The sequence below is a fragment of the Platalea leucorodia genome, assembly GCF_965183815.1.
Source record: "Platalea leucorodia genome assembly, chromosome: Z".
Classification (NCBI taxonomy): Eukaryota; Metazoa; Chordata; class Aves; order Pelecaniformes; family Threskiornithidae; genus Platalea; species Platalea leucorodia.
In genome coordinates this window covers 26,079,381-26,189,509 of record NC_138858.1, presented here as the reverse complement: position 1 = coordinate 26,189,509, position 110,129 = coordinate 26,079,381, and the positions used below count along the sequence as shown (strand labels likewise).

Below are 110,129 nucleotides of genomic sequence, written 5' to 3'. Positions count from 1 at the left end.
CTGTGTTCTGATTCAAGCACTATAGTGCAGGTAAGTCAGTGTAGGCAGGTTCTGTGCCCAGCTGGTCCCTTAACACGAGAAAAAAAAAAAAATTCGTGTATTTATGGAACGGGAACTTTTTAGTGCAACTTTAGTCATGAGAAAACAAGAAAAAGGTACGGCATTTATAGTAACAAAGTGAAACAAAGGTTGCATTTGCAGTAGAAATCTACACTGCAAAGTGTCTAAGCCACAATCTGAGGCCTGCCTGGCTCAGGTTTCCAGTGGTGTTTTTCACTTCTGATGACAATGGCATATGCTATTAATTTGGAGTTGTGTCAGAACACATAGATCAAGTAGGAAGTGTGCTTTCAAATAAGCAAGTTCTTTGATCATCACTGACTTCTCTTAGGAAAGAGGAGGGTCGTATTTGTAGCTGAGGTCTGTTCCTAATCCTCTCACTGTGCCCTCGGCAGCATGTGTGACCCTGGTGGGGGTAGCTTCATACCTTCTGCAGGACAAACTTCTCTTTAAGAGTATTTGCTACCATCAGCTGGTGTCTACTTTGGCATTGGCTTCAGAAGATAAGTAGTTGCTTTTTTATGATTCTTATGGATATTTGTACAAGTTGGAAGTATAATGCATGTATCAGAACTGCAAATTAGTGAATATATCTGCCTTGGAAGGCAGTGGTATGCTACTTGGAATAAAACCTAGATGTTTGTACAACACATAGAAGATGGGTAGAACCATCATTTATTTTTTCTTCATGTTCGTTACATGTCAGATGTAAAGGAAAGGTACATAGTAAATAAATATTCACTGGGCCACAGTCCTTCTCAAACTTGCAGATATAAAACATCAACTTTATCTCACAGAAACCATTGGTATATGGAAACCATTGGTATATGTAGGGTTTATTTCTGTTAACACCACTTAATACTCAGCAGAGGGGATGGGGAGAAGGGAGAGAAGTAAAAATGGAAAGTGAGTTTGTCAGATCTCTTTTTCCAAAACCTACAAACTCTTCCTTTTCTCAGTAGTTGTTGCTGCTCCTTCCCATTGTAGGGAGAAGCTCATTTTAGAGGCTTTATTCCTCCTGCTGTAGGACGAGCTTAGGTGAATCCTGGGTTTCTGCAGTATCTCTGAACCACCTAACCACCAACATGTCACTGCCATCACCAGAACCTGTGCTTTATGCTCATGCCACAGCACACTTACCTAGGTCTAGTACTATAGAGTTTTGCCACTGAGTTTTCACTTTCTAGGAGGGAGGGATGTAATTAACCTAAGGATAAAATGGCCTCTGTTAACTTTAGATGTAACGTGTCAACTGTTTAACTGTCACGAGCATCCCTTTGCTGACACAAACTGCACTACAACAGAAAACAGTTCCAGAGGTTTTACCAGGAAGGTACAGCAGCATCGTCACGTAACCTGCCCTGCTCACCAAGTGCTGCACGTTTCTGTCCGACTCCATCCTGCAAAATTGCAGACCTGACTTATTCCCACAGATATGCCTTCCTGCCCTTTCCCCCTTTGCAGCGAGACTCTGTCGTCTTACTTTCTCTAAACTTTATGCAAATCCTCACCACTGTCATGCTGACTGTCCAGACCTTCCCAAGCTCAAAGATGGCACATCTCCCTTGAAACCTTGCCTCAACAGGAAGGGCTGGTGGATAAAAACAGGCAGAGATTCTTATCTGTGCTGTTACAGCTGCTGCCTGTCTGCGTTAGTGCTGGGGTTCACTCTCTGCTCATTAATCAACCAAAACTCTGGGGAAAAAAAAACACCAAACAAATTACATTCAAGACCACTCCCTATATCTGCTGCCTTATCTCTTTGTTCTTACTGTATTTGTGTGCTGTCCACGGGATGTGTGTAGGCGATGCCTGTGCTACAGACAAATCACCTGTATTACCTTCTTTTCACTCTTTCTCCTCACCATGGAAGACAGCAGACTTGACTTCTCTGAGACATCTCACTATGCCCCATATTGCTCATATAAGGCCAAGCACATTCATGCCTTTCAAACAAAGTTCACTGCTTACTTCACTCTTTTATCTTAAACAACTTCCCTAATTTGCATCACACTCCCTCTGTATATTACTGTTTAAATGTCACAGGAATAAGGAAAATTGAAGAATCATGCAATTCATACACACCATTTATATTAACTATACTTTTTCTTCCCCAGTACTTTATTTTAACCCCATTAAATTTCAGTATGAATGTAAATGAGCTCTTAGCATACAAAATCTTCAATGCATGCTCAAACTGCCATGCATGTTAACTGCACAATTTAAACAACACAACAGATGTTTTATGAATCGACTTCATATGAAGCACCATAAAGTGATGGCCTTTTTTTTTCCCCCCACACTCACTTGCTGTGACTAAAATGACTGTTGGAGTGGACAGAGTCCTGCAAAAACAGTTTGACAAAGAAGCCATTGCACACTGCTCTTGGTTTCTAATGACATGTTAAAAAAAAAAAAAAAAAAAAAAAGAGTATTGAATTTGCATTAAAAAATAAAATTAATAATTAAAAAAAAAAAAAAATCACACATCCTATCCTTTTGTTGCTGGAACATGTATACCTGTGTCATTCCCGTAATAGTTTCCTGAAGGTTTCTGCTGATGGAAGGTCACAGCCTCTCCAAGTGATCCATTGCAGTGCCTGCTGGTTGAAGGCTTCTCTTAATAGCAAACTAAGCTGAAACATAAGGTCATTACTTCTTCCGCCTACTACCACTGTATGAACAAATTACTTCCACCCTCTCTGCAACAGCGTTTTATGTGTCCCATCACACCCCCACCTTGCCTTGCTCTGTTACTCAGCTTTAAATTAACCCGCACTCGGTGGGTCAGCCTGGCACAGGACACGCTGGGCTGGGCTGCGCTACTGGAGCGACTTTTGCGAGGTCTGGCCATTCATGGGCCATTCCTCCACTGCCCGTGGCCTGCAGATGGGAACAAGAATAGCTGCACGCTAGCCAGTGGCACTCGCAGCATGTCTACTCTCATTTAAGCCATTCTGGGAAAAGATGGAAGGACTGCAGAACTCATCCTCAGTTAAAAGTAGCATTAGTGAACCATGCTTGATGGATAAAGCAAATCTTTGTTCAGGAGATTAAGTATGTCACTTTTCTTTAAAAAAAAAAAAAAAAAAGGTGTCTACTCAGTCTTTGTTTTCAGGGAGAACGTGAGCTGCAGGTTGCCTACCAGGACACGCTTCACTTAGATTTGTATACAAACTAAGATATATTACACCTAAAACACATTTAAATATGCAAAAGCACTTACAGTTCCAAGTCAATGCTATGTCCCAGAAAAAAAACACCTTCAAGTCTTCAGCTTTTAATCTCAATTTGCAATAAGAAACTTTAAACAGCAACTCTGTGTCCCAGCCGGCATTTGTCAAGACTGCACTATCAGCCATCTGGGATAAACCTGGGTTCTGCTCCTAGCCATCAGCTGCCTGACAGATCTGAAGCCCTCCTGACTTTTGAGGCCCAGATATGCTAACTCGCTGAAGTCCTTAATGGATACTCACGTTTTCAGGGATGCTTCTGAATAAGAAAGCATTTTGGTACTGTCAGCACCCTCTTGCTTAAGTGATTGAATGCAAAATTTGGCTCTTGCTCCCTTTGGAGCTCACCCAGTGGAAGAAGCCTAGCTGTTTCCCAGCACGCTAAGATGGTTTCTGTTAGCCCATCAACATGTCATTGCAATAGCAGGTCATGGGGTTTCCTTAAAAAAAAAATCTAATATACTGAAATACTGTAAATTAGAATTTCTTCACTTATATCTGTCAAGACCTTCCAGCCGATGAAGGCCTGATGCCTTGACACACCATTCCCACGAGTTAACTATTTTCCAAGTAGCTATGCCCCAGCTTTTATCCAGTATAAGACACAGAGCTACGCTTACGGGGATCATGGAGGTCAGCTTACAGCCTCCTCAAGTAGCGGCTCCCTCTTCTGGTGCAGCATGTCGAAAGAGAGACTTACAATGTCGCACTGAATTCAACAGCCACCTAGTAGTTACTCCCGAGCTGTAAAACCAGCCTCAATGGCTGATTAATCTATTTGTTTTTACCCCGTTAGGAAACCCTCCTCTCTGCCAGGGTTACAGAGGTGACTGCATCTTTGGACATACTGAGAGTCCCTGGTGTGGTCGCTTGCTCAGCCACGGGGCTGACTTCCACTGCGCTCTGAGAGGCCTTAATTCCTTCTGGATTTTATTCTTAGATACACATGTCCTTGTTACAGCTTCACTACTGCAATTTGGCCCAAGTGTCCCAATTCCCTTAAAAACCTTTGAACCTACAGCACAGTTTGCTACCTCTCCATCCTGCCAGTCCAGACTGTAAGACTTGTAGCTAGATTTCGCAGTCTGACTTGGGCACATTGCAGCTGCTGCACAGAGATCTGCTCTCATCTTTGTACCGGATCTTTCAGGGAAGTTTCCAAATGTTGCTTTAATTCCTTTGCAAAACATCTGTCTCCTATCCTAGCTGATGACAGAAATTTTCTGGCTTGACGGGAATTTTTGCTGCCTGGTATATGATCCCTTTGTTTTAGCAGGAAAATCAGCTTAGCTTCTTCTGAAAACAACCTGCCAATCCTGACACATTACTGTATTTTGACTTGAGGAGTTAAACATGCCTCATAGGAATTTTCTATTTCTGCAATGCAGGCATCATCAATAAAGAGCATACAAACTCCTGTCTTCTGAAAATACTTGCACTGCTCACTGTTTTAGCCAGCTTTGATTCAAAATACTTCCTCATGGCATGCTTCAGTAATGCTTGTTTAGAACATCCCCGATGCTTCTTCAATGCCTCACCTCCTGGCTGCTTTGGCGGGCCAACCCCTTCACTGAGGCTGAGAGATGTTCATGCAGAACAGACAGCACCCCATACCTACAGATACCTTTTATGTGTTTTTTTGTTTGGGTTGCTGATGTGTCTGCCTGGTGAGCAGGACTCTGGATGCTTATGTATCTATCTATCTATCTATCTATCTCATTCCATAAGCAGTTTAGGGCTTGCTTTCTTACATTTATTGTAAACATGTGCTTGGCTGCTCCACATTACACAGGAGAAGAGAACACGGACAGAAAAAAGGAAAAAGACAAGAAATATAGGATAAAAGAAGTTTTGACTTGTAGGTTCAAATGATAACAATAACCACCCCAAATAATTTCTTTTTCTTTCAAAGAGGTGGGGAGAAAATGCTTATATCAAAAAGAAGCACATTACTCTGCTTCTTTCAGATCTGCAGAACGAAATTTCCCCTCAGTTTTCCCCCCCTGCAAGCAAATCTCCAAATGTGCAGAATGCTCTGGAGCAAAAGGGCTCATCTGGTAATGATGAGGCTACAGTTTGAACCAGCAGCTTCTGAACCAAGGACAACAAACCCTCTGGGGTTGCTTCTGGGACAGGCAGCGAGCGCAGCCACGTTTGGGCTAGCTCTCACACCGCTAGCAGGGTATAGCAGCGAGGCTGAGCAGTAGGGCCTTGGTGCAGGATGCTCAGACTAGATACTACGTGAGTCGCTCAACTACACATTACTACCCTGGCTCCTCTCGCTAAGTGAAAGTCAGGGAGAGCTGTGCCTTTCACTGATAGATTTCCGGTTCCCATTGCTGCAGACTCCTGAGAAACAACACTGCTGGAATTATAAAAATAACAGCATATTCAGATGCACAGAAAGTACATAGAATTTTTACATTTCCATCCACAGGTGAGGGCTGCGATGTCTCTCTTGCAGGGAAGTACAAGATCACTTTGCTTCCCATTTCTTTTGTTCTGTTCAGAGAAAATTCCCGTCATCATTTAACAAAATACAATCCAGACTCAAGAGAATTTCAAAGGTCTTGTTCCCTCTCTGAAAATCTTAAGCTTGTAAATATCTGCATGACTGTATTTAACTCAAAAGGGGGAAATCCATACAGGCAGATTATACTTAAACATACCTTGTCAGTGTAGCTCTGATTCTTCCTCTTCAAGAATTACCATAGTCACAGAAATGCAAGTTCTCGTCCAAGAAAACTTCTAGGCTGCTATTCTCAATCTAGTGGAAGCAAAAGCAGCTGACACACTGCTGGATCCACACAGTGAGATGAGACTCAGATGACAGCAGATGAGAATCCCCAGAGCAGGGATGGACAAGGCCTGAAACTACTTCAAAGTTAAAAGAAAAGAAAGAAAACCCCCAAAACCCAGCTCAGAAATTTGTTACACCAACACCACAGGTGACAGGAACTGATGTCGGGGGGAAAAAATAGGGTGTGTCATCAACCACTACCGATGACTAATACTGATACCAAACCCCTGGAGTTGTGAAGATAAAAGAAGGGTTTGCAGACTTCAGCTGCGTTCATGAAACACACACCCCTAATGCTGACCTTGAGAAGCCTACAGCAATCAGAGCAGAGTTTTGGGGCAAGCCAGGCATGCTCAATATTAGCATGACATGAATACCTCAGGAAAGCAAGATCCTTTCTAACCAACTTTTTGTAGCTGATGTGCAGTTCAGGTGGTCTGCCCTTTGCTATGTAAACCATTCTTGCCTATCTTAGAGCTACCAGTTCCATGTAAGGGAATATTTTTGACAACTCTGCATTCCACACCCCTCCCCGCCCCAAATCAAAAACATCTTTGATGGTTACTCCTCCTTCCCATGCCTGTATCTGAAAATGACACAAACTGCCAGATGTATTGTTGCAGCTGAGCTCTGCTTGTGCAAGACCCGGCAATGAGGGAGAAAGTGAGTATAAATTACGCTTGTGTTTCTTTGGTCCTAGGATGAGCTGCCAGCAGTGCAGAGGCAGTGCTGGCAGCTACAGATCCCTGAGAGGTTGTGGTGGGCAAGCTACGAGACCCCATATGGTGTGAAAACCTACTTCTAGCTATAGTATCCAGAGGTGTTGCAGGTATTGTGATATAAACAGCTGCACCTGCCTTCCGGCTGCGTTGCATGGCCAGAAGAGTGGATATGAGCTGAACCGACTCCAGGATCTAACACAAAACCCTATTCATTGTTCCCAAACATGTAACAAAATGGGGAAAATGAATCCTAATTGTCTGAAGTAAGTGGAGTAAAACAAGGAACTAATGCTACTAAGCAAAAATAGAGACTTTAAAAAATATCTGTTATTCCGTGATATGTTCTCTGCTTAGCACCATTTGGAGGTAGTGCATATATGCAGCATTGCTAAGAAAATGTAAACAAGACAATTTGAACATTGCTTTGCAGAGTCAGGTCCATTTCCTGAAAAAACCCAGTCTATAGCTGTGCACTCAGCTGGCATGTCCAGTTACTGAGACTGAACTATGTGCATTTGGATGCAGTTTCTTGATGGTCCTTTTTTTTTTTAACTGTCTTTTGACATCCAGACCTAATCTCTAATCAGATTTATCTTTGGCCTCGAGATCCAAGATTTCTGCAATCAACCAAATTAAGTGCTTTTACTGACATCCCCAGTTCTTCAGAGAATTAAGGTCTGCAACAGTTTTCCATTCCTCTCTCCATGTGGTATTTCTGAAAATGGTTTTGATTTTGACTTTTGAATGCAGTGTTCAGTAGCCACTTCAGTACAGAATATTAAAGATGACAGAACAAATTGAGGTTTAGCCTCTTATTGAAGGTAAACCTGAAGTTAATCCCTAACGTGTAGAAAAATGAGCAGAAATGAGAAACCTTTCACAACTGACAACTAAAAAGACACATCCCAAAATATTAATCTTTAATTGACGCATTGTTCATTCTTGCAGGGTTTTCTTTAAAGGAATTATCCTGGGAATGCCACCGATAGCATTAAACAATACTTATTTGTGTTACATCTGGTTTAGCCCTTTATTTATTTATATTTTACCTGAAAACGTATTTTCTTAAAGACCTTATAACAGCATTTCTGCATTATCAGTTCATTTAGTTTTCTTCTTTCCTGGATATATTAGCCAGGAAAAGGAATCCCCAGTCTGTAACAGACAGATTAATTCACATATTTTACTTTGTCCACATAGAAAAATGCAATTTCTGGATCATTGAGGCATATGGATTATGAACAAGACACTCCAAAAACTAACTAACTATCTAGACGGGAATATACTTACAAAAATCTTTTATGTCAAAGTCAGGATTTCACAACATAACACGCTAATGCAAAATCCAGTAGCACCTGAAAGATTAAGGTAGCTGCTGCTATCACTTGCACATACTTGAAAAAGATTTAAGAAAAGAATAAAGAGTAAAAGTACATTCTCCAGAGAACAGCAAGTGTATTTCAAAATAAAAAACTGTATTTTTTATTTTTCTTTTTTTTGGGGGGAGAGGGGTATTTCTGCTAGGTTTTTTGGTAATTCTTTTTGCCTTTTTTTTTTTACAAGACTGTAGTTGCCATGTAAGAAATTATACGCCATGTGACCGATCTCCCCTCCAGTGCAAGTTCATGGCCATGTTTTCAGGCTATAGTACTCAATTCTGTTTTCTCCTATACATATTCCCACAGTTCCATCAAAGATAGATACAATGTATAATACCTGTCTCTGGGAAAGTAATGTTTCAAACAGGCAACTTTTATCTTAAAAACAGAAGTGGAGAGGCTACAGTAGTATTAGCCACCTAAGTATGAACTTTAGGTCACAATTTCTAAACACTCACCTACTGTACATAAACATTAAAAATAGTCTTAGCAATAGGATTTTATTTATATGTGCACGTATGTCCACCTTATCCCATATTTATGTTTGGCAACTATTTGGGAATTCAAAGGTGCAGCCCTCAGTAATTGTATTATTTAAAAAAAAAGAAATGAAGTGGATCTACTGTATGAGAAAAGAAATTCTCAAATATCAATTTCCAATTTTAAATTTAATTTCAATAGGAAAATATTAAAAATGTGCACATCTAAATTTTTCCATGTTCTGTATATACATATGTGTGTGTACGTATACATAGAAATACCATGTACCACACATATTCACAAAATTTAAGTGGAAATATTTCTGTCCACTATTTTCCCACATGTAAATGACATCATATCTTTAAAAATGTCAATAATAATATCAATAAAAATAATATTACATTTATTCCATCATCAGCTTTCTGTGTTTTTATTCTTTCTTCATCCTTATTATGTCCACTGAGCATTAAGAGGCCCGATTCTCCTTGCACTGCCACAGATGCTATGCCAAGTGAATGTTGCTGACATCACATCAAGGACGCATCTGGTTTTCAGCAGCTCAAGTGACAGGAGAATCAGGCCCAAACATCCCCAGGTAAATTAAAAACTGCTTGTATCTGCTCATCTGGACTTGATGAAGATAAACACACCACTGTCTAAAATCCACCAAATGAAAAACATGTAGTTCACCACAAAGTTTTCAGCCAGTAGCACGCTAAACCAAGCTCCCCCCACCCCTTTAATAAATAAAATCAGTGAGAAAATACCCTAAAAATATGGAGAAAGCTTAAACATTGTGTACATTACATACCGTATAATACATGACGGTTTAGCATTTGACGTAAACCATTTCCCTGACTAGTCAGGGGAGACCTGATAAATCACTGGTAAAGAAAAAAAACGGTATTTTAGAAATAAAGTATGTATTTCTAATATAAATGAGAACCTGTGTGTATTATATGGTACATACACACAGTACACACATGAAAACAAACTTATTTTTTCTAGTTTTGAATAGCAGTCTCTAACTGGAGAAAATAGTGTTGTACAAATTTAATAAGCAGCTAGATTTCATGTTTAACATTCAAATTAATTTGGGCAGCAAACAAAGGTCCGTGCATCTTTCGACTCTGAAGTCTGACATTCATACATATTAAAAAAGCCCTCTTCAACATTACAAGCAATTTATGGCAAGAATGTACTTTGATGCAAGACACATGACACTTGGCTTACCTTTCAAAGAGTTTTTTTTTTCTAAATAAATCTATTATATAAAGAAATGTGTGTTTGCCAAAAGTCTGTTAAAATTACATCAAAACAACTTTAAAACCTGCTCACTGAGGATAACTGAATTCAATTTCCTGTTTTTAAACATTTAGTTAACAGTTCAGAATATTGCCTGGTGTAGTTTCAATAAAGATGTGATATGAAGACCCATAAAAGAGTAAACATGTCTCCATTTCAATTCGCTATGACAACAAAACTTCTAGAAACAGCTTTCTTGGCTGGACAAGTTCAGTGTACGAGTAATCCCTTGCAATAGCTCTATGCCCTTAATGCAATCGGTAATAAAACAGTGCTCCCCATAAGCCATTATTCACAAAACCTGAAATTCATGTGACATTCTGAAAAAGTCTCCTGAAGAACAGGTTAACAGTTAATTGAACATACATATTCGATATATGTATCAAGGCCAGAAAACAAACGACTGGCTATTCCTTGTTATCTGTGCATGTCAAATTTTACATTTAAAATTCTCAGGGGTTTTTTGCCTTTTTTTTTCCTGGGGGACTCACCTTCTATCATTGGTTGGCTTCAAAATATAGTTAAGTGGAAGATAGTATCTCACTGTAATTACATGGAATTCATATGAAAAAGTAAAACTTACATTGGACAATATTGTAGAACACCAGAGTAAGCTCCATAAAGAAATACGGTATCTTCCAGTATATATATATATATCTATATATATATAAAAAAAAAAACAAAAAACAACCAACCAACCAACCAACCAAAAAAACCCCAAAAGGAAGAACTTTATACAAGCAGTTATAGCAACTTTGTTTCAATTAAAGATGCAACTCTCTCTCACTCCTGGCAAGAATAAATTGGTAATGGCACTGCTTCTCCACAGTGCAAAGTATCCTGAGAAATTATTAAGAACAACAAAATACAGGGCTGTCATCACTAAGTTCTTGCACAAAACACAGCAATTAAATATCTTAAATAAATAAAACAGCAGATAACCTATATTGTATCTATCACAAAAAGGGGATGTGACCTGGGACACTGCTAATTCTTCTGTCACTGATAATTAGAAAAGGATTGCATTCAATTACTGTTAATATCTTTCAAGTTATCTATGGCCAATAATGTACAAGGAGGTAATTTGTAATTCAAGTTTTTTTGTTTGTTGTTTTTTTCTTCAACTAGCTACAAGCTGAGTTCTAAATTTTACATTGAAATACGACTTAAATTTAAAACAAGCCCTCTCAGAGGAGCGTTTCCTAATTTTGTGCAACTTTGATGCAGAGCCCAACACAGTCCTATGAAGAGAGACAGTGCATCTTTAAGCTGATTGGCACTGAAATCCCATTTTCTTTAGCTGCATTCTATTAGCTTGGCCAAGTTATCTCGTAACTCTGTTAGTTCAAATATTTTTCCATCAAGAATTTCTAAAAGTGTCTTCAAGTTATTGCGAAAAGCTTCTTGCTCATTCTGACTTTTCTCCAGACGTTGCTCTAGATCAGACAGCTGGCCTTCCAGGTCTTTGTTTCGAATTTCTACTTCCTTCAGAGAAAATACATAACATGTTAATGCGTTGTCTGTAAACAGAAAGCAGTCTAACCTCCTGCTGGTATTTGTGTGCTATTTTTGTCAACTGGTTTTTAAAACAGTTTGTGACCCTTTACAGTTTCCACTAAGCTAAAACCAGAACCCAAATTGTTACTATGATTGCGTATGTACTACCACTTCCTCCATTTTTAAAATAATTCATCTGAAGGACAGAAACTTTTGGAGAGGGGTAAAACTTGAACAGCGGATATGGTATACTTATCCAGCTAAGTTACTGCTGCTATCATTCAGAAATGTGCCGTCTACTGAAAACAGCTTCTCAAAGGTTTACTTAAGTTCAAGTTTTCCCTGATTTAGACTACATGAATTGCTCCAGGACATAGTCCCCATTAAACGGTCTCATAGAGAAACTCATCCAGAATACTGCTTTATGGATGGAGGAGTACTACCTTACTCCTGTCCCACATTATAGGCCTTTTCACCCTGAAAATTAAGACAAAAACATAAACTAGCAAGACTGATGTCAAGATGACATTGATTGCAACAAATCTAAACCAGCAAGTGCAAGCTGAATGTCTTGTATTGCTGCACGGTGCCCTGGAGCACCCACCTGCAAGCCCCACAGCTGTGGGAGCAGGGAAGGCACGCGAGCCACCAGTGCGGTATGGACAAGCTGTTCCCATACACTGGAAGCGGCGGCATCTTACACGCAGCTGAGGGGATCTGAGCCTGAGCAAGCTCAGCTCTCATTCACGAGGAAGAGAAGCCCCCCTGGTGCCAGCCCGCAGGGACCCCTCACAGCTCTGGCTTGCACCGGACAGGGGAGGGGGGTCGCAGCTGCTCGGCTCTGTGCAAACCGGGTGCCCTCTCTTCTATCAAATTACTAATGTAGCAGTCACGTGGGTCTGGAGTAGCATATTGTGATTTGCCCCATTCATTGCACGTCTCGTAAATTCATGCTAAATTTCCTAATTTCAGTTATGAAAAACACTTTCAAAGGCAGCAGAGGGACAGTGTATTTAGTATACCATACACCCTGTGCAGCCATTCTCTGGAAAAGTGCATTGTGAATTCGTATTTACATACATTAACATTTTTTCAACACTGCTTCCCTTTACAGTGGCTTTGTGTCACAAAGCTTTAACGGGCCTGCTCTGAGTTTTTACAACGACTAGTTTCACACAGCCATAGGGAGGGAGATTTGGCTCGCAGCATGAGCAACTCCTCTTTCTGCCCTCCCACCCTCCCACTGTTTTTGTTATGATTGTTCTGTCTCCCTCAAAGCTAACTATATTCATGTTTACATTGGAGAGATCTCATAAGAAACAACCTGACCCATACAGAATACGTTATTTGGGCAGTCAAGAGTAACAGGGATAAAACGGCGGCTTGTGTCAAAGTCCGTGGCCCAAGACACGTTTCCATCCGTGAGGGGTCTGCTGGCAGCGTCCACCGGCCGCTGCGTCCCTGGCCAGAGGAGGGATGGGGTGATGTGGCCAGTGATCAGTTTTGGCTCCCAGCCTCTGCAGCGGGGGAGAGCTCTGGGACCGCCAGCAGTAGTGCAGGTGGAGAAGGCAGAGCCTCAGAAACCTGATCTCCTCATAATTGTGACTGCTTGTGCAGCCAAGGATTATGTCCAAGCCGAACTGGATACCTCCCTTACTTCTTGTTTGTAAATGAGCAAGTTAAAAATTACAGAGTTTTGGGCACTGGTCTTGAACAGCACAGCTGAGGGCAAGAATTACCCCTTGCTGCCAGGACCAAGAGAAGAATTAGTTTAATCTGTTTAACACCGAACAATATAGTTGCCAAAGCACTAAAGGAAGCTAACTGAAAAAAATATTTGTAGAAACAATATAAATTAAAATACATACATGCTTATGTAGTGATTAGCTACCCCACCGCTGCTATAAATGAACAAGCTAACTGATTATAACCTAGCCATACCCTCTGAAGTCTCTTCTTCATTGACCTTACTCCTGCCCTCCAAACCGAGTACTGACAAGTACTACTTGGTGTAGTGATGGCATGGGTTCAAGACCCTCTGAGGCCAAGTGACTGCAGTACAGGACAAAAAGGGAAATTCAAGGTCCTCTCAGCTCTGCAGGAATGACATGGTCCTTTCTTTAGCTCACACAAGACCTACTGCTGTTTTTCCATGTTTGCTCATGCATCCTGCTTCTCCTGTCACTGCTCCTCTTCTACGCACCAAATGTGTGTGCTCTAGGAAGTCTCCTTGCCACTGGTCCTACCCCAGAAATAATTAATTTCTATAAGTAGGCAAGCCAGTGATGAAAGGGACCACTTTGGAACAAATCCACGGATACATATACGGTCTTATTTTGTGATATCTGGGCCTGAAGAGCATACCATTGGCCTGTATGGAGATGAAGATCATCTTTCAGGCCCTCCTCAGACACTCTTGAACTGAGGAACTGTTCTGCTGTGAGCTGCCAGGGTGGCACCACCGAGGTAAAACTGAAAGCTTTATGTTAGACGCTGAAACTTCCATCCATATTCAACAAAAGGCTAACTCTCAGTTGCTAGTCCTTGCCCTGTATCTCTTCAAACCAGAAGAGCTCCCTTCTTCTGTTTAAACTTCCAGTTTGCATATTTTATTTATATTCCATTCTTGACATCTCTTTCCCAATCTATGCACATTCAGCTTCTCAAACATTTCCTCAGATATACTTTCTCCCACACTTCCTCCTGTTTATTTTCCCTAACTTACGCTCAACATATTTAATGGCATATGGGAAGTAGAACTAACTGAAATATGCAAGGAGCTGTTGCTTTTAATTTCTGCAAAATGTTTCTTCCCAAGTTTTACATTTGATCCTTACACATAGTTACTCTAGATTAGTATTAATGATTTTTGCAATAGCATTGCATTACAAGTTCATGTCCAGCTCATGTGCAGTTTCCTATTACAAATCAGTCTACCTCAAATCTGTTGCTTCTTGATTGGAAGAAGTGGAGAGGTGTCCATTAAATGTAATCTATTCCCCTAGTTCTGTCATTTCACTTTATTTGCACTTAATCTCAGCTAACAATAAACTGACTCTTCCGATGCATTGAGGCCTCTTGCAAGGAGTATTTTACACCATTTTTTCAAACTCTTCTTACAGCAGACATAATCATTCCTCATACATTGTTTTCTTTTAGAAAAGAAATAAATTATTAGTATGTTATGTTTGTTGTTTGCACTGTAATAATCTTTCGTGGAATTCAGTGCAAGGATCCGAATAAAATATTCAAATCATACACAACAGCTATATTTAGGAATCAGCCATAGTAATAAAGATACTCTGACTTACTGTGAGAGTCACACTGATCATGACTCATTGATACGTCTTCTCTGCATTGCTAATGAAATTATTAAGTAACAAGGGCCCCAATACTTACCCTTCACAGTGATAACATACTGCTCTTCACTGGAATTTGCCAATGATGGATTTCTAATTCATTCCCTGATATGAGTGTGTCAGAAATGCAACACACCTTGAAATAGTAATTTCTTTGTATAGCGTTTTTCATACAGGCTATATTCCGAAATATTTTAAGAGTTACATAATCCATTTGCAAGCACAAGAGGGAAAAAATAAAGCAGAAGAAAAAGGAGTGAGACGAACAGATATGGACCCTGGAGACAATCACCCTGAAAACAGATGATGAGTCAACTAAGTGAACAGATGTGAGACGGTTAGTCTGGAGCTACAGAAGAAGACACCAGTTCACTGACGTCACAGATGTAGGGTGAAGGGGCTCAAAGAAGGCCAGTACAATCAAAGCAGGATGATTATAGCAAAGTAAAGACTCAAGATCTTTTAGATGGGCTGCATCAGGTCAAGAATAAGCTTTACGCTCAAGAAAAGCAACTTTTAACTCAGATCCTAAGTAAGCTTTATATTTATTTGAATAGAACCACATAGAACTATTTTCAGAAACTGATCGCCTACAATGTGACGTATGGACATACATACATAATTTATCCGTTTGGTTACTAAAGATATAAATATACCAAAAAGAAGGTACTGACTTTATAAAGTACAAATTTTAATAAAAATTTAGCATTTTCTAATCTTTCATCTCTTACTAGCCTCTGATAATTCTGCTTGCTAAGGATAACCAATTCCTGGCTCACTATTACTTTTCATCTGATCTTACACTGAAATTACCGCATATGCTACTGCTAGAACAATTTCCAACTTTCATTATAATCTCCCTTTTGAGTCTCTCAGATAAGCACCTTTTCAGATGAAAACTCCCATTTTTACCCTAAAGCCAGCAACAATTTTTGCAATAGTGGAACAGGCAAGCTCAGCTGCACTCAAAACAATCTTTAAAAATTGTTTAACGTAATAACATACTTTTTCCAAATAATTTGACTTAAGAATGGGAAAAAATGAATAAAATAATTTTGTTCTTATGTGGTTTATTCTGTAGGTTAAAATGAGATTCAAGGAAGTTCCAATTCATTAATGCATTTCAAAGAATACCTGCTTAATGATTTTTAAGCCGTGGCTAGTCTGAAGGGCTTGCTTTCAGCACGATTTAGGTCGAGCCACAGAACAGCAAGGGTCACGTTTCAGCACTTTGGATTTGGAGCTATTTAATGCCTGAATTTCCAGTCCTGTCAAAACTCTGAAGCCTGAATTCAGAGTTTAACCCACCTAAGCTTTGGGTCAGCCTCATTCTGAAGGCAGGTTTCACAAGGGAGGTGCGTATGTGCTGGCCGGTCAGCCCAGTGACAGACAGACAGCAGCTCAGACATAGCAAGGGAGGGTATACTGAGGGCACAGTGATTCCAGTAGGCTCAGGTATCTGGCTTTACACACAGTAAAGAAACAACCCAGAAAAAACAATAAAAACATAATGATTCTGAATAATTCCAAGAAAATGTCAAAGTGTGTTTTTAAAGTCTGTACTACACAAAAATGCTTTAACTGTAACTTTCTCAGGGCATGTTTAAAAGCTGAATACAAACTCATCCCAACCTGATGATACACAGCCTGACAGTTTCAGTGGCACACAAGACCTATGGGAAGACACTGCAGTGAAAATGAGACCAGAACTGCCTAGGACATGTATCGATGAGGGACATCTGCTAGCCTGAGAGTACTCTGTGGGCTTGTAAATGAAATTTGGGTCTGTTCCCTTGGGCAAAAATAGCAACTTACATCAGCTGGAAATTTTGATAGGAATTCCTAAGAATCATCCCAACCCACCACTTTGCAATGCAGTCTAACTTACATATTTATCTGGCACCTTCAGTGAATAGAGCACAAGTTGCTGATGTGAACTGCTCACTTGATAATTTTTCCCTTCTCTCTAAATTAAGATGATGCACTATAGCTCACCTGTAACTTCTGGGTCAGAGAATCCCTCTGTGCCTGGAGCTCTCTGGCATTGTCGATTTCTTGTTTCAATCCTTCTATTTCCTAAGGGAGAAGAAACAGCCTTGCTAGCAACACGTTACCTGGCTTGGCCTCAGTGCAGGTAAGCTGGCTACCACTCCTTCTCCTGAGCAAGCCATTGCAATGATACCAAAACTGGCAGTTGGCTACTGCCCATCACAGCACATGAAGTTTAAGCCCTGCTCTTAATACTCCTGAATCACAGTCCTAAAACAGCAATTCCAGTGTGAATAAACAACAATACAGATAAGCATTTTCTTTTATAAAAGTCCAAGTTTTCCTCTCCCATGCAAAAGATTTGAAATTAAGGGTTCTTGTAATTAGAGAAACGATTTTATACTTGAAATTCTATTCGAATCTATCGTTCTCCATTTTTTTCAAGAGAAAAATCCAATTTTCATCCTTGAGCTGCTTATTATGTTACTAGCAGCAGGACTGAGCATCAAAAAATTCCCTGCTTTGACCATTGATTTCTGTAAAAAGAGAGTCTAAAAGAAATAGTATCTTTAATTTAGCAAGAAGAAAGTAATAAGGTATAAAAATAACAAATATAGATAAAATAATGAATGGAAGCGAAACATTTTCTTAGCTTACTTTCAGGAGACAAGAATAGAAACAGTTAATGAAACTCAAAGGTATTGAACTTAAAACTATTAAGTGCTTTTCCCCAGAAGGGCATATTCACCTCCCAGAACTCCTTTCGGAAAGATCTCTTGGCAGCCAACAGCTCAGCATAATTCAAAAGTGAATGGGCACCAAAATGGGAAACATTACCAACCTGAGGCTAATCTCTTAAGTATGAGGGAGTTTGGAAAAGGCTTTGTTGCATTTTGGGAGGATATTCTGTAACTATTGTGCCTCTCCTGCATCCTCCTTTGAAACACCTAACAACTGCCCTGCTGGAGGCAAGACTCTGCAAGACACACGTGCTCTACGAACACGCACACCCGTGCCCGCTGCGTCTGCCGTGGAGGGCTCAGGGTCTGGTCTTACATGGGGCAAATAATCCTTCATATACGGCTCCTTCCACCTCCTTTTTCCCATCCATAACGGGGCGATTCTCGATCATTCTGTGACACAAATCTGCTTTCTTCTAGGACCTGTGCCAGTGCAGGTGTTACTCCAATTCCATTTATTTTCTTGCTGCTGGTCCAGCCCAAGGCAGACGGCACAATAAATATCATCAAGTTTCAGGCCGGGGGGTTGGCAAGTGTTTAAGGAAAAGGCTGATCTTAGGGATCATAAATGTCAGCTATATTAACATAGCCTGAAAAACAGATTGGCCCAAAAAAGGCATTGATCTGTTACTTGTCCCAAACCCTACTCTCCAGAAAAAGGAAATAACGCGTACGACAGCTTCCCTTCTTAGTGAATTTGGACTGCATCAGTGTGATGACTGCTCTGTGGAAACCACTTATGACTTACTTTTGCAAACAGAGAGGCTTGGTAAAAGCAAACAGGAAAACATGATACTTTTTTTGGTTGTTCAGATACCCAGCTCTATATTGGACTGATGTAACTGTAGACAAGGAAAAATATTAACCATTTCAAAGAAGCTGAAAAAAAATTTACTTCGTAATATCTATAGGAAATAATACAGTATTTACCAGCCATCACAAACTTAATAGTGAAAGCCTTTAGAAATGACATAACAGAAAAGCCAAAAATAAATGTTAGCAAATACCTCTTCTTTTTTCTTCAGCGTAGACTCTAACTCCTGTATTGTCTGGTTTAATTCTGTTTTATGTGTGTGGACTGCATTGGCTTGACTGCTCACACACTCTAGCTCAGTCACCTGTTGAAATAAGTAGAAACAACACATACAGAATTAATTTCAACAAATTCAAGGTACTATTACTTCTTCGCATAGATAGGTGCATTTGAAATACACCCTTAGTTCTGGGTGACTTCTGTTGATAAATGGTGAAGGTGTTCTTATGAAGTTAGCATAAAATTCCTTAACAAATTGCTTTGCATAAAATGGTTGCTATGACTTCTTGGAAACAATAAATTTAGTATGTTGCAGGCTGAAAAGAACATTAATTAAAACTTATACTTACTAATTATTGAAAATTTTATGAAAGAAGCTGAATTATCATTTCAGAAACAGTAATGGCTAGACAATTAAACACAGAGCTGTCTGCTTAACTAACCTCTCCATCTGACAGTTTTTAATGTTGTATCATCTTAATCAACTAAGCTACAATGCTCACCCACTTCCTAGCAAGCCAATTAACATTTCGCAGCCTCAATTTCTGACTCGGCATCAACAGTGTAATAGCAGACACTCAGCCACCAAGGTACGGCTGCCAACTTCTTACTTCCTCTAGTTTCAGATCTCATCTCTCAGTCACAAAGCCAACAGCTAATGGCACAATTTGGATTTGCACAGTTCCTCTTTATTAGCAGACAGCGAACGCTCTCCATCTGCCCTCGGATAAGTTAAGATACCTGGCAGTGGTATGTCCTTTTTATTTTATTTTTTAATCGAAGAGATGTTAATATCCTGCCATTCACAGATAAACAGTTGTCAAAAAACAGCTCCTGCACGGAAAGGTCTTTGTTCATGTACCTCTCAAATTACAGATCAAAATATTAAGAGAACTCTCACACTGCATGTCCGTGTGGATGTGTGCTCTAAAACCTTTTTGTTTAATAACAAACTTAAAATATTTAAAATTCTATTTAAAACCTAATAATTAATCTTTTTCCAGAAGATATAAGCCTGTCAATCTTCGTATACAGTCTTCAACAGAGCTGCATCATCTACCTACAGTAACTAGCAAATCTGGCCCAAAAACTCCTTTGAACAAAGTGCTACCCAATTCTGCAATGAAAACCTTTTGGTCTCCATTTAACTTTCTTGGAGAAGTAGCCCTGAGACAGCGGGCATGCATTCTCCAGGACAATTTTATTTCTTAGGTGAAAGAACATCTCGAGGAATCCAGGTTGGTGCCCTTCAGCACCAATGTAGTCTCACTAGTGAAGTCACTGTGATGCCAGTAATTTCAGACTCTCAGATATTTGTAGTCTCACAAGGTAGATTACTGAGTGCAGAGAGAAGTCAAAGGAAAGCCAAGACGAAATGCAAGAAAATTAAAACAAAATCCTTATCAACTTCTCCTTTCTGAGTCACAGGGCATGAACTTCCCCTCTGTAACAGCCATGACAAGTCTAGTTCCTTCTACTGGAAAACTGTGATTAGACATTTTTGCACATAAGGTTTATAAATGGAGAGAACTGAGATTACAGCAAATTCCTGGAAGGGTAAGGGGAATGAGGGTTGAGGATATGACTTGGTAAAACAACACCCCACCCCTCACCCCAAAGAACTATCTTATTTGCTGGAATTGGCCCAAAAGAAATATCAGTGCTCATGGTAAAAAGTAATAGCAGTTTGCTCAGTTTTATATGCCACTGAGCATCACAACTGAAGTCTTAGATAATTTTCTCAATTTGCTTCAATTACACAAAACCATATCTATTTAGACTCCTTATGACTGCTACCAATTGTGACTGTTACAGTATTCACCTCTACAATTACACAAACACAAACAAGTGGAATTGGAACACACTGACTGGGATACACCTATGTCTACACAGTGTCTGAACTAACATCTAGATACAGCAAGAATCACAGAGGCACAGAGTAATTTAGACTGGAAGGGGACCCTGGTGGTCATCTGGCCAAGGCCTCCTGCTCAAAATAGGGCCAATTTTGAGGTCACATTTGGTTGCTCAGGGTCTTTCCCAGTCAAGAAGCCTTCACTATCTAGTAGAGCTGCCACAGTTTTACACGGGTTCCTATATTTCTGATACTGCAGGTTTATGCAGAGCTCTAGTTCATCCCTAAGTTTTGCTGGAACTGTCAGACTCACCCACCTCACCTATGTTCACCCCTTCTGATGTTTAACTTCTTAAACATTTCCAAGCCTTTCTGCTGAACTGAGTCTTGAATTGGAGGTGGAAGCCTCTGTGAACCCAGGGCTAGGGTTGTTAGGGGAACCCAGGGACAGGCCCTCTCCCACCCGTTGTGAAACACTGGAACATTGTATGGTAACCTCCAAAGTGGTCAATCTCTCTTTTAAAGCTGTTGCACTCAGCAACACCCACTGGCTCTTACCAAGCACTGGCACAGTGAATACTCATTTATACAAAGTGTAAGAGCCTCAACTGAAGAGACAGAAGAAAACCCAGTCCCCAGACCACCTCTGTCCTATCGCCTTGGAAGCAAGTATGCAGAGGTGTCTCAACCTGCGACTACGGAAGCACTTGGACCCCACTGTTCTCCCCATGGTTTCCTCTGAACTGGTACACACAGAGAGGATGCATGTGTTGGTGCAAGCTTGGAATCCAAGGGGGCCGGTGGATTGAACTGCAGTGGATGAAATGCTACTGCTCTCAGCTACATGTATTGTGGCTGGCTGAAAATACTTTCTTCAACAGCCCTGCCAGCTGCATGGCTCACGTGAGCCCTCCCCAGTACACTCTGGTCCATACTAACTCCAGACACCTATTGAAATTGCTTAAGCAAACACAGCTAATTTTGCCTGAGCAGAGCAGGGAGTCCTCTCACAAACCTTCTTGCCAACAGAGGCAACTGCTGTTAGAAGGGCAATTAATTACCAGCGCTAAAAGGGCTGTGATGTCTTACTCTGGTCCAAGTTTTCTCTGGGCAAATGTCCATCTCTTACTGCTTATGCAAGAAAATAATGCATTGTTCAACTGTTTTGTTTACTGTTCATTGAAAAATCAGTAAGTTGGAAAAAAAGAACAAATTCAATTAAAAAAACAGGGATACTTTAATTGCAGTCTTATTTAAATGCCCATCCCTACAGAGATCTGAAAAGATGTCAAATATCTTCATGATGTTATCTTCTTGAATGTACCTATAAAAAAGAAAATCATATTGTGACCTTTCAAAAAAATCTGTACAGTAAGATGGGCTGGAAAATGATGTGATATAAAGAATATGCAATTGAAAACAGAAGTAACAAAAGATACAGCTCTAGGCAAAAGACTGGATAGCATTTACTTGCTCTATTTCCTTGTTTCAAATTGAATTTATTTTTCTCATGACCAGTGGTCCAAAAATCATTAAAAATAACTGTTTATGCATTATGCACAGAAGGGGGCATAAAAGGAAGCTTTAGTCTGACCCTCCCACGTGCTATTTTCAGGGACATCTCCTCAGTCAGTGTTTCATGTTTAAGAGTAAGGCTCAATCAATCATTCAAGCCTTTGCACAGCAACATTGAGCAATGTACCTGTGATTAAGCGTTTTTTCCAGTACAGAATTCAGACTGAAAGAACAGTCTTTGAACAATAACTGATTAAACAAAGTTCTTCTATTGTGCAATCATAAGACTGCACTGACTTGCATATCTGAAAGAAGTCAATACTGTAGCTTCATATTTGAGACTGAAAAAGTATTGTTCTTAGCCTCTGCTTCTTTATTTTGCATTTATCATCCAGGTAAGGATTGCATGTTGGGAAAAAAATTCTGAATGGGCTTTTTAGTGACGATTTAATGAGCTAACTCTTCTAGTATATGGCTGGCATTATACTTAACTGTATACTTGAGTGTGAAATACATCAGCTGAAATAAGACAGCAAGGCAACTTGTTCTGGCAGAGCCTAGACCTTCTCAGCAGAGGCCATTCTAGAGTTTTCTGGAAATTTTAAACTAGGGTCAACAGTCTACAAATAGAGGAGAATGCCAGGCAGAAGTTTTCATTGCAGCAGACAGCTAGCACACACTGGGCTGTTGGGAAGACTAGAGGAGTGAGGCTTTGGGCCATGTAACACAACAAACAGTAACAGCCTTGATGTGAGCTTAAGACAGTGACTGCCCAAAGCTTCAGAAGACTGAAGAATCTCTCAAAGAAAACAAACCAAATCAAATCACAAAGAAACCAAGAGAGGAGATTGTATCAAATTCCAACACAGACAACAACTTTACAAGTAAAGACGTCAGTTAGACAGAGGCAAAGAAGTGGGAATGACAGAAATATTTCGAGTGGTCACCTTCCACAAGCAATTCTTGACTGCATGAATCTGCTCTACGTTTGCTGCAGGTTGATTCATTTTTTCAAACCACTTTCTTGAGATAAATTGGTACACTGTTGATGTCAAACAACAATAGCTTTTATTCAGCATCTTAAATTCAGTACCAACAGATCATGAAATTCCTTCTAAACTTCATACAGAAATTACTTCAACTGCTACAGGAATGCAAAGAAAGACAGCTTAGAACAAATTTTCAGGGTAGCTGTAGCCTATGTTATATACCTGACACTATTAACCTGTTGTTTCCTAAAGGTATTTTTATCCCTTCTATTTACTGTGCAATGCAACATCCAAGGTCTACTAGCCCAGGCTACAGTGTGGAACAGGCACAGTGCTCCCATGCAACACTGAATTTAAGTATTAATTATGTAATTTTAGCTGGTTGAGTTACACCCCTAAATGGATCATAACTGTGACTGTGACAATATTATTCCATCAATAATTCAAGATGAACCTCCTACAAAGAGAAAAGAGTCCTTTGCTTTCCACAAGGAGAAGAGAAATGATGTTGCGTGGCTCAGCAAAGCTAGGAAGAACTGCACAAAGTTTCACATAATTTATGCAGAAGAAACTTCTAAAAGTTCTTCATGGGGGACAGTAAGATGCAAGACAGCATGCAACAAGCCGATCATAAAAATAATTCTAGTATAGCTTTCAAGAACAAAAAACTCTGGAAAGATTTTTGGTGCTAAGAAATGTGAAAATGCAGAAAACAAGGAAAATGCTTTCAAGGTTGCTGCTGAAAGAACAAAAAGCACACCATAGTACTATTCATATACATCACTTCTGACAGCAAATTAATTATTGTTGTTTTCCAAGATTTACTCATAGAAAAAATTATAACCTGGGGCAGGGGGAAGTTTTGTGCATTACCAACAATATATTAGTTTTTTCAACAGAGAAAACAACTAAAGATTTTGCTGAAAGGGACACATTTTTCTCTGTGGGTACTGATGCCTCAAGCCATGGAAATATCAAAATGTTTTCCACAGTCACTCATTTCTACAAGGATAAAAGAGGAATAATCCATCATCTGCTTGATTTTTGTGAAGGAAGTAATGAAACTGCAGTAGAAATATTTGAAAATATAAGAAGTTTACTAAAATTGATGCTTTGAGCTTCAGCCATGCATTATTATTTGCAACTGATAATGCTAATACTAACTTCAGGGGACATCCCTTTCTATGCAACCTAATTAGCAAATACTTTTTCCAGCTATCTTGCCAGCTCGTGAAATACATGCAATTGCAAACACAGTACAGATATGTCATCCTTTAATCCTGAGGATTTTAATCCCATAATTTACTCATTCTCCAGTGGAGTTTTGGAATTACAGGGTATGTTTCATTCTACAAAGCATTGACTACATAAAATTTTTGTGGCATGCCTCCACAAAGTATGCTTTTTATAACTTGCAGATAAATGGATCTTAACGCTTTTAGGTTTTTTAGAAAGATGAAGATGGCGATGAGAGACCCTTCTGTGAAAATTGTTTTTTTTCCTTTCCCAGAATGACAGTAGTTTGGTTGGTGGTTTGTTTTTTTTTTCAAATTATAATCTCGCATATGACACATTCAGTGAAAGTGAATTCGCAGAAAAAACCCTAATGAAATAGTCTTGGCTCCTAAATGCCAATCTGCTCTAAAACCAAATCAAGGCAAATGGAAAACGACAGAAAAGACTCGCCTTCAGTTCACTGCTCATTAAAAAAAGCCGAATTCACATTCTGATTTCAGGAACATAACCTGATTCACCTTCTCTGTCTGAAAAGAGACTGTCTTTAGTAAACTGTAATTATTCACCAAGGGTTGAATCTTGATAAAGGCTAGATGTGGATTATTTGTATTAGGAATCACACACAGAAAGGGAGCTGAGAGTATGTGCTGGTTTCAGAAATCCTGTCCTAGGAAATGCTCTGATAGTCTAACGTCAAGACTGACAACACATACCATTTCAAAAATCATATGGAACTTATGATAGCTGAAATGGATATTGGAAGAGCAAAAATGTACATCTGATAAAAAAATACATATCCCCTGAAATAAAATGCTTGTATTTTTCCTTTGGTATCCCCTAATGCCACGCAAAGAAGGTGACTAGCCTCTGCAATGGTTTCTCAAGGATTTTTAAAATATTACTCTGGATTTCTTTTTACTAGAAACTAGTTCCACTGCGAGAAGGATAACTGACCTTACACAGATAATTACAGCCTGCTCTGAAACATAAACTCTTTTTTAAGGCAAGATTGTAATTTCATATTTTTGAAAAAAACAGTCACTATATTCCCATATGTCTTCTAAAAAACTGTCTATCCCAGAACAATTAGCCTTTCCAGATCTTACTGTGTCACTCAAAACTTTAATATTCCCCAGAACATCTCTCTTGAACATTTGGTCAATATTTAACACTATGACCTCACTGGGGCATGAGCTGCCCTGTTTTTTGCCTTTCCAGGAGTTTTGAGTGCAACAAGAGTTTGCTTGCAATTCCAGATGAAAGGACTGCCTATGTAAATATATGCACTTAGTTGTCCATTTTTTGTGCACTCAGAATTGGTCCATCTGAACACATATTCAAATAAATGCTTAGACAAATACTAACAAAATTATAATCCCACTGTTCTGATTAAATTGCCAAGCTACCCGTATCTACCCTGCAAAATGCTCATCTATTTTCATTAGAAACAAATGGTACCAAGCTGCTATCTAGCCACATACTAATTACAATATCTTAAGAAGGAAATTATACTTGGATAACTTTTTTCTTTAACCAATCAAACCAAATTTAAAGATAATGTAAGTTTGGATTGTTCAGTGGGGGTAGGAGGGACACCGTCTTAAAGGGAGGACGACAAGAGATAGGCATCACATAGAAAAGGTGCATTGTCAATAAATTTTTGGATCAAAACTCCATTCATAAATTTCTTGTTACCACACTTTCTGTCACCTTCTTTCATATTTCCACTTTTAGATAATGTCCTTCCTCGGCCACATAACATGAAACAGTTATTCACAGTAGTCCCACAGTGGTGCTAGTAAGACTTCTCAGCAAGTATGAAGCCCGCAATATGGGCTCTGATTCAGCAAGCAACTTCATCACATCTGCATGTTCAAAATTTAGTTTTGGTTATTCAGTTATTAATGCAGCTGGTGGAAACATGGAGGTGACTGCTAAAGGGTCTGCAAAGATTCCATATTTCTTGCAGACTTTAATAAATGCTTTTATAGATTGTTGTTTTCTTTAAGTAGCACAGAAATAGCCCAATAAAATGATCACGGTTTTATTTCTGTATGCTTATGCATTTTTTTTAATATCCGCTTTAAAATTCCTTTTAACAGTAGCAAAATCAGGGTCCATTATTCATTAGGTGGCTTTGATGACTACAGAAGATGTCCTCATACTTATTTCATTCATTGAATAAAAGAACCAGAACATAATAGGCTAATTTTATCTTATTTCCTAGGAAATCCTGGTAAAATAACAAGCTAGAATTCAAGAGTTTACCCCTCTGTTCTTTCAGGAATACCCAAGAGCTTGATCACTTCCCTTCATCTCTTTTTATCTTAGGTTTCTTTTCCTGCAGATGAATGATCTTCAAGGCCTGCAGCTCTTACTATTATGCACTGGTGTTATTACTCTGTGCTATGGCCCAGTGTCATAGGATGATTTACTTTCGCAGTTAGCATGCAAGAAAAAAATTCATCATCTTAATTTTTCACACGACAAAGACAGAACTTTGGGTTACTTTCCATAATTCATATCACCATTCAATCCTTTCCTTTTTGTGGTATCAGGATTAATGTTAGTACCAATGGTATTCTATTTGTCTGAAGTAGCTCACCTCAGGGTTTTTTCTTTCTGTTACTGAGCTGTTCTAAACTCATGAATCCCTTTTGACTTTAAAAAGCTATGCAACGTACGTAGGAGTGCTCCCCAACCCTGTTTAAGGGAAAACCTTGTTGTTAAGCTGCTTCTGAGCAGATTAGAGGAGAGAAGGCTGAGAGCTCTAAGCTAAGCTCTTGACTGGGCATCACATCTTCCCAGAATTATTATCTCTTTGTATTTGAGACGGAAAAATCCATAGGCTCATTTAGCAAACTTCTGAAAAATACAATGTCTGACAAAATATCAAAGTACAGTATTTCTGGCTTAAGCTCACAATATATCAGAAGAGAGTACAAAACTTTAATTTATTGAGAACTTTGCACTCAGCCACACTGAATCTGTATTCTGTTTTGTCTCAGCTCTAGGCATTATTAATGCAGAGAACAAATGGAAGAAAGAAGATAAAGGCCTCAGAGAAAGCAAATAAATGTAGGTTAATATGAAAAACTGAACTGATAGATGACTAAATCTTATACTTAATCAGAAATGGCAAATAATAAATGAAATTAATTTTACAAAATGCAATCAAAATCAAAGAAAGGGGCATTTTAGTTTTGTTTCTGTATTTTAAATGTGTAAACAATGTGATACACAGAAAAACTATTTCAGTCAGATTTGAAAACAATTAAAGAACAAAAAATGTTGGGCTTAAAATAATTTAAAACAACTTAAAAAGCAAAGTTTAGAACAAATACTGCACGAGACGAAAGACCCAGTTTACCACAGTGAATGAAAAAAATAGAAGATGAAAGATTGAAATATAATGTAAAATCAAAGAATGTTTATATATAAAACATGACAAAGTTCAAACTGTGGAAAAAGGTACCATAAGAAGTCAACTAATAAGACAGTATTAGCAATAATTTTTTTTAATATAAAGAGGAAGCTATTTATGTAAATAAGGCTATTTATAAGGCTATTTATATAAAGAAGAAACTAAAGATGGAAATAATAATGCAAAGTTTACTAATCAATATGCATTACTTCCGCCCCCCCCCCCCCGAGTTGACAGAGGATATGAGTCTGCTGTAGCTTGTAGATAGATGACTCAGGCACCAAAACTTGTATATAAACATAAAGCATGTAGGGAGAGAATACCACAATTATATTATATATAAACCACATAATATAGTATTAAACTGAACTAAATATAGCAGCTAATGTCAGCAGTACCATTCTTCATTTTGGAGGATGGTCTATTTTATACAAGACTATGATCTTGTGAGTGAGCATATCCCTCCAATGCATACATATCTACACGCATTCTTCTTCTCCAGTGGGCAAGATGCTGTGACAGCCAACTTTTCTGTTTAAAAAAAACAACTACATTACAACTGAACATGCAAACTAATTTCCAGATTTTGCTTTCTCCTTTAAATCAATTTTCCTATGAGTATTTCTAAAAGTCTGGTCTATTCAACTTTTCTCACCAAAGTTTGTTTTGGATCAAACCCTATTTTTCTTCTGAATTGGCAACAGATGCAGGTTGCAGCACGGCAAATTTCAATTAGATAAAATATTAGGAAAAATAATTTGACAAGGGTGGTCAAACATTGGAACAGGCTGCCCAGAGAGGCTGTGGGATCTGAGTTTTTTGAGACTTGATTCACAGCCCTGAGTAACCTGATCCAGCCCTGGAACTGGATCTAACTTCAAAGCTGGCCCTGTTTTCAGTGGAGAATTGGACCAGATACCCTCCAAAGTTCCCCTGCAAGATAATTTATTCTGTGATTCTATGAACTAAGGATGGAGTTAATTTCATCTGACTAAAAGTATATCTAGATGATTATCCTATGGAGAAAGGCAAGCACTTACAGAAGCAAATTTAACTCAACACCTTAGTTTTCTTAAGACTGGGACACTTACCCTTCATGCTTTTGTCTCTCCAAGAATTACAAGAAAAAAAGATGACCATCTTAGACTTGATATATAACTTCTACATAATCTCAGGTGAGATGGATTCCAGTTTGAGGAACATTTTTTGGATCAGCTGTAGCTATGTGTTTATACTGAGCTTAACAGATAAACTGAACAGGCAGATAACACAATACAGTGACTTAACACTGCTACCACATGTACCACAACCAACAGTCTCCAGATCTGCCATTTCAACAGCGCATTTTTGATCTGTGTCAGAGAGAAGCATCTGACTTGCAATCTCTTTCTGAAATGGGGCACTATTTCAATTTGAAAGATCAGTCTCCAGCATGCAGGTTAGAAGAGCTCTTGTATTGCACCGCATGGGTAACAGATTGAGATTGCTTTTTTTTTTTACATGTTCCGCATACTTTTGCCTAGAAAGTTCAATTTATTGGGTTAGTCAAGTCTGTATTTTTCTGAAGGCAATTCCCACAGAGGGCAGCGCTCTTGACGAACTATCCTGTCGTAATTTACAGGCATGCCCAGAGAGACATAGGCACAGAGCGTTCCTATATTCTACATGAGATATCAACAATGACTATTATCATCTATTCACAAACCTGGAGCACAGGTTAGAACTCCAACCCTTCCAAAGGAGAAGCTTAAATGAGATGACAGACAAAGCGAAAGTCTCCCTCTGTACAAACACACATGAAAAGCTTGTGCCTGACTGGAAAATTTCTGAAGCAAAGCAGTTTTGTCAGCAACTGCTAGTTTCTTGAACTGAAAGCACTTGGCAAAAACCACCAGTTTCAATTACGCTTCGTGCATTTCATCCAGCCAGCTATGGCACACACAGTTACAGTCTATCGGAAACTGTCATTCTTCCCTATCAAATCATTTGGCTGGGACTTCAGGATCCTTGTCTGCAAGTCAGTCTAGGTATAGGACAGCCCCAACAACCTGCCATTTCCCCACGTTTCTCAGGCTCAAGGGAATTCTTGCTACTCTTCCACATCCCCAGGTTAGAAGTAGCCTGCTGAATTTCTCCCCCATCAGATGAATATGAGCCTTGTTCTTGGGTCTACTAAGCCTCCAGTTGGACAGGTCCAGTTCAGGTCTGAAAGAACCTTTTGCATTTTGCAGGATTTGGCTACCTGTAATTGCCATACATTATTTCATACAGGTGAGTACAGCATACAAAACCAAATTAAAAGGTCTGCCATGTCTGCTACTTGACCTTTCCCTTCTTGTCATCATATTCACGAAACTAGTTTTCATGCAAAAAAGCAATGCTCTTGTTTGTTTTTATTTTCTTAACTATGTACATCTCCCTGATATTTTTCTAAGTTAACCAATATTAACAAAAGCAATACAGCTTCATCAAAGACATCTTCCCTCCATACATGTGCTAATCTTGCCTTCACTTGGCGCAAAAATGTGTCCTAAGCTATGATGACAAATTCATACGGATAAAGGTGAATAGAACATGCAATATATAAAGAGTTACATGTGAAAAGAGAAGAAAAATGAAAATATTGTATACTTGTTTTAATAATGCAGGCTTCGCTTCAGACTTGCATGCTTTATTCCTCCCTCAAACACTGTCACTCCTTCCCCCACTGTGCACTGATTTCTGGTTTGCCAAATGACCTCTGCAAAATTTACAATGAAGGGAACAGGACCCAGCCCCTGCTGCATGAAAGCGGGAGCAGATCTCTAATTGCATATAATGATCTTCAATCTATGTTCGGTGTTCTCTAGGTGCAAGGATGAGAGGAAGCTGTTCATCTTTGTTTTATGTGGAAACTACAATAGGGTTTCTTTCACTTACAGATTTGATGTTGAGTTTCTGTGGGCTTAAATGCAAGAGGGACTAATGTGTAATGCTATGGAGAAGGTCCTGAAACAGATGTGACGGCATCAAATGAAGAGTGAAAGCTGGCAAACATGTCATAAGGTTAGGTAACCCTTCCTGCAACAATACCCTTTGCAGAAAAAGAACTGCTACCAAGGAAAGATTTTCCCAATGGAGGAACCCTGTGTGCTTTAAAGTAATCATTCATTTCTGTCTCAAAGATCAACCTAAAGCCCCAACAATAAACTTACTTGTTTTACTTGAAAATGAGCTAATACAGTCACCAGTATTTCCACCTCAAGGATCCTGGCTGTTTGCCTCGACTTACCCGCTTATGAAGACGTTCTGCTTCCTCCTGATAGGCAGCAAGTTGTTGTTTCCATTGTTTGACGTTGGCAGTGGACTCCAGCAGGGCTGCTGTGAGCTTAGCGTTATTACCCTTGAGCGTCGCCAGTTCTGCCTCCCAATGCTTGCTGATTGTCGAACTGCACAGACAGAATGAGAATGGTCAGAGCCCCCAGATCTCTTTCTTTTTTTTTTTCCCTTAAAATGTCTTATAATTTTTTTCCAAATATCCAGGAGAAACAGAATTATGCTAAAATCCTATGACTGAATGTCCAAATGAGAATCCAAATGCTCAAATCATCAAAACTATAAATTCAGAAAATAGAGAAATATCACTATTGGAAAAACCCGTCTACCCTCCCAGTTCAACAGGGTATTTTTTTTTTTAATAGAATGTTAAGGATGATGAAATCCATATCAGCTTCCCAAAAGCAACAGTGTAATTCTAGAATATGTATAGGATTAGTCACTATTTTAATATCTAAGTATTGAGTGAAAGTGCTTTTTTCATCCTCTACTTTACAAAATATATTGCAGAAAAAGATTCGTCACCAACTTGAGTAAAAAAAGCTAATGTAGAGCTTTGGAACTACAGCTTAGTTGTCTTAATGCAAGCCTTCTATCCCTGAAATATACTTTCTTTATTAAATACCATATTTAATTTCTTCTTGCAAACTCAAGGATGTTGAATTTCAACACCATAATACTATGAATATGCCTTTCCTCAATAATATCAGCAAAGGGACTAGAGATCAAGGATCATAGAGATATTATTGCTTTCTTGCAAAGAGGCAGCCAATGTTGGGGACTGAAGTAGCCTATGGAGGAACAATCCTTGCCTACAGTTTAGTTATTCTCTGAGCAAACACAGGGCTTTAATTTTCACAGGTAATTAGTCTGCCATCATCCACAGACCCTATCTTTGCACTCAGTATGCAAGGGAAAAACATCTCAGACACATCAGGTGAATGTACTAGTATGCACATAGCACATTAATGGTTACTTGTATAATGATAACAGCGTATGAGGTGCACACCTACATGGAAAACACATACAGAAAATAATTCATTTTGTCTAATTGGCTTATTATTAAAGGCATCATTGAAAACCAAAGATCTGTAACTCTGACCAAAATGATTTTGTATATCGGTTTGTGATGAATTATGAGGAATTATTATAATCTAATTACTTATTATAATAAATACCTTTTAATATGCTTAATTTAATTGTCAATTACTACTATTTTGCATGTAAGTTTATAGGCTTATTTGAACTTTGTACATATGAACAATGAAACATTCCGCCACCATTTTGTCCACCGAGTTTCCTTCTTCCATTTCATGCATATGCACAGCCCATACCACCAAAGCATATTTTAAAAACATTATGACTCCTACAAATGCTCCTTAGGTGTTCAGAATCAACGAGCCACCAAGGAACATTCATTACCAATTCAGATCACATCTACCATTTCACTAAAACATGATGTCTGATTCTTCCACGCTCCAGCATTTCCTTCCACATACACTGCTTCATCCCCTTGAGCAGGAATACAACAAGTTCCTTCAAAAGAGGAGTACAGGTTCTTTCAAATTGCTCTAGCATTTCATGATCTATTCAACTAATTAGAAGTTCACCACTGGAAATTTTAAATCTTAAATGACTAAACTAAAATAATGATAATCCTACTTCATCAGGGAACACTGACTCATATGAAAGACGATGAGAACAAATTTCTGTAACAATGTCTACTCTTCTGTTTCTCTAATCAGATTTACTTTTCACTTACAGTAGCACAACAGATCAACAAATTCTGTAAAACATATGCTAAAAAAAAATCTAGTTCATTATCATATTCGTAACTCCTCCTTGATGTTCTGATCTGGCAAACAAATATTCATTCCAGCCATTTCATGCAAGTGAGTAGTTCTATTTAGTAGTCCTGCAATGGCAGAACTAGCAGCAAATTGTGTGTGTATGACACCTACACATGTTTACAAAATGTGCCTTACTACTCATCTTTCCCCACATAAGAAATATACACACAAGATTTTATATTGATGTTACACAGCAGATTAAAAGCTTTGTATCCGGGACAGCTACATGATGAGAACTGTTTGATCAATAGTATCCTAATTTAATACGCAAACAGGGAGTGAATGGATTTTTTTTTTTTAAGTGTAATAATTTGTATACCCACAATGCTACAAGGTAAACTTCTAAGCCATGAAGATCCCAGAAGACAGACTCCCTAGTAGTGCCGAGTAATAATGCAAGGGGGATTCGTGGCGTGTTTCACCTTCATCTTTGCCCAGTGCCCTCAACACCCTGCCAAGAAAACGGCCAGGAGCTCTTAAGTTATTGCTTGTGTGCTGGAAGTCAGCATTAAATATGAAGCATGTATTTTCTATTACTGCTATCACTACCCTGGTTCAAAAGCTAGGTGGTTTCTTTGGAGCTGGTTATTTTTAAATTGGTTGTTTTCAATAGGAATGCACCAGTATTATTTCTCAGCCATACCTTTTATCCCAAAGAGATCTACATGGCAGGCTTGAACATGTCTATTGTATTGCAGATGTTATTTGTTCGTAGCATATACTGTTTTTTTCTACAAATAATTTCTACTGTATCTTCTACAGATTGTACTATGGCTCCATAAAACAGAAACCTATTACTTAAATTAGTCTAGTTTTGTATCTGATAATACACAATGACCTCCCAACTATTTAGACTCATCCCGTTTCTTTTTACAAAACTCCACATTCTCTGACATAAACAAAACCACATGATGGATATCATACCAGGATACACAGAACCAAAGATGTCAATTTTTTGTTTCATAAAATTGCCATTTGATTAAAACAGCCCATAACCAATCCTGGCAGTGCTGTCTTACTTTTTTCAAATATTTTCCTGACAAACTAACAAAGAAAAAAAAAGTAATTGAAATTATGCTTTGTGGATTATTTTGGTTAAAATTGGATTTATTTAAATTTAGATTAATTATTTCAGGACCAAATAAAAGCACACCTACAGCAGGCTATTCTTAAACTAGACTAAGAATATCTGCATTGATGCCTATATCTGTAGAGCTACATTGGTTCAAATTTATCAACACTTCCAGAGGAAACCCGGAGAAACATGCAGTTCAGGCACAATGAAATGTATCCCTTGGAAGAGAAGATGCTGGGGTTAACCCCTGGGAGAGGGAACACACACATCCAGCAGCTGAAGGACACGTGTGGAAAATTCAAAGGGCTCCCAACAACTGCTAGAACCCATAGCCAGAATTTCGATGGTGGAACAGCTGCACTACAGTCCCTCAGGACAGGTACAGAAAGGCTGCACATACTCTTTCTAAAACCTTTTACTTATTTCCTGTTTGAAAGGCTTTTTGGTAAAAGGAATGGATTTTGCCCTCGATGCATTAGATTCTGTCATAGGAAATACACACACAGCTCTGTCAGGTTGTCTTAACAGATTTAAATATCTAAACCAAGCCCAAATCATTCCTCACGTGTTCCGAGATTATTTGCTCTAGGAAGCACATGAAATAAGAACGCTTACTCAGTGATCAAAGTGATCCAAACTACAATGCAACTTCTATCAGAACACCTTCTGATTTTGCACTGCAGTGCAATGAGCAAAGCTGTATGTATACATTGGGGGAACACAGGCATACACGTTTGCAGTCCTGTGGTGCAAGAATTCAACCTGCATACATGTTTTGTTTTGTTCTGAAAGCCATCCATCCCTTTGCTGGCAGTGTCACAATTTAGCAGTTATTTCTTCAGACCTGTCAGAATTAACTTCACTGACTGCCTGGCACATTCAAAGTTTCAAGACGGTCCTTCAAAAAACAAGACATCCTTAACACTCCTGCTTGTTGCCTCTTTCTCAGTGTGAAAAGCTCCACCAAACTTTTAAACATATCCTAACAGAGGATAAATCCTGGTCATTTCCCTTGTGAAACTTCTGAACATCTGAAAATAAGAGAACAAGCTGTTTTGCATACATCACTACATTAGTGCCAAATACAAGGAGAATGGGCCTCTAACGGATAACAGCAAAATATGGGTTTTATTGGCTTAACTCATCAGGCTATACAAAAAAATTATTTCATAACAGAGGTTTAGGTCTGATTGCACAAAAAATTGTCTTTACAATGACAACTGTTCACGGGATCGTAAGCACTTGTTAGCAAGCAAAAGGTCAGAACTCTCCTGAATCTCTGATCCTTGGTGCTGGCCACGTATCTGGTATGTGTGTAACATCAGACATGTCCACAGTTAGAACACAACATGGTGCTCCACTGTCAAGGCAAAGGATTCAAACTCAGGTATTTAACATCTACGGCATCCAGTAATTTGTTCACTACCACAAAACCCTCCTAGAACAACTGCTGGCTGGTATCAGCCAGCCTAACTGTAACACCCTCTGAAAATTAAAGCAGGAGTCAATGATCTTCCATACTTTTAGGCATCCTGACCAATTAACATCAGGCCAATCTCCTTTCTCATTGGGGATTAGTTACAACCCCAGTAAGTCACTGAGGGATAGCTTTGCTATCTGTCCATCTGTGACCTGAATAGAGTGCCAGAGGCTATAAATGCATGATTATCTTTCTCTGCAAAGTAGGTCACTTAAGGAAAATTAATCCAAAAAGCTCCAGTCACCACGTTTAGCCAGTTGGAGAAGGCTTGCAAAGGCAGGGGGCAGGGAGCACACATTAATGAGTCGCATTCAGAATGGAGTTCTTTTGAGAGATGCCTTCATGAAACAAAGAAACAAAAGCAGGGCTCCATCGTGCATAACAGTTACTTGGGAAGACAAACACCATCACTCCCAGTGTCCCACCCTCCTTCTTCCCCCAGCTTTACATGCTGAGCATGACGTCATATGGTATGGAATATCCCTTTGGTCAGCTGGGCTCAGCTGTCCTGGCTGTGCCCCCTCCCAGCTTCTTGTGCCCCCCCAGCCTTCTCGCTGGTGGGATGGGGTGAGAAGCAGAAAAGGCCTTGACTCTGTGTAAGCACTGCTCAGCAATAGCAAAAACATCCCTGTATTATCAACACTGTTTTCAGCACAAATCCAAAACATAGCCCCATACTAGCCACTGTGAAGAAAATTAACTCTACCCCAGCCAAAACCAGCACAGCAGTTCAAATCAAGAGATGTCTTCTGCTTTTTGAATCAGTATTGCTTATTCATTGTTTGCTGAGTTGTATGCAGTACCAACACTATAAAACATGGTTTAAGCTTTATTTCAGATTTATAGAAGTGTGTGAAGAATTGTGCTTTATTAATATTTTATGGGTTTTAATATTGGATTCATTGCATAAAATTAATTAATTTAGAAACTGGATTTCTTACTATAGCGTAGTCATGGTTTCAAAGAACTACAGTTACTCAAGAGCACTTAAATTCTTTTCAGGTGTCACTGTGATCTGCACTGCAGGTGTATGGTGAGCAGTGCTGTCTTGGGACAGCAGAAATGAGGAGGAATTCAGCTGAACAGAGAATGGAGTACTTTCACTACAAAATTTGGCAACTGGCATAGTAACTAAATCCGTAAGACTTGACAAATACGAACAAAGCAGAGTCTCTGCAGCTGCTGCCCAGATTATAAATAGTGGCATGTGTTGGAAGCAGCCCAAGAGTCTGGTGGAGTGAGCATTACCTACCAGTGGGAGAGGTATGTCAACCAGCTGGTAACAATGCATTAGCTGTGCTGGCAGCAAGGGGTGATCCTTTCTGACAGCCTCGCTGGTGAGCCTTACGGAGCAGCTCTTCAAGCTTAAGGAAGCAAAGGGGGATTGTGAATGATTTGGTTCTCTTAGAGTAGTATCCAAGAGCTCTAATGAACTCAAGTAGTGTAACTTCTTCTCTTTGGAAGTGTAAGGCAAGTGTTTGGGTTTATGTAAAACTCCCTAGTGCATTTGGGAAGGAATTCTGCACAAGGTCCTTATGAAATCCTCCACATGAAATAAGCTTCAAGTAACGCTGAGGTCCCGGGCTGGAAGGGTGAGATCTCTGCAACAGGCTATGCTTGCTATTGCCTACATTGGAATGATGTGACTGTCCTATTAGATGGAGATGTTGACTCCACTGGCACAGAAGATGAGTGCAGTATCCCTCAAGGTATTCCTAAAAGCTCACAAGAGTCCTTGTCTTATTCATGCTGGGAATGAGAGTTAAGCTCCTCACTTCATGTCCTGATTTAGAAAAAATTTTAAACAGGTATTTTGGGAATTTCACCCCTTTTCAGAGATTTCAAAAGGTTTCCTCCGTGGCCATCTATTAAATGTGTAAAATTACTTCATGATAGAAAGGATTTAAACATGATGGTTTTAGAGTTTGTTCTGCTGCTAGTCCCAAGTACCATATGCCCTTGGTAATGATAAGGAAATTTCTCCCTCTCTCTTGAACATTGAAAACAAAATTGGAAACAGAAAGGGGTTTTGTCATTTATTTAATTATACCTAATTAGGAGTCCTAGAATGAGTGGGGAGTTGAAGAAAGAGCAGTGGAGTGGATCAGGTCCTATCTCACCATTCCTGGAAGAGGCAAGAAAGAAAAGTTTTGAGTTGTTCTGCCATTCTAGTCTTTGTACAAAGCTGTCTGCTTGTACAAGCCCAGTCGATTCAGCCGCTCACAAGACTTACGTGCATGGGGGACACAGTCATCTACAGTGTAAATAATTAAAGATGAGCAAAAGAGGGAAAGCTATGGTGAGAGTGGCAGCTTTTCTAAGACGAAAACTTAAGAAACAAAACAAAATTGCCTCTTTACAGCTACTGCTTATTGTCTTATCTGTAGTTGTGATTAGCTGGACACATACAAAAGGAAGTCTTATTTGATAAACTGGAATTTATTAAAAAAGGGTAAATCCTCTCAAAGTTATAATCAAGAGATAATTACCAGGAAATTGCTTTGAGTTAAATATTTTGAGTGAGGCCAATGAAAAACTAATTAATATTCAAAGAGATCCTTATCCTTAATTAGAGTATTCAAAAGAATTTTTAGCAAAGGAGGATAGCTCCCCTGGGGAGAGAAGTAGGAACATTAATGGAGCATGAAAGATCTGTTCTTCCCTTTGGGATAAGGAATATCTTCATGATCTCAGTAGAGTTATATCAGCACAAAACTAGGGAAACATAGTCGTGAATCAGCTCTTTAGACTGGTTAAATGACAAATTTGATTATAGCAAAAAAGATGGAAGGAGGCCCTTGAAGCACATTGTACTTTAAGTGAGGTGACTAACAGCAAAGCCACACACACCTACTGGAAAGTGAGAAAGGCAGCGGAATGGCTGAAATCAGCAGATGAGAGCTTGACTTTTCTGAGTCTATCATTCTCTACAAATGTTGAAGGTTTATCCCACTCCAGGATATGCTGCTTTGTTTTGTTTTGCACACCCCTTTGTTCAACTCAGAGCGACAACATGCTTGAACTCCCAATTTCTATGTCAGTGTGGAAGACAGAAATGCAAAAGCTTTTTCTGGAAATTTGGCCAGAGGGGTGCTTATGGAGCTATTACAGATTTCTCTTTCAAGGTGTTTCATATCTGATCTTTCGCTTTTGTTTAGCCTTTCAGTTTGACCATGCTCTCAGATTCTGAGTCGCCGAAAGTACCTGTGCAGCCCATGGACAGAAGAAGAGTTGCCTTTCTAGTTCTGTTACAGGCAGTCCTGTTCTTAGGCATCTCTTGTGCTATGCTTTATCAGCTCACTGGGGAAGGCTCAAGATCTTTGAAGACTTCACAGATGAAGATGACCAAAGAGGCTGAGTAATGGTACAGACTCCACTATATAGCAGACCACTATGCAATGCAAATGGGTGGCTATACCCTATTTAGATCCACCACCTAAATCCATGTTCTGCATTTTGTAATACAGCCTTTGTTTATCACAGGGCCCATACAAACCACAGACCACCTTTCAATATGGAAGCTTACCACTGAGAATAGACTGGATATCAAATTCTTTTTAAAGAAGGAAAATTTCACAGAAATATTCTCTATGGTAGCCCAGCATGGTATTCCTGCAGAAGACAACAACGCCAGAGAAAAAAATGCCCAAGTATGGTGGTGTTCACTGCTTATTGAAACACTAAGAGTCAATAGCAACGGAAGAGCTCCTGAAAGGCACACCATGGGATGCAGAAGACTGGGTATTAGCACAAAACTACTGCTTCAGCTATGATCCTTATCAATCAGGGACTTAGATCGCAGTCCTGACCCAAGTTAAAGCAGGGGGACAAAGAGCAGAGTCACTCTTCTCCACAAGAAACAATGACGTTTCCAAGCTTCTTGTATTGTCTGCTATTGTATGCTGGATGTGTCTACATAGGTGACATTTAAACTCTGTTTCTCATTAAACTTACACTGTTAAGAACAGTTTTATGCATGTCTTTTGTATGCTGTATGTACGACAATGCGAAAGACTTGTATGTAACCTGAATCATCACAGTAGCACTAAGAAAATCTCTGATTTCTCTGAAGAGGCTCAACTTTTATTTTAATTTTATTCTTTGAAAAAGATCTCATTTTTGTCTTAGTCATTTAATTTTATATAGTAAAGAGACACTAAGTTATCTCTTCATGAAGGCCATAGACCATAAACCAAAATCAGTAACTCCATCGTGTAACTTTTAGCCCTTTGCCAGAGCAAGCATAGCTAATTAATTTCTAGCTTTTTTGGCACTAAACATTAAAACCTCGTAGGCCTAACATTTATCACATACTCTGAAAAATTAAAGAAGATTTGCCCTTGCTCCCTTACTGAAATTGCTTATCAGTATCTCTGCAAGTATTTTATTCTCACGCCTGTGAGACCTTGCAGACCTAAAATTTTATCACATGCTCTGAAAAAGTAAAAAAAGATTTGCCCTTCTGCCTTTACTGAAATTGCTTATTGGTATCACTGGAAGTAGTTTATTCTCACGCCTGTAATGTGTCACGTTTTTCACAAATGATACCCAATACGTTCTTTTTAGTGGATTAAACACCAGGCATAATTCCTTGCTGTTGCTATGGTGCTGAATACTTCAAATATTCCAACAAAACTACCTTTTTGAAAAGAAACCTAAGTTATTTAGGAACTTACGTCCCATTTTCTAAAATGACTAGGTATTTGACTGTGAAGAAAGTCAAATTGACTTGGGCTTCTATAGTACTTAATCACTTTCTGAAAGCAATTAGATTATGTGGTTATCGGCAAGTCAGATACCAGGACACAGTGACCCTGACACTAAAATGATCTGAATTAAGACCACTTTCATTCCGGAACTCGTTTGTACACAGAAGAATTTAAAGCAGTTTAACTGTAAATTCACACTTTGCATTAGTACAGATTAATCTTGCTGAGGCCCCTGGCTAGATAAAACTCTGTCTCTCTTTCAAAAATCCTATGCATAACAATTTGTGTGTGCATTGAACCAATCCACACTCTGTTAGCAATGTAACAGAAGAGAAGAGAGTATTCAACTGCTCCAAACTTCTCTCACCTGGGCTTTCACTTACTGAGTGCTATTCTGATTTTAAGAGTTTCACTGAACTGTGCTCTCAATTACACCTCGGTGAGTTTGAGAACCATCCCTGGTTTCACCACAAAAATGCTGTGGTAGTAAGGACAAGGAACAACTCTTTCCCCAGTGACCATACTTTCACCACTAAGTAAAACAGGGCCAATAAGCCCCGAGCTTCTGAAGGCCATATAGATTGGGGAGTTTACACTCTCCGCAAACTGCCCTGGTCCGTGTCAGCTGGCCAGGCAGATCCCAAGCAGAGTTTGCACATAGTGAGGTTTAACACCCTTCCATCTCTACAGTCTTCCAAGGCTTTATGTGATCTGCAATCCTCCCATGGCCACCTGAAACACTTCTGGGCATGCAGTGCACATCCGTGTTTTTGTGCAAGGAGAATACTGCTCCAGTGGGTGCTAATGCAGCCCTCAAATCATTGCAGGTATGTGGAACTGGAAAAGGACTCCATACAAAACAGTACCTGTGTCTTACAGCCGCAAGAACACTGCATGGGCACAGAACAGATCCAGCGTCACTGCTGTAACATGTGGAAATGGTTCAGCCCACAGCCCTCGGTGCCAAGGCCCATTTTGTTTAGCCGTATAGAAGCGGCCCGTCAGTCTTTTGCAGTTACAGGTCAATTCTATGAAGCTCAGCAGAGATTCTCAGCTTTGCAACAACAGAGTGAAGACAGTAAGAGAGATGCTCTGAGCAATTGCAGCCACGTGTAGACCAGTGATGTGGCCAAAGCGACCTCTCCTAACCTTCTAAATCTGACATCCACCATATGCAAGGCAGCACAAGCCTCTGCCTCCATTTCTAGGTATAGTTACAGCTTTAATTGGAGTGTGTTGTGCCTCTGCTGGAGACAGCAGCTGTTACGAGTGGCGGAATGCGAAAGATTTGCAAGTGCCTATTTTAGATCTTAGTTGAACCTTCTGTTAGTGATACCACAGGATAGCTCAGCCTCTAAGACCCCTTAATGCTAGTTCCTGTCTTTCTTGCTTTCATAGCAAGCACTGAAGTCAGCAGAACAATCATTACAGCTGCAGGGTCTCACAACTCCACTACCAGCAACAGAAAGACATTCTGTAGAATGACCTACAGAAATACGTTGTTAGGCAGTTGCATAAAGATTCTGAATTGTGACTATTTAGCCTTCATCCAGCTAGTGCATCAGGTTATCCTACAATATCAAATAATAACTACTGGTGCAATTCATTTTTGCATTACAATTGCTAGTTTGCTTATCCCAGTAAATACGACATGCATTAACCGCACGGTTAGCGCAGGAGATGAACTGTCAGTTTACATGCTGACAACAAAATAATTTTATTCCATTAAGGGAACAGAAGCTATGTGAGAGCATGGCAAATTTAATTAAGTTTCATTTATCTCCTGTGATAGACATACAGTTACTTAACAGTCAATAGCCTATATATAAAGCCCAAACTAAACCATCTATGGAGCTGTCAGAAGTACTTTGAAGAACAAGCAGTAAGTCACATGAACTATATGATCACAGTAAAACATTTATTGACTGTATAGGTTTGAAGAAAACAACTCACAAGTGAGCTGCAACACTTATATGTGGATACTGCAACTCATGTTTTTTCCATCCCAGCTTTTTAAGAGAATGGAATTATTAAATTTGCCTTGTTAAAACAAAACCTGAATCCAAGAAAAGACTAAATTTCTTGCACCATGTTGATCCTAGAGTAAAATTTACTAAAAAGCGATTAAATGGATGAAAAAAATGGCACTTTTTCTATTAACTACAGGTTAACACTCAGAGGAAGCAGTGCCTATATAAGTTTCTCTCTCTCCCTTATTGTAAAAAATTCCAGTTTTTAAGAAAAAACCTAACATGGCACCTTCCTTAATTCACTGGTAGTTGCTAGTTCTTATTTACTCAGTCTAGACTAAGTGATCTTAGATTTTCTTCAGCTTCTCTTCAGAATAATGCATAGGTCAGATGATTTGGCTCAAAAACTCAGCTGGAAGTTAAAAATACAGTAATTTATAGACCCATTGTTCCCAATTCAACACTTAATTGACACAATAGTTTCAAAGCGGAATATAAAGCTTGGCTCCCCACTTCTCTCCCCGCCCCGTCTTACTTAACTCGTCACAAACCCAACAGGGATGCCAAGAGCATGAAGTTGCACGTGAGTTTTGCTTGTTGTGAATTCACAGACAGCAGAACAGATGCTGTGCTCCCATCCTTTCATGAGGCTATGCCCGTGTGCCACGGCACTGTTTCAGCACGTTTGCTTTCTAATGTTGTGAGCTCTATTTCACTTTCCCTGATAAGGCACCTAGACTAGGAAAAGGGTAGGGCAAACAGCATGATGTGAAGATGTTTAAAAGCCAGCTTTCCTCAGCCTCCCGCTGTGCTGAACATAAGCCCAGCACAAATGATCCCTAAAGTGCTAAAGTGGAATTAAACAAGAATACTGAAATCTCTGGAGAGTGTAGAAAGACAGTGTTACGCAATTCGTGTTGTCATCTAATTACATGAGTTTTAAATTTCAGATTATTTCCTAAATAAAGCAAACAGGTAAGTCGCAGTCATACAGAGTGATCAGTTAGATCACACTTCGGGCATGTAGGAAACTATTTTATCTATACTCTTAAAATTCAGGCCAACTTAATCTGAATGTATTGCCTACATAAAAAAAGCATTTTGCTTCAGACAATGAACCCATATCTTATTTCTATACCTATTTTTACTATAGTGAGGGGAAAAAAACTTTTATTTTTCTTCCTCTGGCAAACTACAGAGTTGGATAACTTATTACAATTCAGTCAATTCAGTTTTAGGGTTTTGGTTTGGTTTGGGTTTTTTGTCTGAGCCATGTTGTTTAAATAAAATTACTTCTTAATTTCCTACGTGGTTGCAGTCTCCCAGAAGAACAGTTTCCACTATTCTAACTTCAATTTTGAAACCAAACCCTCTGCTTTTCATGACAGGAAGACAGCACATCCTTACACCACAGTGCCATAGAGTAAAATCTGCAAAAGCAACAACCCTACAATCGAAGGTCATCACAACAAATGGGCCACACGTAATGTTTTATTATTGTGTACTTGAGAAAACAGAGTCCTAGACATCCCGGACATTTTATTTCAGCACCTTCACCCAGCTCCAGCTTCCTTCATTTGCCAAATGGCTTAAGACCTGATTAAAAAAAACCCTCTTATATGCTAGTTCACTGCTGATTTGTGTCAACTCAATTCATTACAGGCAAAACTTGATGGCTGTTTGGTGTCACTGTGAAATACTTTGATGATGCTTATGAACTGCCAGTTGTCCACATCTCACCAAAGTGCTAATCAGCAACTTATATTCATCTCAGCAGAGCCCCCTGTAATATGATCAAAACACTGATCAACACAAACCACTTTCTGCCTGTACCACAAATCGTCACTGGCATCTCCAGCAATATTAAAGGAACTCAGAAGATGTGATTCTTTAGGTGCAGAAGCCTTCCCTAAAGCATAAAGCTGATGGAAATGTTAATCTCCGTTTAGCTGTATTCCCCATTTTATTCTTCAAGCTAACTCTTACCTCAAGAAGAGAATATATTAAATACTTCATACTTTTGACAGACAAAATATTCCACTTCTGTGTTTATGTGTGCCTGCCCCTAACCTCTACCTGTGTCTGCAGGAAGTGGGTCGATGCTATCGAAGTTCCACTGCAAGGGGTCTGCCTACTACAATGCGACAGAAAATAATCAACACGACGCAATTATATTCAATAAGACAACTCGTTCGGGTGGAGCCTGAATACTGTTTGCACATTCATACACATTCTGAAGTGGCTTACAATAAAGCAACTTCGACTTTTACTTGATCGGTGAGCTTTTACTCTAGTCTTCCAGGGGCTTATGCTATCTGAAGAGGAATCATGACCTGCAGAGTAGGGAAAGTGAATGAAACAGCCCACCAGGCAGCCAGGGCAGGGTGACGGCAATGCTGGGGAACAGGACACTGTGTTGTCTCCATAGAAAACAGGAACCACAACTCAGGATCATAATGTTAGCAGGAGGTACAATTTAAGGCTGGACCTGGTTAAGGAGGGTTTAGTGGATGAAACCCATCTTCCCCAGGTTTAGATGTTTAAAAGCTAAGACAGGTTAAGCATCCTGAGACAGCACTTCATCTGACCACTCTCAGGTGCCTATCTAGGAGGAAATGCACCAGGCACTATGGAAGTCCCTCAGGCGTAATTTTTCAGCCTCAGTGTCATGTGGATGTGGCAGAATTTGCTGGTCGTCCCCCAGAGGACCCAGTCCACAACATTCTCCAAAGGAATACTACCATAACTAGGTTTACATGTAAAGCCTACCTCTAAATAAGGGAGAAATCTTTAGCAATCTTAATTCATCTGACAAAACCAACACACTCCAAAGAGTATCATGTTAGTAAAACAGCATGGATCTTCTGGATTAGACTTGAAACCAAGCTTTTTACTTCATGTGAAAATCAAGACCTCCTGGACCTTGGTCCTACATGTCTTGCAGGGATGCAAAATGATCCCTCAAAGAATACACAGCTACACAGTTTATGAATTTCAGCTCTATTCCAGCAAATTCTAGAAAAATATAACTTTGATGAAAGCTATTTTTTGTCTAAGGGATTCATTTAAATATGAAATTCTTTAAAAAGAGATACTAAGTTAGTACTCATGCTATGTATTTCTAATATAGAGTTTTCTAAATTGCTTTTCTCTGCTTTGTTAAACCTTAGTTTTTAAATATGTGTTCTTTCAAGAAGTAGGCAGAGGTAATCCATTTGGCTGAATCCTATCTATAAATATCTAAGACCAGAAAGTGGCTTCACCAAGTTCACCATGATTTATTTGCACCCCAGAGACAACTGTAAGCTGGCTCTGAACTGGACAAGTCAGCAGACACAGTGCAGTTAGTTCCTAAGCCACACGTGTCTGGGAGTGAAAAATACTCCAGGGGACAGAAGCTTTCACGCAGCTCTATCCAATTCTCCTTTCTGTGTGACTGCTGGAGGAGCCTGTCCCAGCTGCTCAAGGTACAGTTGCTAACTACAGTTGCTAATTCTGAAGCTTTAACTACAGCATCGGATAGGGAGCAAAGGAATAGGAGCTGCAGCCACCTCCTAAACTCATGCTCCAACTCTGCTTCCTTTTAACCCAAGCAGAATTTGGCACAGCAGCACATCTATCTCACATCTTCAACAGGAAAAGAATCCATAACTTAAATATTTGTTGCCAGCTATCATTGGCTCTGACTTTCACAGTCATGAGAAAGTTATCTAATTGATTAAAAATTAGCTTATTATTAAGTCCGTATGGGCTTCATTAACACCATCTAAGCACTTTATAAACGGCAAAATCCAAGGGTCCATGGATCCATGTAGTGCATTTTAGGTGAATCCACAATTAATAATTCACCAAGACTTAAAGTGGAAACAATCCATAACTTAAGATGCTTGGCATCTTGTAACTCAGGTCACATGTAATGTAAATTCCCCTACCCCATACCTAATAGTATCCTTATAAATGACAGTAGGAATAAAATGAATGACAGGCCCTTAAGCTTAAACATCTGCAGAAGATGGTGCTACCCAGACTGATTTCTGTTCCCAGAGTGTACCTCTTCTCCAAGGAGAGGGAGCAGTTAAGAAGGGAGTAATACAGAAAAGACTAAATGAAATATAAAAATCCATAAATTGATAACTTCATCTCCAATGTGAGCTGTTAAAGAATGAAGGTATGTTTATTTATATTCTGCTTGGAAGTCTGAGAAAAATGAGTTCTACACTGTTTCAAGAATAGTAATTGTTTAGCCATTAATGTTGTCATAATAGTTGTATGTTTATCATCAGACCTTCCAGACAGCAATGAAACCATAACCCCACAGCATATATACGATTTTAGAAGTGGATATCTATCTATACTTATGTGCAGCTTCTCAGTCGATGTATCTCATGATCCACCACTACACCTGAGATAACACAGAAGGCAGAGTATCTTGTTGGTATCAGTAAGAGAAGGACTAAACCGGTATCAATCAGATGCATTCAATGGACCTTCACCTTCACTAAAATGTACTCAGCTACAGACTTCGCCCCCCCCATTTTTAAAAATACTTCCCTCAAGTATTCCACTGGGTTTGGCCCTGCTGCCTAAAAAACTTAACGTATATCCTTTCTCTTAGAATAAAGCAGACAGATGAGGTGCAGCAACACAAAGACCTTTCAGAAGAGTGGAGGAGCAGGCAAAAGAGACACTGTACCTGATGCAGGGTAGAAGGGCCCAGTGACTTGGAAACACAAAGAGCCTGCATTTGAAAAGAGGCACTAACTGAAAGGTTTGGGCTTTTATTTTTGTTTTGCTGGAGTTAGTTTTTTGTTTGTTTCATGTGACTTAATTGTAGCTCCTGTCTTCTCAGTAAAGCAGGAAGCTAATTCCTGCTACAGAATCAAAGAATGGTTTGGGTTGGAAGGAATCTTTAAAGATCATCTAGTCCAGCCTCCCTGCCATGGGCAGGGACATCTTTCACTACAAGAGACTGTCAAAGCCCCATCCAACCTGACCTTGGACACTTCCAATGATGGGGCACCCACAACTGCTCTGAGCAACATCGTCTGGTGTCTCACCACTCTCATCGTAAGACATTTGGGTGAAAATATTCCAGTACTCAAGCAATTGAACAACTGGAGATGTTTCTTCATTAAAAAAACCACACTTCACAAATGTTTAAGGAAGTATGGCTTTGAGGGGTAGATTTATGTGGGCTTTAAAAGAGTAAGGCTGTATTTTGAGAATATATTGTTGCTATGAGTTATAACATATTTTAATATACCAAAACTGACAAAAAGCCAAGTTTTATCTCGCTTTCTGAGTTTTTTTAAAGCTGTTTTCTAGCTTGTGGACTTTGAACTCAAAACTGTTCAGCAACACTTTGATTTCCTTTACTTCTAAGGAATATGACGGAGGCATTCCACCATGACTACAATGACTGTAAGTTACACAAGTTCATCCATGTTCTGTATAACGATTTTACAAAATAATCCAAAGTTGACAATAAGTGAACCTTGAGATGAGTAAAATACACAAAAATCAAAATAAGACAGTGATGCAGACTGTTCTGCATCATACTTAGAAGTGATCTGAAGGCCACAAATCTTTAATTCTCTTCAATTTCCTTTCTCTAAAACTGTGTAACCTTTTCAATAATTTCTATGTGGATGGGAATATGTACCCTAAAAACCAAGTCTAGACTACTCTCCAGTTTCATAGAACCAGATTATAACTACAGAGTCCATTTAGAGACAGAAAACAGTAAAAGAACAAGTCTGGAAAAGTTTCTTTAGCATTTGTCTACCCATATAAATGGTTGCATAAGCATTGTATTTTGTGTTGGTAAAGATAAGCAGACTAAGTCTTGCACTTGAAATCAAACAGCTATACACGAGCTATGAGGTGCCTTTATCTTCTAACATATACTTTTGAGTGGCTGTTGGGGCACAATTTGAAGATGTGTCTTTGGAGAGGCAAAGCATGTGTGTGTGCAGGTGGGTGCAAACTGTGTGATACTCTTACCTGCAGAACAGACTGCCATAGGAAAGTCTTGTTACAAATAGCCAAAATTCCAGGCTCTGAAGAAAGCCCCCCACCTCCTCATCAAGAACTAATCCCAGGCTGAAGGTATGGGCCTGAATGGTTCACGTTATCTTGGTTGTGAAATACTTTCACGCATCAATTTTCCTAACCAACGAGGAAACAGTGAAGTTTGAGTGATCAGACTTTGTGAAAAATATGTTTGTCCTACAAAAAATCCCCTCTGCCTTTGTTTTTCACAAAAGACTTGTCTTTTCAAAGGTCATGACTGTTAGAAAATTCATTTGAGAGTCAGGGGATCAATAGCTACGTGTTTTTTTTTTTTTTCCTGGTAACTTCAGGCTTACTAGCTTTCTCTTTCTTTAATGGGTGGCTGAAAAATGATAAGTATGCCCTGAGGCTTCCAATCCAAACAAGGCATGACATCTGTAGTTTCAAAGTATTAAGTCCTTCCACAGATGATTTTTTTTAAATAAAAAGCAATTTTACAAAGTGGCTATTTCCTCTCCAAATTTTTCATTGTGGGTTTTTTTGTTTTTTTGTTTTTTTTTTTTCTGGAGAATAGTGCATTGAGACCTGCAGCATTTCTTTGGTGTCTGTTCTCTTTGATACTAATGTCACTTCTCAGTTTTGAAAAAAATGTTTGAAAAGACACTGGTTATAGTTGGAAATGCTGACCTAACTTCAGCAGATCTCTGATGTATTAAAGACAACACCTTAGGCTCCTTCACGGTGTCCAGGGAAAGTTCAGTTCGCAGCTTATCCCTGCTTACTGGTTGAAAGGTTTCCTATGATGACGCTAAACAGTAACAAAACCACTGATGGAAGTAGGAGTAAAGAAAACATAAGGTATCAACTGTCTACATAAGATCTTCTATAACTATCATTTTAATTCTTCTTGAAAAGATGGTTGCATGTTTGAGCTTACAACTCACAAAACAGTAGATTCTAAATGATCAATGTACAAATCATACCATAAACCAAAACTCACAGACAGTGCTCACAAATTTAAATAAGCATACACACTGGTATCAAAATGCACAATAGAAAAAGTTAAATATTCAAATAAATTACTAGGAAAATATAGAATAAAGAGAATAGCTCCTCCACCAATGCCTAAAAATGACAAAAAAGTCACTGTGTGCCAAGAGTAGGCTCTTAAAACGAGTAACACATTTCAGGAAACTCTATTCTTGAAAATACCTAACAAAATTAATGATTGTGAATTAATGGATGCAACCAAAAAAAACCAAACCACTCACCCTATAGAATCTGACTGAGTGTTGAGTTATCATATATCCCAATTCACAGAGCCAATGTTTACAGTTGCTGGAGTATTAACAAACAATCTTTTAATGTCATCCATACTTTGGATAGGTTGAACACAATGGATATATTTTAGAAAATAAAGTTCATTCCTTAAGCAAGATAGTTCCTTTGGGTTTTTTTTCTTTCATTTTTACTGGGCTTTTTTTTCTTATGTATGTGATTAAAGGGGGAAAAAATTACGTAGTACAAGTAGTATGTTTTTGGTTTGGTTTTGTTACTTTGTTTTAAATATAAATTGCATAAGGATTATATTCCTTTTCTAAGAACGTACTTGACAGATATGTTTCAAGAGTGCTCACTTGTCCCTCAGGATGATATTTATATTATCTAATTTCAAACATCCAGCTCACATCATCTGAATCACCCCTTGGAGCTCTCACTACATAAACTGCAGGAAGTTGGCAATTCACATGCCCCAAACTAGAACGTGCTTAGGTGCACAAGGGAGATGGTGAAATTACTCTCTTAAGTGTTAGGCTATTTTTAGTTTTGGCTCTCATCCATTTCCCCAGCCATTAAAATTAGCTCTGTTAGTTGCAGAGTTTCTTCATGTTGAAGAGCTAAGCAACACATGCACCATGACCATTCTTCCAATAGTAGATACAAGTCCTCTCCACCTCTCCTTCCATTACCAGAGATACCTTAAGAAAATGTTACAGATGAGCTGTATTATGCTGTGTTTGACGTGTTACTGGTTTAAAACCATGTAATGGTTTACTACATATTACAAAGATATCTTAAAGAATTTTTAGAAATTGTCACAATCAGGAAAGTCAGAGACATGAAAAAAAAACTACACGAACACAAGGTAAGATTTCCTTTCAAATTAATAATTTCCTAGCAAGAACTTTTATTTTGAAGGATAGCCTACTTGAGCTAGATCCCAGCAGCTTAGGCGGAAGGGCAGGAGTGTGGGAAGCAGCAGGAACTGGGTCAGGGAGGGAGGGGAGAGCAATCTCTCCTTGCGTGCTTCTTCCAGAGACCACCAGGCTCGTGCCGGTGGAGCACAAAACGCTGAAGGACAGTACAGCTACGACCTTCACAACATCAAACAAATGTTGGTTGAGGTGAAGTCAAGACCTATGTCTAAGTTGCTATATTAACCAGTTCTTTGCTCACACTGACAGCAGGAACATACCACCTTTGAGTTTCTTCTCTGAGTGTGCCTCAATAATCTTTTCTCAACAGGGTAATTGAATTTGCCAGAGTTCCTGCGGTGTGCCCTAAAATGTCACAGTTCATTATAGTACTGTGCAACGTGAAGACAGTTACTGCCTTTTATGCTATAGAGAGACCTTTTTAAAAAGCCTGGCTTTATCAGTCTCCATTCTAGAAGGTTTTCAAAACCCAACTGGATAAAGCTTAGAGCAGCCTGGTCTGATCTCATAGCTGACCTTCTCTGAGCAGGAGCTTGGATTAGAGAGCTCCTGAGCTTCCTCGCAACAAGAAATTATCCTGTGATCGGGTTAAATAACATTCAAACCCAAGAATTAAAAAAAAAAAAACAAAACAAACCCACCACACACTCCCACGGCTACTTGGTAAGGAAGCTATGCATAACCCTATAAAGAACATCCAAATACTAGAATTTGAGTATAAATTCAAATTACAAAACACCACAAAAATTATTAACTCAAAACTTTTCCTTAAAGCCAACTTAACAGTTCAACATGATCCACAACGTACCTTTACTGCAACATAACTAAAATATTTAAGCTTGTAGGAGTAAGTAGTTTTAATACACAAAGTGAATAATCTACTAAACAGATTTCTGCATACAACTTTTAATGAAAACTCGGTGAAGGAACATGAGCTAGCAGCAAGATTTTTGTTTTTTCTTTGTTGTACAGCATTGGATTTACATGCAGCATTATTAAATGGTAAGCTATCTAGACAATAACATATCTAAGATATAAGCATCATTTGAAATAAGTCCATTTTCACTAAGGCAATGAGTCAAAATTCCCTATTAAGAACTTGTTTGAATACAAAAATAGGAATTTTAACAAACAAGCAACAAACACACACATATATATTGTCTGATCAAAACATTACGTAATAGAAATTCCAATTTTACGTATTACAAGAAAAAATGAGGGAACAGGTTCAATTCACATTTGACAGAATGTTGAAGACTATCAAGATTTGTCCCAGAAGAATCCTCTTACATTTTGTTTCTGAAAGTGTGTTTTATCAGCTTCACAAGGTGCCAAAAATGGAATAAAGCTTGTTATTAACAAATGTATTCTCTTCAACGGTGAAAGAGAAAGTTCACCAAACAGTTGCCAAAAAGCCCCAAGCAGCAGTTGCAGAATTTGCCAGATATACTATTCAGTTTTAATATTTGAATTATATTCTAAGGCTGAATGAGCTTAGTATAGTATTTCTTTGGGCTCATTCAGACAACCAGGAATTGTATACTATGCACCATCAGGATTAAAACTTTTATTTAAAAGCCAGTCACATCAGAAGTAGTTAAAATTTTTTAGCAACTTTTTTCTCTCCAAACCCCATTTTATGATCAACAGTTGTTAGTTGGAAAAAAAAAGAAAATCACAACTTAAAGAATGTGGAAAATATTTTTTTAACAAGGAAGATGTCTGAGGAAACTAAGATTTACTTAAGAATGAAAATACATCCTTTTTTAGTCTTAATTATCCTAAATATTAGATTTGATTAACTAGCTTCTGTTAGAAAAAAGCCTTCCTGGACTAGCTATCGTTCAGAAAATGACTGATCAGTGTCTCAGCCAAGATTTTTAAAAATTCTAATGCCAGGTTTAGGCTACATTTTACTTTTGTTTGTTCTGGCAACATTCACTCATGAGAGCAGTGCTCAGGCTATAGTATATTATAGGATGTGGGAGTTCCCAAGTAATATTACTTCATAATTCAACATTAACCATCATAGATAGTTTAAAAAAAGGCAAGATGTTAAATTACAAGAGTTTATCTTCTGTGCAAGGCTCGTAAATCTTTCATATCCTTATCTCTCAAGCGGTTGACTAGAGTTACACTGCTTGTGAACAGCATTAGGACTTTCCAGATGAGGATCAATTGAAGCAACTAGGCTTCTGCTTTATTATGCTCATGGGATATGAATGGGATTTTAGACATATACTGGAGAACGTTCATTTCAATGCTTACAGTTATTTACTGAAATAATAAGAAATTTGAGTACTAATAACAACACTCTGGTGACTTAAGTAATGCTGTTTTTTGGCTTTTGGGTATAAGTCGTCAGAAAATAACTATAAATGCCAATGTAGTCTACACTTACGCTGCTGAAATGACAGGCCCCAACTACTTACATTAAGACATAGAAAGCGCAGAAAAGAACACTTGCAGAAAAGGACATGTATGGCCAGTGAGGATGTGTTGTAACAAAATCAAATTGAACATTTTTCAGGTGTGCAGATTAAAAATGACAAGTAGTAAGATGTAGACTAAGGCACGACCTCCACACCTGGTGATTTTTGACCTTGTTAACTCCTGTCAGACCCTTCCAGTTCATACAAAGACATGAAAACCCCTTACCTATATCACTGTTTTGAGAGCAGCCCTCTTCAAACCTTTACCCCTGTCCTCTGCCACAGAGACACCTGCAGGCATCTGAGCTTGCCGACCCTCTCAGCAGCAACGTGGCTCCCACCTCACCAGCCACCCTCGCTGTGCAGAGCCGCGGCACCTCATCCCGCCCACGAAGCTCCAACGCTTGCCCCATGGCTGCCCAGGTGCCTGCCGTGCAGCCCCACGCATGCCTTTCCTGTGCTCCAGCCTACACTGAGGACCACTCCTTTTGGTTCTTCGCAGTATAAGTATGTACTGTCAATGCCAGAGCAGAATATATCTTTGCTATTTATGGAAGAAATGAACTTTCTATGGCAGTGTTATTTCAGTGAAGCATAGCCAGCCTCAGTGACTCTCATGTCCCCTACAGCTGAATTCATTGGAGGGAAGACTACAGTGCCTTTTCTTTTGAAAAGCACCTAGTGATTGATCAAAAGCTCCTGGAGTAAAACCAAATACGTAAAAAGCATTGCCACGCACAAGACAACACTCAAATGCTCTTCCAGCATTACTGTCCTCACCCAGAAGCACTGGCTAAACTTTCCCTTTCCTGAAACGCAGGGTGCAGGAGGAAGAGGCTCAGTGATCGGCTGGAGTTACCAGGGTGCACAAGGAAAGGGCTCAGTTCAGCAACCCCTCTCCATCACACATGGAGTGCCACCAACACACAGCATTATCAGAAGGGCAGGGAACAAGGAGGAGCACAACCCCTTTTCTGTACCCCTGACACATGAAAAACCCAGGGAGTTCCCAATGATTGGGGTGTAAGGTTTTAAATTTAATTTCTTTTTTTTTCTTGTAAATCAGGGCAAGTAGACTGCCTGCAGACAGCACTCTTTCAGCCAGCACAAGCAGCTAGGCTTGTCTACCTAGTTGCCAATTTAGTATTATGAAATGCCTCCACAAAACCATGCTTGTTTAACCAGGACTAACACAATCCTGGAGGGTTCGCTTCTCGTCCCTTTCATGCATGTGTTTCATCCATCTTCATTTATTTGTAATAAATAATCTTGATTTATTTATAATAAAAACCTTATCTAGTCCAAAATTCAATTTATTTCAAAGGGTTTTAAAAATTTGCATTTTCTTCAGCAATAGCTCACTAACAAACCTGAAGCTACCATTAGCAAGACAAAACTCTGGTCTTTTGAGAATCATCATGAGAAGTGACCCTCAAAATGCAGAGTTATTGTTGGAAGACCAATTCTAGCTAGTGGTATTTAACAGGATAAAAAACTAACAGCAGGCACTCACACTGTATACATGAAGTAGATATAAAAACGCAAAGCATGTAAGTTTTGTAACCTCTATTCTACACGATCAACAATTACAACTGGGTAGTTTCAAAACATCTCTTCGGTCATGCTCAGTGCAGAGCAAAGCGTAGCTACTATATTGGCATACCAGAAAACATATTTATATGTGCAGAATGACAAGGGAGATCTTGCAGCTATCATTTTTTAAAAAAACGAACACCACTACTCATGTATGGACTTTATCACAACTCCTTTTCACAAAAATATTGATAGAGAATTCCAACACACAAACATTTTAAATGAAGTCTTTACAGAACACTGATAGATGTGCAACATTTGTAATACTCCTTCAACATGCACATAGCACTCTTACAAAGCACCATTTCCTCTAAAACATATAATAGATGAACTGGTGACAGTTGAAGTATAAAAATAAACACAATCACTCTGTTAAAAAATTAGTGCAAAAGTATAATCTTTTTCTCATTTGAAAATGTATATTATTTTTCCAGATACGTTTAATAGTATTATTCTCTTACAAAAACTGAGAAGTCCTGCACAATTCCAATTCCATTTCTGCTCATTCTGAATTGCATAACATATCTGACGTCCTATTATTCCCCAACCTTTGATCAAGAGCTCTTAAACTCTACTTAAACTGAATTACACAATGTTTAAAAAAATAAATCTAGTATTTCTAGCTCTGTTCTAAGTTTATTAAATGTTTCAGCTACTCTCCATGGTCTCAATACATTATGTGTTTTACTGAGAGTGACCCATTTACAGTCATTCTATATCCATCTTAACCCATTATTTGTATCATTAAAAAAAAAGTCCTAGCTTTCTTAAAGTACAACAGAGCACAGTATTCCTAGTGCAATGAATTATAATTCAGTCTGAAGCAGAACTACATTTTTCTCATATTTCGGAAAGAAGTTGAAAAATGTTTTCAACTGTCAGAACTGTTCACTTAAAGGCTGCTTTAAACTTCACAATCCAGAAGTGTTGTAAGAGTCCCTTTTCTTCCAACAACTCGTCAATGAAAGGCTGACATCCAGTCCTATCAGTCATTTAAAGAATGTGTGCAAAAATAATTTAATTGGAATATCCTATGAAGCAGTTAATTTTACTAAGATCTCCGACATTGAAATAACGCTTCCTGTTAAAGGGACACCTGCACTAACCAGTGTTCAAGGGCTCACGTTAAGCTGATTAAACTATAAAGCAACACTCCCCCAAATCTTATTCCAAGAGATTTTCTCAGCCATGTTTTTTTTTTCTTAAAACAAAGATTATATAGCAAATCTGAAAGCTAGTCCAGGTTTGGGGTTTTTGGGGGGTGGGAGGGGCAGGGGAGGTTGTGTTTAGTTTTTTTTCCCCACACAATATGGGAGAAGGTCCCTTTAACAAGGAAGGAGACAGGTATCACTTAATCAGGATGTGGGAATGGAATCTGTACCTATGGGTAAATGGCAATGCGTTCTGGGTTGGTTCAGCCCTTGGTTCTGAGTTCTGCGTCACTTCCGGCGTCGCTCTCTCATCATCTGTCCCGTTAATACTTTCCGGTGTTAAAGGAGACTGAATATCCCCTCCAGCTGATTCCTTAAGTAAAACAAACAACACATTAAAATTACAAACTGCTCAGGAAGGTTATGTGTTTATAAGCACTAACATTAATTCTTACATGATACACAAATTTCAGGTAGTATTAATGTGAGGCTCAGATTTCCAGCATCCCTCATGGTCATATTTCATCATGTGAATTGGATTTAGAAGTATATTACCATAAGATTCACATTATCTTGTACAAAACACAACTGACCTAAGAATTATTTGCAAGTATCCAGCCTCCTGCTTATTACAGACCTCTCTCTCTTACCTGGTATTACATTCATCCCTCATCCTGCTACACAATAGGTGACTACTGACACCCAGGATTCTTCTCTTACTTCATATTTTAACACAGTGAAACAAACAATTCTGATATTTGTTTCAAAATCTAGCTTTCGTATTGTTGTATTAACCAAAGTGAACAGTGGAAGGGCCATTGGTGGTGCATTCACAGTTTCATGTATGAGCCATCTGTACAGAACACTTGTTCAGCAGAGTCCTTGCAAAACTTCCGTAGGCACGTTAGCCTGGTCTAGCTCTTGCTGGTCATGGTACCATCTGGGGAGGAGAACACTCCAGCTACACCCAGGCAGCTTCTGCTACTGCTATGTAACTGGACACCTGAAAAACTTAATGGCGGCCTCCCAGCAGAAGGCACTGGTGCGGTTTTAATCACCGCATGCCAACATGCACATTCATGTTTTGGCCAACAAACACCATTCGCTAATTTCTAGTCACTGAAAAGTACTTCTTTTTTATACAAACAAAGTACACCCTTGTAGTCCACAACCTAAGTTAGAACATCATAAGCTTTTCAGTCCCTGTATGTGGTTTAATTTTAGTACTTTCTTTCCTATTATATTCTTTTACAAGTAATGATTTTTGCAGGAGATAAGCAAGTCATATAAGCCAAGTAGCTCATCTCAATTTTAAAATGTCTTAGTAGGCTTTTAGTAATCAAGTGTTAACATTTAAGATAGAAGAATTTCATGAATAGAGTTCAATGGATGTCATGGAGGGGTGTCTATACAGCAGAGGACTGGTTGAATTACAGTACTTTCAAAAGCTAAGCATCTCCTATGGCCACACAACCTTCTACCATCTGCATGGAGAACAGATAAAACTGCTATTTGATGTTATTAAACTGAAGCACAAGCACAGTCTCTGGAAGGCCAGCAGCTCCTCTTCCCAGCTCTTTGACACTCTGCATAGGAAGCTGAAGAACAGCAATCTCAGAAGGAACTGCAAGGTATCTGAAGATGGTCATGATCTTATAAGATCAGGGTTTAATCTTGAGCTTCCACTTGTAGCCTTCAACTAGTTTACAAGAATAAGGCTTTTTGAAAGCCAACACTGGATCTGATCCTCCATCTATAGGAAATGTTGTCCTTGACTTTGAGACTTAACTAGATGGAAAAACTCAGTTCTTTCACACAAAGTAAGACCTGGCTGTCATCATCACCTTCCACACCTTTCTGGTGTCCCTTAACCAAAAGTACTGTTGTTCAACATTTTCATTGTACTTTAAATTACATTTAGCATTTGCAGCACAACAATTGTCAAAATTTTGCTTTTATTCTGCCATATTTCTCACATAGTAAGAGATCTGTATCTCACTCTACAACTTGAATTAGTGGGTGATACGATGTGTTAATACCGACTTTGAGTCCTATTACACTTAGCGTTCATCAAGTTATACAATGCACATGCACCAGTGTCTCCATTCTGCACCTTCTTATTAAATTCCTACTGATTAAAAAGCAGAAATAATTAGCTTACACTGATTTAATTCCACAGATATAAACTGTTATTTATAATATAAATGTAACTTTTTTTATTATATGAATGCAAATTGTTACCTCTTTTCAGGAAGAATCTTGTTATTTTACACTCAAAACTATTATTTTTAAGTGTTAATACTTTAAAAGTCAAAATTAAATCTTGATTTTTACAGAACAATTTTACTGAACTGAAACTGAACTGAAATTAAGTGTGAAAGGGCAGCAAAGTTGGCAAGATAATCAGCCAAATGAATTATTTTATACAAATTACATGGTTTTGTCTATTATTATTCTCTGATTTGATAAACAGTTTCCACTGACATTAAATGAAAGCCTTTATGGACCCAAGAGTTTCTCTTTTATTTCCTCCTCTTCCCAAACTACACTAGATATTCTAAAAAATACATACCACATCCTACAAAATCTGGATGGCTTGTATCTTTAAGATAAAATTCCTACATCACTGTTATTAGACACATAAAGCCAGGGCCTACTTACTAAAATGTTTTAAGTGTGAATGCATAAAAATTGCTTCAGTAGAAGAAAAACAAATGTGCAAGTTCTATATAGGCTTATCTTTCAGTAAAGCACTTTCATAGACTTCTAATGTGAATGAAATCCAAGTGACAAAAATTAATGCAGACAAACATCACAGCCTATGTAATACCTAAAAGTTCACTGCCTGCAAATTCATGAAGGGCTGATTTTGTATGTACGAGAGAATCATCAGATTCTAGAATGTATTTCTTCCAACAATAACACAGGTTAATCAGTGCTCTCGCATACTCACAACTACCCATGCCTGATAAACGATTTATTTGCAGCCAACTATAATGAAGCTGGCTATGAATAAAGCACCAAAGGCAACCGAAAAAGCCACTTACACGGAGCAAACCTTTTACAAATGTTTACAAATAATATGTTCCCATTTTATATTAATTAGAGAGACTAAAATAGTTTTAGAAAGATCTTTGTGAGATGTTCATATGTAATGAAGTTTTTATTCCATATCATTATAACTTCACACATCCACTCCAGACTTTACAGAACTGGGGAAGAAATTGCGGTCATCTTAAAAAGATATTTTCACCCTTCCCTTCTAGCTGGGAGAGCAGCTTAACTTAGTTCTAACATTCAACTGTATAGACACTACATGGAAAAAAAACAGTGCTTAAATTGAAAACGACAGTCTTCCTGCAAATCAATTATGTATTTTAAGGCCTAATACTTCCCACTCACAACAGCCACAAATAGATATTTCATGCATTTGAGAAGAAAGGATTAACAGCTCTCCTGTGGTATAAAACCACTATTGTATCATATATAGGTTTCTGGAGGGTATTGAACTTTAAGTCACTCACCAGTCCTGGACTTAGACACGGACTGAGGATTAGTATTTTTCTACATGACAAGTAAATGTGAGAGTCTGACTCAGGTATATTTTGCTATTTAAGAGTTTGTCAGACATCTGCATGGTCTAAAGGAGCTCTGATGCTACTAATGAGTACGCAGGACTCCAGTGATGCCAAGCAGTATAAAAATAACAGTGCCTACAGTATATAAACGAAACACAATGGAGAGGAATTCATCAAAAGATGCCATAAATTTAAAAATATTATAAACAAAATGCATGGACTCACAAAAGAGTCTTTAAACTACAACAAGCAGACTTCACAGCACAGATCAAGCCACCTTTTAATGGTGGCTAAATACAGAACAGAAGAAAAGAAGTAGCTGGTTCTAAAATCATGAACAAACCAAACCAATTCCAGCTTGTTTTCTTATTAAGTATTACACAGTTTTCTCATTAAGTATTCCATATACTTCCCTGGCATCGCTGTTCTTCATAATGCTTCTCTGTCCACTACTGACTGCCCATGGCATAAGTCTGCCAGCTACTGATTCAGATACCATAACACATGTGAAACATTTGTTCCAGTATAGAAATTCACATAACCTCCCAGAAAGTTACTTTTGTAAGTAAGTTTTGTACTTCTACAATGTAAAGTAAGTAAATTTTGTACTTCTACAAAGAAAAAGCCAACAGATGATAAACCACAACCATTTTGCCAAAACCAACCCACTCCTTCCACGAAAAAATGTTGTGATTCTAAAACTTCTCAGGCAATAGATATTCCTAATAGTCTGCATAGGAGGGGCTCAGAATCACAGACAAGACTACTTTGAGTAAATTACTCACCATACAATTTCAGAAATTATCAGAGCTCTTAATCTGAAATGACCAGAGTAAAAAAATCTAAGGACAGAATCTCGCTTAAAGAAGAAGAACTAAGGTTCAGACTCCAGTTGCTTTTAAGACTGATGGGGTAAGACTGCAAACTGCACAAACTGCTCCATTCAGTTCTGTACTTGAACGTAATTAAGCTTAGTTTAAAAAAGAAAAAAAAAAAGGGGGGGAGGGGGGATGACACATATTTCAGGCTATTGCTTCATATGGCTGAGTGAACTCCAGATCCAAGTGTTGCTCTTTCAGTGCACAAGCAAGCCTTGTAACTGAAACTGGACCATGGGTGGCTTGTCACTGTACGATCCATGAGTTTATGACATGAGCAAAATAATTCCCTGTATTAAAGGATGAGTCTGGGAAATAGGAGGTGGCACAGCAGGGAAGCCCATATTTTAGTTTTATATAAACAAGATAAGAGCATTGCAAAGCTTTATTACCTAAGGCTGATTAAAGGGACACCAGATGGGGTACCTGTGTGCACAGGTGGTCTTAGAAGTACCAAAATAGACAACTTCTTTCTAGACTGAAGCCTCCAGATATAACAGATATAGATAAAGTGTGTCTTATTATATGAATCCATCTTAATATAGATGGGTTGAAAGTACAAGTTCTCTGACACAGAAACAATGCTTTCCTCTTCATTTCAGGAAAGCACCATGCACTCGGTGGGACTTACACATAACAAAGCACCATCTCTCTTGTAATTTGTTGTTCCAGGCCACTGTCTTTCTCTGGACAAGTTACGTTCTTTTCACAGTGAAGGTAAATGGGGATTTTATATATTATCCGATATTCTGGGAAATTAAAGCAAAGCCCGCTGGTAGATAGGAGGAGAACAGGCAGTATTAAAGAAACAGTAAGAATGCAGCATTTAAAATTAGCAGCAGCATAGCTCAGGGGAAAAGAAACTCCTGCTGTTAAGTAATTGCAAACTGGGCTATGTATTGTTTTCTTTCTACTACGTGCTTTACACACACACATGCACAAAAGCCAAAGAATATATGCCATCAGATGAAACAGTATATCTAAAAAATACTCAATACAGAACTACTACTTCCTGGCCACTGAGGCACTCTTCTGGTGGAAATATCTAGCCAAATAGTACAAACACTTTGCTAAAGCTTATAACACCTTAGAGAAGTAGCCTAACTTCAGTGGATTTTAGATAAGATTGTTCTTAAGTTTTAACATGGCTAACTCTGGTAAGTACTTGAACTACAAATACATATTCTATTTCTGAGATATTTCTGGTCTTTTGTTTTCTATTTCTCCTTAGTTTCACAACAAGTTTTTGCAAGACATTCAGAATTGAAACTCACACATACCAGCAGTATTTGCACGGTTACATCAAACAATAGTGAACAGCAAATACCTTGTGCGGGGTTTTGTTACACTAGTTGTAGAGATATTTTAATAAAGATTCAATCTGTAGGGACATACTGAATGCAGAAAAAAGCACATCCTTTTTCTCTTTTAGAATGGTATGGCAGAGAGGGTGAGGAATGTACCATATCTGGTACTTTAATTAACTGGCAAATAATAAGGGCATTTTTAAAGCAGTACCAAGTGAAATATAACATTTTATTTAAGTTTGACACATTTTTTTTTTTCCAGTTTTGATATGCAGTACCTTCCTACCTATTATTAATTTAATACAGAAGGATATCTGCAAGTCCAAGACAGCAGACGGGTGGACACTTGTAGCTAACCCGGTTACTGTTATAGAGCTCACTACTCACATGCTACCTCCCAATGCCTTCCCTGTCAAAGCTTCCTAAAAAAGCCAGGTTCCTGCGAAGTCTTGACTGGCCACTGAAAATATCTCCTTCCTCTTTTACTCTGCCTCTCTGCAAAGGATCACTATGCAAAAGGTAAAGAGCTGTAAAAGGACTGAGAAAGGCAATACTCGAATTATTTGCCTTGCAGCCACTTTTTGGCAGATGATCAAAATGACAGCAAGTGCTCCTTCAAATGCCTCTAGGGTCCCACTTTCCCTTGCCACCACCAAGCACCCATCTTCCCGCAAGTCATAAATCTCTTTGGATGAGCCCCAGCACCATGGAAGTGCTGCAGTTCACCATGAAGCCATTGCTTCTCCTTTGCTCCAGACTCCGAGGTTCCTGATTCAACTCCCTTCTCTCTAGGGAACTAATGAGAAGCATTAAGTATGTGAAGACTATTATGCTGATGTGTCAGCATTTGCACTAACTGTATCTTTCAGAATAATACACTAACTTATCAACACAGCGAAAAGCCAAGAGATGAAAAGTAAGGCCTGAATATGAAATTATTCCTAAGTGTGCAGTAATTAAATTGCAGCTCTCAATGTGCATTATAGAATCGCTCAAGGTAACATTTCTGTAACTGCCTACAGTATAAAATGTTAGGTTCCAAGTATAAAAGGAAATCTGCACAGGAAAATGAACACTATTAATAGGTCATATAGTTTAAGAGAAAGCTTTTAACCCTGGGCAGCTGCAACAAGAAAGCATCTTGTCTCTGAGCAAGTAGTTCAAATTTATGTCCAAACCAAATAATAAGTCACTCCATTTGACAACGTCAGATTTAACTTCTGAGTCCAGACTGTTAATCAACATGTCAAAAGAGAAGCAGAGTAATTGTTTTGCCTATACTATCGAGTAACTAGAGGCCTCGCTGAAGCACTACACTGTTTCTAAAGCCACGTGTATATTAGGTTATAATACTGAAATACCTATTTCCAGTATCTCCGTGTTTATGGAATTTATCAGAAATTTAGAGACAGGAAAACTAATAAAAAAAGACTGCCTTATTTTTCTCCCGTTACAGTAAAGCAAGTGGTTTCCTGTTAACAGCAAAAGCCAACCTAGCACTTGGGCAAAATGCCTACTGGGAAAACAACATGAGGTTGGTTCATTGTGTATATTCTTCTGGTTTCCACTGACTTCTCTTGGAAGGACACCAGATGTGGCTTTCTGGTGGCAATAAAACTATTTGTACAGCATGTTGCAAACTGCCTGCTATCCTTATTCCGTCAAAGATCAGGAGCATACTACAGCGCAAAGCACAGAGATGCACTGATTCAATGAATGAAGACTCCCCAGAAAAAAGACTCAGCTGCATTAATCCTACTCAACTCAGGAACCACATTGTATTTTTAAAGCTGCTTTATCCTCCAAGAGAAGGAAGGCTTCACTATTGCTTAAAACAAAGCAAATAGCTACACACAGAGCCAGAAACACTTGGGGGGGGTGGGGGGGGGAGTGGAGGGGCATAAAAGCCTCATGCAATTTCTTTTTTCAAAGTAAGTTGAAAGTATTCGTTTTCAAGTAAATTAATGTTAGGCATGACTAATGTAAATGTGACTATATTAATTTATCCTCCTGTTAGGCCTATATTAACCCAGTTCATGTTCAGAGATACCTTTTATAAACTCTTCTTTTACATCACGGCTAACTGTAATAAAACTCCAGAACCAGCATGTGAATCTGTCATCTTCCTTCAACACATTTCACAAGTGAATACTACACAGTAGGAAATAAGTAAAAATAGTTTGCTGGTTTGACTTTCATTTTTGTTGTAATGATTCTTCTACAAAAATCCTTTACAGTGCACTGCCTGAAGTTTCATAGATACAATAAGAAAAAACACAAAAGGTGTTTACTGTAGATTTACTTACATAACCGCTTACCATGTTTACTAATTTTCTGGAAAAAGCTCAGAGAAAGGAATGGGAATAAACAAAAGGCCAATTTTATTTTAAAGCAAGTCCCTTTGACATTTCTGTACTGTATGTTAAATGTATTCTTAGACTTTTTGACACTTCTAGCTGACGGCTGAGAGGATTCAGGGTAACTGGGAAGTATCCCATTCATTTTTAATACAGCATGTGTGTGTAAGATACAATATAGTAAGTAGCACAAATATGAAGTACTAGGCTTGAATCAGGCAGTAAGACTCACTTGAGAGGGTGTACTTGTTAGCTCCATCTTTTCTTGGGATTTTTCCTTTGCTAGTCGCGCAGCTTCTTTGAATTCCTGAAATTTTTCAGCAAACTGAAGGTACATATGTTTAAAAAAAAAAAAAAAAAGGAAAAAGAGAAAGAGTAGGCGTGAAGTAGTACATTACATGCAGAACAGAATGCTGTACTTAACATTTTACAACGTCAAATTCTGTCAGTAGATTTTTTAAATTTTTCTCCTTATTAGATACTCATTTAAGTGAGTTACACAGTGATATACCTTTCAGCACCTTTCAGACATAATGTACACTGTTCATATGTCAGGAAAATTATGATGCAACGAAGTTTGATCTGTTGCTGATAGTGTTATAAAACGTCACCTCAGAAATGGCTCATAATAGTGACAAGCTGCTTTACACAGCTGCTTTCAGTGTCAGGTTGTACTCTCCTCCTGACAACAAATGATCTGGTTCTGAGGCCTACTGTGGTCACTATTAGCCTAGAGCTTTCAATGGGCTTCATTCTTTCATGACTGAAACAAGACTGATTTCTTCCCAAATTTTAACAGCATTTATAATTTCAATAGCTAATTATGAAAGCAGCAGTGGGAATATTGAGTCAAGTTCATTGCTTGATTGTTCATTGACATCAATCAAGTTAAAGAACAAATTCATTGAACTAAGCACTTGCATATACTAAACACTAAATTCAAGAATTGCACATTGAACTGCCATATGAAGCTTAATTTCTATGCTACTGTACCTCTTCCAGAAAACAGCTAAAGCAGCAATTTAGAAATAAATGCACCCTTGAACTTGAGAGATTAAACCAATTTATTAAGAATAAGGCCTAGTTTGTCTGGCTAGAGAAAAATTTGGCTTCACAGATCTCAGCTTGACACTACACTAATTGCTATAGTAGCCAAGCATTTATTTTTCTTTCCTACTGCTTTAAACAGAATATTATATTATTATGATCAGCTTAAGACTGAAATGATTCTGCAAAAACATGGGAAGCTTCACTAACAGCTCCTACATCTCTCCAGCAGCAGCACACATAGAAAATGTTTTGCACCGCATTTATTTAGAAGGGACGAAGGCTACCCTTTGTGTGACACAATCTCCTCAACTATTTTCAATCAGAACTTCACTTGCTATGCAAGACCTTAAAAACCTTATTGTCTTTAAACTTCTTCTCCTGGTAGACTATTAGTATTTGAGGAAATATATTTTCTCTCCACTTGTATCCTATATTTCACCTGTCAGGTTATTTAAAAGCATACATTTCTTGAATATAGAAGGAGACAAAAAGATACCACCCTGAAAGTCTAACCCAGCATCAAAAAACATCTCAGAACAGATGACAAAATTGGCAACAGATCACCAGAACTAGATACTTATTTAAGATTTGTACATAGACCTCAAAATCTGATGGGTAACCTATTATTTAAATCAGCTTTAAGATTAGAGGATTGGTAAATGGAAAACATGATGCTGAGGCTTAGAATAAATGGCTGAAGACACACAAGGCAGTAAGTATGATCTTCTGTATCACAGTGGTGGAAAATGTGAAAAAATATATAATAGACAGATAAATAGGTAATGTTCTAAGAAAGAGCCAACAAGGCTAATGTAGTAGAAATTTTCATAAATTTACTAGAATTCCTTGAGGCAGTTAAGTTATGGATAATAGCAATCTCCTGATAAAATTCCTGAATAACAAAGATCTCATGGTATGAAAGAAAAGGTTCTCTGGAGGATCAATATTTTAAGGAAAAGATGAAAAATTGTGCAGGGAGACTACAAGAGTCTCTTACAAGTATCTGTGGTGGCACTTTTGCCATTTAGCACACTCTTAAGTTATGTGGAATAAATCAGGTCAACTAATTCAAAGGGGTAAGACAGACAGCAAACCTGGAAAGCAATATTTCTTCTCATGTATCAGGATACTATCAACAGCACAGACTTATATTCTGAATGAGAAAGCCATCTCAGTTTTTTCTGAAAATCATGGGACATTCTATTCCTCCTACTGCAGCAAGAAGGACTCTGCCAGCAAATCCTGATCCTGTGAAAGGAATATTCTTCAACATAGGCATCATCTTTCAGGTATCGCTGACTTCTGATGGAACAATCTTGAGGTGAATTTGTTGTCTAACATATTGAGAAAAGGTCTAATGAAGATAAATAAATGTTCAATTAGTTTCCTTCTATACTATTTGTGTATGGAGTTGATTAGAGTGCCATTATTTTTCTATCAGATATTCTCACTCTGCTAATTCTCAGTCACAGTAATTGTACAGAAGGAGGTTTCCACTGTTGCACTCTACCCTAGTAATTAGTTTAGGAGGACAAAGGCACATGAACCAAACCCAAATAACCTAAAAGTCAAACATTTACTATAAGCTAAGCAGACAATGACCTGAGAATAAACAGTTTATTCTTATCTGCTCTGATTATTTGCTTCATTAACGTGTTGAAATCAGTCACAGACTAGACTAAGTTTTTTGCGGTTGCAGGCTGTCTTCTGCTCCCTGGAACTTGAAATATTTCACTGGGGCCCAGAGACACTACTGCAGAACAAATTACATACAACAGGGCGGTTCACTTAAGGACTCTGATAAATCAAAATACAGAAAAGAAGTTCCAGAATCAATTTTTAAGGCAACTTCCAGAAGCACCCTGTTTCTGAACAAACCCATTAACACAGTTTATTTGTTAGCCTTATTACTAATATCCAGTAGTACCTTGAGCCCTAAATTAGATTTCAAGACCTACAGTGCTAGGTGTACCAAAGAGTGCTCTGGTAAACCTGACTACAATGCCAGTACACAGAAGTGAGAGCTAGTAATCTGAGCAGAGAGACAAGACAAGAAAGAGACTATAGATGTGATTTCTCTAAAGCTAGACAGCAGATCCAGGGTTTCTAATTCAGCTTTTCTGACTCCAGGACCAATATATTTACCAACTCCAGTGACTGGATAGACTGTAATCTAAAGAAAATTTTCCTTTCCCCCATCAAATATGTTTGTTAATTTTAAAATAACACAAAAAGTTTTACCTTCATGAATTTTAGTAGCAACAATCAGCAATTTCAACTCACGCGAATATCTGTTTGATAATTAAGATATAATACAACAGGAACAGTTTGCTGAAAAGGTCCTGAAGATTCATAACCATAAGATTCAGAAAAGGTCTGCGACTTGGTATTTTTCTCAACAGATTTGCATATTCTTTGTAAAACACAGCAATCTGAGTCACTGCTAATCAAACATGTACTTAAGACAAAATATCTACTGTAGCTTTTCAGATTATTTTTTCAACAGCAATATAAAGTCTTAAGCCAAGGGCATGATTAAAACTCTTACACATCCGTTTGAGGTCACTGAAAGAATGGGATTGAAACAACTGTAATTAAGAAGGCAGTAAGTACCACATGGGGAGAGCAAGAGTCAAGGATAGGACAGATAAAAAAACGCCAAATATTTCCACTGGCAAGGATAACCTAGTGTTTAAAGTCAGGCAAACACAGAGTGTGCATGACTACAGCATGATACTTTGCCTCCAAAGAAGCATTCTGTGATTAAGGAAAACGAGCTAGTCTGAGAGAGGTAAACTAAATCAGCATTTATGCTAAATCCAGTGAAATACTAAGAAAAGTTATTACCACCTTGGTAAGCAAGTGCCTCTAGGACATACACACCAATTTAAGTGAGTGACAAGGTTTCCAAGTTCACTGAAGCAGTGATAGGTGCACAAACGCACATGCAATACTAGTGGCATTCAGAATTTCCTGTGTTTGTGTTGCTTCATGGAAATGAAAGCTTTCTGATTATGAAACGAAGAAATCCTACAAATGTAACACTTGTCCAAATAAAGCAGATGTACTGGTTCTCATTTGAATGGTTTTCTAACAGGCCCATGCTTATCCTTGGATAGTGACAACTACTTTCTCGAAAGCGTTGGTACGATTATTTTTTTTAAATAACAAGCCAATCATTATTCCTTACTTAAACATGTACTATACATTCCTTTCATTGCACTTGGGTTTCCAGATCTTTTGTATCCTTCAAAGATGAAAATACTCTGCTTAATGTAAAGACATGTTCTTAAACTGAACTAAAATTTCCCATCTGGAGAAAAATGACACTGGCTTGTACAGGTTCCTGGACTATCAGAGTAGTATCAATAGCAATAGGTATGGAAGAGAAGGTGCTCAGAGGCACTATACCATCACTTTGAGAAACAAGGGTTACTGCTTTCCTCAGAATAAGGTGTACTTCCCTCCTGCACAAGTAGATGAGAAAAAAAAAAAAAAAACTCATGTATGGCACAGAATTTCTTTAGTAAACATTTCAACTTTTGTATTCCAACAAGAAAAGATAGTTTTCTTTTACACTGAATATATTTCCCACTAGCTTCACTTTAAGACTGCAGATGTTGAAATATCTGTAATTTGATGCACTATCTAGTAGAAAAGTGAAAGTGAATGTGACTTAAGAGAAAAAAAATGCATCTGAAGACTACCAACAATTTTTTTTCTAGGAGATCTAAGTACAGAAGGAACACTAAATTGCCTACTCCTTTAAATTCTATCATGAAAAACTGTAATGGAAGAACGATTTTTAAAAAAGAGAAACCTAACAAATGAATTATTAGAAAGCATTAACAACATATACTCTGATAGCTTAAATCCCTCTTCTTTCCTCCATCAGTTAAAAGAAAATTTGCAGGTATCACACTTTGTCTTGTCTTTTTACATTATAAGGATTGATAAAGAACTTTTTTTTGTAAGTTATTTTTAAATAACAACAGTAGTGAGCACTGAGTCAAGATACTATGAGCAGGAATCAAATATTTTTAAGCAGCTTGACTAGCTGAATAGTTACCACTGGTCATACTTACCTTTGAAAGGTGATGTTCAGATGAAAATCCCAAGCCATAGACTGTATTCGCCCTGCTGTCTGCCCACTGGCCAAACTTCTGGGATGTTTTAGTAAATGTCATGTTGGGGGTGATAGTGCTATTTATTATTGCCTGAAAAAAAGTAATAGTTGTAAAAAAGGGGTTTTGTGGTTTTGAATTTTTCTTTTAAAAACTACTCATAATTGAAAATGCCAATATTGTAGTCAGTTTTATAATTAAATCACAGCTAAAATTACAAAAGCATATTTTCACATACATTCTGTAAAAGGAGCAAAAGCTGGGGGGGGGGACGACACCTGTTTGCAATTGTAAGCAGTCATTTAGTAGTTACCAAGTCTAAAAAAAAGTCCTTTAAAGCATCTGCACAGGCTAATGAGATCAGAATAACTAGCAAAGTCCTTTTTTGTCTCACAAGTGTATTTCTTTGTCCCCTAAGGAAACGCCTCTCAAGCTCCACTGTAAGCTTCACTGTTGCATTCCGCCCACCCCCGCTGCATATGTGATTCTCACTGTAAAACATGCAACAAAACAAGAAGGACAATTTCTTTTTAAGTTTCTGTATTATAAGAATCTGTTTTTCCTTTATACACACACAAGCATGTCTAACAGTGATGGGGTCATATACCAACTACAAAAGAAGAGCTACTCTAAGAATCATTTTTCTTCTCTAGTTCTTGTCACATACAGGATGGAAAAAGCACATCCTCCAGCATTCAACTTCTGCTAATGCAAACAAAAAATGCAACTATTAGATGATATGCTGGTTCCACTAAAAGCAACTACAGTTTTACCATGGATTTCAACAGTATTTCTACCACATTAAAGTTTGCCTAACATATTCTAAACCTGCAATGTGGAACTGTCCAGCTGATTTAAAGTATGTCAGGGTAAAGTCTTATAGTGAAAACAATGGATTCCATTTAACTAAAAATCTGATGGTTAGTACAGTTTACAACCAGCCAACACGAACAAGAAAGACTAGCCATAAACCCAAAGACAGGTGTATTTGAAGTGAAATGCAGGCAGGCTTTCTCACCTGCCTGGTGCTACTAAGAGTTTCAGCCACATTTGTTAAATAATTCACAGCCCTTTTCATGAATCGCTGGTACTTTGTAACACCCATGTGAAAGAGAATGTCCTTAAAACTTCCCAGAAAATAGCACACACTGTGAGCAGAACAATTCAGCAAGAATCTTTCTTACATGCCAGTTAATGTGCTCCAAAGGTTATTGTCAGTATGTGTCCTACTGCAACTGTCTTACAGTACCAAGTTGGGAATCTTTTGAACATTAGTGTGCATGTTTCCTGCTTCCATGAAACCACAACCCCTGCCTTACCCCTGGCAGGTTAAAGCGAGTGATTACTGAAGAATCCTAGAGCAGCAATAAAATCCACAGGGTCTAAACCATCTTCTCTGTTGTAAATAATGAAATCTTTCTTTTATTCTTTGAATGGCAGGAACTGTACAGATGCGTAGAGAATAACAGTATTTTCTCAGGATGGTGACAGTGAGAAACTTCAACACCAGAGAGACCAAGTACTGCTCTTCCAAGCCCAAGACCTTCTAGAAGTCAAAATCAGTCTATACTACTTGTATGAGATGGCCTTCTGGATGGATATTAAAATGAGTAGTTAGGGAGTTTACTTAGCCCCCTTTGCTTTTGCTGAGATTTGGGTAGCACTGGAGCACAGCTACGATCAACCTAAATTTTTGTTGGAATTCTGCAGGGCAAGTCTGAAAAATTCACAGCTGAGGGGCCAGCTAAGCCCACAAACAGTTGCCATGTGCATATAGTGATTCTCAGTGGCGGAGTACTGCAAGAAAGTTCAGAAGAACACATTGTATTGCAACATGTAGAAAGACAAGCAACAATATGGCAGCACAGACAAATTTAACAGAACTGGCATCTTCTGCAGTGGCTTTGGCAGCTCCACTATACTCGCGTTAAATTAGAAGAGCAAATCTGGATGTAGCTGAGGATATCAAACAGGCAGTTCTCTCTGATAACCTTTGCCTCAAAATGCAAGTTTTGGCTATCATTGTGAACAACGCCTGGAAAATTTTGGAATGCCAGAAAACATACATTTGTACCAACAAGCCTCGTCAGGTCAAAACCAGGATTTCCTGTGTGATCAGAGACTGGAGAACCATTTCCAGCATTAATTGTTCGCGAAATGTCTCCTCAGATTTTCATACAGGAGAAGCTTGTCAGTGAAGTCAGTGGTAATTCAAACATCATTCTCCTTTCTTTAGGCATAAGGTTCAGAGCCCAACTAAAGGCAGCAGGCTTGCACTTGCACCATGGCCTCTAACAGACCTCATAGAAAATGGCTGTCTATGCCACATAGGATAGAAGAGATAATGTGAGAAAGGCAGGTGGACTTCTTGGAAAGGAGGTGTTCTGGAGCTCTTTTTTTCTTGTATGCTTCTTGTCTTCTTGTACACTGTTAGTGCTTGGAAGCCCACTTCTGAAATCATGTGGTGGAAGCCCCGAACAGAGCTGTGTAAGCTCACTTAATCTCTCTTGCTGTGAAAGCTGTCAACAGTAATATGTTTGAAATTAAATATCCTGGGGACAGTGTAGAAGAGAGTCTTCCTCCCAAATCAAGCTCTAGCTGTGTTGTCTAGCTTGCATAAGCCCTAGTTCCATCCATTGCTTAATTAATTTGAACTTACATCACAGATTTGAGAGTGTGCATGTTAGGTCATGGATGTAACTTCCTCAACATAGAAGCTGACTCTATGGATAGGACTTATGACCTCCAAGCAACAGGCAGGTTTAAAGCCTGCAGGATTGGCATTTGCTGCAGTGGCAGTGAAATATCCGGTTGCAAATCAACCCAGCAAAAAACCTTGGAGAAACCAATCAGTTTTTAGCTGAGACTGCTCAGTGCTTCAGCTGACCACGCGGCTGGCTGTACAAGAGAACTCAGAACAGGCTGCCCGGACCAGAATAGGATATCTGTTTTGACAGCAGTCTGCATTTAGGCTGGGTTACAGTGACTGTTAAATTGCTTCCTTGGAAGGGAGAAAGATAGGAAGAAAACTTTTTAAAAAACAACTGTGTTGAGAAAGAGTTGCTGTGATTCTTCCCTTTATTTTCCACCAGAGAAAAATGAAGCAGCTCCACTCCAGTGGACAGTATCAGTCCAAAGACAGCAAGTTTCTCACTGGGAAGACTACATTCAGATCCCGGTGATAAAAAAAAGAGCCCTTTCACTAGATTTACCCATTTTACAAGGAAATCAAGGCTTTCAATCCTCTCTGAATTAAAAGCATTAATTATTATTAATTTTTTATTTATTAATTATTTTTAATTATTAAGCTAGATCTCTCACATGCTAAATTAATTATGCTTCTAAAACGTGCAATACTAGAGCATACTACAGATACAGTCAGTGTCAGCTACTTCTGGAAAATACTAGATATGAATCCTTCATATCTTTAGCTTAAAAAAATAAAGATTTATTTTTTAAATTAGAATTTATAATTAAGCCTGTCTTGCCTACTCAAATAGGTACTGCTTTAACTACTCTCCTCTACACCAGATTTCACTGTAGTTACTAGTATAACAAGCGTCAAGTGTTTCATCAACTTTTAAGAATGCTGTTAGTGTAAATGTACAAGAATATCTTAAAAACAGAACAGAGTCAATCTGACAGGCAGACATTTAGCTTTTGAAGAAAATGGATTTTGTTATCTTTAGATTTTGTTGGAATAATAAAATAGCTTTCATGTTTTCCTTTCATATTAGTTTAGCTATAAGAAAATAGGGCATGTGTCTTAGCTGTTCATTTTACTGACTGCAAACCCAACAGCTGCAAGATATACAGCAGTGGTCAAATATGATTTTATCTAGTGCTAAAATTGATGGCAACATTAATTAAGACACACAGTATTTTTTAACTTCTTCAAAGGAAGATGACTGAAGACCTGTGCTTACAAGCCTTACTTGAAACTGTATTTAGCACTAAACAGATTATCACTTTAATGTGTGACTAGTTTATTTTATAACTGCCATGAAAACGTAAAGATCATCTATTGCAGTAACACTGATGGGAGACTTGACTCAGAAGTAATATATACAAGGCTCATGGAACCTACAGACTGGAAAACCACTCTTTTCCAGAGTCTTGTTTTAGATGTGCACAAATCATTAGGGATTTTTTCCTGTCTTGCACCTGTGAAAAAATTCAGAGAGTTAACAAATACTGCAGGAAACACATTACTTATCTCTTTTTTTTTCTCAGTGACTGCCAGAGACTGAATGGAAAAGACAGTGGGATTCTGGGAATAATCCTAGTGTCTGTCTGCAGTGTTACTGGAGAAATAATGGAGGCTTCCTTCCATCACCTAGGAGAAAGGAGTACTAAAACACATTTTTCCAAGGAGCTATGAAGTGACTATATAATTAATGAGAACTGAAAGCCTTAGCAACAACTGCTCAGCGTTGTCATGTCATATTGCATAAGAAATTTTATTTTTCAGGCTTTCTCTTGATTCCTAGAGTGGCAGGAGAAAAAAGTCTCATAAAAGATACTTACTCAAGAGGTCACAGAAACCAGCCTTGACTTCTATCAGATTATTTGCATCAGTATCTCCCTGCAATGAGCAACAGGGATCCAGATACTGTATGTCACTATAAAATATGGCCTGTACACGGAACACCTTATGGTCCTAGAACATTTTCTGTAGTCAAGTTAGAGGGAGATGCATGATTTCTTGTGCAAGGTATTTTAAGAGAAGACTGTAGCTTCAGAAAACACCATTACACACAATGCATTAAAAACAAGCAGAACTTGCTTCTATAGGACATACATCAGCTGAATCTGGCTCATAGACCCATTAATATGGAATAAGGAAAAAAAAATATCTCTCTCAAAATACACCAAAGACCCCACAAGCAAATTCAAGTGGGAATCTGCAATGTACAATAGCATCCCTCAGAGCTGAGCGAAGATCATGTCTTAAAAATGTCCTTTTGTTTTCAAGAAGAAAGATTTAATGACTTCCAGACAATCAGTACAGAAGTTAAATTTTATCCAGGAATCCTACTGAAACCCACTGACCTAAAGAGAGGGAAGGGTGTGGGACAGAAATAGGATTATCACTCCAACCTAAAGTATATCTCTCTGAAACTTTCCTTATTGCAGTCTAAGTCAACATATGTGTGAGTTCCCATCCCTTACTGACTTACTTAGAATAAAAGACTTACTTAGAATAAAAGACTTACTGCTCTGCACCAGAGCCACTGCAACTGAGCAGCCACATGCACATCATTCTCTCCACTGTACAAACCCACAGGGTCCTGTAAGCCCCACCAGCACCAAGGTATACAACAAAACCTGGTTGGATCTATTCCCTCTGAGGGAGGGGCGTGACAGCTTCAAAACCAGTATGGTTCAACAAGTGTTTCTGGCCACTAGCAACATGTGTATTTGAGACATTTTCTATGTAAAATTTGTTTTAAAAAAAAAAAAACAAAACACAAAATCATCTTTATTCAGTTTCATTTCAAAACTTAAAATGGGAGAATGAAATTGCATAGCTTTTTCTCCTTTGCAAATTTAACACTTCTGTCTGACCAATCAACAATATAAGGCATTGCAAGCTCAGATGCTACTAGTGTTACTGACACTCAGCTGTATGCCATATAGCAGAGACATTATCTGGATGCACTCCAAACTTAAGAATGCTTTATATTTATACTTAGCCCTTTGTACATACTATATTGTATATGTGCAGACATGTTAAAAAAGAAAGCGCTTTAATTAAAAACAAAAAAATTATCTGGGAATTATGCTGAAAACCTCCTTAAAATTCTTCCATGGGTCCTCCTGCTATTCACCTGTGTTTCAGAGCGATGTTGTGATGCCTAAAACAATGGAAGTGTAATCATGATTGGGATCCTAGATCTTAGCCAGACATCTAACACCTGGGTGAAAACATTATTAGGATTGCAGCAATCACAGAGAGAGTAAATAAAAGTGATAGACCGCATTATCAATACACCTTACCAATAGTACAGCAGATGTAAAGGAAATGCTGCGGTAAACAAAAGAACAAACAAATAGATGAACAATGGCTTGACAATTTAATTCAGCCCCCACTTTGCAGGAGCTGCAGCTTTGGACAAAGGCAGAGGAACCCCAGTGGACACCAGAATAAGGATTTTGTAAACTGTGCAAATCAGTTAAAGTGCTACAGATTACAACTGGTAGCCTTGATTTCATACAGCATCTAGTTCCAATCCCAAAGCCTTTATTTATAAACAGTCACACAAAAGGTATTTTAATTATTTGATAGAACTAAAAGAATCATTTGAAGGAAGGCTGGGAAGGGAAGAAACAAAGTAAGACTTAAACTTGGAAAAATTCTGGTAGGCTTTGATACCAGAGTCTCAATCACTTGAAGCAGTATCACACAGAGATCTTTTGACTATGAGATTTATTTCTGTATACTTCTTTATGATAGAAATTCTCCTTTCTCATTTAAAATAGCAATACTCTGGATATTAAAAAAAAAAAAAAACAAGGTAATATTTTTCAGCTTTCAATAGCCACAAAATCTCTGTGAATACTGCTATGCTTTAACAGAGTATTTCAGTTCCAACCATCATGAACTGATGCATCTCCAGAAGTTGCAAATGCAACTGCAAATGCAAGTTGAAAGGATTACAACTTTTGATTACGCTCTATCTTTAATGTCCTTATTGCAGAGTTTTCTGATATGCTGTTTGTAAGTTATTGTTTTTATACCCACTTGGGGCAGAACCTAAGGAACAGTCAAGTATTTTCTCCACATCAAATTAATTTCTTAGACAAGGTTTCTTACAACAGCAGCTCAACACATTAACCTTCCTAATTAAAAAAGAAAAACACCCCCCAAAAAACCCAAACCCAAACCAACTGCGTTTTGATAAAAGCTTACCATGGAGAGCTTTATTAGGAGGGAATCCTCATATTCTCTACAGCAAAAATTGGAAGATTACATAACAAAGGATTTACTAAGTGATTACAGGCACTGAACAGATGTCCTTCACAATGCTGAAACCAATGATATTGATGCGTGGAGATGAAAACAGGTTATTGTAACCCTACTTGTACTTTTTAGTGCATCTCACAGGGAATGTCTTTTTAGCCTGCTCATAATATTAACTATGTAACAGGTCATCACTTAAATTCAGCAATAGATTTTTCAAAGCAAATATGAATGCATGGAAAATAGTATTTTCAAATAAACACCTAAAACGTAATGAAGCATTTAAAACATGTAATGAAGCAATGTTACCATCTTAACATGTCAGTAATCTACTACTCAAATAACGACAAAAGCATCTGAGAAGATACATGAAGGATATCAGACTAGGAGATAAACACAAAAATTGATGAAGCAAGCAATTTTTCTGAAATAAAACTTACCTTTGAGCCATCCAAACTGATTATCCTATAGACATTTCTTGTGCTGTCATAGAAGTAGGACACAGTAACAGCATGCTTGCTGGTGGGAACCCAGTTCTTCTTAGTGTTTGGGTCAATCTGGAAGACGTGAGCTCGGGTGCTGAAGATGGGTTGTTCCCTGAAGGACAGAGAGTAAAAGTCATTAATCTAATTTGTACCTAATATCATTGCACACAAGTTATCTGCCAGTTGTGCCCACTAGGATGTATACATTTCACTTTGCATGATAAATTTTTCCTAAGAACTTCTGTATATGTTGCTGCATAGAGCAGGTGAGTGCATTAATAAGCATATGCAAGCAAAACGCAAGCCTTCTAATGCAAAAATCAGCACCCAGTTATAGAGTCAGATAAAGACAGACATCTCTAATATAGATTGAGCCCTGTCCCATCATGTCCCCAGCCCTCACCCTCCATCTGTCCCTTTAAACTAACTGGCATTAATACATGTGTAACTTCATTTCATTACACCGCTGAATGTGTATGACTTTAAACCCCCATCTTCACAAAAATATTTTAATACTCTGATTATTTAATCAATTTTAGGCCATAATCTGAAATTGAACTGGCTGATTCAATGCAATTACTCTAAAACTAACATTAAGTAGGGCCAGGAACATGTGTTGTGAAACCCTCACTCTCTGCAGCTTCACACCTGAATATTTTCATAGCAACACTAAATATGTATAACATACATAGTTCAAAGTTAAATGTTAGCAAATAAAATTATATAAGCTAAAAACCCCCCATGATCTTTAACAGGACATATAGTATTGCACAAAAATCTAAAAATATTTTAGTATCACCAAGATAGGTGTCAGTTTAAATTTAGCTACATTTTAGTGACAAAGATTGCTGTATTCTTCAGGGAATATTGCCATCAAATCCCAAAGATATTAAGTACCAGAACTTTAAGCTGGATTTAACTTTTTAGGTTTCTGGACTCTCTTTTTTTCTCCCATTTCCAGGATGTAACGAAACATATCCTTTGTCCCTGCCCTCTTTTCCCTTTAAGAGGGAAGTTTTTAATGCATTTTTCTGCCCAAAATAGAAGCAAAAGAAAAAATTAGGATTTGGGGTACTTATAGTCAAAGGGTTTTAATCTGGCCTCATTACAAAGGGGTACATGTGAACTGTCGGAAATCTCTCTACTGCTTGGCAGCAAGAGCAGCTGAGACCAGCTGCTTTCAGCAGCAGAATCGTATTACTCAGCTGGGAGTTACGGCTCCTTGAAGCCCATCTGCCAGAAGACGTGGTGTTCTCCTATGTTGGGCATTGGAAGAAGTGACAGAAAGGATACAGAACAGACCAGAGACAGCGAAACAGAGTTTCAGCGAAAGCTAAAAGGAGAAGGCAGGCAGGCAGGGGGATCAATGGACATGCTAGTCCTCCATACAAATGTTACTGTACCCTCAGCACCAGCTCATCTTCTCCTTCTAAGTCACCAAGCTATTAGAGGGTGGGTAGCTGTTTTCCTGATCCCAATCTCTTGCACACAAACACAGGTTATGCAAAGGTGACTTTTGTAGCCCTTTTGTTTAACAGAATCTTTATATCTTATCGCTCTTTCAAATATCTACAATTACTTCTTCAATCATACTTAAACTTTAGTTCTTGACTTCAATATTAGATACAGTTTGCATTTACCTCCCAATTAAGCATATCCAAATGTAATGTGATGCAAACTACCGTAATGCCACCAGTTCTTTAACTTTGGAAGGTTAAAGAGCCCATCAAAACAAAAATCTTAGAAGCCTGACAATTATTTGGATGAAGACTGACATTGAAAGGAGAAAATAAAGGCTCTGACCACATTGTCTAAAAAGACCAAAGAAGAGCTGAATCCAAATTGCAGATGCGTGGTTAATGCACACGCATTTGACCAGCACTGATACTCAATTCTGTCACAGTACAGTATATCACACAAGTGGGACTTTCAACATACCACAGGTTAGCATTTTAATACGTAAAAGGTAGGAGAAAACTCTACAACTAAAAGCAAGTGGGGGTGTCACTAAAGGTCTGATTGTTCAGCCCTGAGTTGCTGCTCTCCTGCACTGGCAGCACAAAAATCTCCCATAGCCCCAGCTAAATATCCTGAATTTGTTTCACGAGGCAGCCTGCTTATTCCTGGTGATTGCTCAGCAGTGTTGCTCAAAGACAAACCAGAGCGCTTTGCAGGGCACATGTGTGGGTCTGGCATAGACATTACAGTTAGGTATGGAAAAGCGTAAATTAAGCTTACTTATACTTTTTAAATCACTTCTGATAAAACTAGAGTTACAGTCTTCTCTTTCCATATTTTAACTGAAACTACAGGTTTGCTGAATGACAAGCTGTCTACGCTCTGTGGAAAAAAGCACAGCTCCCTTCGTTAAACTAGCTGGATAAATCATGATTTTGCCAGATTACTGGGGTAATTAGGATTTTTTTCTGACAAAGACGCTAAACTTCAGATGCCTCTAGAATTAGACCAACGTTTTGACACTTGATGATGAACATTTAGAATGATTATTTCTTCAAACAAATGGAAGTTATGGACCTTATGTCTACAGGACTAAATGTGTTAGAGAATCAGTCACTGATGTGCCACTGAAGTCCTTCGAAGCTGCTATACAATCGGGTCATCTGAAATTTTCTGTAGCACCATACTATAGAGCTGCTTAAATTTTAGATTTGCTAAAACATTCAGGAACAAACAAAAGGTAATATATAAAACATATACAATATTTGTAACTTCAGCTAATCAGTCTTTACTCAAACTTTTTATTCTTCCATTATCCACGCAGGACATGACGCCCCCCAGTCTGGAAGTTTCAACTAATTCAGTTGAAGTAGTATTAGTTACAGGAATATTAGTATTAGTTAAATAGGAGAATAGTTTCCTTTTTCCCTTGCTAAGTGCTCAGACAATTAATATGTATAAGATTATATTTTTTTTTATAATATATATTATATATTACGTATATGTCAACATTTTAAAATCTACTTTTGCCTATATAGAGTTGAGATAGAAGAGAACAGCTTTAAATATGAAAAAACAATCCTGTAAAAAAACCCTATCAGTTTCTTACTCTTACCTCTCTTCTCTGCCTTTTTCATCTTTCTCTTGTCCTTCTTTCATTACCAGAAAGTATTTAGTATTCATTAAAGACATTAATAGGAACTAAGACAAGAACTCATCACTAATTACAAAGAGAAGTCATTCATTTTTCCAGAAATATCCTGATGCTGAATAAAACCAAAAGAAACTAACAAGAATGCCATAGTAACACAGTTTGACTATTAAAAATGTCTGCTCAGGCATGGCAGAAACATTAAGGCTAATATGCTGCTGTTTTTAATTGGGTTAGACTGCAACATCACAATGGCCAAACACAGACTAAAAAGAAATAAGTGCTAAGTCCTCCTGGACTTGAGTGGCAACGTGGGGACTAAAGAAGCATGAGAAGTACCTCTTAAGCAGGTAGAGTCACACCAGTTTTTTTCATCATTGATATAGAAATCCTTTCATTGGTATGTGATCAGTCCTAGGCTAGGCTTAGGAGAAAAGCTAACAGTTGAATGAACAGTGTTTTCAGCCACTCTTTCCATTTTGACATCTTAACACTTCCTTTTCAAAAAAAACACAGACTACTGAATATAAGAACCTAAGCTTTCATTTTTCCATATGTTAGACTAATTAAAGCTTTCACAAAGGAAGCTTAAGTTAGTACAGAAGGATAGGAAGAACTTCCTTGCTAATCCATACTTACTATTTGTTTTTTTTAAGAAAAAGTATCTATTCTTTGATGTGTCTGGTACTTCCAGATCATGCCAACGCTAGTGCTGGAGACCTCCTTCCTCTTATTTCTTTCTCCACACTGTTGTTTACCATGACTCCAAAGTTATTTTCATTGCCATAATATCTACAACTTCTCAAGGCTGGGATTCTGTTGTCTTAGCTACTGTAAAAACAATAACGCCACTGAAAAGAAGGTATAAACTTCTACGTTAGTTGATGTCTTACTTGCCTCCCCTTATGGTGTGTTAATGATGGTAAAGAAGATTTTAAAAATTACACACACCCCTTTCTTCCCCCTGCATACTGGGATAAATTGACAGGATTTTGGTAGGGAGGGGGCTGCACCACGTGGGACAAGGTCAGGGACTGCCCTGTGCAGACTCAAGAACAGAGCAGGATTGGGACTAGAGAAAAAAAGAGACACAGGAGATGACACCTGAGCAGGAGCTGGAGCAAAGAGCTGCCCAAGCAGGAGCAGACAGCAGACACGGGATCAGGTATAACACTGAGGCGACTGTGGCCCATGGAGGAATTGAGTTAAAAGAAAAAAAAGCCATCACAGGCACTGACCACCATCTTCTGAGTACCTCACCTGTGGTGAGGGGATGGAAGACCAGGAAGGAGTTGCAGAGGTGTCCGCAGAGAAGATGAGGTGTGTTTTCTCTGTTTATTTAATTGTTTGTCTTCACCTTCATTGGCAATAAACTAAATTTAATTAAATTTCCTGAATCAAAATGGTTTTGTTGTGCATGACGCTCCCTCCTTGCCACAAATGCAAATAAACAGACCTAAAACTTTATATAACAGCCTCTTGGATCCCCAAAGCATTCAAATACACCAGAAGTTTTAGATCTCTAAGCAGAGCTATTTTCCCCAAGCAGCAGGACAAAAGGGGATGAAGAAGCAGGTCCAGTGTGGTGGGGTCCTCCTACTCAGCTCAGCTTTGATAGCTCTGAAGTATCTATCGAGTAATGAAAAGTCCATGAGAATGAACATTTATGTCAATCATGTCAGCAATTTCTATTTCTCTGATATGGATCTTAAAAAGTCCAAAGTGCATTATCCAGACTTACTTTCTTTGATGCACCTGGAGTCCACATACAAGACTGTTTTCAAGACAAGTCCAACAAAATGTGCCTTGGAAGTCCTTTTCATCACATTGGCAAGTTGCAAACAGAGCGAGATCCCACCCTTCAGATTTCAGTCTCAGAGTTTCAGAGGAAGATGATGCCCTGTGCATCCAAAAACAGGACAACAACCCTGTGCTCAGAACTGGAGTACAATCACACTCCAAGTTCCCTATTCACAGTGGAGACTGGACATAAAGTGTGCTGCCCTCAGCCCATTACAGCCACAGGCACAGCAGACCCCGCCACAGGGCAGCCTGCATGCTCAACATGTGCTCTGGCAGTCCCAAGGACTGCAAACTCTCTCAGTAGGCATCACACGCATGTTTTTGCAGGTGGTAATTTTGCACACAGTGAGTTCTGAGTCACTATACTATCTGTCATCCAAGGTAATTTCTCCCCATATAAGACAACATGAATCCCCAGCAGGATCTCTCAGGCCATTTGCTGATTATCCTCAGATTTAGGATAGGACAAAGACCTTTTTGCTTTTTCAAAATGACAGTATATCAAAACTACAGCCTTCTCCCAATGTCCTGCTACAGTCTTAAAAAAAATACTCTCCCTAGCTTGTTTTTAAAACCGTAGCAAGCTTTTGTTAGTCTAAGCAGCTTGAGGAGAGATCCCTGAAAAGAAATGAGGAGAGTGATTAAAAGTGCAGCTATAGTCAAAACTAATTTGTCAACTATGGCATCCAAACACAGCCAATGGCTTCTCAGGAGTCTGAGTCAACAAGCTCTGGAAACACAATTCAAAGCAACAGAAAAACACAGAATTTTCCTTATTCCAAAAAATGCTCTGAAGTCCGATAAATACTGTCTACGATAGCTTGTGGGACAGCATTGCATAACATTGGCTTCTTGTTGTATGGAAACTGTTCTGAAATAAAAGCTTTTTCTGGGCAGAAAGTGACTGACGACTGCTATCTTGGAATAAAAATTAAAATTATAAAGTACTTGAACAAAACGTACTCAGCATACTTGTGAAATGAGTACATCTTAAGATTTTGCTTTCTATATTACATATATACAATAACAACTCTGTCCCAAAACAAACTTTGAGATAGTGAAAAAAGTGGAAGTTCAAATAGAGCAACCAGATTGAAATCTCTCCGATGCCACCAGCAATTTATCTAGTTTTACACTTACATTCTTAGACCTGCTTTTGCTGTTATGTTTTGGCTTTGAGTTAGGTTTACTCAAGGTCAGCAAAAGCTTAGGAAGTTGTTCCTAAAAAGCTTGGTAAGTTTTCTGTATTCAGTTAGAAGTTAATGCATATATGCGCCTATTTACCTATAAAGTTCAATGGCTTACTTTATGGAATATGTTCTACAGCTACATAATACTGCACAGAGCAGTGCCTTCAAGCTTTTTTCTAAACTATTTTGCTCCCATTTATCAATCAGCTTTTAGAATTAGATCTTTAACCCCTTCTGAGTTAGCATACCATCACAAATAATACCAGCAATTTTGCAGGATTTGAAGGGAGAAAAATTATCTATAACCTTTCATTAAACCTATAAGGCAAAGTAAAATATACATTTACCTTTGACAGAAAAATCATTACATACTGTACGTTAGATTTTCAAGGATCTGAAGTTTTGACCAACTGAAGTGTTTCAGCTTGAAATCAGATACCGCACAGTACTTAATGGACATAGGATACAGGAAGTCAGAAGAAAATCATTTAGTGATCTGCTCATATTTACATTTCTATGAAATTAATGTTTTGTCATGGGTGATCAGGAGACAAGGCCTTGCTGATATGCCACAAGACAGCTGCCAGGCCTGCTGGCTTAATCATCTTTGCTTTTCCAAGGGCAAGTTGTAGCCTATGTTTTTAACATTTATTTTTATACATCTGCGGTAGACATTTTGATGCCCCGTATTGCCTATTTTTTGGAAGGAAAGGTTCAAATCCCAGCCTGCAAACTCTGCCCCCTCCCTTCCACCGTTGCTCACACTACAGCATCTATGCTTCTTCATCCATGCTCTTTGCTCATTAGCTCTAGTCTTAAATGTGAACAAAGAAGTTTCAAAGATGTTAGAAACACAGAACATGGTTTGAAGTAATTCCAATCCTATGAAATTACATATCAGACTTTGAAAATACTGAAGAATTAGTCAAATGTTAGATTTTTAAAGTTCCTTAGATGTCAAATAACTTTAGAAGATAATAGCAACCCGCCCCCCCCCCTCCCCAAATCGATGAAACAGCTTCTAACATTAAAGGGTATATAAATAAGCAAAAGCATTGCTGGACTCCCCTCTTAAACTGCACTGCACAATGGTGACACTAGTGTTAAACGGATTGAGTCATAGCTGGTTTTAGAATCCAGATTGACTTAGTAGCTTTAGTCCAGCGAATGAGAAATCACAACATGCTCTAAGATACTGTGCAAGTTGTAAAAGCTGTTTACTACTGGAAATGATTCTGTGATGGGTTCCTACAAAAGTCCATGGAAAACAGCCTACAGGAAAAGACTCCAGAGCACTGGTATCGCTTATAGTGAAGGCAGACAATTAGACGTCACAGAAATATCACGGTACCCGCTCCAGTGGAAATGTGACAGAAAACTTCATATTCATCCAATTTTACACCTGCATCACTTTGTATCATCCTACAGAGACAGCATATCACACAGTCCCACACTCTGTTCATTCAATAAGAAGCTGCTGGTGATGATGGCAACCCTTTTTCCTCTTCTTTACCTAAAGTTTTGCTTTTGCCTTTTTTTAAGTATTTGTACAAATAGCAGAATTAATAAAAATTGGTCTAAACCAAAATTCTAACTCACAGTTGGACCTCCAGTGTCTAACAAAAGGAAACTTCCACCTGAAACCTTCCTGCATTTTTGGGCAGAACATCTGACCCAAGAGATTCCTCTGTGACTATTAGGAATTGAGCTCTTGCTCTCTCTGCAAGCACTCTTTTCGACCTGGCTTTTTATTTTCATAAAATTCTCATAAATCTATTATCTTTGAAATGTCATTGTCCCTATAAAGACTAGTCAAAATCTGAGAGCTATTCAGGCAGGAGGGGGAACAGTTGCCCTACATTTGCATACCTCAAACCCCCAGGCTTTAAAAAAAAAAAAAAAAAAAAAAAAAAAAAAAAAAAACTTACAACATTTTACTATGGGCTAAGAAGTATATGCAAAACATGTATGTATACAGCTAGGTGCAAAGAACATAGTTTTACACAAGCTAGGCTAAATTTGACACTTATGAGTAGACAGAACTCTAATGAAGTCAGTGATTGCGGACAGTCATTAGTAGAAAAACTGTCTACTTATTATTTGCATAAATGAATAAAAGTTACTGTATGCTACAGGAGGCAAGTCAGGAAAGCAGGTAACTTCAAAATGTAGGGCAGAATACATTTCTGAAATCGATTCCTTCTGATAACATTTTGGCACATCCACTTATGTGGATGGCATATTTATGAGCATGTAATCCAATAAAATAGTCCATTTGGGAAAAAAAATGAACTACTCAGTATCTGCCAATCTCAACTGAATGCTCAGGAAGCCCATACATGAGACCTTCCAGAGGATGAAGGGAGAGAAAAAAGGCAGAGGAGTATCCTACAAACAGGCACTGTAAGACAACTGCAGACAGCACTTAAAATTTACAGTCATCACATAAAATCACAAGAGCTAGGATCACCATATCTTGGGAAATAAGGCTCTTGCTATTAAACAAAGTAAAAACCCAAAAACTGTAATTATGTAGAGCAATGAGAAAGTTCATTTAAACTCATTCCTCTTCTGTCTGAGCTTCCCATTCGTAAGAGACCACTGAAGGATAGTAGTTATTGGTAAACTTTAAAATAGTAAAGATATTCTTCCACAGCACAGATTTAAAATTAACTGTAGCACAGCACAGAGATTACACTCTCACAAATTTAGTAACATCAACAGCATGGAAGCTGGCAGAGCTGCAAAGCACAGGACAAATCAGTGCCCAGGTTCCCACTCTCCACAGAGGACAAGAAAAGCCAGGCACGATGAGTTTCTTGTCAGGACAGTGGTGGTGGCAGGGCAGGACACTGCCTGTGCTGGCAGACGCAGGCACAGAATGCAGTGAGTCTTAGACCAGGACCCAAGTGACCTGGCTTCGATCCATCTCTCAGACCTACCTTCTTGCCTCATTGCAAATCATTCATTTGACCTGACCAACTCTTCCTTGGCACCCTCCCTCTTAGAAAATACATTTTTTCAATCTAGTTCACCAGCCCTTCTGTTCAAGCATCTCACTGACTGTGAAACTGTGAACAAGGGTCCCTTAAACAGCTGTCCCCTAAATATTTGTCTCCAATACTCTTCTTTGTCCTGCTTGCCTTCATGGCCCTAACATCACATTCATTTTGAGATGCTCTGATCAGAGTTTTTACATACACACACACATATATCCATGTCAAAGACATTACAAAGTGTGCTAATAATAAAGTTGGTCACTAATTCAGTTAGCGTACTTTGAGCACACCAAGCAAACAGATTCTGCCCTCAATATCTTGCATTAGGAACAACCCCCTCAGCAGCCCTCACTGGCCCTCACCATATCACAAGGCAGAGAAAATGGAAAAGCACTCAGAAGCCAAGAATTGCCTTTTGTCTCATCCCATCTTCAAATGCCTAACATCAGGTGGGGACGGCTTTAAGGTATTAAATTAAAATTCATGAGATTGATGAGATAAATTATTTTGGTAGGTCAGTGTTAACTTCACTGCATGACAGATGTGTTAATTTTTTTTCTTTTCTTAATTTCCAGCACAAATTTGAGATATCAGTAGAGAAGACTTAAGTGAATTCTCTAGTTGCACTACAATTTCTCAGAATACAGTGAAAATCTGAATGACAGTGTCCACTCCTTTTTCTTCAGACAAGCAATGGATCATATTCATCCATGATACGGTGAAATCAGATGGGTCTTACTAGATATGCTCAATGTCCAGATCAACAGCAGAAACTCATGTTTTGCTTTCTCACAAATTGAAGAAAGCAAAAATTGAAACATGAAAATGTATGCACATTCTTCAGAGAAAGAACAGGACATAGTGCACACCATTCTGCAGTAAAATTCAGCTTACTTAGATGTGAGTAACGATTACACCTGTAGCTCAGGCATTTCATCCTGCTATCTAAGTAGTATCTGACTAGTTGCTTGTCCTCACTATGCTGAACCTCTGCTAGAAGTCTGCCTCCTAACTGCACAGAACAGCTTGCAGCCTAGCACTGCTGTTTTCTGGAGCTCCCAAGATGGTAAAGGCATTCAGGCTGAGCTCTAACAAGCAGAGTCAACATGCCCTCGAAGTCCTGATCAAAACAGAACACACTGAACTACATTTGCCATTAAGATGCAAACTCCTACATTTGGAATAAAATAGATACTACTTAAAATTAAGGTTTATATTCTAGAGCAAGGAAAAAAACCAACAAAACTCTTAAATTTTTGGTATAATGTCAGTGAACATGGAGCTGCTTGCACTAAAGAGTAAAAAAAGGTACCTGGAGGATACGTACAGTGTAATGTTAACCCAATCAAAAAAAAAAAGGGGGGAGGGGGAGAGAAAAATAGATAAACATTGGATTTGCTTACACTTCTATAACTCTGTGGATTTTTAAGAAATGCCTGTTCTCCAATGCCCCCAGCTATCACATACTGCTCCAGTTCTGCAGGCAGGCAACCAGCCGAAGTGTTGCAGGAAACATTCACGCCAAGAATTTATCACTGTGAAAGTTCCTCTAATAGCTGCATGAAGGTCCATCTCTCTAAGGTTTTCCTTTTTTGTCCTCCCACCCAGCCTTCAAAAGCTCATTTTCATACCACAAATCAAGTGAAAGCTTTGGGAGTCAGATGAGATAACAAAAAGCGTATTATCAAGGACAAGTACTCACCTTTATCTTCACGCTTTTCACTTCAGTTTATTAAGTTATTCCAGGGATATAGGCATCTTCATAATTTTTCTAGGTACCTAACTGGTTATCCCTCTAAATCATGCAAGTAAGTGGACAAAGGTATCTCTGAATTAACTTTTACCTTAAATTTGTTCTTAAATCACAAGATTGGAGAGAACTAACATCAGCTTTTAATGACTTAAGAGCAGCTAAACTATGTTAGGTTGAATTTTAGGATAGATGTTTACCTATAGTGAAAATACTAAGTAATCATGATAGCTAAAATTGATTCAAAGTTGTATTTTATTCCCGGATTTTGCTCTGTCCAAAAATTTTTGACAAGGAAGTCAAGAGACAAGTTCCTCTTTCTTTACGACTAGACAATTAATTTTAAGATATAAAGCTATTTTCCACATCTAGTCACTGAAAGTGTTAACCAGAAGCAAACAGAAAAAACAACCTAATGTCAGATTCTATTCTATGAACAAAGAACCCTGGCTAATGAGACATTTCTGAAAGTAGTCTAGATGTTAACATTCCTGCAACAGCCCTTACATACTAGTAAACTAAGCTAAACTGCATCTGGAACAAGAAACAGGCAGGCAACAGCTTAAAAATACTCATTTCCCTCCATTACACAGCATGAAAAAGCAACTTTGCTACACTTGCAACACAAAAAGAAATGAGAGGAATGAAGCCTACACAGCACAATGTAGCAAAGGAAGAAATAATATCATTCATACCTGTTAGGATAAAAAGTTTAGAAAGGTACAAAAAGCAATTGATAACCAGATCTTCTTTTTAATTCCCCTAGTTCCTTGATAATCTCTGTATAGAGGCAATCTTTCCTTTGCAGTCTACATCTAAAACCTCCCATGCAATGGAGTTGTGTGTCAGTCAGATTACTCTTACAGAACTCATGCAAGTATTTTAAGGGAGAACATAAAGCAGCTTAACTGTTCAGCTTGAACTTCTACTGTTACTTAGCATAGGACTTCAACACAGAGTCATACAATGAGTAAATTACAGTTTCCTGCCCTCTGCACCACCAGTTTTCTCCAGTTTAAATAAACAGACATTTTCTAGACATGGTCCTCAGGGACAGTATCTATAGTCTTCAGAACCATTACAAGACCTACAGTTTTAAGGAAAAAAAAAAGAAAAGGAAGAAAGAAAACCCCTATACCAGCATAACAAGCACAGCTCTCCAAATACAGAAGCAGAGAGGGCAAGAGCACCAAGTTGCTTTGGGATCCAGAGATGCTGCTGGTGAGCCAGGACTCTGTGCTCCGCTTTACAAGGAGGCCCAGCTCTTCTTTCCAGGGGCATGGAGGGGGAGGATGAGGAGGAAGGCTCCAGATGGGACATGATTTTCAATCCACTGCAATCTCCAGAATGCAAGCCTATTCCCATCCGGCATGTTTTCCTTGTCAAGTTTTACAGACACCCTCAAATTAGTTCACGGACTCTTTGAGATCTGAAGTTCAGTAGCTTCCTTCACAAAACAATTTTCAGTTTGTGAGAAGGGCTGTTAATGCCACTCACAAGTAAGTAATTAGACTGATTGATGCTGACAAAACAAGGTGAGAATTAAGTCAAATCGGATGGGGCCACTTCGGTGCTGTTGCTGAGGCACAGATGGGGAAAAACAGCACCCTGCAAGCGCATGAAGATTCTTTGATGTTAGTCATACTGTTTGGTGGGATACAAGGGTCATAAGACAGCAGTGGTAGAAGTGCTACCCAGAGCAGCACATTCAAGTAATTGACAGACTGAAACTCCTTGCTTTGTCCCGACATGAAAGCACAAGACTGTCCAAAAATCAACACCCTCTGTTCTAAAGTTTGGTGAGATCAATTTAGTTGCTGTAATGAAATCCTTCAGCAGCATTGACAAGTGTCACTGTGCACAGCAAGAAGGAACCAAGAACAGAGGGCTGGCACTAGGACATGCAGTCATGCAGAGCACTGAAATAATAGAGTGGCAACCCTACATTAGCTTAAGTTCCATAAAACATGGCAAAGTTCAATAAACAACGTAAATGCAGAATTTTCTAATTTGACATTCAGTGTGATTTTGTGTGCTCCATCAAGTCTCATCATTGCCTATGACAAGAATTTCTGTTCTGATGGCTGTATTTCACAGGTATGAGGCAGCAGAGACAAAGCTGGGGCATTTGACAATAGAGACAGAGAAGAATTTTGGAACCCAAAAAGGAATAGAAGGAAGACAACACCCTAGAATCAATTCATCATGTGTTTCCACTGAGATAATCAGCAATTATATGGTAAACAGTGATAGTATTTAAAAATTAGTATTTTTAGATGATGTTAAGCTTAACTGCTGTTTTTGCAATCATGTTTGACTTTGAGAGACAACACTCAACTAACACTAGTCAAAATTTTGCTATTCTAAAGACTAGATCTCTCAGTAAGTTGCTCACAACAGAAAAAACAAGTAATACATATCTTCCTTGTTTATTTGGAGACACTTGGAATTTGCCTCGAACATATTTCTGCAGCAAAATAAGGCTTCCTCTTTAGCAACCCCTCCTTGTAATGCTTCTTACCAGTTTTCTTTCATTACCCTCCTTATTGGCTTCATACTTCTATTTTGCTTCCTTGTAGGTCTTCATGCAGAAACGATCACACCTCCTTACCACTTCTCACCCCATCAACCAAGTCCACCTCACCTTTTTCTGCATCTCCAAGTTACTAATTTTGACGTGCTTTTTACATGTGAAAATGCTTTTTATTTTAGTGGGCCTGGCACTTGTCATTCCTTTCATGTCCAGCTTAAAACCTACAAACCCCTTATTTAACATTAAGAAGCTGTCAGTTAACAGTCAGTTTTGAGAGCTTTTACACTTAACCCTCAGAAATAAGCACCCTGAGACAAATCATTAGCACAACCTGCACGCTGACTGCAGACATCTCAAAGCCAAAGTCATGCTTCCACCAGCACCAGTGGAAGTATCAGAACTTACATATGGAGCAAGCAGAACGAACCAGGCTGAATAAACATGCATTTCATCACAATCACCATCAACTCATCTTCAAACAATCTGCAATCCCATCCAGACTGCTACAGCTGCATACTAAGTTTTAAAAAGAATCACTGGTCCACATCACAAGATGAGAATTAGATTATTTCATTTGTATCAAGGAACTGAATTAAACTCCTAGAAAGGTAAACAAATTAATTTTATATTCATAAGTAACAAATCAATTTGAATCATCCCACTGAGCACTGCAGGAACTATAAAGTCTCTTTAATTCACTTTGAGCATGCCATTACCATGCCAGCAAGTCCCTCCCTTCTGATAACTTACAGCCTAGTAAACACTATTGAATTTTGGAAGCCGTGGTTGCATCTATATTGAGCTGTAACTGGAAGTGACAGATCTCAGTTTCCCTGATTGTTCACACCACACATATGCCAAACACATTCTGCAACAAGTCCTAAGGCAGGACACCCAAATACCGTTCCTGACAGGCCTCCAGAACAGTTCACTTGTCATATCACTGAAGGCATTCCTAGGACAGCTCCAAATCCTGTTTCCCCAATGACGTGCCTTGCACTGTCAGGCAACTTCCCACCGTAATGGTGAGATTCACAACACGCATACAGGGCACAAAATTTTTAAATATACCAGTATGACCACACACTGTGCATGGAGCAAACGGTGCCCTGCACAGCCCACTACAGAGCCCAACATGGGTATACGTACACAGGTTTGCACAGTCAATGTCAGCCAAGGGATTGTGCCAAGTGCTGTGCCATGGCGATGGGCCCCAACAGCTGGAGAGGAACAGCCATACCTGGACTAGGCTGTCTCACTGATGAGCAGCTCATAGGGAAGACGACCATGCTGGAAACACAATGGCTGCATCAGTACTACCCTTGGGTATGGCTATCCAAATAAAGGAAAGAAACACCTCTTCACTGATGGCTCATATGCTTGCTTTGATTGTGCTGGTGGAGGCTGGTAAAGACAAAGTATTGTGTGTTAGTTGTACTGGAACTAGATTATCAACGACTTTGCAAAGCATACTTCAAAATATAGTTTGTACATCAGAAAGGCACCTACAATGACTGTAGTTCTAACCCCAGGATAGCAGGTAGGTATCAGGGCTTTACATAGATGGAAGTTACTTTACTTGTTGGAAGTGTAATTATAGGAAAAAAATCAGATCTTGGGAAACTGCTCAGCATTTTGACAAACTGAGCAACAAAATACACACCATACAGTTTGTGGAGAAGTGTTGGCTCAAACATCTGTATGACAGATAAAACTGGAATTTTCTTACCTATTTCACATGGAATTGGAAATGCCTACATTAGCAGCCTATACTTAATAGTTCAATAAAAATATTCAAGCAATAAGTACATGCTACTACAGTTAGGAAGTGTCTGATCAAAGACCAGGAACCAGTGCTTGTTAAGAGCTAGTTAGTTATTTCAGTATGACCATCTTTTATGAACAGGAACGATTTTCCTTACGCAGTACCTGAATGAACTGGTAGGGTTCAACGCATTCAAAACCTATGTACGAACCAAGAACTAGAAAAGCCTCCCCCACCCACTACTTTGCATAAATATCAGAATAGATATTAAATGTAGAAACCAAGCCCTAGTGTTTCTGTATCCATGAAATTAACAGTGGCCAGAAACAAGAAGGTTTATTAGCTACTTACAAGAATGCTTGCATTGCAAGTCAGTTTTAAAGAAACCTGTACTTAAAAACATTTTACTCATGTATGCTAAATGCACTGCAGTCCTCCCAAACTGCAGCACTTAGGTGCTCACGTTTACCTCCAAAAGAGACTTAACTGAAGCATCAAATACAAGTCCATGCAGCAGAAACTGCCATTTCCCACTCTCTAACAGGTTTTGTGTTTAGAAACAGAATACATACTACAATATATGACTGCTTAACCTAGTAAATAGAATGCCATGAGTAGGAAGTACTAATATCATACTTAATTGCAAAAAAATCTCAGTGTTTACAAGAAAATGAAGAGGAACAGTTCTTCAGGAAAATGAACAGTATACATATAAGACAAGATGATTTAGAGCAAAATTTTCTATCTGCCAGGTGAAGTCCAAAGTATCAGTTTTAATCATTACTTAAGCAGCTCTGTGTGAAGTTTGATCATGACCACTAATTTCCCAAACCTCTGGCATACAAGCATATTAGTTTATAAGCATAATGGTATCTGAAGCCAGAATCCTTGTCTTTTGTCTTTTTTGTAATAGCCTTCATTAAGGTGTCCGGTGACATAAACAGGTCACCATGACTGTCAAGTTTCAATGAAGAAGGTTAACTGCTATTGTACCACTCTGGTTAGGGATACTTCTTGTTCGATACAAGCTTCTCATAAAAGAATACTAGCTGCATTTTTCAAATGTGAAAGACGAAATTTCACTTCGTGATCATAACCAGCAATACTAATCATAAACTGTGCATTATCATCAAGTTCTTAATAGCAGCACACAGTCATGTACTTTGCTGCAAAACTGGTATTCATATGAGGCAGCATTCAATGATCTGGTTTTCCAAAAAAGAGTTCACTTACCCACACTCTGAAATCATCATTCTATCCCTCCCAATATTTCTCCTCTACAATGAGGAAGCTAGCTGGACTTGTACAGGGTGAAGACAAAAGTCTGTATCTTAATAAGTGGTTAAACTCCACCCATACTCTTCCTGAGGGACTTCAGAAAAGTATTGTCATACACAAGCTGCAGGATCATCAAGCCAGCAATTTTTAGGGTCTAGACAGACTCATTAGGATTTGTCCAGAGCCACCCAGGACAGCAAATCAAACCTCTGTTCCAGGTTCCCACTACAACAGATAGCATTTCCAAGGTTGCAGAACTGTTTGCATGGTTGGATTTTGTAAAACCACTTTGAATGTGAACATGGTGTTGACAGTTAGTATTTTCCCTTGACAGAATCCTCCCGCCAGGGTGTTCAACTATTCTTTTCCAAATGATTCCAGAAACATATGGCACATCTTACAACAAAGTCCTCTCAATCAGCAAAGTTTTTGAGTATTACAAAAACAATAGCCAGTGGCAGAAGTAGCAAGACGACAAGCAAGAAGGTAGAACAGAAGGTAACCTTTACAAGACCTAGACTTGGGTCGAACAGAAGGTAACCTTTACAAGACCTAGACTTGGGTCCTATCTGTAAAGGCTGAATTAGTGCAAGTGGTTTGAGGATGACCATGTCCATATCTGCGCACTCAAGAGCAGTGATATTCTTTAAATCTAGGATTTAAGTTTGTTACTAAGGAGCAGAAGGGAAGGACTCTTTAAATATATTTTCATGCTAAGTTCTTCTTTGTAAGAACACTCGGGGAAGTAGCAGATTGTTTTCCTTTGTCTAAAAACTTTGTCCAGAATAATATTAATTCTCAAATCCTGATGTTATAGAAAAGGCCTCTATAATGCCCTTCAATCCATCCCACTAATAGAACTATTCTAGCTTTTGTTCCAACCTAATTTTAAAAATTCATCATTAACATGGACAAAAAGGGAGGATTTTTTTAAAAGATGTATCTCACATTTAAGGTCATCAAATACATAGTTATCAGCAAAAATTATCTCAGATCTTGAGTGACCCATTAAGATCTGTTGTAAGAGACACGGGCAGCATTTGCATTCAGATGTGAGGTAACTTAGGGAATCTAGAGTTTGGTGCTCACGTTTCACAGAAATCCCATCAAGATGGATCATTACTTAACCATGTTCTTCAGCACCTGTGTCTTTTTCCAGAAAACTTCCCAAAGATTCTGGGAGTTTTAGTATTGTGCATAGCCAGACATGCTGCCATCTGAGCTGTGCAGTGCTTCTGAAGAACCAAGCCTACCTAGGGCTCAAATCAGCAGGACAGCACCTATTCCCAAGCATTGCCAATCATGTTCTGGTAGGAACCCAGTTCCTATGTACGTCTAGATGCACAAAGCTCTTGATGCCTGGGTCGTAGGCTTGCGAAAGCAGACACAGGAAATCCTTCTATGTTTTTTAAAAGAACAAGAACAAATATTGACATGGGAGGGACATATACTCGGATATTGAAAAAGCACTTGGAAATCAGTATCCAGAAACTGAAAGTAAGTTAATCCAACAGAAATTGTTCCTGTCTAATTGCAGGTTAACTCTTTTAGTCACGCACAAGTCCGTGGAAAATACGGCTAGTGCAAAAGTACAGGTGTTCCAGTTTCAAAGTCAATTGGCCAAATAGCTGCTTAGGACCACAGTTACTGCATGCAATGATTTGACAACAGAGCTACACAGCATATATTATTCCATATGCTTATTTTTGCTGGTATGGGAAACACTTCATACCCTAAGAAGCCCCGACATGGCTGCATACTCCACAGTAAGTCATGTGTTGGAGAAAACACTGGTTTCTCCCATATCACACAGTACATTCTTTTAGATTTTTGCACAGACAAGCCAGGGCTAGCAGACTGTTGGGAATGCAGGCAGAAGTAGTAGGAATGCCGAGAATACATGTCAAAGATGATTTATTTCACCAACACTTCACTGTAAAGTGTTGACCATTTAAAGCTCATTACCCTGTTTTCAAAACTCAAGGAAGATCTCATTATATGTCCTGTTGCAAGAATAGCTTCAAGATTAACTTGTGGATTCAAGACTATAGCATACTATTTACAGGATAAGTCATTTAAAAGCATCTAAAAAACTCAAATTCTAACCCCTGGCAATATTACCTATTATGTTTTTTACTATGAAAGACACTACAGAAAAGGGAAAAAATGCCATTTCTCAACAAGCTGAGACTCAACCTAGTAGACAGTCTCAAAAAAAACCCCTTCCAGACTTGAGCTTCAAAAGCGAGGAACAAACTTGGACAGGGATAGCTCTGACTCTGGATCTTTTTAACACTTCCCGTCAGAATAAAAAGACACTGCTGTAGGAAAAGGTAGGTCTATCCCATCTGTAAGGACACTTCCCTTGTGCCACCACCAGTATTTGTACAGCCATGCAGTCAGCTAGGTTACAGTACTGATGCGGCTCACTGTACAAATGTTTGTCTGCAGTAAACAACAGGAAAAAGCAGCCTCCTCCTTCTGGTTTTCCCACCTTTTGGTGGCAAGCTCAGTGAAAACGTAACGATCAAGATGCTGACAAAGAATACAGCCACAAAGATGGACAAACTAGTGCCTGTGAATCATTTGCATGTATATGGAGGAAGAAGAAAAACCTTGGAGGAACTGTGTATTTCAAGTTCTTCCCTCTTTATTCAGAAAAAAGCCATTAGTCAAAATGAGTGATGTGGACTGCTTAAGTTAGCTAACTTGATATCTGTAGCTAAAAAAAAAGAAAAAAAGTCACGACTACATACTGGAAATGTCAATATAAGCTTGTATCTAGCAATCCAGCAGCATCTATTGCATGTTTAAACAGCTTCTCCCTAGACTAATTTTTTTAATGATGACTGGCATTCACCACTACTTGCCACCAGAGAAGCATGTCAGAATGCAGTGTGTTGCCGGAAGCATATTTGTGATGCAGTCCTAGCAAATCAATACAGTATTCAAACACAGTTCTATTCCTTTGCAGAATGGAGCAGATGGCATTAATGCCACTACTAGGGCTCTGTGTAGATACAACAGAGCCGAACACTGCATGATGCAAGGGCCAGGTGGAATAAAACCACGGCTCCCTCTAGCCTCCTCTCTCCTCTATCCTCCCTGTCCTGAACACAATACTAATTTTGGTGGATCTGACACAACCCAGCCCTGGAAAAAATAAAAACTAAAACACTCACAACAGAATGGGGAATAGAAACCTCTTATCAAAAGTGGATTTCTCATAACGCAGTACTTCCACACCCATTGTACCTTACCTTTAAGACTGAATACATCTGAAAAAGCGTTGCAGGGAGAACAGCACAAAACTCTGAACTAGAAAGCATGCTCTTGCAAATTTTTTTTACAGAAGGCTTTGACCTAAGTAGGGCTTTTAAATACACATTTGAACCTAACATGGTATCTTTAAAAAAAAAAAAAAAAAAAAAAAAAGAGAGATGGACTGAGTACTCATATTCTTGTTTTTACTTTAAATAATACAGAATACTTTTTCCCTTTGTTCATTGTTACAGTTTCTTGTTACTAAGACTATAACCACACACATGGGGAAGCCTGAGATTTTTCTCGAGGGCAGGACTGTCTCAGATACAAAGGGCACATTGTTAAAGCACAAGCACATTTAATTTCTCTGTGCATATATATATTTATATACACACACACACATATACTTATGTGAGTTCCATTCCAGATCTGATCTCAGCCTCATTGGCTATCTCTACACCACATTTGCTCCCTTGCTAAGCACCTCTTAAATGATAACTTTTGGACTAGAAGAGACATCAGCTCTTAGTAATTACTTTAGGCCTCAACAGCTTCAAAATTAGATATCTAAAAGAGCAGAAGAACTAGGTTTCTAATCTGTATGAAGTGTTTGCATTGTTTAGACGGTCACTGATCTGGAATACACTGGAAAACCATAGGCTCAGCTAAAATGATGTCCCAGGCACCTATACTAATGAGAAACTACTAGTAAATCAGTGCTACATCACAAGATATTGCTCTTCTCTTTGTAGTATACTAACGCGTAGACATAGATTTGGAAAGCTGTGATACGAAGAGCGATCAGCTAAGAGCTTTAAATCAAATTACAGTCTTAAGAGACAGTCATAAAGAATAAACATTTTCCAACAAAATTCCCATAAAAGTAATATCTGAATTCTACTTATTACTTTTACTAACTAGCAGGCAGAAACACTCTACAGCCAGTTAGGTGTCATTGCCTTCCCCAATTAGAAGTGCTGGCCTGTTACAGTATTTCAAGCTATTGCAATCTCTATAGCTTTGAGACTGCATATTTCCTCAAGTATTGGCTCAACATCTGGTTATGAGTCCTGCAAAGATAACGGGAATTGTGGTAGGGCAAGCACTGTTTCGGAGAGGGAAATCACAAGAACATAGACACAAAGCATTCATCTGATGTTTGCCTTGAGACACTGAGAATAAAAATAATCTCAACACGATGAATATGAAGGACTGAAATGTTTATTTCCAGCAGAACTAGGATTTCACCCAAAGAGCCGGTCTATATAATCTTTATAATGCATGGAAATACTGAAACAGATCAATCGTGACCTTAAGGCATTACAAACGCCTTCACTAGATCAGCATGGAAATCATCCCCCATGATGTTCAGGACACTCGTTTATGTGTTGCCAGGTCAGAAGAGCTGGTTTAAATTTCTCATGCTTATTTCATGGTCATAAAACTACTGTGACAGAAGATAATTTAAGCATGGTAGAGGTCTCCACACGTTGCTGCTTGACAAAGTAGTTCATTAACCATTTCAAGCTGATTTACATACAGTCCATCTGTCTAGGTATTTATACCTTTCTAATTTTTTTCAGATAATCATGTTTTGTGGGTGTTATCTACAGTAAGTGATGTTGATCTGTTCTTGTTACACCCTCCACGCTGCTACAGAAGACAGCATAAACTACTTTGCTGCCATTGCTTTCATACAACAAGCATCTCATTTTACCCCTGAGATAGCAAGATGGCCAGGAATTGCAGTAACATGGAACAACTGCCAAGAAGCATTACCTTCTGCTCCATTATCTGCAATATTTCTGTGTCAGAGGAGCACAGCTGACGGAACTGTTGCTAATACGAAGTTTTGGGAGAGCTATCATAAAGCCTTGTGGGAGGGAAAAAGACAGGCTGAAGAACCTGAGTCAAGTCAAATTCAACAGTCAACAATGCTTCTGGCTCCTAACAGCTTTATAGTGTTCATGTCTTACTACCCAGACAGAGAAAGGAAACTGAAAAGTTTAAGGACAAGACCATGGTTTGGAAACATCTAAAAGAGCAAGTCAACAGGGAGCAAACCAAAACCAATTTCCACAGCAAGATTTGTCTGTCCCATATGTTCAAACAGGATAGACTTTCACATATTTTTAGATTTTAAAACTTCAAATGGGCTTTGTAAAAATTATTACATCCTACAGTTTAGAATTAGCATGATTTGTCAATTCCCGTACAACTACAGTATCCAGTCTTCAAAATGGGACCCTGCATTCTGAGTGCTTTAAAGAAATGCATTTGACTAACTCCCCATCCTTCAAAAAGCATAAGAGCTAGGAACAGATCAACCACCACCAGACATTTTCCCGAGTGCCAAAAATTAAATTAAAATACTTATTTCTAGGCAACAACAACGCTAATAAGTGTGCCCTAAAATACTCATCTTCCACAATATTCTCCAGCCGACTTAAGAACCCTAGTATTCTAATTCTGCCATCTCAAACTGACACATATCATAACCACCTTTATGAAGATAACATACTAAATATAGCCCCAACAAAAGTGAAGAGAAGCTGAAGTCTTTTTTATAAAGACACCTTGATTAACATGACATGACAGAGACAAGCACATCTTACAAAAGCTTTTACCTTGTAATTCCTTATCATTCAGCAAGAGTGAAGGGAAAAGCTAGTAAGATAAATTTGGATACTTGTCCACAGCACAGAAGGCCATAAAGTAGTTATGGAGAGACTATCCATTAATAAACCAGGAATTAATCCAGGATATTAAGTTTAACAGAACACCAACTTCTCACCCCTACCAGAATTCATGGCTGTGCAGCTTCCATACTGTGTATAGCATGAAGCATATTCATTTCAGCCTAAGCAATGGCAGTCCACAAATACAAACCTCTAACTCCCCTGCTCCCAGTTAAAAGTAAGAGCAGTACCAACGACCAGTAAAATACGGTGATGGTTTGCAGCTTTAACATGGAATTTATCTGGTCAATGTATACAATAATCTAGGCTACCAATATACATTCTGAGTGTGTTTACTTAAGATCTTTTTCTTGAAGATTTTTAATGTAAACAAACCGCTGCTCAAAGAAGACTGATTGTGCAATACTGACCAATTCTGTATTTCTCAATACCGGGAATACAAGAGAGACATGTTATGAACTAGGAGAGAACATACTGAGGTCATCTTATTTACACAAAAATCCATGTTTTCCTATTAAAGAACGCCGTGTTCTGTGTGGTCAACCCAACAGAAGGGCCTGCACAAGTACATGGTTATATCACTCAACAGTGACTGTGGGTAAGAGCTTGCCTTTATGTAACAGGGATGAGGAACTAGAAGAGGAGAGACAGACTGGCAGGCAGGGAAGCAAGAGTGGACACCCCATGTGCCTGGCCTATACAGTCCCCAGAGCTTGATTAGTTTACCTTCTCCTGTGAGATGAGAGACACCCACAGCAGGGATACAGCACTAAGAAGAGTGTCTCTACTGCACCCTATAGACGATTCTTTAGTTTCAAGTTTCTCAAAACAAGTATTTAATAGCAGTGCTGGTCCAGAGACCAGTCACCCACAGCTTGGTATCCACCACATACACAGCACATAATTACCTGGCTTGCCTGATGGTATTCAATGTGCCGAGCAGGCTGAACTACACTGGCAGAACAGTGAATTCTTCACTATAATAAATGAGACTAAGAAAGCCACTGCTGGTTTGGCAAGCCAATTCCTCTCCCCCATCTCAAGTTTTCTGTGTTCTGACCATTGGAATAGGTAAAGTCTCCACCAGCCAGGTACTGCAAGCTCACACAGGATAGCAGTACCCATTAAATACTGAATATGGTACACAGACTCGCCCATGGCCAGTTATATGGATTATCAACCATTTTGCAACTCCCTTCTAGAGCACTCGATTTTAAGACCTTAGTAGAGTATCAGAAGACTATTTTAGTCCCATACACTTTGGTCTAGAAATACTCCAAAATCCATGGGCAACAGCATTTAGATGCTAATACAAAATAGCTACTAAATGGAGACCTCTGCTCTGAACACTAGAAAATGTCTGATACTTAACCGCAGATTCACAGAGTTTGGTGATGGCCCTGGCTTGGATGCGCTCGCTCACATTTAGAGAGCGGGGAGATGATCAGTAATACACACCTACATTTCTGGTTTTGTCCACCTTGTTACAAGATGGTCTGCAAAGGAACTTTATATTGCAATACCTCAATGTGTACTGTCTAAATTAGAGTCTTCAAAATCTTTGCCAGCAAGTTGTGTCTTCTTGACCTCAATGTGCCAACATACTACTCAAGTCATCACACCAACAACTTCAGTATTTAGGATTATTTAAAATCCCTCTAGAGATAGGGATTTGTACTGTTCGTTAAGAAGCTACAACATTAAAACACCAGCAGTACTGGGGTTCATGAAATGGGGCCATCTTTTTTTTTTTTTTTTGTTGAAGTCAGGTTTTTGTTTTGAGAAATGCTCAATTTAATTCTGGAGAAAGAACATTTATTCCTCTTCAACAGTTCCCTGTATTTGTAATATGATACACTTAACTGACATATCTACAAACACAATACTGATTTTAAATAAATTAGAAGTTTCCCATTATTTGAATTTAAAAAGCTACACAGTTCTGTGTCTGCTTAACAGTTTTAAGAATATATCCCAAAACCATCGTAATATCATTTAGCCTTTTGGCAGGTTTTTAAAACACGTTATCACTTTCTTGAATATGCAGATAGCTGCAAGCTTGGGTTTATTCTGTTTGTGATTTTTTTATTTATTTATGTTTTTTTTTAAATGGAAGGGAAGACAACGGGAAAATAAAAGCTAGCCAAGGAAGTCATTCCTTCCTACATCTTGTACAGCAAACTCCAGTGACTAGGACAGAGCCAAGGATGCAGCTGTTATCACCCCACATGCAAGGAAGTTAATAAATTGGAGAACTCCAAGTGTCCTTAACGGCTTGAGGACAGAGACACTTTCAACTTCCATATTAATATATCAATTTCACATTTGAATTCTTGAGTGTCCAAAATACAAAGGACACAATTCGTAACTTTTACACTTTGAACTATGTCATAAAGTCTTAGAAAAACAGCATCTTGTTCATGCATGAAAAGTCTGCCTCCACCTTGCAGGTAGCCAAATCATACCAGGTTTCTGTTGCTTTTGATCATGGACGAGTTTCCATTCCATTCAGAGGCTATCAGACAAGCCCAGTAGTAGGGTTTATTTTTTCATCTCACTATACTAAGGATACAACTGTGGAAAGCTTTCACAGGTATCTATGTCAGTTTTCAATCTACTAATTTAGATGCGATCAGATTAATTTTAAAGATATTATTCCTCCTCGTTTCCTTAAAACCTCAAGCAGATGCCCCCACTTACTAGGGGACCTGCTGCAAAGCAGGCTGCCTTAGAGCCTCCTTCACTTTACTGGGAAATTCACACGTTGTTTTATATCCTCTGAAGGCTCCGGAAGAGTTACAACGAGCCTTCGCTGCTCTGAAGTTTCACCTGGTCACACCGCGCCTGAAGCAGTCGTTTTCAGGACCGACCGTGCCCTAGCGGCCCGGGGAAGGTCCTCCCGCTGGGGACCCGGGAGCCAGGGCGGCTCCTCCCGCGACCCGATGCGGCTCGGGCGGAGGCAAGCCTCTGCAGACCGCCGTGCGCCCCGCACGGAGCGCCCCGCCTCCCCTTCACCGGGCTGGCGCACAGCACCGCTCGCAGCAGGATTCCTGCCGCCCGCCCGTGCCCCCCGCCAGCAAAACCGCTCGCCTCCCTGCGCATCGGGCAGCGCCCGCTCCCACAGCCGCCTCCGCCCCCCGCCCCGGCACCGGCCCGGCGGCCCCCGCGAGATCCTTACCCCATGGCGGCCGGCGGCGCCGGGCACCGGCGGTGCCGCGCGGGCCGCGTCCCCGGGGCGCTCCTCGCCGCGCCGGCAGCTCCGCAGCCCCGTGGCGGCGGGCCGCTGCGCTGGGCTCGCCGCGCCGCGCAGGCCCGGGGGGCCGCGCCGCCGGCTGGCGGCTGCCGGGCCGAGCGGGGCCGCCCGCGCCCTAGGGAGCGCCCCCCGCGGGCCGGGCTCCCATGGCCGCCGGCCGCGCCAGGCGCCCGCAGGCAGCGGCTCCGGCCCCCGGGCGGGCGGCGGCGGCGGCTCCGGGGGCGGAAGGGTCCCCTCCTGCGGGCGGACGGGGAGGCGCTCGCCCTCTCCGCGAGGGGCTGGCGGCGGCTGCGGCGCTTCTCGCCGGGACGTGAGCGGCCGCCGAGGGCTCCGGGCGCCTCAGAGGCGGAGCGGGCTGGGGCAGGCGGTGCGCGCAGCGCTCCACGCCGCCGCTCCCCCTAGCAGCCCCGCCGGCAGCGCGGCGGGCACCGACGCATTTTCCCGAGGAGGCAGAGCGAGCCGCGGCACCGGCGCTGGCATCGGGCTCCCGGCGTGAGGCGGCTGGCGGCGGGCTGCGGCCGCGCGTCCCCCGCGGGCGCCGGGGCGCCGCGCTCCCCCGATCCGCCTGCCCGCCCGCCCCCGGCTGCGGAGAGACGGGCGCCGCTCCTCCTTCCCGCGGCGGCGGGTCCGCTCCTCGCCGTCACGCCTTCTTCTGCGGCGAGCGGGCGGGCATCGTCCTGGGGCGCGGCGGGCCGGTCGCTGCCAGCGGGCGGCGGGAGGGGCCGCTGCTGCCGCCGCCGAGCCCCCACTCCTCTGCGGCGGGGCCGCGGGCTCAGCCCCGCCGGTGGGACGGAGGGAGGGCGGGAGGCAGCGCCGCGTCAGGCGGCGCCCGGCTGCTCCGGCGCCCCCGAGCCGCCGCCTCACACCTCCGCCACCGCCCGCCCGTCCCCTCGCGGCGGGCAGGCGCAGCCGCCGCGCGCAGCGCGCGCCTCCGTCCCGCTCCTCCCGGGGGAAGGGAAGGGAACGGCAGGGAAGGGGAGGAAGGCAAGAGCCGAGCCGAGCCGAGCCGAGCCGAGCCGAGCCGAGCCGGGCCGAGCCGGGCCGGGCCGGGCCGAGCCCTACAGTGCGGCGCGCACCCCGCCGCACGCGGCCGGCCCGCTCCTGCCGGCGGCGGCACCTGCCCGCTCTGCCTCCATCCTCCGCCCGGGGAGCTTTAAATAGCAGACGTCACCGCGCTCCCCTACGCACCGACGTCACGCACCGCTCCCGGCGCTGACGTCACCGGGGTGCGGGGGATGATGTCAGAGTGCTCCACGCCGCCGGAAGCTCTTCTATAATAGGGAACGGCGGCGGGGGGAGCGCGGGGGGGGGGGGGCGGGGGGGGCTCGGGGCCCGCCGCGGCGCGGCCGCCTCCGCGCGCCTCCTCGGGGCGCTGGCGGCGGGCGGACCCCCGCCCCCGCCCCCTGCGGCGCCGTCTCCACGGCGACGCCGCGCGCGCCCGCCGCCGCGCCCCGCGCCCGCCCCGCGCGGTGCGGCCTGCGGCTCGGCGGGGAGAGCCCCGCAGCCACGCGTGAAGGCGGCGCGGAGCCACCCCGGAATGCGGCTGCGGCAGCTTGCCCGCCCCCTGCCCCGGGGCGGGCGGGGAACGGCGGGGCGCCCCGCTCCAGCGGCAGCCGGTCCCTGGCCGAAAGGCAGGGCCGCATCCCCCTGCTTTGCAAACGCTTCAAACGCGGCAGCGCTGCTGCCTGAAGGGGAAGGAAACACGGCGGCCATTCTGTAATTGCCCCCAAAATGCAGATTCCAGCACGTCCGTGCTAGTAGCGTTGCAAAGAAACAGCCAGCACTGCGGGCTTGCCAGATCCGGCTGTCTTGGGCTCAGCCCTCCCGTGGTGCCATGCAAACAGGCAGCATCTCCTGCTGCTTCTATTCCACAGAGCAGCCCAAGCTCCAGCACCACCTACCACCTTGCTGGGCACCTACCTCATCTTAGGTTCAGCAAATACTTCCCTCAACTCTCCAAGTTGGCCTGAATTTATAAATGTTACATCTAACTGCTGCTGGACAATGCCAATGGCACCGGGATGCCCCAGGTGGAACGTGCATCCCAGCTCCTTGCTACTGCCAGGACCACTTTCACTGTTTTCATGGTATTTTCCTGCTGAAGCGATGTGGTAGCCACCGGAGGCGTATTAAACTACAATGAATGTAAGAGGGAGATACCAATAAGATACTAGATGTCAATCCCCACGTAAAAACGGAAGAAGACCCAAGTTTTACCAATGGATGTCATGGCATTGTAAAACATGCCAAAACCAACAACGGTACGTTCACAGCCGTTGCTTTAACAAAAGGTTGCTCGTCCTCTCCTAAGATCTCTACTACCTGGGACCAAGTGTATCCCAGGAAGAGGCTGGAATGCAAGTCAGTGAAAGGATTTACCTAGTAATCTGATCTCCCCAGAGGAAGGACAGACATTTTCCGAAGTTATTTTAATTCACACATGCACGTGTTTTACAGACCCTTGCTTCAACATTCTGACATATAAAAGTAATCAGCTTTGGGAAGAGTGAAGATTACAAGTTAAATATCAAGGGAAACCTTCTCCAAATGAAAATAAGAAACTTAGCATGAATCATTCCTAGCAGTAGCAGTGAGGCAGACTGCCTCGCAAGGAAGAAAACAACGGCTTCCTCAGTTTCCCATTTCTCACACACTACCTCATAACCTACAGTAAAGGCACTGAGCTACAAAACCTTTAGACTGAGTGGCAACAGTCTAAGGTTTGTTATGGGCAATGCTCAGAACGTGCACAGTTACGAGGAGGCTGCATTACTGTTCTGGACTGACGTCCAGTTGTAATTTTTTGGTTGGGTTTCACGTGCTAACTCTGAAACATATGAAGCTCTATGTATTTTCCACTAAAAATCAAATTAGGTGCACAGGCTTCTGTCAGTAAAACTGTCTGAGGTAGTCCCCAGTGTTGGTGGGGGAAAGATGAAGATCCACAACAGTTCTTTCTTCCATATGATAAGAGTATAAGAGTGAAAGAGACTATGATCAAAAATAATTCAGACTAGGCAAGTGTAAACAACATACAGCTTATAAAGATATTGCTTGATGTCAAGTAGCTAGGAGCCTAGATTCATTAGCTTCTAAAAGTCCCACATGGCATTTTGCATGCAGTAATGGCAGGTCAAGAGCAAAGAAACTAAGGCTCTAAATCCACATATGAGTAACTCTTTTGCATCATTTTTGTTCTTTCAGCTCAAGCTCACACACTAATGCAAATGCTTTAGTATTTCATTATGTCCAAAGTATTTTGTTTAGATATCACAGAGATGGCTCCATCTGTCTCTGCCTTTCAACTTGTTCACATATTTGGCTTGCATGAAGTATGTTTTCCCACCGTGCAAAACCAGAAATCCCTGAGACTGAAGATAAAAGAAAAAATATAAAAGAAACCAAACACACAGAGAGCCCTGGGGGAAAGAATTGCATGTTCACTTGAGAATGAGAGGTGTGAACAGATTCAGGGACAAAGAAACACTGCTATCTCCAGAGCAATCCCGTGTGGGATACCAATAATGTCTTTACTGACTTGTGAAATGCCCTATACATTTCATGCTCCTCTATAATAAAATATGAGTACTGGGACAGATAAGATCCTGGGTGGGGGAACAGAGCTGTAGGGACAAAGAAAGCATCACTCCATGTAAATCTCATGGTTTGTCTTTATTTCCTCTTAATCCTTCATTTAAACAGTGTTAATTGATTATTACAGTTAAGTGTAGAAGCTCCACATAATTGATTACTTCCCTTCCATATTTATTGTTATTGCTCCTCCAGGTCTGACTGAGCTTTCTCTAAGCCTTAAGCTTTGTCTCAATTGCACCCATTTACAATTTTGATCAGTTTCCAGGTTGATTTGATTGAGGCAACATTATTTCTCTTGTGGAAAAAGCCTTTATGCTTGCCAAGCTCACTGAAATCACTTCTCTGTCTTGCCATTCCCCAAATTAATCTATGATACAAAAACATGGTGACATCCATCAGCTAAGGCTGAACTGTACATGCAGATACAAAGAAAGCAAGCTGGGCGATTAAATCATAGATATTAACAGGACAAACAACACACAAGCACCTCTTCTTGAAGACTGAAGTAATGTAACATGGAGAAACTTAATAGTGATGACAAGAGGCTCAGCTCTAAGCTGGTTGGTTTGGTTTTTTTCCCTTGCTATTTTAGAACACTTCTTTGTCTAGAGCCCTCTGATGGAGGCAGTCTTGAGCTGTAGAGCACGCTGCCTGATGGCAACAATCAGCAGCTCAGTGGCTGTTACTCTGCAAAGATACCACGGATTGCCACGATCAAACAAGAGGTGGATGGATGGCTTCAGGCAGGGCAAGGCACAGGGTGGTGCAGGAGAAAGACTGTTGTTCGCTGCTCTGAAGTAGCGTATTCCTGGCATGTATATTCATAGCCAACGACTGAGCTGCCAAACCTGTTCTGAATGGCCAACCAGCTGGGGCAACACCTGTAAACTTGGCAGCAGTATCAATACCTCTGAGAGGGGTTTTGGGTTGAACCTCCCAGTGGGATACCTGTAGATGGAAAAAAAGCAGATGGCTGTGCTGTCTGAATCTCAAGCCTGCCGAGTATCAACATGGCCACTGGCCTGGCCAAAGTCCTGGAAGAGCAGCAGAACAGGGCTGGAAAAGCAAGAAGCACTGCAAGGGTCTGCATTTTGCCTCACCTTCCACAGTACCTTTGTTTTCTCCATGCAACACCAGATCTGTAGTGGTTGATCGCACATTGGTTAGGAGCTACCATTCCCATGGAAAAGGCAAATGTGCTTGTAAGAAACAGGGAAATCCCATTTCACTGGATAAAGCACTGAAAATATTTGAACTGCAATTCCTTGTTCACCTCTAGTCAGCACATTCAAAAAAAAAGGAATTCTAGCTGCACCAAAACGAGGGAGAAACTCTAAGGATGTTTAGGGAACTCAGAGCCATTGTTTGAGAGCAGAAAAATAAAAATTGGCTTTTTTGGTTTATCAAACTAAAACCCAATACGACATACTATTATGCTCTCCAAATATTTTGGGTGAAGTCAACACAAGCAAGAGACCAAAAAGAGCTATTAAAGGGCAGAAGAATAAATAAGTATAAACTCGCTATAAAGATTTTTTTCCTGGCACTCCAAAGGCTGTTCATCTTCAAGGAGCTGGCAGCTTCAAGAGCAGCCTTCCAAAATAAGGACTGGGTGCAAAAGAAACAATGACTGAAAAGTAATCACAGATGGCAGCCATCACTGCCTCCATGTGGGAGGAGGTGAAGGTGGAAGGATAGAGACATCCTTCCTCTGTCGGCTCGCAGCCTGCAAACACTACTTCCTCCAGGGCTCTGGGCTGGGGTGCTACTGCTGCTCCCTTACATCAGCTGCTGTTTGGTTTAATACCAGATGAATGCAAATTCCAAAATCCTCCCTAAGGAAACCGAGGATGTTTATTCCCTTTGAAAATGGGGGAGCCAGCACCTCACACTTCCCTCACTTCTCATGCATTGATGCTATTTTGTGTCTCTTCGTTCCTCCTACTCCTTTATGCCTTTTCCTTGCCCTCCTTTCTCCTGTCTGATCACAAATCTCCCTCCCCACACACATGCTTCTTTGAGTGAGTGGGATCACTTCTCCATCATTTTCCCTTGCAGGATCTGCATTTAATTTATAAATGAAGTAGAGAAAAGAGGGGAAGAGAGTAAATGGCATCCTCTTCCCTGAGCCCAAGATTTCTGTCTGCATTTTCATCAGGCTAGAAAAATCTTCACTGTCATATCAGGTGGGCCTGGAGGAATTCTGGAGACATTTACCTTCACCATTTTTTCTCCTGGAATAGATGAAGAAACCTAAGTGTTGCCTTATATTCAAGCAAATGCAGTACTCTCAAACTAAGGCTAGATTTGTCTTTGAAAGCAACTGTATGACATAATTCCCTGAAATGCCTTATGGTCCAATATTTCTAACTCTGGCCTGTTGCCAGTGAGTGCTAGTTTTCCGGCACCCACTTCCAGCATTTCATTGTCTTACCACCAGAAATAGATCGCACATCTCCTACACAGCTCTGTGGCACTACACCCCTACAGGAATTTTTTAAAGATACTGAGCCCTGAGTAATGCTTTCATTTCTTAGTCAGGTTTATCAGTGGCTGTTATTTCCTCCAGTGTTTTTTCTGACCATACAGAAAGCACTGTTGATGCCAGTAGACTGATTATGTCATCTTGTCATTTCTGTCTAACTAGTCCAAGTTTTATCTAGGTACATCACTCAGCTTTGCTTCCCAAAATCCTTGCAGGTATTTTTGCAGTTTCAGCTGAAGATGCTGAAAATATTGTAAAAAAACCCCAACAGTGTATTTTTTACTTATGAGTTTTGAAATGTAGCAATAATGGCATTGTGGATCTGAAACCTCTCCAACAGCATTCCTTTCTTGGCAAAACTGTACTTGCACACAATGAGTCGTCTTTTCTAGTGTGTCCTCTGTGGATCACATCTAAGAAACCACATACTGATAAAAAAAGTTTTTTCAGTCATATTTACATTATAGACAATATGGTCTGTGTTTTCAGAAAGAGTAAGTCATAGGAATCATATGGCATTTATCTTTTTGGTCACTCCTGCCAAACCAGACCAAGCTGATTTCTAGTAGAACTAACAAATTCCAAACATCACCCATGATTTCTCTATCCATGCTTCCTGTCTTTGAAGTAATAGTTAATATGTTTATTTCTCAGGGTCTGAAAGCTTGTAGTATATGAAGTACTCATTCACTGGTGAATATGAGATTGCCTTAGAATAATTAGCTTCTGTTTTTAGCAGTTCTTCTTTCCTAGTTATTTTTTAAGAGTTCTTGTAGACGTTCTAACAATAGCATCGTGAATATTTGAAGAAACTGCTTAATTTTCTGCCTGAGTTCTTCTTAGAGGTGAGTTTTTCTGAGACTTTGAAAAAGTCATATTTAGAGAAAATTATGCTGTATTTCTGTAAGCGTTTCCATGAAGAACATCCAGAATTTCCAACTATTTCCACAGAGCTTCCATGCACCTGGACTTCAGCTGCTGCTGAGAATGAAGTCCTGGCATATACAATGTTTTTTCTCCATCCAAGAAAATTTTTACCAAGCTTTGAGACACACTAACATCTTCATGCTGTGAAGCAGCAAAACTAAATTTAGCCATAAGCATTCTGAGTAATTTTTTTTCCCACTTTTAGTCTTCTTCCATTCCTCTGGCAGGTTGGTCTAATTTACAGCAGCCTAAACGTTGAAAAAAAAATTACTTTTCACACACACTTGGGAATTTACATACAAATCTGTAAAGATTGCTCCAGTGCCATTCTGCAGCTCAGGCTTAAGAGAGAAGACAACTTTGAGACTGGGACCAGCTTGATAAAAAGTCAGACCAGCTTTTCACATTATGGGAAAACAGTCAGAAGTCCAAATGGAAACCACAACTAAGGACCAGAGAGAGAAACAGCAGGGAAAGGAGTGGGAACCAGTGAATCAAGAATGAAACAGAGATCAGATAAAGACCCAGGGCTAAAATCCTGTGAGAGAAGCTTGAAAAAGGTTCACAGGCAGGGAGCGTGATGATTGAATGAAAACCTAGGAAGGGGAAAATCTAAGGTGGATCGTAGAAAGGAGGCTTCAGAATGCTAGGGCAGTGAATAGAGAAGTCTGATGTTTATAAGCTGGAACTGGCAAGTCTAAGATAATACAGACATGAGGAGCCAAAAAAGGAGAGGGTGAAATGGGGTGTGATAGATAGGACAGAACTATTCAAATCTGATGGGTGAAACCGGATGGGCAGTGTGCTCGGCTGGGCAGACGTTTCCTCCAGATGCAGGTAAAGGACCCAGCACGTCATTCCTCTGCTGTCAGACCACAGCAGTGAAACCCACAGGCTCCATCTGCCTTTAGCCCCTGCCCAGTGCTGTCTGCGTAACGCTGGTAAACTGTAAATCCTACCAGTTATTCTGAACAGCTGAGTGACTCCATCCCACTAGTGGTCCCTGTGGGATGATATGATGCCACAGGGTGGGATCTGTGACATCTCTAGGCTGTGACTGGAGCATGCCAGGGGCCGTTTGGGTGCGGAGGTGCCAGCAGGACCCAGCAGGGACAGGGCTGTCAGCGTGGCCTCTGCCCATGGCACCCCGCTTTGCAGGCCTTCAGCACAGGCGGCCCGGCAGATGCTCAAGGGACTTAGACAGCTCTGCCCCGGTGTTTGGAGGGGGGGGGGGGAAGGCTGGAAAGCATTGCCTGCAACGGCTTGTGCTTTGGTTTTGGAAGAAACTCACCCTGAAAATCTTCTGGATCTTTATTCC

The 110,129-nt window shown here is 39.6% G+C and overlaps 1 protein-coding gene across 1 annotated transcript; it reads right to left on the bottom strand.

The window, feature by feature from the left end:
- Window positions 1-11,275: 11,275 nt before the first annotated feature.
- Window positions 11,276-94,339, bottom strand: HOMER1 (homer scaffold protein 1; the record flags this gene model as incomplete). The annotated part of the gene is made up of 9 exons (XM_082335398.1): window positions 11,276-11,464; window positions 16,831-16,911; window positions 18,572-18,682; window positions 30,888-31,044; window positions 55,650-55,792; window positions 63,772-63,864; window positions 68,675-68,806; window positions 76,118-76,303; window positions 94,322-94,339. The coding sequence occupies 9 exons, from the start codon at window positions 94,337-94,339 to the stop codon at window positions 11,276-11,278; spliced, it is 1,110 nt and encodes a 369-aa protein (XP_082191524.1).
- Window positions 94,340-110,129: the final 15,790 nt, after the last annotated feature.